General features: G+C 38.2%; 4 protein-coding genes, 1 long non-coding RNA gene and 1 other non-coding gene across 6 annotated transcripts; 3 read left to right on the top strand and 3 right to left on the bottom strand.

Moving 5' to 3' along the window:
• The first annotated feature begins 8,831 nt into the window (after positions 1–8,831).
• Positions 8,832–17,692, top strand: LOC104592031 (putative ATP synthase 24 kDa subunit, mitochondrial). Its single transcript, XM_010251174.3, has 7 exons — positions 8,832–9,103; positions 13,455–13,548; positions 13,641–13,785; positions 14,390–14,500; positions 15,216–15,362; positions 17,108–17,230; positions 17,414–17,692. Exons 1-7 carry the CDS (start codon positions 9,065–9,067, stop codon positions 17,475–17,477), a joined length of 723 nt encoding a protein of 240 aa, XP_010249476.1. The 5' UTR covers positions 8,832–9,064; the 3' UTR covers positions 17,478–17,692.
• Positions 17,693–28,174: 10,482 nt separating this feature from the next.
• Positions 28,175–68,419, bottom strand: LOC104592025 (RNA cytidine acetyltransferase 2-like). Its single transcript, XM_010251165.3, has 26 exons — positions 68,154–68,419; positions 67,946–68,037; positions 63,132–63,303; positions 62,871–62,993; positions 61,861–62,034; positions 61,595–61,705; positions 61,336–61,469; positions 61,140–61,233; positions 48,879–48,977; positions 48,503–48,639; positions 48,268–48,365; positions 47,004–47,127; positions 46,834–46,921; positions 46,636–46,735; positions 46,505–46,557; positions 44,732–44,908; positions 44,611–44,648; positions 40,634–40,727; positions 39,906–40,085; positions 39,689–39,797; positions 39,536–39,605; positions 33,733–33,880; positions 32,024–32,152; positions 31,480–31,605; positions 28,928–28,993; positions 28,175–28,829 (listed from the first exon to the last, which is right to left on the bottom strand). The coding sequence occupies exons 1-26, from the start codon at positions 68,256–68,258 to the stop codon at positions 28,572–28,574; spliced, it is 3,099 nt and encodes a 1,032-aa protein (XP_010249467.1). The 5' UTR covers positions 68,259–68,419; the 3' UTR covers positions 28,175–28,571.
• Positions 49,372–49,951, bottom strand: LOC148801102 (uncharacterized). Its single transcript, XR_016083855.1, has 2 exons — positions 49,845–49,951; positions 49,372–49,726 (listed from the first exon to the last, which is right to left on the bottom strand). It is a non-coding gene; the product is annotated as an uncharacterized LOC148801102 (long non-coding RNA).
• A 5,477-nt stretch (positions 68,420–73,896) lies between the features above and the next one.
• Positions 73,897–97,431, top strand: LOC104592016 (pyrimidine d). The gene is made up of 11 exons (XM_010251160.3): positions 73,897–74,425; positions 75,196–75,278; positions 83,277–83,600; positions 83,797–84,052; positions 90,881–90,961; positions 91,065–91,172; positions 91,299–91,328; positions 94,073–94,210; positions 96,096–96,133; positions 96,420–96,519; positions 96,719–97,431. The coding sequence occupies exons 1-11, from the start codon at positions 74,291–74,293 to the stop codon at positions 96,791–96,793; spliced, it is 1,368 nt and encodes a 455-aa protein (XP_010249462.1). The 5' UTR covers positions 73,897–74,290; the 3' UTR covers positions 96,794–97,431.
• Positions 97,432–102,347: 4,916 nt separating this feature from the next.
• Positions 102,348–102,419, bottom strand: TRNAD-GUC (transfer RNA aspartic acid (anticodon GUC)). Its single transcript has one exon. It is a non-coding gene; the product is annotated as a tRNA-Asp (tRNA).
• A 31-nt stretch (positions 102,420–102,450) lies between these two features.
• LOC104592006 (putative pentatricopeptide repeat-containing protein At3g25970) lies at positions 102,451–105,353 on the top strand. The gene has a single exon (XM_010251154.3). It carries the CDS (start codon positions 102,550–102,552, stop codon positions 104,956–104,958), a length of 2,409 nt encoding a protein of 802 aa, XP_010249456.1. The 5' UTR covers positions 102,451–102,549; the 3' UTR covers positions 104,959–105,353.
• The last annotated feature ends 13,534 nt before the right edge of the window (positions 105,354–118,887 follow it).

The raw sequence follows: 118,887 nt of genomic DNA, 5'->3' as shown, positions 1-118,887 counted from the left end.
AAGAACATCGTATGCCGCTTCGGATTACCTCGGGTATTGATCTCCGACAACGGCAAACAGTTCGAGGACATCAAATTTCAAGACTGGTGCCGAGACATGGGGATTCAACAAAACTTTACTTCAGTCGCGCACCCTCAAACAAATGGTCATGTAGAAGTCACGAACAGAGCCATCCTCCGCAGACTAAAGGCACGGCTGGATCGAACTAAAGGATTGTGGGCAGATGAACTACCCAGTGTTCTATGGGCCTACCGGACCACAGAGAAAACCGCCACGGGAGAAACACCTTTCAATCTTACCTACGGCACCGAAGCAGTGATCCCCGCGGAGATCGAAGTACCTACATTGCGCCAAGAAGCATACAACAATCAAACAAACGAAGATGAGCTACACACCAACCTCGACCTACTCGACGAAGTGAGGGACCTCGCATACATTAGGACCGCAGCCTACTGGTAGAGAGTAGCTCGGTACTACAACGCCAGGGTCAAGAAGCGGAACCTCCGCGTTGGCGACCTAGCCCTTTGTAAAGTTATGGTACCTGAACCCGGCACTGGCAAACTCGGGTCCAACTGGGAAGGCCCTTACCGAGTGAAACGAGTGCTCGGGGAAGGAACATACGAGCTCAAGACCCTCGAAGGGAAACAAGTACCTCGAGCATGGAATATCGTCAATCTGAGGCAATATTATTTGTAAGAAGCAAGAGAGGACTACGGGTCCCTCCCTAAGCCTAAGGGCCAAAACACCGAGCTAACATGACCTCGGTACAAGAAAACCCCAATCGCCACTTCGGTGTGGGAGAATCCAAGAGCGGACTATAGGTCCCTCCCTAAGCCCAAGGGCCAAAACACCGAGCTAAGAAAGACCTCGGCGTGAAGAAAGTTGCCTCAATGGCGAAGGCAAAGTACGAAAAATTAAAGGTGTAAGCAGCTCGGATTTAAACCATGTGAAGCATAGCTCGTTTCGATACGTCGGTCGAGCTAAGGGATAACCAACCAGTGCTTAGTTCGGACGTACGTAGTAATCATTTCGCGGTATGCCACGGAAACCCTAAACGTGACAGATGGGGAGAACGCCTACCGAAGAGCCCTACTTTGGGTAGGTAACTTCGAAAATCCCAAATGATGAGATCGTTTTAGCAAAAATAAAAGGAGTTCATCATACCCAGAAGAAGGGAGAAAATTTTCATTCTTCAAAAAAAAAAAGGGGGGGGGGCGGAATCAATTCAACAAGAAACAAAATACATGTGTACACAAGTCACAAGGTACTATGCGACCTAAAAGACCGACCTACCTAGGCTCAAGCCTGCCTGCACGAGCTTCTCCTCAGCCAAGTAGTCCGAGAAGAGGAAGCCTACCGACGCCCAGGACAGCATCGTTTTCCGAATCTCAGGGTTCAGCTCGGCCCCCGGGTCCTGGATAGCACACCTCGAAGAGGTGGGAAAGGGCCACCCCTCGGGGTTACGGACCACAAAGTAGTCCCACTTCCAGGCATGAATCATATTCGGCAGCTCGTATAAGAGCTTATAGCTGCGACGGGGGGAGAGGTAATAAAAGCGCCTCTCCGGAGGAACCCCAGGAGCAGCATTCTTTATACAAAGGATAGAGGCGAAGACATCAAGGTCCAAGGGGAGGCAGTACTCGTGACACAGGGATATAGTCCCAACCATGTTTCGAACAGTGTTAGGGTGAATCTGGTCAATGGTGACGTTGAAGTGGTTCAGCACCTCCACTATCAAGGGGTGCAGGGGAAGACGCAGGCCAGCCTCGAGCTGTTCCTGGAAAATCACTATGTCATTGGGACCATGCTCCCAAGGGAAGTTGCCAGTCGGGAGGCTGTAAACCAGGTTCTCAGGAAGGCGAAAGTAGCGGATTAGAGACCTGAGTCTCTCCGCTGTTAATAAAGAAGGACCAAAGGTATCGGGCTCCCTCCCTTTAGAAGTGGACGCCATGTCGCCAGAGGCCTCTGGGATATGCTCCCAGGCTCCCCCCAAGCTCGAGGGAGCATCACCATCTTGGCTATCACCCCTGTGGTAGGTATGGCATGGGTACCCAAACATGGCTGACGGCGATTGGGACTCACCAGAGTAAACGGAACGGAGCGGATTGAGAAACTCGAGTAGACTAGGCGAAGTACGCGACCTCAGAATCCAAAGCAAGATAGCGTGGATGAAGGTAGGGCCGAGGGGGGGGGGGGCTCCCCATTTATAGCCCTCACCCCCTCAAACCGATAGCCTGGATCAAAGCAGATCCAACGGTCCGCAAGAGTCCTGACCGCACGCCTTCCATAAACTGAAGGTGATTGGCGGCACGTCTTCCGCGATTAAGGTAGTCGCAACAACACGACATTTGGAATTAAAGGCCACCTCAGCACGTTTTCAGAACCCGAAAAGTTTGAGAAATCAGAAGATCTCTTGATTCCCGCAAATACATTTATTGAGGGCAGTCAATCAAGTTTTGAATTTCGGTCAAATCAGTCCATCGCGCTTCATAAACTCCCCGCACTAAGGCGGCACTCTTAGCCCGAAGAGTGGGGGGGCAATTGATGAAGGATGATTTGACCCGACCTATGAAATGGCGACACGTGGACGCCGACTTAGCGTAAGCGACAACTCAGCATCGTGTTCCGATACGGTTAAGTGATAGGCTCATAAAGCAGCCCGCTACGTGGTAGTGAGGTAAAGAAGGGGCTCGCCACAATGCAAGCTCCGAGTTCCCCGAGCTACCTCGAGGGATATTCCGAGGCAAACTTTAACTTACAATCTAAGAAAGCCAGCTCACCCGAGCTCCCGAACAAGGCAAATCATCCGAGGATCAATTCTACTAAGGGTACTTCTAAAGTATTCAAAGCTCGTTGCAGAGTAGCTCGCGAATGGGCCGCACAAGCTTTCCTCAGGAAGCTTCTAGTTAATAAGCCGTACCTTTCAGACTGGGCCACGTTCCTAACTGACGATGTAGTCCCTGTCCTTTCGACAGTCTGCGTCCACGTCTCTCTATAGGCAGAGGCGTGCCTGTCACTTTGGGGATGTGTCACTCGCCCGAGTAAGGAGTACATCCCAACAGCCACCTGCACAGTCCTGGCAGGTAACGGGTGTGGTAGGGACCCGGTGGCGGTTATGCCCGATCTTGCGAGAGCACTCCTATAAGAGCCCCCCAAGGCAGAAGAGAAAGACTCTCTTGAGACCTCTAATCTCGGGAATATAGTGGTAAAGCGCGACCTCCACTCTTAGCTTTCGTTTCTCTCTTTACTCCCCATACACAGTACTAACTTAAGCATCGGAGTATTCCCATCAGGCTAATCCCCGGGAATCCTTCCTTTCATCATCTCAAGTGCCGGTCGTTGCCAGCGAGGAGCCAGTTAGCCGCCAGCTAGGAGTGCCCGGATCGCTTCACATCAGCCGCCATCGTCACCCTTGTTAAGTTCGCTGATACCACTTCAGTTGCCACCACCGCTACTGCCCCTATTTAGTTCACTTGTTCTCTGCTTCTTCAACAGAGCACCCCACTATTGAAGAAGAAAGAGGATGAAGGGTGTGCCAGTTCACTCGTTCGTTCTCTGCTTTAATTTTCTTTTATTCTTTTTTGTTCTTGACTGTGAAAAGATCAATAGATGCTTTACTATTTTTTTTTTGTTTTTTTAGTTGATACAGTGTAGTTCTCTCAAGTGGTTTGCTGCAGATGGAGACTGTGGGAGGAAGAGAGAGGTCTAAGGAGGAAGGGTGTGCCGGGTTGAGAGGAAGGGGATAAGGGTAGAATTGGGTTTTAAAAATTTTAAACGTCATGTGGTGTCACGTGTTTATGGGTTTTGATGGAATATTAACGGATGTTAATGGTAAGGGTAGAGTTAGTCAATTGTCAGAAACAGTAAGGATATCTTTAGTCAATTTTCAAACAATAGGGGTACACTTAGTCAATTAGCTAAACCATAAGGGTAGTTTAAGAAATTTACCCTATTTCTTTCTACAACAATGTATGATGATTTTGGTGTACCATCACAGAATTTAGCCCTAGCCCTTGGGCGCAACCTGTAGTGTAGGAGACAACGAATTGGGCTTGGCTTTGTGGCCCAACTAATGTTGGACCATTCCATCTTTGTTGATCAGTTTCCTTTTAGGGCCTATTTGGTTCGTGATGATTATCGAGATGACATGTGTCTTTAATTCTTTATGCAAAAACAAAATATAAATGAAAATTGTAGCCATAAAATGGACAATTGTATACCAATATAAACAGATGGACTGACAAAGATCTGACTCTTATAAAATCTAACCCATAATGAACTGGGTACCGAGGTGCATTGCTCAGCAATATAGGTATTGGAAAACCCAAAGGTCTCCCTCTCTTTAATGGTGTGCATCTTTATTAATCTAGTCATAAGCAATGATTACATTTTTATAATTTTAAAACAAAAAAAAGGAAAAAATGCAAAAAAATAGAGAAATAGATAAATAGCTTTTCTTAAAGGATAGGTATGCAAATATGAACTGTTGCTTGTGAGGGGAAAAACATTATCCCAATTAGGTGGATTAGTCCTACAATGGAATCAATTAAAATTAATTTTGACACCTCCTACATCAATGGTAAGTGTACCATTGTATGTGTGGCTAGAAATCTTTTTAGCCCAGATATTGGACCTCAAGGCTTATAGGGTTGGTGAAACCACTATCAATATGGCTGAAGCATGGGCTGCATGGGAAGCCCATAAAGTGGCTTTGATGAACTTCCCAATAAAGAATATCACTATTAATGGTGACTCCCAACTTTTTATTGACTGTCTGAATAAGCTTGTGGATCCCCTATGGAGAATGGCATCAATCATAAAGGGTTGCAGATCATTGATTGAGAGATTTGAAGGCAAAGTGGAGTATCATCACACCTAGAGAGAAGGCATCATTGTAGCGGACTGGTTGGCAAACTTCGCTCACTCAAACGATGTATGTAGTTCTTTTGTGCCAAGACCCTTAAGTGTAATTAGCTATTTTAATTTCTGGGGGTGTTTCACCCCATTCTTTGTAGCCCCTTTTCCCGTATCTATAAAAAAAAAAAAAAACATTTCAAATAGGCTTTTGAGGCTCAAGAAGACAACCTTACAAATAAGAAATAACTCATTGACAACCAATTTGGACTCTCTAGGTTTTTTTGACAAAACATAGCTTGTAACTTCATTGACTATTAATATGGGACCTACTTCAGCGAGCTAAAAGCACAATTACTTCTTGATTTCCAAGGTGGGCTCTATACACACAACCTTTAACCATAAGCTATGATTGGTGAAAAACCATGAGAGCCCAAATTGACTTTTAAGTTAGGTGACGTTTGATTGCACTTTTTAGACGTCTGAATATGAAAATGTTGCTTTTTAAATGCCACATTTATTTGGTGTTGCATCTGAAATTTGATTACCCCTCCACATTCGATCTCTCTCTCTCTCTCTCTCTCTCCCCTTGTCTTCCCACCACCGCCACCATCACTACAACTTGTAGCAACAACGACTCAGTAAGTATAATAATAATAACTTTATTAATTATTTTAATATTTTTATAGTTATTAATTTTAATCACTTCATTTATTAATTATTAATTTATTATTTATTACTTATATTGTTTCAATATTATTTTGAGGTTGAAAATTATGTTTTATGAGATAATGCAAATTGAACTCAACATTTCCAAATAGTATGTTCTAGGGGTAAAATAGTAAAATCAGTAAATTTCAGATGGTAAAGGGTTTATCCAATAGAAATAAACTTATGGATTCAAAGCCTCTAAAAAGTAGAAAAGCACCTATACTTCTTTTTAGATTTCAGACAAAAAATATCTTTTTAACTTTTCATATTGGAAAATTCAGATTTATCAAATGCCACTTTAGTCATTTGTTTTGAGTTATCCACTTTAAGCCGAGTCCGAATGAGTTGGAGACAAAATCTTACACACTCGAGTGAACTACCAATCACGGTTGAACACACCAGTACTTACTGTGCACCCCATGTGAGACCCAGTTGTACTGAACACTGGCGTGTTCAACTGTGATAGATAGTTCCACTTTTGTCTCCAGCTAATACGCTCCCCTTTAAGCCCGGCTTTAACAAGCCTAGCCCAACCCCAATTTAAAATTCTATGTTGAGGCCTACGTTTTGTGTTCAAACCTGATTCGGGCCCACCCACACATATACATATTTATATGTGTTATTTTGTCTTAAATATATATATATATATATATATATATATATATATATATATATGTATGTATGTATGTATGTATGTATGTATATGTATATAGTAGGGGACCCGTGCGGTGCACGAGAAAACCCAATGTCTAATTTGCTGGTAAAAAGGATCAAAAGGATATAGTGAATGTCGGCTGGTGGTAAATTTCCAAAAGTATATATACTAAATTATTGATTTTTTAAATATATTAAATAATTTATTTTCTTTTTAAATATATTATTTACAAAATTACACTAATTTATTTTTTATTTTTCAATATAAGTTAATTAATAATTTCCTTTTCTAAAATTTTTCAATATTATACTAATTTATATTAATTACAGAAATAATTTGTGTAATTATTGGTTCAAATTATTGTTTTACTTTACCAATACTAATTTAGCTTTAATAATTTAAAATGAAAATTACACAATTTTTAAATAATTTTCCAAAATCTATCAAATGTAATAAAATTTCCCAAATTTTCAAAATATTCCAATAATTATTTACTACATTTTAAAGAAATTTTCCAAAATTACATTAATATATATTTTTTATTTTCTTCTCCAAAATTATGATATGTTTTTGCCAATTTGCAAACTCCACCAACTCTTTCCTAGAGCTATAATTGTTGAATTTATTTTTCAATTTTATAAATTTTAATTAATTTTAAATGACATTTATAAAGAAATTATTGGTTGAAAATTTTGTATATTCATTGATTTCTAGTATTTTTTCTGAAAATAACACAATTTAGTGGTTAGTGTAATAAAATTGATTTTACGAAATTGTAACTATAGTAAAATATTTATTATAATGATTACTCTATTTAATTACTACACCAAAATTCCAATAATAATTATTAGTGTAATAATTATTTTGAAAAAGTAATTAATTTAACTACACTAATAATTATTATTGGAATTACAGTTCTTTCAAAATTACTGTAATTACAGTATTTTCAAAATAAAAAATTTTACTATAATAATTAATGTAACTTAATAATTATTATTACACTAATAATAAAATTACATTAATAAATTTCTGAAAATGTAAATTCCAATGATAATTATTACTGTAATTTTTATCAGCAATAAAATTCCAAGAATAATTATTGTTATAAATTTCCGTAAAATAATAATTTACACTAAAATTTCAAAGATAATTATTTCTGTAATAAAGTTAATATGAAAAACAAATCTGTAATTAGAAATAAAATTTTCATTAAAATAATTATTGTAATTGAATTATTACAATAAAATTCCAATAAGATTTATTAGTGTAATAAAATTATTTTGAAACAAACTGTAATTATTACACTAATAATTATTACTGGAATTTCTGTATTTCAAAATTACTGTAATTACAGTAATTTCAAATAACAGATTTTATTGTAATTTATAATTCTGTAGTAATTATTATTTTCAAATAATGGAAACGTGTGTAATTTAATAATTACATTATTGGAATTGATACAAAATGGAAAATTGTTAATTGTGTAACAATAATTATTATTTTAAATCAAGATTCACAGTTTTTTCTATTATTAAATTTTCAAAAATATTAGATAATAGGAATTACTATTTGAGATTATGAAAAAAGGAATTAGTTAAACTACACTAACAATTATTTTAGTTTAATAATTATAATTACATTGATAATAATAAAACTTTCAATAATTAAATTAATTTTCCTTAATATTCCAAAAATTAAAAAATGTCATAAAATTCCAAAATTGCACTAACTTATCTGTTATTTTCAATTAAAATTAATCAATAATTTTCTGAAAATGTAATAACGAGAATTATGCTAATTTTCTGAATAATCAATTATTGTTTATTGGTTGAATAATCAATAAATTTTCAATAATTTCAGTAATCTATTGAATAATCAATAAACTATCCATAATTTCCAAAAACTACACCAAACTGTCAATAATTTATAATTATATGAAATCACAATTATAATTTTTAGATTAGAAATGTAATTATTTCAATATCTTTTACCAACAATCAACTAGTAAAATTTTTAGAAATAATTGATAAATATTAATACTAATTTATTTATAATTAATTATTTGTATTTATTTTCAGAAATATTAAATTTAATATTATTAATAAATTATTTATTTATTTAATAATAAATATTAATAATATTTTCAAGCATTTTAAGAGGGGATAGGATTGGAAATATAAAATCATGGAGGGGTAGGATTAGAAATATAAAATCAGGGTATTGGACGATTCATCCCTTTTTCTTTTTTATAAATGGGTAAGATATATATATATATATATATATATATATATATATATATATATATATATATATAATATTATGTATTATATAATGTATAAAATAAATTTGTATACATATTATTTTTAATATAAGATATTATATATATAAAAGACAATGGCCCGAAATCAAACCTGGGCCAAGCTGGGCCCGGGCCTAGGCTATTGCTCTTATCGTACGTGCAAAGCCCCGTCCGTCCCATGAACTCCTCAAAGTCAAAGCAGAGCTTCTCAAAGCAGCTGAACAAGCTTAGCATTAATGTTCAGCTCAGCCCCTCCCAAACGGGCCACAGCTGCATGGCAATAATAAGTAATTGAGTTCAGCCATTTCAGCTGTTATCATTATCAAAGAGCCGCTCGGCCCGCTCCGGCTCCGGGAATTTGAGAGCGACGTAACGTTCCATCAGCAAATTTAGGAATTTGTAATTCCGTGAGGTTCAGAGCGAGAGCGATACCTCGCTTGCACGGTTTCGCTCACTAACTCCACCAAAAGAGGTCTCGTTAACTTGTCGCGCCCAAACCTAGGATCCTAACAGAAGATCAACGTCAACCGAGAGAAGCTCCAGTCATGGCATTCACCTCTCGTCTTCTATCCAGATCTAAACAGGTATCCACTTCAGACCCTGCATTCATTATTTCAGCTTCTTCCTGTTCTTCTCCTTCTTATTGTTTAATTTTTTTTCTTCACGAGATTCTGAGCGTAATTTGAAGGATTACCCCACGAGAAAACATAGAATTTGGGTATTTAGTCGTAGCAGATTGATCGTATATGCCGTTGGTTGATACTGGAATATGTGAATGATCGGCAATTGCTTTTTACTTTTTAGGGTTTGAGTTCATTTTTCTGGATAATAAATTTTATTTTCCCTTTCTGCTTTGGTGAATCAACAAGTGTTGGATTATGTTTACTTGGAAAATGTTGATCAGCTTCGGTGGAAAATGCTGTTGGTAGATTTGTCTAGTGCAAATAAAATGGAATTTGATTAAAATGTATGGAAAAAATCCAGTTCTAACTTCATTCTTCTGGTAAGATAGTGATACGTGGGAGAAACTTCTGTTCGTTGCTATGTAATTATAGATTGTAATTGAGCTTGAGATTGAACTTGCAGTTATAATATCATCTCACCATTCTTTACATGAGGCATTGGTGTCCTGCATGATAACACTTTCATTACCTCCAGTTATTAGCATAAGAAAAGTATTGCATTGTAAGGCCACTTGTAATGGACTGATGTTTCATTGATGTCCTTAATACTCTGTTCCCCGTCTGATGAGCCAAAATGTTAAATTGAAACTCTTCTTTCCTTTCCAAATTGATCAAATTTTCTTTTGTTGTCTGTTGTTGTCCCTTGAAGGTTTGAAAAGAGCTTGGTATTCTTTGTTTGTTGTTTCAATGTACTCCTTTAAAATACATTGAGCACTCCAATTGGAATTAATCTTGTTTCAGTCATTTTATTTTTAAGTGCTCCAATTATCATCTCATTGATTTACTAGATGGCTTCCACTTGAATTTGTTTGAACCATCTTTGTTGTTTGATTTGGTAATTTCTAAATATGCCTTCGTTTCATATTATCCCCCTTTTTCCTTTTGAATCACCAAGATCAATTCATTCAATTGATACTGATCTCCTATTCCATCTTTAAATGTTCCTTTAATTCCCATGGGAATTGGAGCTGATTAAAAGATTCCACTCAAATGAAATGGTTTTTTCAAATTAATCAAAAAAAAAAAAAAGATTTTTCAACCAACCTTTTATATTGGTAATTTGGTTTGTAATAGAAGGAAGCATGATTTCATTTCATCAAATGTATTTGGGAAGCTCCCCTCTCCCTACAAAAATATAGAATTATGTAGTTATAGGGTCCATTAAAGATCATACTCAATTATCATTATAAAGATTTGGAAGTTTTTCTATAGCTCCTTGAGATCAGATAAAATAGTTGACCATAAACATTCTTCTATCCCTATTACTTCATTCATCATCATTTTTTTCTTGTTGTGGTCCTTCAACAACCAAAGCATTGCTGGTGAAGGATGAATGGGATCATGAGACCCTCTTCACCTTTGTAGTGGAGGTTTCTTAAAACCTTCTATGGGGGTTTCCACAAACACCTGAAGGTCTCATGGTGATGGAAACCTATGGTACCCAGATACTTGTACATAGGTGTCATATTGTATCAGATAACTTACATTTTTAGTGTAAATTCCATATCCAAAACCCTGTTCAATCCGTGTCCTAATCATATCTAGGTAACATAGATGGAAACTATTGGAAGCAAACAAATCTAAATTCAGATTTTCCATTCTGTCATTCGATGTAATACCCTTAAGTACTAAAGAGGACTCTTTAATCATCAAAAAATTAAAGAATTGTTTGGCTAAAAGAGTTTTAATTAAGTTATTTATACATTCTTTTTTCCCCAAAGCATTGAAATCATGTAGAAAGATTTAGACATAGCAGTTGGGCATTGTGGAAAATAGCTTTCTGATGCATCTTGATGACTTCTTAGTTGGACCTGTGAAGAAAGTCTTATTGTTTTTTTCATGGTTAATTGAATTTTCCTCTCCATGGGGTTTAAAGATACAGGACCATTTCCTGCATTCATTCGTTGTGACTTTGGCCGACACTTGATTCTTATTGTTGCCTTGACTAGCCTCTTGGTTTGAATTCTGAAAGCCATATGACTTTATTTACATTAGTTCCATGCAATGATTTCAATATTTTTTTATTAGTAACTGTTAGAATTGTATTAATAAAAAGAGATTGTGCTATATATGTACAAACTCTCTTATGGAGATAAGGAGTCTTACCTTTACCCCCTGAGTGTCCTTTAATTATTCTTACAATTGAGTTACAATTGTACCCAAAACATTTGTTCCCTTTCCCCCTTGCTTTGCTAGAGCACCCGCCAAGCTATTATCTTTCCTTGGGATCCAAGAAACCCTCAACTCCATATCTCTAGTTAACCACATGAACTTTTTTGCTTCATTTCCATAGCACCACAATGCAGCCTCTCTATTTTAGAACTACCCAACTACCAATTTTGAATCTCCTCCAATAATCAACTTCCCCATATTCATTTCTTTTGCCCTTTGAACACCTTCCATGACTGCCATAACTTCAGCCCTTAGGGAGTTTCCCACTCCTATTGGATCCAAAAACAAAGCAACAATATCACCTTCCTCGTTTCTAAAAGCTCCCCCCTTCCACTCCTGAAATCCCCAGGTTGCCCCTACAATATCACCCTCTTTCTAGTGGCATCCAAGTCCTGTAGACTGCAGTATTTTTAGATGAAGTACTTTCTGCTTGTCCTCACTTCCTAATGATGTCATTTTTTTTGAGAAAAATTAGAATATATCCATGGTCTTGGCCCAATGAGCTACTCTGGCAATAATGCACTCAATTAATGCCTCCTGGCTCCTTTCTATGTCGTTGAAAATTCTTGGATTTCTTCTTCCCAAATTATTTAAATTACCACAGCCCTAATGCTTCTCCACAACATTCCACCTGCACCCAAATAGAAAAAGAACAAACCCAGATGCAAGTAACAAATGGACAAGAGATCAGTAAGTGATAGCGAATCTCACCTTTTCATGCAATGATTTCAATTAAGATTTTTGTGATCTACATGACAAGTCTACTTGTTTTGGTATTTGAAGAGTATAAGAATGGTGGATCATGGATGCAGTATAACTTAATACTAAAACAATTGATTCTTACCTATTATTTTCTTAGTAAACCCTAAGCTTCAGGGTACTAAACAAATCGTTCCCCTATTATATACTAACACAATTGATTTTACCTATCAATTACTGAAAAAAAATAATGCTTTCTTCTTTTTTCAGTTATTTTTCAACAAAATGCCTGAAAAGATTAAAAAAAGCTTCTGTTAAATCATAGTCCTTTTTTCCTTTCCTACATCTTCAATTAAAATACTTGACCTTCTCCTGGTCCTTTTAATCATTTAGCCTACAATAATTCTCCCATCTCTAGTATGGTGGAAAACAAATTGCAAAAGATGATTACAATCATTTCATCATCTGAGCACCATATGCATAAAATGTTTCATTACATTCAAATTAGAATGCTTAGAAGTCTTCAGGTGGAGGAAATAAGGGCAGACCAGTGCACAAGGCTCCTGCCAATGCAGGATCTGGGGAGGGACAGGTGTGCACAACCTTGCTCCTGCACCTACAAAGAGGCTGTTTCCAAAGTCTTCAGATGGAAATACTAAATCCAAATGGAAGGTATGGTGATATCAGCAATTGGAAGAAATACAGCCCATAAACAAAAGTTGTAGTAAGAAGATAAACATGTAAAATTATTCAAAAAAAAGGATAAACTTGTGAATCTTTAACTTGGCCAATTTCTTGAGGTTATTAGGCATTTGTGCTTTCATTTCAGTAGATGATGCTTAATTATGTACTATGGGATGCTTGCTTGTGTCCACTGTTCAACTCAACTACAATTATGCAACTCAAAAATCAAAAGAGCATTGTCCCAATGATAGGAGATCAGCTGCATAAATCCTGTTTTGCCATTCCACCTTATCAAGGCATATTCTCTTTGTCAAATTATGAGAATGCCCCCACATGAACTTGAACTCATTCAACCATGTAAAATATAGCAATAGGCAGTAAACATGAAAAAACTCATGTCAATTTCTGCAATCCTTAAAGAATTACCGAGTTCTGATTTTTCTTCTCTTTTTTGTCCTTTTTTCTATTGAAAGATTGACATGTTCTTAGGCAGCATTAAGCCTCAGATGAAACTTTTAACTTGTCCATAGCCAGTATCCAGTGTCCCATTTCTAGTATGCTATTATTACTCTCTTTGGATGAAGCTCTTGATATTTAAATTCACATCCCACTAACTCTTTGAAGTTGTGCTTCCTTCTTCATTAGTTTCCTTTCCTAGTTACTTGCTCTGTCTCATCACATTATTGTGCTTTTGTAGTTGTATTCCGGTCAGATAATTCTAAAACAGGAGCATGTTGTTCCAGTCCGTTTCTTTGCCAAAGAAGCAGCACCTCCAGCCCTCAAGGGAGATGGTGAGTGACATTTGTGTTTTTCTTCTTATTTTCCTTACCGGCCTCTCTATGATCTGTTTTCCTGACTTGTATACATGTGTCTTGCCTAAAAGAGATGTTGAAGAATATCTTCTTGGAGGTTAAGAAGAAATTTGATACAGCCCTGGGTGTACTTCGGAAGGAGAAGATAACAATAAATCCAGATGATCCAGCTGCGGTTGCTCAGTATGCAAAGGTCATGAAGACTGTAAGAGAAAAGTAAGCATTTTCATTTGCATTTGGAATCTTTTGTGTACATAAATACCAGAAATCTTCATTAGATATGATTGACGTATGCTCATGAATACTCTATATATGATGTTGGTCACTCCCATTGATCTAGACTCTATAGCTTTAATCATCCCAGAGCTTGGGTTATCCGGTACACAGTGATTATGGAACTGGTATCAGCAATTTTATGGACCAGTTTTTTCTATGTTCATAAATACTTTTTGTCCTTCAAAAGGGAGCTTACGGGGAATAAGTTTAACCCTGTTGCTCCAAATTTATGCAGCAGATGCTTTAATTTAACACTTGGCCCATAGAAAGTGCTTGTTTTGAACATGTAACAAGATCTTTGGGGCCAAAATTTCTTCCATGAATATAGGGTGGGGAGCATAACATGGGGAATTGTCAAGGTGTCTTCTTATGGCTTTGTTACAATAAGGAGCAAAGTGTTCATAGGTGTCTTCTCAACCAATATGCTGCAAGTCAATTCACTTATTTTGGTACTAAGTATTAATGCATTAGACAATATGCAATTTTCCCTTGCGAATATTGTACCAGTGAAACATTTGCATGCCTTTCCATGTCCAACATGCAGGGCAGATTTGTTCTCAGAATCCCAACGGATTCAATACACAATTCAGACACGCACGCAAGGTATTCCAGATGCTCGAACATATCTGTTGACATTGAAGGAGATACGAATCAAGTATGTGCTTACATTCCCCCTCACTTTTGTTTCCGGTTATCCATTTGATTTGTTAATGCTGGTTTGGCCCTTCTTAACTTGGGTTTTCAGCATTAATGTTCTTGATTTGTAAATTTAGCCTGAATTATTTAATTTACATATGAAAGTTGAAGATAAAGTGCCAATTTCTGCTTTCCTATTTGATGATGTATAATGTATTTATTAGTAAAGGAACTACTCAATTATGCATCTCTCACCTATTGGAGGTTGCAGGGTATTTGTAGTGTTGATAAATTTTGGGAACTTTATGTATATATGGGAGGAAGAGGAGCCTATGTGAAATTCTGATATAATTGGATCTTTTGCTTATTTAAGCCATTGGTTGTGTGAGATTAGGGTTGAGTGGGAGTGGATATTTTCTTGTGAGTCTGTAGAGAGTTTAGTCATGTATTTCTTGTTCCCATAGTGGATATTTTTCTCTCTTCCCATGGATGTAGGCTACCGAGCCGAACCACATTAATTCTTAGTGCTTTCTCTCTTTCTTCTTTCTATTTTCTTCTTGATCTATTTTTCTCTTTCCTGCTGGTTGGCATCACCTATATATGGCTTGCAATGAAACCTAATTCATTACTTCTTACATACTAGTTTTATTTTATGTAATTGATCCATAAAAAGCAAAAGGAAAAGAAGGGAAAAAAAGGTTGTACCTAATGTCTTATTTAAACATTTTTTGCAGGAGAGGCCTCACTGATGACCTTGGTGCAGAGGATATGATGATGGATGCGTTGGAGAAAGTTGAGAATGAAATTAAGAAGCCACTTCTAAGGTCTGACAAGAAGGGGATGGCTCTTCTTATAGCCGAATTTGATAAAATAAATAAGAAGTAAGTTTCACTCCAGAATTTGAACCCTACTAGTTGACCCATTTAATGGTTCTTGTGGCATAATTTAACTTGTTGAGGTTCAGATTTGTACCTATAGTTAGAGGTGATCATGGGCCGGGCCGGGCCCAGGCCAGGTTTAGCTCTAATAATAAGTGCTTTAGCCTAGGCCCAGGCCCGGCCTGGCCTGCACCCCAGGCCTAGTTTGCAAGCCCAAGCTCGGCCCTACACAAGCCTGGGCCAGGCTTATGGGCTTTCTCGGCCTAATGAGAAATGAGTTTAGACCTATGACATCCAATAATAAAACTTTAATTATTTAAATTTTTCATTTTAAATTAAATAAAATGTAATATATGCAAAAAAAATGGAACAAGCCCATGGTAAATTGGGCCTACGCACAAAAAAAGGCACGGTACTCATTTGAACCAGCTCAAGTATGTAAATTGTCCTCCTAGGCACGGGCCTCATTTGAGCCAACTCAAGTATGTAAATCATATGGTAATAAACATTTTTATTTACTTATCAAAAAAATAAAATAATAAAAATTTAATAAAAGATAAAATAAAATATAATTGCATATATAACATATATAATATAATGTTATAATTATATATTTTTATTGTGGGCTTGGCCAGGGCCAGGTTGGGCTTGAAGTGTTGGGCCCAAGTCCAGCCCAAAATTTTCCAGGCTTGATGCAGGCCAGGCTTGCACACAAAAACTTGGGGCCCAGGCCCGGAAATTTGTGGGTTGGGTCGGGCCAAGAACGATCACCCCTGCCTATAGTGAATTTGGTATTGTTATAATTTTTCCCCTTATGTTTTAAAGGAAGGATTTAAATTAATACATGCCATGCCTAATGCACTAATGATGATCTTGGATAAAAATAGAATTGCAAACCAGGAATATTATGGATAAATCCACTTTTTTTGCTTGAACATTGACAACAATGACATGATGATGATGATGATGATGATGATGATGATGATGATGATGGTTTTTACCTTTAATATATGTGCACTTCCAAGTTCTCTTGGCACTGCTGCATCATGACCTGTAATGTAAACTTGCTAAGATTCAACGTATTTGCTTAAATTTAATGTTTTCTGATACCATGGCATAAAGATGGAGAATGCCAAAATCCAAAAGCTATAAACATTGTGGAAAGAGGATTCAAAGGTAGTGGTGGGATGGTGAAGGAACAACATTATGAGCACTTGGGAATAGACATTATCAAGGAAGTGAAGTTTTTAGCTGGAGAGCTAATAACAGTTTACAACTGGACACAGATCAGCCAACATTTTTTCTTTCTTTGGTTTTTGGCAAGTAGATAAGCCAACAGTTTGGCTGATGCGTTGGCAAGGCAAAAAGGGATGGTTAAAAGTGATATTGGCAAGTAAAAAAATTCAATGGTATAATGTTTTAAATGTCATGATATGCAAAATTGATTATTATTAGCTTCTTTGGTTTTTTAATACAAAAATAGGAAATTAAAAATATAACACATGGTAGCATAGACCAGACTTATTTGTCAAAAAAAAAAAAAAAAAAGAAAAGAAAAAAGACACCTAATATAGCCTTGTGCCCTTGATAATTATGAAGGGATGATATTACTATTCCATAAAAAAAAAAAGGTATCATACTAATGATCATGTCCGATGTCTTTTTGTTGCTTCCTAAGTTTCTGGGATATAGAAGAGAATGGTTGTAGATTGTTTTACTGTTCTTTCTGTACTAATCAATATAATTAGGCTTGGCATTCGGAGGGAAGATTTGCCAAAGTATGAGGAACAGTTGGAACTTAAAATTGCTAAAGGGCAGTTGGAGGAGCTGAAGAAAGATGCCCTTGAAGCTATGGAAACTCAGAAGAAACGGTATGTTGCCAGTGCATTCACAGCCAGTTTACTTTTTATAAGCCCCATGTTATCCTGATCGACTGATTTCAATTGAATACTCACATTGATTACTTATCATACTATGTTTGCATCTATTACCACCGTGTATGTAGATTTGTTGTTTAGTTTGTTATTTGAACATTGATTTCTGTCCTATTCTAGGGAGGAGTTCAAGGACGAGGAAATGGTTGACGTCAAGTCATTGGACATCCGAAACTTCATCTGATACTGGAGTTGACCGAAGGCACCATTTTGCACAATTTCATTTCAGAACTATCAATTCCTTTTGTTAAGAAATGTGTCGCATCTCAATTTGATTGGAGTTTGCAAGAAAAGAATGCTTGACCTCCAGATGAGAAGGTTAAATAGAAAAATAAACTAACAATCAACAAGTTGGTATGGGTGAATTATGAGATATTAATTGATGTTCCATTTTCTCCATTGTCGTTACAGACTTACAGTGGTGACTGGTGAGCTTGGGCAACAGGTTGTTTATATTATGTTTTTTCTGATGGTTTTGCCATTTCTCCAATCGACTGAGTGAGTTGTCCAGAGTCTACACTACGGGATAAACAACCACGTTGAAGCAGATCAGGACTCTTATCATTTGTTCCAAAGAATTTGGCGTTAGTGTTTAAGTGTAGCTTGATGGAATCTCCGACACGTGATTCCCGACTGTAGTGAGTAGTAGTAAGTAATGACTAGGGGTATCAATGGATTTGGGGGATTGGAAACAAGACATTGAATTGGATCAATCCAGACTTGATGGTCCAAAGAATTTGTTGGATTGGATTTGACCTGGTCCATTCGGCATTTGCAATGAATTTATATTATATTGGGTTGTATTGAGCCATTATCTGGTCCATTGATAGAAGAATATAGGTGTTCAGGTTTGGATTAGAATCAATCTAAATTAAAATAAATTTGAACAGATTGGACGGTCCAGTCAATAAATTGGATGGATCCAAAATGGTTTAAAATATTCATTGAATTGGATTAAATTTACTCCTAGTGGACGCATATTGGACTGAATCAGATTGGGCCAAATCCAGTTCAATTGACACACCTGATAGTGACTACCATTTGATTTCTTAATGAGTGGTTTAGAGCAACTGCATGTTTAAGAGTTGCAATATACTTTTTGTTTATAACGTGCACCTACACTTAGGTATAAGCCCATGAGTCATGAACTAGATTTTTTGATCGCTAAAGAAATGGATAAGTGATTATACTTGCCAGGCTATCTTGTAAGGAAACAGACCATTTCTGAACCCGATTTGTCATGCTCATTCATTTCTACTTTCTAGCAACAACCACAGATTTAAGTATTTTCCCAGGCAATCTTGTATCGAACTATGGATACAATATGCCCGACATAGTATGTTTTGGTTTTCAAGGCAAACGGCACGTGGCACGAGTGAAAGGGACCAATATTGATGTCATTCCATTTCCTCCTATTGTCGGTTTTTAAATTGTAACTTTGTATCTAATGTATTGAGTTTGAATCAGCCAATATAGACTGATACATAGATGCAAATCATTTACTTTTGGAATTCAAATTCAAACTATTTTTTTATAATTATATTGAAATTTAAATTAATGCTCCAATATTAATCCCATCATTTACACCCATTAATTGGGGCTTTTCAAATTCTACTGTTTAATTTCTTTCCTCATAAGCGTTCGTCTTTTGGTCAAATTAGATGTTTGAAGCTTCAACCTTTGTTGTGATGTTCGAGGGCCCCCAAGTGACGAGGTTGTTGTGATGTTCGAGGGCCTCCAAGTGTTAGTTTGTTGTGATGTTCGGTTGTGGTTTGTCGAGTTTTGAAGTTGAGGGTCTCGCTGGTGTTGAGCCATTATGATGGCCAGTTGTGGTTTGTCGAGCTTTGAAGTTGAGGGTTTCACCGGTGCCGAGCTATTATGATGTTCGATTGTGGTTTGTCGAGCTTCAAAGTTGGGGGTATGCTCTTCGGCCAAGGAACTTGTACTTGAAATTTTGTGATCCGAGCACCATTCTCCCAGTTCTGAAGTCAAAGAGTGGGATGCTCGGTTGGGACAGAGCGAGGCCTCCTTTTCTGTTGGGCGTCTCGAGGAAATCAGGGGAACTGGTTGACCCGGTGGGCCTGGGCGAACCTCAAGCACCTGCATCGGTGGTTGGACCGCTGCTGCGAGGTGGACCGAAGCAATTAATGCCCTGGCCGTAGATTGTCAAAGTCATTGCTTTGATTTCCAATGCTTTGCGCATGCAGTAATAGTTGCGTCTGTTGGTCTTCCCGAATTTTGTCAGGACAGCACTTGATCTCTACCGTAGATCTGGCGTTGATTCGCGTCCCTGTGGGCTATAAGAATGGGTGGAGGGGCATTCCCCCTTTGCCATTTGCGAGAAGAGTTGTTGGGAAAGCTCGACAGGGTGTTGTCATCATTGCTCGATGCTTTATTTTTATTCCTTGGCTTCAATCTCGATAAGATGTCTTCCTCGTCTTCCCATTCTTCTTCCGCTTCTAGCTCTTATGGTTCTAGTGGGTCCGATTACGAGTCCGATGTTGGGGTTTTCGAGGATGCCGAGGTTGGTCCCTCTAGTGTAGAAGTCGAGCTTCCGTTGCGGGCTGGTCGCTGGTTTGGGACCACACCTTGTGCGTTGGACGTCGAGGATATGGCTCGGATCCGAGCTATGTTTGACATCCCCGAGGATTTCCGAATGAGGTGCCCGTAGCACGGTGAGATGGAAACCGATGCTCGGCCCAACAAACTTTGTGTATACAAGAACAATCTGGAAGCCAGGTTGAGGTTCCCTCTAAACAAAGGGGTTTCCGAGGTACTTGCATGATTCTAAGTACTGCCAGTGCAGTTGATTCCGAACTCCTTTAGGTTTTTGATCGGCCTTCTGTCCTACTGTGCCGTGCGTGATATCGAGTTGACCCTGGGTATGGTGAGCTTCCTTCTTCAGCTCAAACCTCACCAGCATGGCTATTACTATTTCTCAACTAAGAAGAACGTCAAAGTGTTGGTCAGGGCTCCTTCTTCTATGAAGCACTGGAAGGAGACTTTTTTCTTTGTCCACTGTCCTGGGGTTCTCCCCTTCTCGGCCATGCTACAGGAGCCAAGAACGAGAGTGCCCCAACCTCAATGCTCGGCGCTTACTTAGGAGGAAAGGTCAGCTCTGAGCATGATCCACAAGATAGACATAACTATGTATACATGTTTGGAGATGCTGATGCTCGGCGGCCTGATGCGTGGGGTTGGCCAAGAAAGTAGAGTTGGTCCATGGTTTGAAGCACGAGATCACCAAACTCAAGGAAAAGAGGGAACGACTGAAGCAAGAGGTCGCCGAGGAGGCGGTGGCGCAGCACAAGAACTTAGTGGAACTTCGGCAGAACATGGATCAATATGCTTTGGCTTCCTATGAAGCAGGTTTAACGTCTTTCGGCGGAGAGCGCTGCGCCACTGTCCCGAGCTAGCCAATGTTGCGCAGACTTGGGAAGCCTATGACGATGAAACCCCCCCGGCATCAAATGAGCTTGTTGGTGAGGAAGGTGGAGGCGACGACGCTGATGAAGATGGGGATGGCGAGGCCACCAACTTCCCTTCCGTTGATTGAACTACCATGGGTCCCTTCCTTTTCTTTTTGTTGCTCTTGTAATGGCTCGGTATGCCCAGCTTTCGCCTAATGTACTGGTTGCTTTAACTTAATGAAATTTTCTTGTTCCAAACTTGTGTGCAACTTATATATTTTATTTTCATTTCCTTGGCCTTGCCTTGGCCAAGGTTTGGTTTGGCCGAGATCTTTAGCCTCCGACTGGTGAAGCGGGAGTGCATTTTGAGCTCTCGTCTTTGGGATGCTCAGTTTCTGGTCTCGGGAGCCTTTGGGGCCCTTTGAGGGCTAGCCGTTGCTCGGCTAGCTCTGGCCGACTTAGTCGGTAGGCGAGCTGAGTTTGGTTGACCGTCCTCGGACCCTGAGGGGCGGGGCCGTTCTTCTCCGCTTTAAGCTCAGGCCGTTCAAAGGTCAGCTAAGTCAGGTAGGTCGGTGATGCGCTGCCGAGTTATGCGTTGTGGGCTCAGGCTGTTCGGAGGTTAGCTGAGTCAGGTAGGTCGGTAATACACTGTCGAGCTGTGCGTTGTGGGCTCAGGCCGTTCAAAGCTCAGTCGAGTCAATGGGTTATACCGAGCTACACATGTGTGGTCGTGTAGCGTGGTCGTGTAGCATGGTTGTGTAGTGGCGTGTGTGTTCAATGTGGTGTGCGCGCATGTGGTGTGTCAGGTGCTCAACATTTTGCTTGAACAAGGTGCTCTTTATTAATACTGAATCATTGATAGCACATCCGAAGGTTTCCTGTGTTCCAACTTCTCAATATTGGTCGGCCATCCAGGTCTTTGAGCCTGTAGGTGCCCGGACCAAGAACCTTGGTGACTCTGTACTGCCTTTCCCAGTTTGGTCCGAACTTTCCTTCTCCAGGCGCGGACACTATGATGGAGGACGAGGTCACCTATCTTGAACTCGCGTCTGCTAACTTTAGTGCCGTAGTACTTCTCCATCCTCTGTTGTTGTGCTACCATCCTGACATATGCTCGGTTGCAGGCTTCCTCGATCAGGTCTAACTCTGCGCGGAGGTCCTCATCATTTTGGCCTTCATCGAAGAGCTCGATCCAGAGGGTGGGAGAGCCAATCTCTACAGGAACCATAGCTTCAACTCCGTAGGTCAAGCTGAAGGGTGTCTCACCGGTGGCTGTCCGCAGAGTAGTCCTATATGCCCAGAGTATGCTTGGCAATTCCTCGGCCCACCTCCCCTTGGCCTGGTCTATCCAAGTCTTCAGGCCATGTAACAAGGTTCGGTTGGTCACCTCGGCTACTCATTGCTCTGGGGTCAATGTACTGTCATGGTCCAATGGTCGATCTTCAGGTCGAAGCAGAGGGCCTCAAACTTTCGATCGGTGAACTGCATCCCGTTATCTGTGATGAGGATGTGCAGAATATCGAATCGATAAACAATACTTTTCTAGAAAAATTTCCAGGCATTATGCGTAGTAATGCGTGCCAAAGCTTCAGCTTCCACCCGTTTGGTGAAGTAGTCCACCGCCACCAGGAGAAACTTTTTTCTAAGCAACCACAGTGGGGGAGGGGCCAAGGATGTCCATCCCCCATCGCGAATGGCCATGGGCTGGTGATTGGCTTCAGGGGAACTACAGGCTGGTGATGGAGATTGGAGTGTTGCTATCAATTATCGCATCTCTGGATTAGCTGGGATGCATCTTGCTTCATCGTTGGCCAAAAATAACCTTATCGGAGTGCCTTGTGTGCCAGGGTGCGTGCGCCAGGATGGTCTCTGCAAATACCTTCGTGGATCTCCCTCAGGACATAGTCTGCCTTGGATGGGGAGAGACATTACAGGTAGGGGAGAGTGTGTGAGCGGCGGTAGAGCTAACCTTGGATAAGGCAATACCGGGCTGATTTGTGATGGAGTTTCTTTGCTTTTGTCCGATCTTCTGGAAGTGTGCCTTCTCGGAGGTATTGTGCTATGGGGTCCATCCAGGATGGGTCGTGTTGTACCGGGAGGATGAGGAGATCTGTTTGCACGATGCTCAGCTGGGCCAGAGTGTCCAACTGTGCTATCTTACCGAGGTCGGTTCTCAAGGAGCTGGCTAATTTGGATAGCACGCCGGCTCGTATGTTCTCGGCTCGAGGAATCTGCTGGCTGTTGAAGTGCTCAATTCGAGGGATGAGCTCCTGGACCTTCTATAGGTAGTTTGCCATCGTGGGCGTTCTCGTCTCAAATTATTCGTGGATCTGGTTGACTACCAGCTGAGAATCACTAAAGGCTTCTACTCTCTGAGCTCCTAGGTCTAGGGCGAGGCGTAGCCTGGCGATCAAAGCCCCATACTCAGCTTCGTTGTTGGATGCTTTAAACTCAAACCTGAGGGCATGCTCTAGCACGGTGTCATTTGGGCTGAGGAGAATAAGGTTAGCTCCGCTGCCTTGCTGATTGGATGAGCCATCCACATGCAGGGTCCATACTTGCGACGGTGGGGCAGGATCCTCGATAGTGAATGTGCATTTGGCAATGAAGTCGACTAGGGACTGAGCTTTGATCGCAAGTCGGGGTGCATATTCGATGTCAAACTCACTCAACTCCATGCTCCATTTGATCAAGTGACCAGATGCTTCCAGCCTTTGGAGGACTTGTTTAAGTGGCTGGTCGGTGAGCACTCGAATTTAGTGGCCCTGAAAGTATGGTCTGAGCTTTCTGGCCAAGGTGACCAGAGCCAAAGCCATTTTCTTCAAGTTGGAGTACCGGGTTTCTGTGCCACCGAGGACTTTGTTGGTGTAGTAGATCGGCCTTTGTACCTGGTCTTCCTCCTTGACCAGTACCGAGCTGACGATCTCATTCCTGGCCGAGAGGTAAAGCAATAGCTTATCCCTTGGCTCGGCTTGGTGAGGAGAGGCAGCGAGCTTAGGTATCGCTTCAGTTCTTGAAAGGACTCACATCCTTGGTCCATTGGAAGTCCTTTAGTTGTTTGAGGGCTTTGAAGAAGGGCGGACACCGGTTCGTAGATTTGGACATGAACCTGCTAAGGGCGTCTATTCTATCGGTGAGTCGTTGCGCATCTTTGTGGGTTCGGGGCGACTGCATGTCGAGGATGGCCTATATCTTCTCTGGATTTGCCTCAATCCCCCTTTGTGTCACCATGAACCCCAGGAATTTACCCGAGCCGACCCTGAAAGAACATTTGGTCGAGTTCAGCTTCATCTTATACTTCCTAAGGGTACTGAAGACTTCCTTTAGGTCGGCAAGGTGCTGCTCGGCCTTTTTGCTCTTCACTAGCATGTTGTCGACGTATGCCTCTACGTTTCGGCCGAGCTGATCTTTGAACACCTCATTCACCAGCAGTTGGTAAGTGGCGTAGGCGTTCTTGAGGCCGAAGGGCATCACCTTGTAGCAATATAAGCTATGGTCAGTGATAAAAGTTGTTTTCTCCTGGTCATCAGGATGCATTCGAATCTAATTGTACCCTGAGAAGGCATCCATAAAGCTTAGGAGTTCATGGCCTGCCGTTGCGTCGACAAGTTGGTCGATCCTTGGTAGAGGAAAACTGTCTTTGGGGCAGGCTTTGTTTAGGTCAGTGAAATCGATACATATCCTCCACTTCCCATTGGGTTTTTCACCATTACCACTTTGGCTAGCCAGTCGGGGTACTTGACCTCCCGAATGAAGTCGGCGTCGAGTAACTTTTGTACTTTGTCTGCAATCACTTGCCACCGTTCTGTTGCGAAGCTCCTCTTCATCTATTTAATAGGTCGGTAGTGGGGGTCAGTGTTCTAACGGTGTGTGATGACTTCAGGGTCGATCCCCGGCATATCTGCCACCAACCAGGCAAATACGTCGGTGTGGTCCCTCCGTAGCTGTACAAGTTGTTCTCAGAGGCGGTCATTTAGGAGAGAACCGACCAGGATTGTCCTCTTAGGGTCTTCTTTGTTAAGCAGCACCTGGATGAGGTCTTCAACAGTTTGGTCGTGCTATGTCCTCACCTCGTCCCTTAAGTCATAAGCTTTTGTCATCAGTGTTTCTGCGGCCAGGCGTGGTCCTCGGTAGGAGAGCAAGTAGCACCATCGCGTAGTTCTTTGATCTCCACGTGCTACCCTTATCCCATATTCGATGGGGAAGTTCGTGGCGAGATGGAATGTGGAGACCGCAGCTTGTAGAGCATTAAGGATCGGCCTATCGAGGATGGCGTTGTACGAAGAGGGGCAACGAACCACAATGAAGTCCACTATGGTCATCGTAGTAATGTCATCGTCTCCAATCAGTAGGGGAAGGGTTATTCTCCCAGTGGGCAGGAGGGACTCCCCAGAGAATCCCATTAGGGGAGTGTTGACGAGGGTGAGGCACTCTTTGTTGATGCCGAGCTTTTCAAAGGGTGAGGCACTCTTTCTCGCGGTTGGCCATCTCGGTTGTGATTACCAAGGCATCGTCGTGTGGGGTCTGAACCCCCCCAGAGGTCATCACCAGTGAATGTGATAGATTGACCGCACTTCTTCTTGTGCCCCCGGTTGTTGATTTCGCACAGTCGCGCATATTTGTTGCGCCTTGAGCTACTCTCCCCTCATGCGGTGATTCCACTTGATATGACGTCGATCACACCAGTAGGGGGAGCTCGGGGCGGCGGTCGAGCATCCTCCGTGCGATGTTCCTTCTGTGTCGGCTTCTCACTCTTGATGAACCCACCGAGGTATCCGCACCTGATTAGGTCTTCAAGGTGGTTGCGCGGGTCGAAGCAATTTTCCTATCGTGGCCATGATCTCTATGGAACTCACAATACTTGTCATGGTTCCTTTTGTTGCTTTGCGTTTTCATCTTCTCGGGCCAACGAACGTAGTTAAGGTTGCAGATTTGCATCAGGACTTCAGACCGCAACATATTGAGTGGCGTGAAGTTCCGATAAGTCGGCAGGGGTGTTCGTGGTCTGTAGTCGGGTCGGCGGTCTTGCCTCTTATGGTGCCGATCTGATCTTTCTAACTTTCGCTCCTCAGTATCTCTCCTCTTGTCGGGCCTCTCTTCCTCATCCCATAGTTGTGTCTATGCTTCTTCTACGTTGATATACATCTGAGCATGACTCATCAGCCCAACTAGGGTTTGCAGAGGGTTCTTGGAGATGGAGAAGTTGAATGGGGATGGGCAGAGGCCATGTTGAATAGCGGTGACAGCCACGAACTGGTTCAGGTTCCTGACCTGTAGTGCTTCCTTGCTGAATCTTGCCAAATAGTCCCTGAGGGACTCGTTTTTCCTCTATCACACCAGTATGAGGCTGGTCGAGGTCTTCCAATGCTTTTGACTCGCTGTGAACTGAGCACGGAACTGGGTTTCTAGTTACTCCCACGATGCTATTGAGCGTGGAGGCAGGGAGGAATACTAGGTTAGGGTTGGATCTACTTGGTTTGGTGCGTCCTGCTATGAGAGCAGGCGGAGAGGGCCGACCTTCTTGTTGTATCTTTCCTTTCTTGGTTGGACTGCGGTATGCCCTTGTCTGCTCGACGCGCTTTGGGGTCCTCAAGATGAGGATCATCCTTCGTACGCGTCGGCGCATAAGGGGGGACAATCTTGCTAGGCGGTGTCACGGATCCTAGGTTCTGCATCATTTTGAAGATCTTGTTGATTTTTTCTTGCATTGGTGATCGGCCTGTTGATCGTCCGGGCTGGTTCTTGGGCATCTTGTGCGTTTCCCACAGACGACGCCAGTCTGATGCTACTCAATCCGAGGTGGTGCATAAATTGAGAAGAGAAACCAGATAGTTCCTTGCTAGCAGGGCAGGGCCGAGCTACAAGGACGAGGCCGCGCTTAAAGACCTATAATCGAGGAAGAAGTCAGAGGCCCGAAGAGTTATCCCCGGGTAAGTACTCTGATGCTCAAGTCAATAGGAGGTGGTAGATGGTCGGGCCGAGCTATAAGGATGTTGGTCCGAGCTAAGTAGCAATATGGGTGTTAGAAGTTAGGGGTCCCTTACCTCGAGCATGAAGTACCTTTTTATAGTCGAAGATCCATGTCCTAGTCAGATTGGACTTTCGGGGTTGTCAGGATGAGGTTAGCCGCCGAGGTTTTCGGAATAGAGTCTCGTTCCCCAACGGAGTCGTCTTCCTTATTCCTCCTTATTCGTAGTCGTGTTCATCCATGTGACATGTAGTTAACGTGGCTGGAAGGATAAGATGGAGGGCCACAGTGATAACATAGCTCTGACCACAGTGATAACATAGCTCGGCCGAGCTATGCCGATGTGGTCGAGCTAGGTCAACGTGGCCAAGCTATGCCAATGTGGCCAAGCTAAGTTGACGTGGCAGGGCGATAGTTGGGCGGCCACGTGTCTTGCAGGGCCAACTCAGCCATGACCCAAACAAAATTTATTGTTTGCTCTTATTTCTTTCATATTAAAATAATAAAATATTAATAAAGCTACTCACATAATCAAGTATTAATACAAAAAATTATATATTGCTCAAAGTAATAAATATACTAATAATAAAAAATAATATTAAAGTTAATCATTCACCTTATTAAAATATTTTCAAAATTAAAAAGAATCCCTCTTGACAATTTGATGAACATGTCAAATTATACTACAAAAGATTTTGTAGCTTTGGATGCAGAGTCCAACTAGTGCATTAACAAATATTTGCATCACTTTAAATTAAGATTCAATCATATTAAATACATTACATGGTTTACTTTCCATTAGTTTACATTTCACATGGTACAATTACCATAGATTTTTCCCTAGTCACTATTTGTGCTTCACAATGCAATTCATGCACCATAGATTTTTCCCTGAATTCCCTATGGTGAAGTACTGAAGGCTACAGTTACCCTCTGAAGAACAATGAAATCATATCACTTTCACCTAAGGATGCTTCAACTACAATCTATGGCTGATGCCCCTCCAAGTTACGGCTGGCTTCATCCTCCTCGGCGGCCATATTGAGGTTCCTATTCTTACGGCAATTCTTGCCCTGCTTGGAGATTGTGTTCCTGGTGTTGGGGGTCCGAAGGAATAACCGATCCCAAATTCCGATTCAAAGTCTCGAGGAACCACGATTTCAAGATTGAAAGCAGCCAACGAAATGCTCAGCTAAACGAGTAGTCAGAATTCCAAGCATTGGCTTTTGGGGGTATTATGTGATTATGTCAATAGTTATTCTACTACAATCCATGGGCAAAATAAGCATTTTAAAATGTTCAAAACTATGATATCACCATTTTCAGATCAGTTTTTAACGTCAAATAAAAGGGTTCAACTTGTCTAATTTACCCAAAATGTGGAAGGAGGTTTTTGGAGATTCCAAAGTTCAGGGGAAGGTTCATGCATTTCTAAAACCATAGGGGAGGTTTAAACAATTTAGCCTTAAAAGTTTAGCTCGAGTTAAACCTTTACATGTTACATGGTAGAAAATAATAAAATATAACCCATTTGAGACTTTTGAGTAGCAAAGTTTTTTGGAAAAAAAAAAAAACAAAAACAGGGGATTTAATACATCAAATAAATTAAAAAGGAAAATTACATTGATGTGAATGTGGACTATCAACAAAGACGGGGGCAAAACATAATGGCAGAGTACCCTAGCACCAAAACTGGGCTCTGTTATAGTTAACTAATTTAATAATAATAGCCTAAACATTGCCCCTCAGCAACCACTAGTTTCCCTCGCGACATTTTTTTGGTATTTACCTCTGGCTCTGGCATTAATTGTTCTTACTAAAAATACTATATGTTATGCCATGAATGCAACCGTAACTTCTGGATCATTTGTCTTCGGGCAGCAGAATGTCTGACAGGTGTTCATGATTTCTTCTTTTTATTCGATTTGAATCCACCATCACCCTTTCCTCTTTTTTTGGTATCCTTATTATTTTCTGAAAGTTTTCCATGTTTCCCAACCTTATTCTTACTGGACTTCACACTAATGAGACCACTTGAAGATATCTTCCCTGCTCCATTTTGCAGAGCATTCTCAAAATCATCTTCTCTGTCCACAATGGCATACTGCTGCAAAAATTCTGGATTCAACAAATCCTCTGTTTCGGCTTTCATCTTGTCCTAAGAATATGATCTCAAGTAAGTTTGAAACTTCCACAAGAAAAGAATGATGAAGATACCAATAGACTGGAAAATGGTTTAGATAACACCAAGCATACCTTGACTTGTTTTGCTGCATCATTCAGATCATCATCAACGGATACACTGTGAGGTTCCATCACAACCTGTGATGAAAATTTTACAAATTGAAAAGGAATTAATTAGAACTCATAATATTGGTTGTTGATCCAGAATTCAGTCTAGGGTATACTACAATGTTCCACATACAAATAAATAAGCATATTTTACCCAACATGGCTCAGATGAAGAGTAGAAAGTAAACAAAGCATCATAGAGGAAGCAATAACACCTGTGCATCAAGGATGAACTTGTTCAAATGGGTTCCTAGACCCGGGACCTCCCTTGCAAATCACCTTGCTAGGGAGAAAATAGAGAGATTTTCCCTTTTTATACCACAATCTATCAGGTCAGCTTGTTAAACTCCCATGTTGGCTGATGTGGAAATGCAAAAACCATCTCCATGTTAGCATGTCGCTCGCCATTCGCATGTAATCTCACATGCCATTTTTTTTTTGAAATCTAATAGTGTTCCTACTTAACACAATGGGGACATTCATTTTAGGGTAAATGGGGGCGGGTAAGATGGTGGGCCCCATGGACAAGAAAAAAAACCAACATTCCGGTATTAGTGGGTCCCATGGAAAGAGCAATTACTGAACAGCTCATTTACCTGGGTAAGTAATACCCTCCAGAAACTTGGGTAAATAACTTTCCAGTCCGTGTGGAAAATTGTTAACGCATGAAAGGACAACAATGCCCCTTCAATAATGACACTTTTATTGATAAAATGGCCATTGTATAACTTTACCTGGGAAATAAAAGAACACTGGTAAGTGCACTTATCCAAGAAGTGCTTCTCAGGAAACACTTTCCCGAATAAGTGCATTTACCCAGGTAAGTGACAACGAAAAAAGAACAAGGCCTATAGGTGAGGTTATCAAAATCTATGTTCTCCCTTTTTATCAATAACAAGAAAATTTATTAAATCATAGAATATAACAGATACAATTGAATTCCACAATTCTGGATAGACACAACTAGCCAAGCCTAAAATCTTACAATGAATTTAACCGAAGCATCAGCCAATTTATTTGTTGATCATTTAACCCAACTGAGTGAAATCTCAATCTCACTTGCAATGCATCCAATTTCCTTTGAAGCTTGCCTACGAGTCCATGCACCAAAGCTGTTGCTCATCAGCCACCTATCACTAACTGGGAATCACCTTACTCACCAATTTCCTGATTCTCAACTTCGTTGCTCATATCTACCTCTGTAGCAGTGCTGAATTTCTGCACTTAGTGAATCAGCTTGACCAATCTCTCAACACTCCCTAATCCCAGAAGTAACTGGATTACTGCCATCAAAATTCATCTTGATTCTGTCCTGAATAGGTGGCCACTACATTTCTAGAAGCATAGAAGATCTCATGGAAGCAGCAGCATCTACTGTTCCCCAATGTCTGACAAATATCATCTACTGAAAAACTCCTTGAACACCTCCATAGTGAATAAGGATGAAAGTGGAGAGGTTTTAGTGTTTATCCCCAAAACAATAAGTATGATTCCCATCCTACGCACCATCTAAGAGCAAGGATTTAGTACAGAAGGTTTCTTTTTTTTATTTTGATAATAAAGTGCTGAAGTATAGAACTTAGGGGTGGCAATTCACGGCCTGTCCAGCAGGGAAAGAATGGAATTTTGGCCAAGCCCAGAAGAAGCTGTGCCAAACATATCAAGACCTGCTCCAGTCATATGTTTAGCACACAAATAAATATCATGCTATAAGGAAGCATGCAATAACTCAAGTTGTGCCAAACATATCAATACCTGCTCCAGTCATATGTTTAGCACACAAATACATATCATGCTATAAGGAAGCATGCAATAACTCAAGTTGTAGGTTATGGTGTTATTTACATACAAAATAAGGCAGGCAAATAGCCAGTACTGGCTCGGACGGGCCAGCCCAAAATCCCTGAACTGCCCAGCAAATTGACACCTTCTATGATTTCAGGAAAAACAAATAAAATGGCATTGTTTATGATTTTGGGAAAACAAACAAGAGTACAAGACAACTCTTGTAGTAGGAAGAACTAGTTCAATATGGCAACAGTGGTTCTAAATGAGCATTGAGCACAGATCATGAAATGATTTCAACCAGTTTAATGGATAGTCAAAGTTCTAATTCAGCCTGCCTCAACACCTTCTAAAATCAAAAGTTAAAATAACTCAACACTAGAATGTGAATGTCATAAAACTTGTTTCAGCACAGAGTAAAGAGTATATAAATTTTGATATTTCTCCATGAAATTAGATGCTTTCAAATACTAAGAACACAATATTGAAGACATTCACATCAGGGCGACACCTAGAAAAAACAAAAATCAAGGAAAAGAATAAAGAAACAGCATGCTGGAACAAAAGCAAGAATGATGCAGGAAGCACCCAGACTAACTATTCTTCAGATCTCCAAGTTGTTGAATGGAAAAGAGAGATTTTATGACCATAATCACTTAGTTGGTAAACAACAAAGAAAGAAAAGTATTAACTAGAGAAACATAATAAAAGTCTTCATGGTTGTTCCTTACTTCTTTTATTCGAGGTAGGTTTGCATGGATCTCCTCAGATGCAATACTGAAGAGATACTTGTGGAACTTTTTCATAACTTTTATAAACAGTGATAATATTTGTTGCCTTTCTAACTTCATTGCTCCCTGTAAAATCAAATGGAGAAAAGGTCTTGAGTCATTTCAGTTGTTTTCATGGAACTAACTACATACAATCATAATAGAGAAATGCATTCCACAGTGATCAGGAACCCTAAGATGTCCAGATATGGATACCAACACTGCCACTAATATGCAAATGTGGACATCATCCATTTATTAGAATCAACAGCACGGATGTAAACACAAGTATCTCATCCAATATGTTGATAACATGATTTCACCTTTAGCTTAAGTTGGCATCCCCTCAAATTGAACACACACACACACACACACTTTTTCTGCACTCATTCACTTTTTCAAAATCATTAAGCACGCATCACTCTCTAAGGAGCAACTCAAGTCAATACAGTTTACTAGCAAAGAATGGTAAAGTAAATATCAATGGATCAGAATAGTTGCAGACCTCAATATATGTGACAGTTTGGCACTGCAAGCCCATGCAGAGTAGAACAGAAGCCTGAGCATATGACAAAGTAACTGGAAGCTTCTCTTGGAAATACTGATAAGTAAGGATCGGTACAAGGTCTAGAATCTAGAAAAGATAAATCAAGTTAGATAAGGAAATACTGAAAAATCAAAAGGTTTTGCATTTGCAATTTTCGCTCTCCCTTTTATTTTTCACAAGACTAACCAACCTTCTTGAATATATGACAGAATAATTTCTTAAACGCACAAATATCAGCATAACTCTACATGTATAAAATCTGCAAATGGGAAAGGGCAAGCAAATATGTGAACCCCTCCCCCCAAACAAAGAAATGCATAGCAAGCTTATTATTGCACTTTCCCATTTTATTTCAGCATTACATATCTTATGACAAGCACAGAGAAGGGGGAGGACAGTAAGAAAACGTTAGTATTAGCCTTACCCAAAAATCAAGGCAATATAATTTTGGGTTTTGCAGAAAAGAGGGAAAGTAAACCACATTGAATAGCCCTGTTTTAATACAATGAAAAGAAGACCAGTGCCAAATGTTGGTCCCAGCTATCCAGGGTCTTGGGAGGGTAGAATGGATATGGACCTAACTTCCAGCATTTTATGCACAATATGACTGCACTCAGACTTGAAGCCACATTCTCATACATTGTCAGCCCACAATTTTAGCATTGCATCATGCAATTGCTCCCTTCTTGATAAAATGACAAAGAAATAAATAGAATGCAAGACTGGCCAATTGCTCATATTTGTCATTTAAGCATATCCCACAACATTCAAAAAGGTCTGAGACACATGGATTTGCAGACATGGAAATTTTGGATAACAGAGATTACAGTTGAGAAAACCCAGTGTGCATACATACACTATACAACATAGTAAGAGTTATATTGGATCTTGGAAAGTTGTTATTGGAAAGAGGAAAACAATGATGGAGACTGATACTTAGGTAACGCTTTCTGAATTTCTTGGCTCAGCTGGAAGGTGTTGTTTGCATGGTCCAGGATGTCCCGGCGTGTATTACATCCTAATGGATACACATTTTTTTCATGGTTACACATACAAACTGTTGACTTAATTTTTTCAGATGGTATTTAGTGGCATAATTGCAAACAAAATAAATTCTGAAGGCAAGAAATTCTGGAAGATGCAATAGAGGAAGTAATACCTCAGTGAAAACTGAAAAGTAAATCAATAACCTTTTCAGGTTAGTTGTCAAAAAGAGTGCATTTTTTCTTTATTGTGTACTTTCTGTTTCTATCTTTACCTTGTATATTAATGAAATTTCTGCAGTTATTGATCAAAAAACACGGACAATTTGAAGGTAGGCATTACTTGGGCTTGGAAACTAACATGACATTTCTCACTCAGTATTCTGCTTCCTTTCTAGGTTTTCTTTTTTTTTATCAAGAACGGCCTTTCTAGGTTTTCTTCTTATGCATCGTAGCCAATATGAATAATTCTTTTTTCCACCTTACAATTTCACAAGGATTATATTTCTAAGTTTAAATAATCTATACAGCTTTAAATTTAGAGAAATGAAGCACAAATTATATTTTAACTTTTTGCGGAGAACAATATATATATAGATAGATAGATAGATATGGATATAGATATATTCACCAAAGCATTACTAGTATCTATTAAGAAACCATTACCCTCAGTGTTGATCTTACCATATGAAAATCTGCGAGATTGTTGGTATAAGCCTCTAGTCGTTTCATATCATATGGTGACAAAATATCATTCAGAGACCTTGAAAATCCATTTGAGGTAAATGGCATAGGCTCCTGCTCTGTGAAATTGATCTTTGGATCTAAAACACTACGACAATAAAGATAATATTATCAGTAAAATAGATATGTTTGACCCTGTTAGTGGTGTTAGTGAAGGGGTATTTCAGTCTTTGTACTTGTTGAGTGTGCTGATGTGTACTGTTATGTTAGTTCGAGTGCCTCTTACTTAAAGAAGGGCACTCAAGTCTTTTTCAATAAGTCAATAATATAATAATAGGTCTGGCCGAATCAAGGGATTAACTTTTTTCCCTAATTCGAACCAGCCTTTCTCTCTTTTCTCTCTTCTCTCTTTTCTTCTTTCCTCTCCTACTTCTTGCTGTCTACTTTACTCTACAGTCAACGAACAAGACAGAATTCTATGGCAGGTCAAACTTCAACATGGTATCAGAGCTAGGTTCACCAAATCAGACTTGCTAGAATTCTGCCTTCTGCGCATTCGAATTAGGGTTTCACTTGGGGTTCTCAGTTGTGAGTTGGAGACTGGGAAAAGGGCTGAAAAGGAGTGATCGCCCTCTTCCCTAGGAGGTCTCTATGCCTCCGATTGTGTCGTTGGTGATTGGTTGCTGTGGTTTCTAAGCCCTAGTTAGGGCTGGTACGTGTGGTGCAGTGGTGTCTCAGCCCTTCGTATGGTTGGCCTTCAGGCGATGAGGTAAAGTTTTTTTTTATATATTTTTTTTTTTTTGTTATGGAATACATGAGAGGTGTAGTACAGTTCGCATGATGGGTTCTCAGATTGCAGTATGCTAGGGTTTATTCTGGTTTGTGTGTGATTCGAATGGCAATAGTGTCTACTTAATGGTGAAGCTTCCTATAGTTGTGGATTAATGTTGGTGGTGTTACAAGTGTGGTTTTCAGCTTTTGATATCGCTGAAATCAGTGTGTAGACCTCGGTGAGTAGGGGTTGTGGTGTTGTAGTTTTCAACATTTAATACTGCTGAAATCAGTGTACAGACTTCGGTGAGTAGGGTTTGTGGTGTTGCAGTTCTCAGCTGTTGAAATCAGTGTGCAGATTTCGATGAAGTGTCTGTGTGTAGTGTGCAGTGTGTAGTGCTCCTAATTCAGTGCTCAGAATTAAGGGAGTTCGGCAATGGCAGATAACAGTGATAGTAAACCTAGTGTCATGATATCTACTGACTACCTGAATGTCCAAATGACCTCCATTAAACTGAATGGAGAGAATTATGTCCCTTGGGCCAAGTCTGTAGAGGTTTTTCTGAAGGCGAAGAAGAAAGTGAAGCATATAAGAGAGGAGAAACCCCCCGCTAATTCTCAGGAGTATGAAGACTGGGAACAGGAAGATGCACAGATCATTACATGGTTGTGGAACAGTATGGAACCCAAAATCAGTGTGAACTTCATGTTTCTTGACACAGCCAAAGAGGTGTGGGATCATGCCAAGAAACTGTATTCAGGTCAGGATAATACCACTAGGGTATATCAACTGTATCAGGAATACTTCAATCTGCAACAAGGAAATCAGAGCCTTGAGGAGTACTATGCCAATGTGAGGAATATCCGTAATGAGTTAAATGTCTATCATCCTCTCACTTCAGATGTCAAAGTTCAACAGCAACAGCGAGAGCAGCTTGATGTAACACGGTTTCTGGTGGGGCTGAAGTCTGAGTATGAACCAGTACGAGCCCAGATACTAGGGGGATCTGCTCTTCCATCTTTAGAGGAGGTGTTTGCTCGTCTTCGGAGGGCTTCCATTGGATCTATGGACTCTAATGTCTCCGATAAATCAGCATTTGCAGTGTCAAGAGGCCGAGGTGGCAGAAGTGGGACTCGAGGAACCCAGCCTGGCAGGAGTGGTAGTGGTGGATCTACACATATCCGTGGTGGTGGTCGTACTGGAGGCAGAGATTCAGGGGGAGCTCGTGGTAGAGGACGTGGCTCGGGTCCACGGAAGTGTACTCACTGTGGTTTGGATGGACATACCATTAACTACTGCTATGACTTACATGGTCCTCCCTCGACGTGGGCCAACCATGCCATGACTAGTGACACCAGTTTCAGCCCTACACAGGAGAAACGGTCAGCTGACCCGATGCCTTCTACTCCCTCAGATGGTCCAGGCAAGGAGATGGTGAGTGTTCCTCGTGATGAGTATGAGAGGTTTGTTCAATCCAAGTCGCAGCAGAACACAGCTTCCTTTGCACACTCAGGTATGGCTTGTTTGGCATCCACACCCAACCCCTGGATTATTGACTCTGGAGCCTCCGATCACATGACGGGAACTCCAGGTGTGTTTTCATCTCTCACTCATTGCTCAACATCACAATCTGTTACCCTTGCTAATGGCTCCACGTCATCTATCTGTGGTGTTGGTAATGTTGACCTAGACCCTGTATCCCTATCCTTTGTTTTATATGTACCTAAGCTTCCATTTAATCTTATGTCTGTTAGTAAGCTGACCAAGTCACTTAAGTGCTCCATCACTTTTTACCCTTCTATGTGTGTTTTTCAGGATCTCAAGACGGGGATGAAGATTGGTGGAGGGCATGAAGCCGGTGGACTGTATTATCTTGATGGTGGTGGACGAACGTCAACGGCTCTTCAGTCATCCATTTCTCCTCTCCAGTGGCACTGTAGATTTGGTCATCCTTCGCTGAAAGTGTTGCAGTCCTTAGTCCCTTCATTGAGTCAACTTTCTGTTTTAGATTGTGAGTCTTGTCAATTTGGGAAACACCATCGTGTTCCCTTTCGTTCTAGGGTCGATAACCGTGTGTCGAGTCTTTTTTCTTTAATTCATTCAGATGTTTGGGGTCCTTATAAAGTGATGTCATATAATGGATACCGATATTTTGTTATTTTTGTTGATGACTGTTCAAGAATGACGTGGCTCTATTTAATGAAAGAAAGAAGTGAATTATTTTCCATCTTCCAGAAATTTTATGCTGAGATCCGCAATCAATTTGGTGTTCACATCAAAATTTTCCGTTCTGATAATGGTCGTGAATACTTGTCTTCATCTTTTCGAGAATACTTGGACCAACATGGCATTATACACCAAACTTCATGTACCTATACTCCGCAACAAAATGGGGTTGCTGAGAGAAAGAACCGCCATCTTGTAGAAACGGCACGCTCCCTCATGCACCACATGAATGTTCCCAAAACTTTTTGGAGCGATGCAATGCTCACCTCTTGTTTCTTAATTAATCGGATGCCCACGTCTATCCTTGATGGTCGTTCTCCTTTTAGTGTCTTATTCCCCAACATGTCTCCGTTTCCGCTTTCTCCTCGAGTATTTGGGTGTGTCTGCTTCGTTCATAATCTGAGTCCCGGGACTGACAAGTTAGATGCACGTTCCATGAAGTGTATCTTCCTTGGTTATTCCCGAACTCAGAAAGGGTACAAGTGTTATCATCCTAGTTCTCGTCGTTCCTTGGTATGTGCTGATGTTACATTCTTTGAGTCTACTCCGTTCTTCGTGGGGTCCGGTGCTGCTGCTTCCCCCACATCACCACCTCCTCTTCCTCTTCCTGTGGCTGATCCACCTCCTTTGGTTCCAGTCATGCCTACGTCCTTGCCTCCGGTGCCACCATTGGTTGACCGTCCACCCATCCGTCACGTGTATACACATCGCCCACGTGTACCAGCTGCAGCTCCTCCAGCTTCATCACCGTCGACAGATCCAGCTCCAGCTTCGACACCAGCCTCCGACCTAGATCTTCCTATTGCCTTACGGAAAGGTAAGCGTACTTGCACCCTTCACCCTATTTCCAATTTTGTTTCACTTACCCACCTCTCCGCTTCCCATCGCCAGTTCATATCTTTGTTATCCTCCGTGGTTGTTCCTAAGGATGTCCAGGAAGCCCTTACCTCTCCAGAGTGGTGCCGTGCTATGGAAGAAGAGCTCTCTGCTTTGCATCATAATCACACTTGGGATCTCACCGCTCTTCCTCCTGGGAAGCAGGCTGTCGGTTGTAAGTGGGTGTATAGTGTTAAGTACTTGCCAGATGGTCGTGTTGAGCGCCTGAAGGCGCGGCTGGTTGCCAAAGGGTACTCCCAAACCTATGGCATTGACTACACGGAGACGTTCTCCCCGGTTGCTAAGATAGGGTCAGTTCGTGTCATCATCTCTCTTGCAGCTATGTCTGGTTGGCCTCTCCATCAGCTCGATATCAAAAATGCCTTTTTGCATGGGGATTTGCTCGAGGAGGTCTACATGAAGCAACCACCTGGGTTTGTTGCTCAGGGGGAGGATGGTAAGGTATGTAGACTTAAGAAGGCTATTTATGGACTTAAACAGTCCCCTCGAGCATGGTTTGGTAGGTTCAGTGAGGTGGTCAAGAAGTTTGGTCTGAAACAGTGCCAAGTTGATCACTCTGTCTTCAGTCTTGACTCTTCGGCAGGTAAAATAATATTGGTGGTGTATGTGGATGATATCGTTGTGACTGGGAATGATAAAATGGGCATTGACAGATTGAAGGCATTCCTACAGGAACACTTTCAGACAAAGGACCTTGGCAAGTTGAAATACTTTTTGGGCATAGAGGTAGCAAGATCTAAGCATGGCATTAATTTGTGCCAGAGGAAATATGTGCTTGATTTACTGGAAGAAACAGGATTGTTGGGTACTAAACCGGCTGAGACACCTATGGAAACAAATACGAGGCTGAGCAGTGATATAGGTGAAGTGTTTGAAGAGCCTGGCAGATACCGACGACTTGTAGGCAAACTAAACTATCTAACCATTACTCGGCCAGATATTTCATTTGCGGTTAGTGTGGTGAGTCAGTTCATGCAGAAACCTTTGGTCCCACATTGGAATGCAGTGCTAAGGATTGTGAGGTATCTGAAAGGAGCTCCTGGTCGTGGTTTGCTGTACAGAAGTGGTGGAAAACTGGTAGTAGAAGGATACACCGATGCTGATTGGGCAGGTTCTATGTCTGATAGACGATCTACCACAGGCTATTGCACCTTTCTGGGGGGTAACCTGGTAACATGGAAAAGTAAGAAGCAAACAGTTGTGGCAAGAAGCAGTGCAGAAGCGGAATATAGGGCCATGGCACATACTGCTTGTGAACTAGTGTGGCTGAGGAACCTTCTACAGGAGATAGGATATGACATCAGTACTCCAATGAAGCTCTACTGTGACAATCAGGCAGCGGTTCATATCTCTTCCAATCCAGTGTTTCATGAAAGAACCAAGCACATCGAAGTTGACTGTCATTTTGTGAGAGAGAAGGTGCTGAATGGGGTGATAGAAACTGCATATGTTAGTACGGGAAACCAGTGGGCAGACTTGTTTACAAAAGGCTTGAGTCGGGGGAGAGTGGACTACATATGTAACAAGCTGGGATTATATGATATATACTCACCAGCTTGAGGGGGAGTGTTAGTGGTGTTAGTGAAGGGGTATTTCAGTCTTTGTACTTGTTGAGTGTGCTGATGTGTACTGTTATGTTAGTTCGAGTGCCTCTTACTTAAAGAAGGGCACTCAAGTCTTTTTCAATAAGTCAATAATATAATAATAGGTCTGGCCGAATCAAGGGATTAACTTTTTTCCCTAATTCGAACCAGCCTTTCTCTCTTTTCTCTCTTCTCTCTTTTCTTCTTTCCTCTCCTACTTCTTGCTGTCTACTTTACTCTACAGTCAACGAACAAGACAGAATTCTATGGCAGGTCAAACTTCAACAGACCCAAACAGAATTCAGAAGAATGAAACCAAACTGACCTCATAGCAAGCTTATACTCCATAGCTCGAAAACTAGAACCAAGCAGTCTGGTGAATCTTCGCCTGAAATCTGCAAAAATACCATGAAGTTCTAAGAGATCAAATAACCACCTCGAAATGAATCATATTTATTTCATCCCAGCATGAGCGCACCTTGATAAAATGGTGAAAAAAATCCCCATTGATCAGACCCACTGGCTTCAATGTCATCATTATTCAATGGCTTCAGGGTCATGCATGTATGCTCACCAGTCACAGTATTCTGTTACAGAAAAGATGTCAAACCAACTAATCCTGCCAAAGGATTCTAAATAAATTATTTAATAAATACAATGCAGGGCAAGAAATAAACATATAGAAATATCATAACTGGAATTTGTCCAATGTAGAATGGAGCAAACTTATGTTTTCTCCAAAAACGGAAAAGATCCTGGGTCAGCCCAAAAGAGACACCAATGTAATGGAGTTTTTCTGGTGGTCGTTCATGAAGATGCACAAGTAGATGTGGAAGGTTTGATCTTGGCTTTATATTTTCTTCTAATAGTGAAACCTGCAAGTGTAATGTTCCTATAGTTAAAACCTCAAAGTTTAGAAAATAATTAACTTAAAGCAATGACAAAGATGTGAAATTAGAGAAATATCATCTAATCCAGCATATTAGCATCCCAATCATCACAAATTTACAATGAGTACATTATCCTCATTAACTTATATGGTATACTGTGGACCAAATTTTCAAAATGTGAAAGTCAGGAAACCATTTCCTTTGGTTGGGCTTTTTTTTCCTTTTAATTTCCCTCAACAGTCATCCAACTGAGAGAGAACCAGAAGCAAGCCTCCTAGAGGCCTTCAAACCAAAGGTGTCATGCAGCTTAAAATATAGATGCATAAAGAAGTTACTTTAAGCGTATAATATGCAAATTACTATAACCACAAATGATCCAGTTTTGATGCAATCCAGGTCTTAAATAATTGTCAGTTAAACCCTAGTTCCCAGGTCATATACAGGATAGGTCATAAATTGTTGATGCAATCTATGAGAATTTACTAAATTGTCAACATAAGGCATATGCGATAAACTTTAGTTCATAAAACGACCTTCTCTGCAGCTTCTGTAACTCTGACATTGGTTTTCTCAACCACTTTATCAGGATCTGCTTCAGATATTGGAGTCAGCTCTCCTTCATAGTACCTGCAGATAGTAAAATCATATAGCCATCTTACTTTTCAAAGCTTATTCATGGCAAAAGCACATCATGATATCTACTATGAAAAATATTAAACATTGAAATAATTTTGTCCTAAAACCATTTACCTTTGCAGGATAATTCAACAAGCTTCATTGTTAGGCAATATATAGGGTATTCCAGTCATATCTTCTGTTACAGATAAATAAAAGACAAGAATAGGACTTCTCGGTACTAGATATTCTTTCATCAGTATCTACTTATTCAAAATATACAACCATACTCAAGGCATCACCACAGCATACTGCAAAATATGTTATGGGAAAGTTCACTTATTTAATAATAAGGTGAAAAAACTGATCAATTGATGGCAATATGGTTACTTGCCATCCCTCCAAAATAGGAGGCACAGGATCAAACCCACAGAATAGTAGACTCTCCAATGGTATGGCCAGTGGGCCTCACGTGCACCCTGCTCTGTCCCATCCCCTAAGTCCCATATTATCTTAACTAATAATACCAAAAGGAGACTAAAAATCAGGATTCAAACTTCAGTTCAAATCTATATATAAATATGTCCACGAGTATATAAATATTGCGAACTCACAATCTCTCAAGGAGGGTGTTTTGTATTTTTTTATTGTAAATAAAAGTGTATCTACACTTAGAATGCAACTTGCATAGGCTCAACATAAGCCAAGCAAAACCCAACCTGAGTCAGGCCAGGATTGTACTTTTGGGCTTCTGTATGAGCATGAGACCTTGACTTATGCCCTTAGTCAGGTCAGGTGCGGCATGGGTGTAGGCCTCAGGTAACCTGAGAGGCTGAGATCAAAGGTTTCATTAGAGATGGAACTTACTAACTTGCAATATTATGCACCTTAAAAATCTTGCTCGACTTGCATTGATAGCCTTAAACTCAGAATCACTAGTTAAAAATCTAGTCAGAAGACATACCCAAAAATTAAAAAAAAAAATCTAGTGAGAAGACCTTTGATCCAAAAGCCCACCCAATCCCAATAGGCCAGTTCATGCCTGAGCTTGTCAAAATTTAGCTTTGACTTGGCTTAGGTTGGCCATCTCTGGCTATGCTCCCCTCCACCCCACCAACAAAAAACGATACCAATGCCCAGTAACTGAATAAAAATCTAGTCAGAAGACATACCTAAAAATTAAAAAAAAAAAATCTAGTGACAAGACCTTTGATCCAAAAGCCCACCCAATCCCAATAGGCCAGTTCATGCCTGAGCTTGTCAAAATTTAGCTTTGACTTGGCTTAGGTTGGCTCTCTCTGGCTTTGCTCCCCTCCACCCCACCAACAAAAAAAGATACCAATGGTCAGTAACTGAATAAATTATCCCTTTCGACAACCAGGCAACCAGAAAAGATCATTTGTCAACAGCTCTACTTCATATTTTCCATTTTTTTCATTTGCCCTTCAACTTAGTCATGACCTGATGTTAATAGGATAACAGAGGGATGCAAATATAACAGTTTGTTAGTGCATGGATAATGGTTGCAGTTTGCTATGCATTGAAGTATTCTTACATCCTGAAGGACTGAACCTTGGTCTCATTGCATAGGTGACTGAAAAACCATTGCTACCATCATCATATAAGCCTTATCCCAACTATAGGGGTCAACTAACTACATGAGTTCTGTTTCACCATTCCATTCTGTTTAATGCAAATCCATTATTAAGTGCTTAAGTTATGAGCACTTAAATTATTCCTTACTATTTTTATGTCCTTTTAGCTCTGCCCTGACCTTTTTAGCCCCTTCAACTTGCAACAGATCACTTCTTTAGGGTGTTGTTGATGGTCTTCTAGGCACATGTTAGTGGAATTTTTTTAGTATAATTTCTCACATAACATAATTCACCCAATTAGACTAATAACTGGGTTTTTTGTTATTTGGGTAAGCCCCATTCAGGAAATCACGTAGAATACCTTAATTACATCTCTGCTAGGGGTAGAGAAAACCTTTTGATTCTGATTCAGAAGTACAAATGAATAGACTAAACTAAGTATCATTTTTGAAAATTCTGGTATATATTCTCACTTTGTTTGAGAGAAAGTCATGTTTCATCAATAAGGCTGCAAATGGCCTTTAAATTGTGGTTATGTGCATTATCATGCTGTGAGGAACCATAATCAGCCAAGTTTCATGAACAAGGCTGTAGATGGTTGCCTCCTTCACATAAAGTAATGATTTTCAGGGTCAAAATGAAGTAAGGAACCATAATTAGCCGAGTTTCATAGACAAAGCTATAGATAGTTATCTCCTTACATGTATTTCAATATGAAACAAGGAAGAAAAGAAAATAAAAAGAAAAAAGAAAGGAGTGAGAGGAATAGATAGAATATGGTCTTCCATCTCATGTGGGAAGCACAAGGAGTATCATATTGAAGAGGTATAGGAAGAAAACAAGATCCCCTACCTTCTTCTTCCTTTTCTTATGCTTTTTTCTCTTCCCACTTGTTTCTTAATGCTAGATATCCTACAGATAAATTAGTATTAGCCAACAAAAAGGCATTAGCCCCTTCTCCTTGTAGGAGAGGGGTTTATATAGAGGAGGGAGGTGGTTAAGTAACTCTCCACTCCTCTCTTCTTAGAGTGCCAAGTGTCACCCCACTTAAAATGGGTTAAGGAGGGAAAAGAAAACTCTTCCTTCCTAAGGTGACAAGTGTCCCCCCCATTTAAAGTGGGTTAATGAGGGAGAAGAAAACTCTCTCCCCTAGGATGACATGTGTCCCCCCACTTAAAGTGGTTAGAGGAGGGAAAATAACTCTCCCCTAGGGTGACATGTGTGCCCCCCCCCCACACACTTAAAGTGGTTAGAGGGAAAGTAACTCTCTCCCCTAGGGTGACATGTGCCCCCCCCACTTCAAGTGGTTAAAGGAGGGAAAATAGCCCTCTTGTTAGAATACAAGACAAGTGGCATCCCCTTATAAATAAGTGGGACACCTCACAAGGAATTAATTAATATAGATTTATTCTTTTAGGGCTTGTTGTTCCATTAAATGGGCTCTACTACAGGTCCATTAAATGCTTATTGCATTACAAACAAGTCCAATTAACTTGGGGCATGTTGTTCACTAAACTAGACTGCAGGCCCCTTTCTTTACTAAAATGTATCAGCCCACCAATAAGACTGATTGGGCTTATAAGAAAGCCCTTTTTCTTCTTTATTGTTATTTTTTTAAGTTGTGTTTGGGAGTATCTTAATAACCTGCTCCCAATCCAGCAAACTTAAGGACTTAACAGCACGTGACCAAACCATCTTAGTCTACTTTCATTTTATCACCTTGAGGAGCTACTTCCTAGGTTCCTTCAAATGACTCCATTTCTGACCCTATCCTTTCTAGTTTTTCCACTCATCCATCTCAGCATACAAATTTCTGCCACAATCAATTTTTGGACATGTTTCTTGACTGCCCCACACTCTGCTCCATACAGCTCTTTACAACTGTTTTATAGAATTTTTCTCTTTAATCTAAGTTGTATTTGCCTATAACATAAGACTCTAGATGCACCCCCTCCATTTTGCCCATCCTAGCACTAATTCTATGGGGCAACGAGTTCCAAATCCTAAAATATAGGGTCAACAAGAGATGAACTTGCAATTGAATTGAACCATAAATTATAAAAGTGATCTAATTAGATCATTTTATACTATTATTATACTTTAGATAAGTTCAAAATATCAATATGCCAATTATGGAAACAAAAATTACCTAAAAATATCAAAGTTCATCCAGATTAGAAACCCAAATTTTACAAAATTGGCATTGGATTAGACATTTGGAGAAGAAACTTCACTTCTTCTCCATGATATCTCTCTTTTTCTGTGTCTAGAACTCTTGATCAGAGGTTAAAAAATTATACCTTGTTAAGAGCTCCACTGCGGTTGAACCATATCCAAGCTACACCAAATCAAAATACTGATTATAAAGTTGCCACAAGATCTTGCAGAATAAACAGAATTTTGAATGTGGTAGAGAATTACCCTCATGGCACTTGGGTGGACTGCAATACGTACAATTCGAGCACCTGAAAGACTTGGGAAAACTGTATCCTGGAACTGTTCACAAAATTTCCATGGAATTTGATCTCCAAAGGGTTGATGTCCATCACTTAGACTTCTCAGGGCAGAATTACGAGAAATTTGTCCTTCAAGGCAAACCTGTGATAAGATGATATTTCAAAATTGCAAAAACACATAAAAAAACATAAATGTTAATGTCCTTGAATATGTTTTAGGCAAATACAAGGAAACCTTTGCATACTCACCTAAAGAAGAGGAAGACAAAAAGGTTAAAATGTCCAGATTGACAAGCACAATTATGAGCCAAAAGAAATGCAATACATTTTAAAGATTAACTTCCCCTCCCCAGGGAAAAAATAAAATGAGGATCGATTTTGAGTCTACCACAAAGTAGATCCCAAAATCAAGTGAAAATATACATGTCATCATTAAGCAGAATCTTTATGTTGGAAGAATGGTGGATCTTTTTATTTACATTAGGTGGACTAGGAACAATTTCTTTCTTAAATGGGGTTGAGGGGTGGGTTTTGAGCCACTTAAGCTAATGCATAAATGCATATTGTTCTCTCCTACTGATCAATAAATAAATAAGGTTCTATCCTATCATATAAGGGTCATTTGGATAAATGAGTTTGGAGATCAGTATAAAAACTTCAAAATTCTTGGGAGAAACTAATTTGGGTAAAACATGGGAGTTTCATCATTGAGAACTTTGACACTCGGCAAATCAAGAGGAAATTTAACCATAAAAAAAATAAAAAAAGATGAAATCTCTCAAACAAAAAGAAAGTCTCCCCTATATATTTGATATTGGGTGCGATTTTGGTTGTAACTTGTAGGCCCTAAATAGATAGGATTGCACCAAGTTTCTCCCTAGGCTTCCCTGCTGACATTTCACCTTTGGGAAGTGACCCAGGTCACTCTTCGGGTTTGTTTTGCATATATATCCTTTTGGCCTTATTATCCTGTTTATCACCTTTGTTCAAATGATATAACAAGGAATCAGAACTTTCTTTCCTGACCACCTCTTCATCATCAATAGGTTCAAATGGAGGGATATCATTCTTAATGAGAATGAAATGTTAGAATATTCTCAATGATAAAGAAACAAAATGTGTTCAATGGTTGCTTTATAGTATACAATATCTGATAACATATATATGTATGTGTGTATACGTTAAGATATATCAGTAATAAGGATTCTGGGCTCTTCAGGGACAAGTAGTGCATACAGGAATCCAGGTGAATGATTATCATGGTTTCACTTCAGCCCAGTTGGGGAGAGCAACACATTTAGAGAAAAGATCATTGTCTTGCTTCAAAGTCTCATATCAAAGTTTTCCTTGGGCACAGAACACATGGGAGCTTTTAGGAGAATTCCAGGCAGTACCTAGTTGAGCCACAAGTCAGAAAATTATGGTGGTGAAAGTTTAACATCCAAAGTGAATATTTCTTTCAGATGGATGGAAAATCTGGCAATTTTATTACCAATACTTTAACTAGGGGTGGTCTGGATAATTTCTCCTTGTATCAAGGAACAGCCAATCCAGGATAGTATCTATTGTTGATTCATATCTTTGTAATTTTATTTTATCTTATTGCTGAAGCATGTAGAGTTGATTCTTGCCTGCTTCTATTTTTCTTAGGAAAAAGTACACTTTCAGTATCTTCAATTTAACCTTTAATAAACGTATATATTATCAATCAAGAGAAAAAAGAATAATAGAAACAGACCTGAATGACACACAAAATATCAGGAAGATGATTTTTTGACTCATCAACAGGACCTGCACATAATGTGATAAAGTAAATGTCCTGTTCACAAGAAAAAAAAATTGATAAAGCCAGTTCAAGAACAAGCATACCAAGTAGCACAAACAAGTGGTGTGCAGGAGCATCAGCCATTAATTGCAGATCATTTGGAGAATTTTTATAGTGAGAAGCAACATAAAGAGCCATCATTCGCTGTAGGAAGCCAAGAGCAAAAGAAAATACAAGCATCAACCATGTTAATAAGCAAAAGAGATATAGAATATAGAACTTGTAGAGGACTAGAACATTACCTGTAAAAATAACTCACTGTCTTTGTGATAGGAAAAAAGTGTATCCCGATTAACATAGTAAAGATCACACTCACTTGGAGGAGGTAACCTAGTAGCACAGTGGAAAACATCAACTAAACTGACAGAATCAGTACTATCTTCCCAGTACCTTAACTCTTAAAAATGCTAACCTACTGATATTGGGAATGGAACTTGTGACATCCAAGCAAAGTAAGCCGTTAAGCCAGGATTCAATTGGATCACCAGAAGCATATCTTATAGATTCACTTAACTCGACCTTCTTGAAAACCCTACCTACATGACAAAATGTTAAGAAAATTGAGTAAATTTTACAAATAAAGAAGCTCAAAACAAGTTTTTCTAACACCATTAAAATCTCCATAGAAATAGATCATAACCACAGTTTGACAGGTTTTTATAAGACTGACTTTCTATCAATGGAAACAATGAAGTGAAACTATTCTTTTCTAAGGTGGATATGCTTGTTAACATAAAAGCATGTAATGGCAACCCAAAATCTTAACCTCTTAGACTAAATCCTGAAAATGTTCATTTAAACATGTTCCATTAATGCTTCTAAATGCATCAGAAAGAAGTTTGTCTAGATGAGAAATAGAACTAACACTGATACTGGTAATTTTCCCTGATTATCAAAAGCAGCCAGCTGTAAAAGTGGAGCCAGAGTACTACCTTGATATTGTTAACAATAAATGGATTTTCTTTTTATTTTGAAGGGGAGGGTGCAAAGGGTGGATAGTTCTACTCGCTTTCAAACAGATGCTGAAGTCACTCAGCTTTATGCCTCTCCTTGCATATGCATATAATGATCAAATGCCTCGTTATAAAAAATAGTAGTGTAGCCCCTAGAGACCCAAGGCAAAGATATCATGTCTTACAACCAACAAAGATATTTAAAACCATGCAGGGAACTGGTTGAGAGACCTGACAATCAACCAAACTCATGGTACATCCATAAAATTAAACAATCTCCTCTACTAACTTGAAGAGAATATGGAAAACACCAGAGATCACCCACACAGAACATATTATTTATAACACCATGATTACAGGCCATAATAATAGTCAGACAAGCTTCTAAGTTCCAATTAGCCATTTCTCAGTTTTTTCATTTATGTCTAGGAAATAGAAACCATGATTGCTGAACTGTAAGACTGGTTCTTCAGACAGGAACAACGAGATATTTTCCTTTCTTGTGATTGATAAGCATAACAAGATATTTATTTTGATAACTTATGATGTGTTCAGAAAATGATGAAGTCTATAACATGCAACATTTCAATCGTGATTTCATCAAAACTTGCCACTGCCTTTCCCCATAACAAAGTTCTAAGAAGACTGAGGCTTCAGTCCTGCCAAAGAAGCAACAAGTTAACTGAATTAAGAGAAAAAAAAAAAACAGGAATAAATTTATACCCGAAAGAGAACCATCCATGCTCTTGGTACCCATCTGACTCTGCTCTTCCAATTGTTGCAGAAGCTTTAATGATAAAGAGCGACCAGTACCTTCATAACTTTGAGCAGGAAAAATTCAAACATCAAAAGACATGCAGACCAGGCAGCTAACCCAGATAGAACAATTAGCTTTTTTTCTTAATCTTTTTTATTTATAGTCCAAAATGATGGAAAAAAAAGTAAGAACAAGTTATACCCGTTCACAGTAGATGAAAGGAAGACAAGATATGGACCCAATAAGGACTTCACAACTGGCAATGGAATAGCTGCTGCTTCATCAACAACCAACAGTTCAACCTGGGAAAGCTTTTCATGTTCTTGTGGTTGTATATACTGTGAGAGGGAAACAGAAATGGATAAATAGTAGGGAAAAAATAAAGTGGCAACTGGAATGTTTCTAGTACATCTAGACCCTCCAAGAAAAAGAACACTAGATAACAATATGATTCATAATAATGTTCACATTTAAACAACAATAATCATAAGAATAGCTGATAAAAAAACAATAGTCATAAGAATAAAACATGCTGAGGAACCATATTATGCATGCAAACTGGGCCATCTCTAAGCACCTGAATTGTTTGCCTGTGCTGCTTGTAGATATTAATCCGTACAGTTGCCTTCTTGAACTCAGGATTGGCACTTTTCACAACATCATAATCTATATGCTCCTGGAAATACAAAATCCAAATTAGCAAAGAGGAACTCAGAAAGACAAGAAACAAATATTAAATGAACTGATAGAAAGAGCAAACTGAATAACGAAACAATATTTAACATTGCAAGGCAAGGAAGAAAAGCACAACAATCTTATGGAAGATTAGACAAATGTTTCTCAGATTAGAAACTCATCTCACAAAACCCAAGCCTAAGTAATAATGTGATCGTTTCTTTTTTTTTTGGGTGCAGGTAGTGTTTGCCTTTTTTTTTGAAATGTAAGGTATTATATCATATTAAGAACTACTGAACCAAAACATACATCCAGCCCATGTACGTTGAGAAACTGTACACTGGGAATATATAACAGAAATCCAAAAGTATGCCTAAATAAACAAAGTGCCAACATCAAATAAGAAAAAAAAAAAGAACTTGGCTGGACTACCTTGAAAGGTTTTGTAAACTTATCCATGAACATATTAGTCCTTTTAAATTATATATTATCATATCTATATCTGTTTGTTCTCAAAAATCTGCAGATTTCTTTCCCTCCATACTGTCCAAATGATAGCAGCAGGCAAAACAACACCCCACAAAACTTTCCCTCTTCTGCTTAAACCCTGCAATCTCCATTCTTGAAAAAATTCCAGTACTGCTGACAAAAAAACTTCAGTACAGACTCCGGCACACAGAATTGCACCTCAAATCATCGTAGTGTCTGCCTGGTGATCTACAAATTCTATTTGAAGCTTCTTTTTCTCTCCTACAAAAAGAGAGGAGAAAAATTGTGGATATGCACAAGAACTGCAGTTTTGTGGTGTTTTGCGAAGAAAGGAATGCTAGACTCCTGAATGACAAATTTAAGGGGATTGAAACATTACTGTGAAGGGGGCACATCGGGTTATAACCTTAGACATCTTTGCTTCATTTACAACTGATGAAAGCATACTTCATAAGAAACTGGAAAACAGTAGCACATTCTTTTATGAGCAGAACCACTTTTTTTGCTAATAAGATAAAAAAGGAAAAAAAAAGAAAGATATGCGAAAAGTGACAAGAAATCACCCAAAAGAAGAAGAACCACCAATGCAAGAAACAATCCATCGACAACCAAACATCAGCCCCCAAACAGACTATTAAAACCAAAAAACAAACAAAAACAAAAATTCCAATGGGTCACACCATAAAGACAACCCATGATTATATCACACTGCCAACAACTGAATAAGATCTCCTTTGCTCCTAGCAATTTTATATGCTTTCTTCACCTCTATGAGCAGAACCACTATATGTGATGAACGGAGTCACCTTCACCAAACCTCAAACTCAATTTAATGGGTGAGGAAACTTCAAGGATGGGAGGAATAAATCAGAAATAATGAAAGTAATATACTAGCTTTGATTTCAGGCCCCATAGGTTTAGGGGATTCAATGAGGATGGAGTTGTATGCAATGTTGCATGGATTGCAAAAGTCAAAAGGACTAAATTGCAGAAACATAATCATAGAAGGGGAATCTAGGATTGTAACAGGTTGACTGGAAACAGAACAAGAGGGCTCATGGATGAACAGAAATATGCTACAGTAAATTAGAGCTTTGATGCAAGAATTGGGGTCAAAAGCTAAATGGGTTGACAGATCTGCAAATAGCTTAGATGATGGGCTAGCAAAAAAAATGGCACTAGGAGAAATGTCATTAGGGAATCTCTCTTTTGTTGTGCTCTTCATGCTGTAATGTACCGATCTTGTTACCTGCTATAAAGTTCTCAGATAGGAGGGAAATTCTACATTAATAAAGCTATAATACTGTTACTGATCAAAAAAGAAGATAGGAACTCCACAGGTTTGAGAATTCTTTCACCACAAAGTAGTTAAGTTGGGTGGAGAAACTTGTTGTTCTTCTCAATATTCTTCTCCACTTAGCTAATGCTTGGATTTATATCATTTATAAATCTGAAGATGCAATCATGCAAATGTGTGCCATTAACTTATATCAACAAGATAAAAGTATGCAAGTCAAGCTTCAAAGCCCAAATGAAAGTTTAAAGAACATACCCTCTGTAAACATGTACTGAATTATCAAATGTATTTGACACTTGTGAGATAAAGTATATCATTAAAAAATGTATGCGACACTTGTGAGATGAAGAATATCATTAAAAAAAACTTATAACGTATTTGACACTGGTGAGAAAAAATTACTTCACATATTTCCAAAAAAAGAAGTATAGCATTAAAAAGGATTATACTTTCAGAAATAGATAGAATTCACAATTGAAACTACATAGGAAGCTGCACTTATATGTTATACATAAAAAATATTGCATGTCAAAAAGAAAGACAGACTTTCTCTGGGAAGAAAATTTAATCCATTCTGTTTTTTTTCTTTGAAGAAAGTAAAGTAGATTTTATTTCATCAGAACCAGATTACAGAAATACAAGGGCCCCACAACCATAAAACCTGGGGCCAAGAAGCCAGAAAAATTACAGAAAGAGGCTACCAGCAATCAGCTGAGCTCCCAAAACCCTTGGTTGAACCCCTAAAGCTACAGAATTTCAAGAAATTAGTTTTCCAACAATACATGACAACAGGTGATCCACATTGTTGTGCTTGTCCTGGAAAATTCTTTTGTTTCTTTCCGCCCAAATGGTGCTAATCACAGCAGCAGGAATTGAGAGCCAGACACTTTTTTCCTGACTTAGATAATAAGCCTCTCTGATTCCAGCACCATAATAGATCCAGAACAGATGCAGGCATGGCCCAAGATAGCTGTCTTGAGAAGAAATGATTCCAGATTTTGCTGGAGATAGGGCAATGCAGAAATAGGTGGCTGCTGTCCTCCTCCCATTGGTTGCATAACACACAAGAATAATCCTGCAATGCATACCTCTCCTCTCCAGATTCTTCTTGGTAAGGCACTTATCCAGAAACAAAGCCTAGATCAAAGCATTAAGCTTTGAAGGGACAGTCTGGTTCCACACTTAACCAGCAGGGAAAGCAGCACCTTGATCAGTTGAAAGGATCCTTGCAAACGAGGAGACAGAAAACAGTCCATCTTTACCTCAAGACCATATCCAAGAATCTTCTTCTGATAAATCCAGAGATTGAGTAGATAACATCTCCAACAGCCCTGAAACTTGATCTAGTTACCAGTCCTGGAAATTCCTTCTAAATGATGGGCCCCAAAGACAAGTGTTGCTCCTAATCTCGTAGCAGTCACCAACCAAAGCTTCTTGGTTTTCTGCCATTTGGAATAGCTAAGGGAACACCTCGGCAAGGGGTCTATTAGAGCACCACACATCCTTCCAGAACTTCACCAAAAGGCCATCAGTCAAGAAGGGGAAGATTTCCATTACTTTCTTCCAAATTGAGCACCCAAGAGAGATCAAAGAATTGGTGGTATCCCAGTCCCCATTGTCTGAGTTATACTTAGCTGCGATTAAACTCCTCCAACAGCTCCTTCTTTCTCTACCAAAACTCCAAATCCATTTTCCCAACAGAGCCTTATTGAAGACCTTCATTTTCCGGATCCCTAGCCCACCTTTGTCTTTTGGAGTGCAAACTTGATCCCAGCTAACCAGGTGAATTTTCTTCTCCTCTTCCCACCCTTTCCATAAAAATCCCTCTGCAATTTTTCCACTCTTTGGGCTACTTTTATTGGCATTGGGAAAAGAGACAGAAAATAGGAAGGCAGATTTGATAAAGCACTCATGAGAAGAGTAATCCCCCCCCCAAAGTAAGATATTTGGTCTTCCAGCCTGCCAGTTTTCTTTCTAACCTCTCCATCACCGGCTCCAAAATCAGAGATGAGGTACATTTAGATCCTAGAGGGAAACCAAGATAAGTAGTTGGAAGGAAACCAACTTGGCAAGCAAGCACCTCTGCCAAGCTTTCAATATTTTCCTCCTTTCCCACTGGGATTAACCTGCTTTTAACCCAGTTAACTTTCAAGCCTGATACTACTTCAAACCAGCACAACACCCCTAGAAGCACACCCAATTGCTCCAAGTTGGCACTGATGAAACATAGTGCATCATCAGCAAATTGGAGCAGCTGCACCTTTTCTCCACCCGGAGTCACTTCAAAACCTTGCCATAGACCCTCCTCTCCCACCCTATTCACAAAAGCAGACAGAACCTCCGTCAGACAAATGAATAGAAGAGGAGAGAGGGGGTCTCTTAGTCGAAGACCTCTGGCAGCAGCCCAGGTTTTCCTTCTCTTTTCCTTGAATCAATCAGTTCATTTGCCACTAGAACACTGTCCAGCATTTGTCTTTCCGGCACAAAAGCAAATTGGTTCTTGGAGATCACCGAGTTTAGAACCTTTTTCATTCTTAAAGCCAGAACCTTGGCCAGGATTTTATAGAAGCTGTTCAGTAAGCTTATAGGTCTAAAATCCCTCATATTTGTAGCTCCTTCCACCTTCGGAATTAGAGATATGAAAGTAGCATTCAGGCTTCTCTCAAGGGCAGCATTGGAATGGAACTCCTGAAACACTTTACGAAGGTCCCCTTTAATTACCTCCCAACACTTCTAATAGAAGATGTTTGTAAGACCATCCAGCCCTGGTGACTTATCCACTTCCAGTTTTTTAATCACTTGCCATACTTCTTCCTCTGAAAATGGAGCTTCTAACTCTCTTTGTTGTGCTATTGATAGTTTGTTGAAAGGCAGGTCTAGTGGGAGAGGTCTCCTTATCCAGTTCTCCTTGAACAAATCTGAAAAGTAGCGGGTTGCTATGTTTTTTAATTCAGTTCAAGTTTCACCCACCTGGCCTTCAAACTCCAATTTTTCAATCTGATAGATTCTTTTCCTAACATTTACCATCTTGTGAAAAAACTGGAGTTTCTATCCCCAGCCTTCAACCAACTGATTTTTGCTCTCTGCCTCCATTTCAGCTCATCTCTATATGCTAGGTTATCAAGAACCAATTTTTCTTCAGACCTTTCTTCCTATCCTCTTCAAGCAAGGGACCAATCTCCTCATCCAAGTCAATATTTTTTATCAGTTTGAGGCACCTTTTCTTTTTAGAAGCCGACTAATCCCTAAATTCCTGCTTCCAAGATTTTTGAAATTCTTTAATTGAACTTAACATCTTAGCCAAGATATGAGAGCTAGAGCCCTCAAAATCTAATTCTGTCCACTTTGAGGAAAGTAAAGGCACTAAATTCTCTCCTTCGAACCAAGCATTCCCCATCTTGAAAGGGCCTTTTCTAGATCCCTGACCTCCACAAATCAGCTGAATTGGAGTATGATCGGAAACAGGCCTCAAAAGGGCCACCTGCTTTTTTTTTTATCAATAACACTTCCATTAATCATCAGTAGAAAATTTACAGGAGGAAGACAAACACACTTATCTTCCAAGAGTCACTAAGAGCCTCATAAAAGAAAGAAAAAAGAGAAAAGAATACACTAAAGTTACAGCTTAGACCAAAACAGTGAATCCCTTTCTGCCCCTTGTTTAGCTAAACCGTCAGCTAGGGAATTAGCCGATCTTTTAACCCAACATGTCTTAACTTCCATCTCCCGCACCAGCCACATGAATTTCCTCCTCTCATTGTTATACTTCCATAAACCATTTTGATCTTTAGACAGCCATCCTATCACCACCTCTGAATCCCCTTCAATTATGAGTTTCTTGATGTTCAACTCCTTAGCTTTTCGGACTCCTTCCATAATTGCAAGGATCTCAGCTCTAAGGGAGTCACCCACTCCAATTGGGCCTGAGAACATGGTAGAGATGACCCCATTTTCGTCCCTAAAAACACCTCCAATCCCCGATTGCCCCGGCTACTGCATCCATCAACGTTTAATTTCAATAATCCTCTAGGTGGGGGAGTCCAAACCACTTTCACTACTGACTTGGTCTATGTGCAATTTGCAATTTCACCCCACTTCCTCAACATGTCATCCACAGTATAATCTGTGAATAGTTCCAAATATATCAGCCACTGTACCGCCCTAATATGTATGATAGCCCTCAGATCTGCTGCTCCTCTTTGGGTTTCAGAGAATATCCTGGAGTTTCTTTCCTCCCACAATGTCCAACATACTGCAGCCCTTAGTCCTCTCCACATTATCCTTCACCTTTTTATCCGCCACCTGAAAAAGTTAGGGGAGAAAAGGCCCTGCAAGTCTGATGGGGGATTCCAACGGCGTCCAAATAAGGAGGAAGCCCAATCCCAAATTGACCTCGCAAAGTGGCAAGACACCAGTAGGTGAAAACCAGTCTCCCCATCCACTTTACATAGAACACACAACTGAGGTGACAAACAAGTATTAGGTCTCTTCTTTTGGAGTAGATCACCAGTGTTAATTCTTTCCAGATAGGCCTCCCAACAAAAACTACCAACCCTAGGAGGTATTGCTCTGCACCAAACCTCACCAACAGAGGAAAGGGGGGAAGGTAGGACTGGTGGACTGACTTAAGACTTTGAAGAACGAGGCACAAGAGAAGATGCCATTGGGGGTAGGTGTCCAAATTCTAGAGTCCTCCCTAGTGGGGTCTAAGACAACATTATCAAGAAGTGCAATAAAGCTTGAAATATTGTCAAGGTCTGAGTCCTTCAAATCCCTTCTTAAACCCAAGTTCCACCCAATCCCAGAAGTGGAAGAGGACGGGGTGATGAAAGACGAGATTGGCTCATTTTTCAAATCAGATAGAGCATACAAAGAAAGAAATTGATCCTTTAAAGGGGCGCTCCCCACCCAGGTTTGTTCCCAAAATTTTATGGAATTACCGGAATTCAAGTCATACCTGATATTAGGGGAGAAAACTGGTAGCAGGTCATGAATGGATTTCCAAGGAGAGTTGCTTGTGGTCCTACCTCTGATTCCAGTGTCCCATCCATTGTCCTCCGGCCCATGTATACTTGCCACTATTTTAGCCTATAGCTTCTCCTTCTCCATAGGGAACCTCCACAACCACTTCCCCAACAGAGTCATATTCCTTCTCCTGATACTCCCAAGCCCCACACCACCACAAGACTTACTCCTACACACTATCTTCCAGCTAACTCTGTGATCCCTCATCTCCTCTCCTGGCTCCCACAGGAAATCTCTCATAAACTTCTCTAATCTGTTAGCGACCTTCACTGAGATTTTAAACACCGATAGGAAAAAGATGGGTAAGTTAGCAAGTGTGGCCTTAATTAGTGTAATTCTTCCACCGAGAGAGAGGTAATTCTTTTTCCAGGATACCAGTCTTTTTTCAAACCTTTCCACCACTGGGTTCCAAAAGCTTTCTCGCATGGGATTATCACCTAATGGCAACCCTAAGTAGTTCAACGGCCACCCCACAACTTCACAGCCCAACAGTTCAGCACTCTCCCTGAGCTCTCCCTCCTCCAAGTTCACCCCCACTATACAACTTTTCCCGAGGTTAACCTTCAAGTTAGACATTTGCTCAAACAGTTGTATCACCAACTTCAAGTTCCTGATCAAGCTCACATTACCGCCTTCACAAAATAGAATCGTGTCATCAACAAACTGTAGGTGAGTGAGGGGGGTTTCCACCCTCCCAACTCTCCAGCCTCTAATGAGCCCCCTATCATCTGCTCGGTGGATCAGTTTCCCCAGAACCTCCGCAATTAGAATGAACAAGAAAGGAGACAGGGGGTCTCCTTGTCTTATACCCCTACTGGCTGGAAAGAAATCTACCACTGTCCCATTCACTAGTACTGAATAATGACAACTCCTGACACAACCCATGATCCACTTGCACCATCTAGCCCCAAATCCAAATTTAGTCAAAACTCTCCTCAAGAAATCCCAGTCCACCAAGTCATAAGCCTTTTCCAAGTTCAACTTACAAACCACTCCCTTCTTCCTATCCCTCTTAAAGTTCTCCACACTCTCATTAGCAATTAAAATCAGATCAGTAATTTGTCTCCCACTCACAAATGCTCCTTGATAGTGTGCAATGATATCGGGCAATACCTTCTTCAACCTCATAGACAACACTTTTACAATGATCTTATACAAGCTATTAACCAGGCTAATTGGCCTAAAATCCTTCGGGTGGGATGCATCTTTCTTTTTTGGAATTAAAGCTATAAATGTAGAGTTCACACCCGGATTGACAATTCCTCTCCTGAAAAACTCCTCAAACACCCGCAAGAGATCATCTTTCACGATATCCCAACAATCCTGATAAAAAGCCATTGTGAACCCATCCGGCCCTGGAGCTTTTGTTCTATCCATAGAAAACACAGCCTCCTTGATCTCTTCTAGAGTAAAGCTTCTTTCCAACCTTCTCTTGTTCTCCACCCCTACATCTGGCCAATCCAGACCTTCTACCCACACCCTTCTACTTACAGGCCTTCTTAGAATAGAATTGAAGTGCTCCACACAGGCCCTGGCAATCTCCTCTTGTTGTACTAACTCAACTCCATCTACTACCAATTTGGAGATAAAGTTCTTCCTTCTCCTACCATCTGCTAGAGAATGGAAATACCTAGTGTTTCTGTCTCCCTCTTGCAACCACTTACATCGAGATTTTTGCCTCCAACTAATTTCCTCCTTGTGCAGACAATCCTCTAGCTGTCTTCTCAAATCTCTCCTGAGATCATTGTCTTCCTCTCCAAATTCTCCACTTTCTTCTTTAGAGTCAAGGCTTTCAATCTTATCCATCAAATCTCCCTTTCTTTCTTCTATCCTCCCAAACTCCATCAAGTTCCACTCCTTGATTCTTGCTTTCAAGAATTGTAGTTTCTTATGAAATCTCATCCCCTCCCAATCCACCAGTGGGTTACATTCATGCCACCATTCCCTCACTTTGTTAGTAAACCCTGGATGACATAACCACATATTTTCAAATCTAAAGGGGGTAGGACCTCCACACCTTCTTTCCTCCTTACATAATACTATGGGCCAGTGATCTGAGGTCACCCTTGGGAGAGCTCTAGAAGCCAAGGTTCCCCAATGTTCTTCCCAATCCAAAGATAACAGAAATCTATCCAGTTTAGAGCAAATGGGTCTAGATTGGAGGTTTGACCATGTAAACGTCTTATGGGCTAGGGGAATCTCTTTAAGCTCAAAGGCATCCACAAAACTATTAAACTTCCTCATGCTTTTTGTCACCCTCTGGTTAACCTTATTGGACTCCTCCGAGAATTTGATCACAATGAAATCCCCACCCATGCACCACGGCCCACCCACAACCCACTAACATCCGCCAGTTCCTCCCACAACTCCTCTCTCTCTCTATAGTCATTCGGTCCGTAAACATTTGTGAGCACCCATGTATAGTCATCCTCTTACTGCTTAAACTTTGGAGACACCGAGTACTTTCCAATCAACTCCTCCAGACCTTCCACCACATCCTTCTTCCACATTGTTACAACCCCCCCCCGGAAGCGCTTGCTGAAATGTATCCTCCCAATCCGGCGAGATTAAAAGTCTGTCAAGTTCAACCAGAGTTGGGTTCTCTTGATTGTTTGTCCAGGTGTATTGCCCCCCTAAGAGAGGTAGGTCAATTAAGTCAAACTAGTTAATAAAGTCCACAAACCTTCTCATATCCCTAGTTCTCCAGGTTTCTCCCTTTCTGTCCCCCATGAGCCTGACAACATTAAAGTCACCTCCCAAGACCCAGGGAATGTTGAGCCCCCTTCTAGCATTTGCTAAATCCTCCCACAAGCTCTCCTTATCCGAGCTAACTGTTGGACCATACACGTTGATAAATTGGCTTTGGCTGCCTCCTTCAAACTCCAAAATTACAGAAATTTAAAATTCCCCTACCTGAGAGGAAATTAACTTACATTTTTGCCTGTCCCATAAGATTAGTAAACCACCAGCAGGACCTCTGGCCGGCTTACTCACCCATCTTACTTGACCTTGCCCCCTAATGCTTCTAACCACCCCTGCCTCCACAATTTCCAACTTTGTTTCTTAAAAGAAGATCACATCTGACTTCCACCTATTCAGGAAGTCGCACACCACCATCCTCCTCCTTGACCCCAACCCCCTCACATTCCAAGAAATAATTTTCAGATCCATTGAACAGAAAGTTCCCCAAACCCCTTAGATCTTCTTCTTCCAACCTCCCCCTCCCCTTTTCCCACATTGTCATTCAGACCCCAAGATAGCCTCATCATTTCTCTGTTTTCCTCATCCCCAAATTCCCCCTTTTTGCAAGTAATTTTCCTCTCTCCTTCAGACATCTTTTTTCGATGCTTTCCAGGTATCTCACCGTTTCCTCCTCCAAACCCTCTATAGAAACTCCCAAGAATTTTCCCAATCCTAGCAATTTTGACATAACCCAGCCCGAGGTTTTCGTCACCTTCTTACCTTTGTCTTCTCTTCTTCCCTCCCCTTCCTCTTTGTCCTTTGCTTTCAAGTGAGCATCTTGAACACAATTTCTTCTTTCTTCCCTTCCTTGCTCACACATCTGAGAATCTACTAGAGCCACAATTTCATCCAGCCTTTGGATCATAAGGGTCTCATCTTCCAACACAGCCAAGGGATTAGCCTCCACCTCAGCGTTTTGGAGCAGAGAGAGGGGTAAGATCCCGTTTTCTCTCATCTCATGAGGGGTAGGCACAGCAGCTGACAAGTTTGCCTTACCAAAGCCTATCGACGTCGGGGAGGAAAGTTTCGACTGCTACAAACTTGGCAGAGTCTGGACAGGTTTCAGTCGTGACTTGTTCTGGCCAACTCTTTCAATCGAGGTCTAACTAAGGGTTCTCTTGCCCTCAGTGACTAGTTTGGAAGGAGCCAAGAGCCAGTTTGGGCCTTTTGTCAGACCTGGTCAATCTTCACTCTGGCTAGAACAAACCGGATTCTAGTCGCTCTACAATTCGTTCCAAACCGGATGGACCCAGTTCTCAAGGCCCGAGTAGTGGTGTTCGACCCTTTCTTTTCTAAAGCTACCCTTTCCCCCAAAATCTCCAACTTCTTTTAGTCTCACCCCTGCATTATTTAAACTCTCTTATTTCCCCCCACTTATAACTCCAACTGGCAGCAACTGAAGGTCCTTAAGGCATTCTAATAAAGTTTCCTTGAACAATTTTTTAGATGGATCTTGTTCCCCATTTTGCAATTTGAAAGAGGGGACAACTCCAGGGAACCCGCCCTGTCACACTCCAAGATCAGACGGTTCTCCAGATTGTTCTTCATCTCCCCCCCCCTCCCCGCACAACAACCGAGAAGGTTGCAGGGGATCCATCCTAGGCACAGGTCATCTTCCAGCTCCAGCCTCCCCCATCAAAGCACTTTCCTCACCCATCTCCAGCGTCGTTTTTCCCCCAAAGTTGTCCATCTCGTCTTGGATTAAAACCACTCTCTCTCCCATCACCGATTCACCCCCTAAAGACCTATCCCTTTCCTCACTCTCCCTTTTTTCTTTCAGGCTCACCTTCGGTCTTTTCTCCTGCCAAAGCCACACCCAACAAGAAGTCACCTGTGACTATTTCTAGCCTCTCCGGAATCACCCCTCCCACCTTAACTTTTATTCTCACCCATTCACATGTCTTCAACTCTTCCATGGAAATCATCTGCCCCCAGAAAACCCCCACACAAATTGTCAATCCCTTCAATCACACTCAGACACCACAAAGGGTGTGGGAGCTCAAAGACTCTTAGCCAGGTCTCTAACGGGTTGTTCGAACTATTCAGTTTTTCTTGTAACATACTTTTGTCACTTCTGTCCACCAATCCAGGGCCAATCTGTTCCAACCGGTACACCAGGCCCGTTCGAGAGGACCCACTCTACCACGTCCTTGGAAGGGAAGATTAATAGGTAACAGTCATCGATCAATTTCTTAACTCTCACCCCTCTCCAACTTCCTATCGCCCACATTTCCAACACTTTTCTACTATGATTTTCCAGTCCAAACATCCCACCAGGCACCTTTGCAAGAAGAGCTTTCTCGCTTGTACACCTCCAATCGCCGTTTCCAGGAAAGGTCTAGCTCCCAAACTTTTTAAGGAAGTTTCCCCAAAGCTCAGCCAAATGCTAGCTGCAGTCGCTTTTTTGAAGGAAAGGTTTCTTCTAACTCCTCCACCTATACTAGCTGGGTTATACCAAGCTTCCGCCCCCCATCTTCTTCCTCCTCTTCCCTTTTTCCACATCTTTAATCCGTTTCCAGGAAAGATCTAGCTCTTAAAAGTTTTGGAAGCAAGAAAAACCATAATAACTTTGTACTGCTTTCAAAAGATAGAACCATATGGAACAAATACCTTATATTCAAGAGCATCAAATCCCTTGCAGACAAAATCAAACAAAGTTTTCAAGTTCTCAGGGCTAGGTGCAGTTACAAAAATATTTGAATACCTGAAAAAAGAGAATGCATAGAATTGTTTCAATAGAGAGCCAAAAAAAAAAAAAGAAAAAAAGTAAAAACCAGTAAATCATTGTAACATTAAAGCATATGACCCTGCTGCAATAGCTCCAGCAATTGCCAAACCAAGAGCAGCTGATTTCCCGCGACCACGTGCAGCAAGCAAAGCAACCGTGCTTCGAAGTGCCTTGTCCAGAATTGAATCAAGGAATGTTATCACAGCTTTTCCCTATTCACACATAACAATTCATCAGTTCATCTATCAGATTTAACTTGAAAACCATCCCAGTTTCTAGCTCATGCAACAGAAAATCTAATAAATTCATATATGCCAGACAACTAACATTGCAATACCTGATCCAATGTACAACACTTCCTTATCAAAGGCCCAACAGGAAAATCATCACTAAGTTGCTCCTTTAGATTCTTCAAGTCCCTCTGTGTTTCTGAAAGCCCCTCAGAGTCCTTCAAACAAATAATAAGAATTAGCCACCAAAATCCAGTTACCAATTATCCTGCATATTACATTCTTGTAAATATGTATATCAAATTTGAGAAAAGTTATAAACTGGTTTAGATTTAAGAAATCTCTATCTTTCTACCATCAAAATTAAGATTACCTCTATAACAGGAACAGGTGTAATTGACCTTATATGTGATGAAATTGGTAAAATGTTTAGTTCATCATCCATAACCGCACATGCTTTGCATGAGGCAAGGGATAATAAGAAACGCTCATTAAAGCGCCCAGCTGCCTCAGAGTGAGATTCTGTCCGAAATCTCTCATGAACATCCTGTAGTGAGAATATATTATATTAATAATAGTTGTTAAAAAAACTAACCAGATATAAGAAACTCAGCTATCTCAGAAGTGATATTAAGCAAGAGATATAAGAAACTCAGTTATGTGAGAAGTAATAATTATCACCTGCAATGCTGATCAAAAAATAAATAAATAAATAAATGTTATCACCTGCAGTCTCAAAACTTAACAGACATGACATAAACAACATACCAACAGTTACCCAGAGTAGCTGTTAAACTAAAGATAGAACATGGTGTATTATCTGGTTCTTAAGGACACCACTTTGGACAAAAAAAACACTCAATTAATGATCAAGGACACAGAGGAATCAAGATGGCCAACTGGCCACACTGTGGAACATGTAGACCTGTATTGTGCAGCTTTGAACCTGGCTTACCCCTATAGGATCGATAGGAGTTGACAGTTAAAGCAAGAGATCATTGACACACTACATGATTTATAAACTTTATCAAAACAACTAAGTATTATTCATGGATGTAACCTTTCTCAAAGGACCATTGCTTGGTGCAATGTTGAAATCTCAAGACAACAAGCGTGAAAACACATTTCAAGCTTGAGAGCAGCCATTTCATCCTAAACAAATGCCTAAGGTTAGATCCTTATCCAGTCCACCCTTCCCAAGACCCCAAATGGCCAGGACTAGTACTGAATAATGGCTCGTTCACATAACCTTTCTGAAATTAAATAGAATCTGTGCCTAGTAAGCAATACTATACTAATTTGTATGAAAAATGCCTCCAGATTTTGTGAATTTGAGGAAATAACAGCAAGTGGTTAAAGTTGTACAGGTAATGTGATACTAACCATAACCATTGTGTACAGACTGGTGAGTGAGGAGAGAGACCGAACCAACAATACAACTAGCCCACCTCCCTCCACTGTTTCTATCATCCGTGCAAGAAGATTTGGTGTCAAGGCTTCAAAATCCTAAAGGAAAACAATAAATAGAATTGAAAGGACAAATGTTAAGACAAATCACACATTTACACCATCAACATCATAATCATCAAAAGATGATAAACCATATTTTATAACTTAAAATCGACACGACACAACCAATACTACCTGCAGAATACACATGCCAAAGGTATTCCCAAGAATTCTTTCTGAATCTTTGTACAAGCAATAAGTTAGCCCTCCACTTTCAACAAAAAGTGAAAATGGATCGACCTTCTCAGGATCCAAAAGTCCCCTCTGCATTAACTTTTTAATCTGCTTTGCACGCTTTTTCTTGTGACTGCAAAAAATAATACTTCAATCATAAATGCATAAACATAATAAGTTGATTGACAATGAAGAGATCCAAATAGACAACTACAAGGACAGAAATAACAGATATTCTGCTCAAAATGTGCAAAGAAGTGTAATGTCAATCATTTTAACTCTTGACAGATCTGGCAAAGGCTTCATGCTGGAAGAAGGTTAAATACAAGACAATGCAATTTTAACAAGTGAGGTCAGATTGATCTCATGTGTCATGAAGGAAAAACATTCATTATGAATTAACTCCTGATAGTGATGAAAGTGAATGACCTTAATGTTAGATTTGTATCTGGGTTGCTAACCCAGTGTTTTAAAAGCGCAAGGCGCATGGCATGGCAAGCGCCTTTTTAAGAAAGGCGCAAAATTACAAAAAAAAACAGCTAAAAAATCAAAAAAATCAGAAAAATGCAAAAAATTAAAAAAACATTAAACATAATGTTAATAAAAATATAAACTTAAAATTTAAAATAAATGATTTATAAAACCTATTATCTAAAATTAAAATACATAAACATAACATGTAAAGTATATTCAAATGAAAATTTAAAAATAAAAAGCAAACATATAAAGCATTTTCAAGCATGTAAAACCCACAACCTCTTTTTTTCCTTAATTGCATTGCTTCAAGTAGTTAATGTGATGTAAAACATATTGCATTCTTGATTCTATGAGTCGCCTTTGTAGCACACCCCTCGAGGCAAGCCCGAACAAGTCTATGTTAGGGTCTGAAATTCTTATTTCTCACATAAAAAATAATGATTTTACAACTTTCATTGCCTTTTAAGAAGATATTTTATTGCAATGAATGAATGAACAACATAAGCAAATAGCGGTTTCTCGAGCTTGCCTCGAGGGGCGTGGTCGGGGATCACGGAGCCCCCAGCCCAGCCGTTAGACTCAAAAAAAAAGCAAAAAGCGCAAAATTTTAAAAAGGCGCACGCCTGGGCTGAGGCGCAAGGCGCATCAGGCGCACGAAGAGGTGCACCTAGGACTTGGGCGAGGCGCATACCCCAAAGTGCGCCTCACCTGTGCGCCTCAGGTGCGCCTTTTAAATCACTGTGCTAACCTATCATGGCACACAAAATCTTGCTGACTGAGAATCAATTCAGTTGCTCAAAAGTTTCTTAGATTTATTACATCTTTCAAAATAAAATAAAGCATGCACAAAAATGATTCCTTTACCAACAACCTTTTGCTATTTAAAGTTAAACAATTGAAGCCAGCCAACATAGATATGTTCAGTTCAGTTATAGACTTGGTATTACAGAATTGAATTTTCTCTTGGTTGGAAGGATAGTCATCTTTCAAAGAGTGAATATTTGTAGGACTGTAACCGTGCTGGATTTGTTCTGATCAGATCCAGCCATATCTGAATCTGGTCCAATTACCAAAACATTAAGTCTGGAACCAATCTGAAATCCAATATGTTGGATTCATGTTGGATTTGGATTTAATCCAAGTCCGACTTAGTGTGCCTAAAATGGAAAAATTTTAAAAAGTTTAAAAAATATATTTACTTTTGAACTTATACATATATAATAAATTGATACAAATATAAAGCATTCAATTTTTAGTTATAAACTTTTTTATAATGGTATATAATGTCTATATACACATAATTACACTACATATATATAATAATAATATTTAATAAGACTCAAATTTTAATCAGATCAACTGGGGTTAAATCCACATCTGATCTGATGGTTAATCGGATGCAAGTTCTAACATCCACCAGGATAATCTGATGTCAAATTGGGTTTCAGACTTTCAGAGTCCATTGACAGCCTTAGATATTTCGGCAAGTTGGACAAATAGACTAACAGAGGTTTTCTCGTTAGGAGAAATATTTTAGACAGTTCCACCCTCTCTCTTGCCCTCTACCAACTTTTAGTTAGAACTAAATGGCCTTAAAATATATCAGCTAACATCAGTGTTTTAAAAGTGCAAGGCGCAAAAAAAGCGCAAGGGCCAAGTTGCACCTGAGGTGCAAGGCGAGGCGCACGCCTTTTTAAGCAAGGCACAAAAAAAATCAAAAAAAAAATCAGAAAATTCAAAAATATGTCAAAAAATTTTAAAATTTGCAAAAATTCAAAAAATATTAAACATAATGTTAATAAAAATATAAACTTAAATTTTAAAATAAATGTTTTAAAAACCTATTATCTAAAATTAAAATGCATAAACATACCATGTAAAGTGTATTCAAATGAAAAGTTTAAAATAAAAGCAAACATATAAAGCATTTTCAAGCATGTAAAAACCCACAATCTCTTTTTTTTCCCTTAATTGCATTGCTTCAAGTAGCTAATGTGATGTAAAACATATTGCATTCTTGATTCTATGAGTCACCTTTGTACCACGCCCCCCAAGGCAAGCCTAACAAGTCTATGTTAGGGTCTGAAATTCTTAATTCTCGCATAAAAAATAATAATTTTATAACTTTCAGCGAAGCGAGCGAATCAGAGCGGAGTAGAACCCCCTATTTGCTAATGTTGTTCATTCATTCATTGCAATAAAATATCTTCTTAAAAGGCAATGAAAGTTATAATATCATTATTTTTTATGTGAGAAATAAGAATTTCAATCCTAACATAGACTTGTTCGGCCTTGCCTCGAGGGACGTGGACAGGGGTACGGGGCGGAGCCCCCGGGCCAACTGTTAGGCTCAAAAAAAAAAAAGCAAAAAGAGCAAAATTTTAAAAAAGCACACGCCTGGGCTAAGGCGCATAGGCGAGGCACATTTTGGGGTATGCGCCTCGCCCAGGTCCTAGGCGCACCTCAGGCACGCCTTTTAAATCACTGGCTAACATACTAGATACCTATCTGTCAAAGGGACAGTTCAACAGCAACAGAAACGCCTAGGTTCCCATCAGATAAAAAGTGGGGCCTTTAATTGCATGCAGGTGGGAAGTAAGCCAACTTCCACAAAATGCTTTTTTCATTAGTCCCAACATCAACAAAACACTTTTTTAATTCATCCTAACATCCACATAATAAATAAATCTGTTTATGGCTTCAGTTTTTAGTTGGACAGGTGGTAATTGTCTAGCTGCTAAAGATACCAGCAGATATTGTTGAGACACGTTTCAGGTGAAGTAAACCTTTGTTCCCTAGACACAACAAATACATAGCAAGACAATGTTTCAGATACAAAATCTACACTACAAAATTGAAGTATCTGACACACTACAACACCCTTGTATGGGTATCTGGATGTCAAAAAGCATATTAGCTAGAAGATGAAGTCTTTAAATGATATTCTAAGAGAGAGAAGGAGAGTAAAACTGTATTAAAAAAGAAGAAATAAGAAAACCACATCTCCTTGTGCTGTTGTAATTACCATGGTATCTATTGGTACACAGGTAACCAACACCTAAATTCTTGGTGATCCAGGTACTAACCAGAAAAGTTGCACATTTTGATACTGCATAGATCCCACAGGGATGCCAACACAGTTAAAGTTCAAGTGGTTGCATTGTTCACCAGCTCAAGGATTGAGAAGATTTCAGATCTCACTTTAACCATGTATAAAGAGTCGAGAGTAATGGTATAAGAGGGGTTAATAAGGAGGGTGGTCCAGGTCCATGGAAGTCGGCTCACTGAATAAATCAGATGCATACTGATTGCCTTCCCATCAGTTCTGCAATGGGTTCCTAGAGATCATAGCTTCCTAACCTTAAAACTGATAGTTCAGACAGGTAGGGTTTTCATATGGTAACACCTCTAATACCTTAATTTTTTTTTATCTGAGGATTCTAATGCTTTTTTTATCAGCTGCAATGATTAAAAGAGATTTTACTTGATAAGGTTATAGAAGTGGAGCCCTGAATTAATCTCTAACAGCAGGGAGCATAACAAGATAACAAAAATAGTACAAGTGCAAAGTTCTTTTCAATTCATCCTCTTGTATACATTATATCTCTCTTTTTAATCAAATAGTTATTTCATTCAAATTAAAAAAAAGTTGCACATGTATGTGAAGGAAGAAGAGTGGCAAGTGTATAGGATTTTGATGTGCCTAGACCTGCTTATGCATTCTCCTCGAGCAAAGGACTGTTGAAGATCCAAAGTAGTTATTTAAAGAGATAACTTATTGGAAACTTAATGTGAGTGTAAAATTTCCTGTTAGAAGAATACCACAGAGCAACAACTAAACAACCAGAAAAAAGCTCAAGAGCTAGCCAATATACAAAGCAAACCCGAATTAAGCCCCCGAATGCATGGATTCCAGTTTCTATAAGTCACCAGAAACGGTCACTATGCCATGTGATGCAACTAGGACATGCAACAGAACAGGCAAGACTCCCATTCATTTGCTAAGTTCGTTGCTCTTGGTATGAAAAGGCACCACCATCAAAATTTCAAAAATAAATAATAATAACAACAACAAAAATAACAGAAAGTTGGCACATATTAGAGAATGAGAGCATAAAAACAAAGTTTATGTGACAATTCATCTTTTGTGCTAATGTCCAGCACATTATATCTTTAATTAGTATATGACGATATTAATGCAGAGCATATATCCAGTGATTTCTAGTAATAGTATAGAGCCCCTGAGCAGGAAATTGATGCAAGATACTTGAAAAGTAGAGAGCAGCTAAACCTCGAACCTGCTAAGCTCTAGTTTATCCTTGTAGCACCACAAAACAGTTGGACGAGATCTAACGACGGCCTTACTTAGCATGTAGTGGAGATTAACTATCTGTGAGCACAAACCGCCTTTTAGAAATCAAAAACTAAAGAGCATAACTTTAACAGATATATAAGCATGTAGTTCACAAGAAATAGCTTAAACCAACATAAGAAGAACCACATGACCTGGTCGCGAGATTTGTCGCCGACGATAACGAACATCGATCGATGTCTGGTCTTAACGCCATTTTCGATCAGAGTTCTGATACGGTCGTCAACCTTCTTCCTCATTTTCTCTGGCGATTGGAGAGGTGAAGCTCGAAAGATAGGCTTTTGAAGTAGGACTGAGCTTGACCTGATTTCGCCGTGCCTCTCCTTTGTGCTTTCCCTCTAGCCGGTCGCTCACAGAAGTTACAGAAATAGCGGTTAGTTTTAAGAGTGTTGGCTAGGGCAAAAAAATTTCAAAAACGACAGCAGACATGAAACAACCGGTTCTTCTATTTCACCATTCCGGTTCATTAACCGAACTAAACCGACTTACTTCCGATAGATCAGATTGCGCATGCTTAATTGCATTCCAAATCTGCTACCCACTGACACATAACACCACCGCCGTGTATTAGAACATCTCTCCATGAGTACGCTGCTGTAATGCACTACTAGTGAATGGAGTACGGGCCTATTAAATTTATATTTTTAATATTTTAAATAATTATTAAAATTTCAAAAAATATTTATTTTAAAAAAATAATTTTTCAATAATTATTATAATCTAGATAATTTTCTTTTGTTATAATACATAGAGGATTAATGATAGACGTAGGCAAAAGTGGTTGTGGATAATCACTTTTACATTTTCTACATTTTTTTTAATTGAAAAATGGCGATAGTGGATTGTGGGCTTTAGCATCAATTTTCCAGAAAATGCCACATGTCTAGTTTTCTATAATAATGAGAAGGTCATGTGTTTGAATGGTGGAGAGTAGTGGGTTGTAGGTTTTAACAATAATTTCTTAAAAATTGCCACGTGTCTAGCTTTGTAGAAAATGAGAAGGCCACTTGTCTGAATGGTGGTAGTGGGCATGGGCTTTAACATCAACTTTTCAGAAAAATGCCATGTGTCTGAATTTGAAAAAGTCACATGGTGGGAGTTGTCCCATGTAGACTTATTCACGAGCCACATTGATGACATCATCAGGAGATGTTCCCAATACACAGCAGGGATGTAATGTGGGACATTTGTGGGGTGCAGATGTGAACTCTCAGGCCTGCTTTTATATTGTGTCAGGCTTAAATTTTGAGTCGGGTCCATTCAAATTTTACCAAAAATCAAGCCCAAAGTCTGGCCCATGATAGGTCTAATCCCATGGGTATGAAAGTGGGAACAATTAGTGGGTAGCAGATCCGAGCGTATTTTATTGGTTAAAATAAAACAACAATCTAGAACTAGAAATAAGGTGCAAGTGGGTTGGGTTAAGTCAAGCCAAGGCCAACCTTAACCTGACCCGAGTTGTTGATCCCCCAACCATAAAACTTTGGGTTGGATTAGGATCAGCATTGGGTTCATGCTGTCTCGTGTTGGATTCAGATTGAGGTGATTTCTCTGAGTACCGATCTGTACCCCACAACATCCCACAGCACATCCTCGCCGTGCATTGGGAACATTTTGTCACCCCCTTGTGGGGCGCAGATGTGAACTCTATTCTACTTCATTTTTTCCAAATGTATTTATATCCTATATTTAAGGGCTCACCGTCATGTCAATTCAATATTAACATTATTATATGTGAAAGAATATAGTTATCAATGTTTTAGGTAAAATTTGTGTTTAAACTTAGAATTTTTGGTATACGATATACATGAATAGTGAATGCCGTATAGCTTTTATATGTACATAAACATCGTATGCATTTATGATACAAAACTATGCATCGCCTAACTATGATAGGTTACTTTGATGATTGAATGGTTTTGTGCTTTACACTTCAAAAAAAAAGTTGGTTAAGGTCTCAGCCCTAGTTTTCCGAGTTAGGTTTAGGTTGACGCTCCCCAAGTTGCAGCCTTCAGGAGTAGGACTACGAGTCAATCTTGGTTGGGTCAGATTCTTGTTGATACAAGGGTAACCTAAGGTGAAAAAACTTCAACCCTAATTCAACTCAAGCCTAATAGATTTATGTCAAAAATCTCAATACTTTTTTTTTTACAACAGAGAGAAATTTCATTAATAATGACATTAATATACAATTTTACATTTAGATTACAATTATTATGACCAAATGTCACACCTTGATTGGTTTGTGCATCAGACATGGAGTTGGTTGATATTTGGACCAAATGTCAAAAATACCATTTAAGCATTTGGTCACTAAAAATTGATAAGGCAATACCAAAACTATGGAATCATGTCATAGGTGAAAAACGTAAGGTGGTATGCTATCTATGTGGTTTTAGATACGGGATGGTGGGGTGTTTACCTTTTAAGTGTTGCTCTATTGAAATCGGATTAATGGCTTAATGTGCATACACTTTTAATGTTTGGTCACTAACAAGGTTGGCAAAAGTATCTAAAAAGATAATTTTGCCAAGAAAATTCATACTTCAATGTGGAAGGAAATTTGTTGTTTAGTTATCATAAAAGCAAGGTCCATAAGGTTGGTTTCATTAATTTATTGAAGAACAAGTGATGAGCCTGAATTGAGCACGGTAAAACTTGATCTCAATAAAAAAGTAGGGAGTAAAAAGTTATGTTGATTTGATGATAATTTGATGGTTGTTTGCATTTAAAGCACAACAAGAAAACAAGAATTATCACCTCTTGTGTTTGTTGTTGGCAATTTGTAATTGTTTCAGCAATTGATATTCCTGGTATAACAATATAACAAGAGTAGTACCACAACAAAATATAGAGTAATGACTACTTCTATTTTATAAATTTGTAAAATATTAATTCTGAAGGCTCATTTTAGAAAGAGTATATATACAAATATGTATGGTGCAAATACATACAGAACAATAAAAAATACAAGTTTTTGCACTCTACATATTTGCATTTGTACTCATTCCAAACTGAGTCAAAGGATTTTATGACGGCTGCGTTTGGAAACAATGCAAATGGAGTGTAATCCCGGTTCAGGGTAAATTTGCACTCTGGTTCACTTTTGTTTGTATTTGGCAACATTACATTTATACATTGATAAATGACAGACCAATGCATTGATAAATAATATGTAAAAGTATATCAATAAAAATATGTAAATTTGCATTTAAGTGGGCTTTTGATATATATATATATATATATATATATATATGCTTTATTGGAATTCATGTTTGCACCCATTATGACTAAAAGTCTGTTTGGTAAAAAAGTAAATTTGTCAGTGCAAAACTAACCCAATTTTACAATTTATATGAACCATTTTACACTCTACATATTTACATCGTTTCCAAACGCAGCCAAAGAAAAAATTATTAACAAAAAAAATATTATCATTAGATTAATGACTTTTTGTTTCATTGATTATTATGAGCTTGTCAATGATTTCATTTTTATATACAATGGATGAGTTAGAAACCAGCAAGGGAAATCTAGACCAACAGCATCAAGGGAGATTAAAAAAATGAAAGTCCCAAGGCATACGTGAGGTTGTCGTAGCAGATTCCTAATCATGGCTCCAAGTTTCCGTTTGGCCAGATGCTCCCAACACCATTGTGTGTTACTGTCCCATTTAAGCAATAAGATTTTAAGCCACCAACAGACAAAGTTTCAGTTTGTTCCATCCATGATTTGGAGAAGTGGCTGGTCATGCAACCTAGCTCCAAGTTTGCACCGCAATTTGGCATTTCAATAATATATGGGTTCGATCTTTTATTTCACCACATGAAGGGCAATCTTGGCTGATATTCAATCATTTGTCCAGGACATTTTTCTTAGTGGGGAGCTTGTTATGCAACCCCCACAACACTGTGCCTCACAATATCCCACAGCACAACTCCGCCATGTATTGAGAACATCTCCTGATGATGACATCATCATTTTTGATACTATCATTGGGGGATGTTCTCAATACACGGCGGGGATGTGCTGTGGGACGTTGTGGGACATAGTGGTGTGGGGGGCAGATTCGAACTTATAAGGGATATGAATGTCCATTGTCTTGTTTACTAGGTTCCTTATAATACCCCTTTTTAATAATGGGTTTTTATAGCTAAAATGGTCATTCCTTATTTACATGGGAAATAAAAAGGACATGGTTAAATGCACTTATCCCGGTAAGTATTTCCTATGAATCACTTACCCCGATAAATATCTATTATAATTGACCATGGAGAACATTATCAACTACACAGTGGAAAGGATTATTTATGAAAACCTTGTTCTATATGTATATTGAAGTGGTCTATTGCCACATGTAAAAAAAGAAATTGTTTGTAGAGCATCAGTGAGACCGGTTTTGGGAGGTCCATATAGGTAAAAATCAAGTGTTTGGTTGTAAGAAAATATTCACACTATTTATGCAAAGAGCTGTTTTAATTTTTCAACCTTTTATTATGAGTGTTGATGTTATCATAGCTTAATTAACTTCAAGACCAAAGTTATCACAAGGGATGGCTGGTGGCTTTATTATAAGCCAATTGTTTTTCAAAAAGCATGAAAATGTAAGATTGTTAGAACAATCAAATGCATCGCCATTCAAATCAACATGGTGTGTGTAGTTTGATTTTTGAGAGTGCAAACAGTGCACTTAATCTGCATCAAATAATACAAAATTCATAGAAAAACACTTAATCTGCACCAATGCAGGTAATGGTTGCAAATTTTTTTTTTTTTTGATTGAGTTGAATTCAACTAGATCAATTCATTTGTTTGAATGATGCAACTTGATAAGAGTATAGACCAACCCAGTAATGTCGAATCATCCTTTATGCAACATTTATATATTACGAAGAACTCAACCACCACCCTTAAAATGGTGGGGTTAATAATGATAAAATTGCCATAGTTAGCCTCAAAGCACGTTGAATAAATTTACTTTACCTATTTTCCAAAAAGAAAAGTATACTATTAAAAAGGTTATACTTTTAGGGTTTTTTTTTTTTTTTTTTTTTTCGGATTTTAAAAAGGGGGGAAATTGGTAACCAAGAATTTCATGTTTATTTATGCGGGGATCAGGGAAAGTTTATTTTTTTGGGTAAGTGGTAATTGATACCCATCTCCTAGGTGAGTAAATAACTTTCCCACCTAAGGAAAAGTTGCTAACACTTGAAAGGGACAAAAATATCCCTTTTAATAATGGATTTTTATGTCTAAAATGGTTATTGCAGTATTTACATGAGAAATAAAAGAACATGGATAAACGCACTTACTCCGGTAAGTGTTTCATAAGAAAAACTTTTCAAGTAACTGCATTTACCTGTATAAATAACTTACCGAAAAGCAAATGAGGCCTTAAAAGTAGATAAAATTCACAACTTAAAATACATTAGATGATAAGAAGCTGCACTTAAAGTGTTATACATTAAAAAAACATTTAATGTAAAAAAGAAAGGCATAACTTTTATCTGGGAAGAAAGTTTAGTCCATTACATCACCCAGCTACACTTGCCACAATGATATTAACTGATAAAAAGTTTTAGAAGCAAGCAAAATCATGAAAAAGCAAAAATTTCAAGAACATAAAAAAGTGATGTGGCGTTAAAAACATAAAAAAAATTGATATCTGAAAAACATAAAAAAGCCTACCCATGAATTTGCCTTCAAAAGTGATGTGGAGTTAATAAATAAAAAAAATTGAAAAACAGAAAAACAGAAAAAAATTAAAATAAGGATTTTGAAGGAAAGGGTGATCCATGGACTTATATATTATATAATATAGATTAGAAGTTGGATTTGTCCTACTTATAAAAGTTATATCCATCCTAACGCTGAGTCGCTGACTCAATCTTTAAGCCAACTCGGGTTGGTTGGATTCGGTCTAGACCAATCTAAATTGCACACCCGAGATGGTGAAGTGTCATCTGCTGTGCTCGTCGAGCAGAGACGCTAAAGCCTACCCTCACGTTCAAACCCATACGCCCCCTCTCTCCATCTTCTTCATTGCTACCGCAAGACTTGATTATCCGACAGGCTAATCGACATCCTCGCATTCCTCTCTGTCTTGTGTTGCCTTCCTCTCTGTTTTGTTCTACATCAGCGTCGCCATTGAATGAAGTGAGTAGAAGAAGAGGGAGGGTCTGATACCTCAAAGAAGCTTTTTCTTCACTTGGTATTCCAAAGTCGGAGCCTTTCAGTTTTTTTTCCTAGTCGAGAGCAAGAGGAGCATCGCATGGCTGCAAGGGCTTCAAGGAATTTCATCAGGGAGGTTTTGTACAGAAACGTGAGATTTGGAGCTCTCGGTGGTTCCAGACATTCGAGTTCGTCTGCCGGAACTGCCCCAAAGATCCCACATTTCTCAAAGAAAGTATGAACCTTTTTTTATTTTCTGGACTTTGGATATGCATGGCTTTGTGTTTCTACGTGCCTGTATGTTTTCAGTTCTCAGAATTGTTTTATAATATTTCCTCCAATATGTATACACTTGGTTTACTTAGCTTTTGTTTAATCTAAATATCCATTTTTCTGATCGGTTTCAATATCCAGTCTCCCAGAATTGGAACTGATTTTGATACTTAGTCCAGGCATCGGTTTTGAAATACGCGAGGTTATGGTTTCAAACCGTAGCTTATTTTGTTGGGATTTTGCAAAAGAACTATGGGCTGTGGTTTGATCATAGTCACTCCCATGATTCATCATTTTAATAAGGCTGCATTTAATAAGGCTGCAAAAGAACTATAATTGGTCTTGTAATAAGGCTGCATTTGAATCATGAGAATGGATTTAGATTTAAATTCGTTCCTATCCTATTGATTCTCTGTAATTGAAATCACCATTTTCATGTCATTTGAACTCAACTAAAATACAGATTTTGAAGGCTAAAAATCTGCATTTTTCTGAGTTATTCTATGCCACAAGATGGACCCAAATTACAGAATATAGAAGGTTGTGGAATGATTCCAATTCCTCCACTAATTCTAATTGTTTACTGATCCGAACACAGCCAAAGGATTGTGTTTGTTAGTTTGCACTTGCTATAGTTTTTGTTGCTAAATTTGTTTAACATTATTGCTTTAAGTTGTATGAAATGCCCATTTAAGTTTTAAATGTGTTGTTCTGATTCTCTTTAACTTGTAGGGAAGGTTATTCACAGGAGCCACCATAAGCCTGGTTATAGCCGGGGGTGCATATGCAAGCACTGTTGATGAGGCAACGTTCTGGTATAATATTTTGGATTTTTGAATGATACATGTCTTTAACTTTTATGAACAAATTTTCTGTTTCTCTTCTGCCTCTCCCTTTTTCTATATTTTTTCCTTTGTTGCCCTATAAATGGAATACTGTAAACAATGCCTTCAATATATTATTGGTGATACCTATCTTTTTTTGATCAATGACAAATAACAATTTCATTAAAACATGATTAAAGAGAGAGTACAGAAAAGGGGAGATAAGCTCTCATAATCCTAAGAGAAAACTACCAAAATTACATCTTACATATTACAATTACAAATGAGCCCAAAAAAGAGAATCCCTATTCACCCCTTGTTTAGCTAAACCATCAGCAAAAGAGTTGGCGCTTTGTTTAACCCATGAGAGTTTAGTATCAATGTCCTTTGTCAGCCATTTGAATATCTTCTTTTCATTACTGTAGTTCCAAAGCCTGCTCATTTTCTTCCTCAACCATCCCACCACCACCTTAGAGTTTCCTTCTATGACTGATTTTCTGATACTCAGCTCTTTAGCTGTTTGAGCTCCTTCCAAGGCTGCAAAGATCTCAGCTCGCAGAGAATCTCCTACACCAATCGGTGATACCTATCTCAAATAAAAAAATGGTTTACTAGGATCTCTTAAGCCAACTAAAGTTTTGAAGATGCTGGACTAGTAGACAAATGGCTGAAAAGTCTTCCATAGAAATCAAGTCTGAGGTTTCCGTGAATATTCAACGGAAAGCCAGGGTTATTGGCTAGGTTTAAGACTAGTTTTAAGGGCTAAATTGCAGCAACAGACAACAGGTGGTTGTAAGCAAAACAGTATAAAGGACCAACAGGATGAAACAGAAGGAGAAACAAATGGTTCATAAATGAACAACTTTGATAGGAAACTGATCATCAGGCTGCCAACTTCTTTTTTTTTTTGTGAGTCTTAGCTTAAGTGTTCCTAGAAAAAGGGCTGGATAGGTACAGCATAAATTTAGGATGATCTGTTTAAGGAGAGAATAACTTTCATAACTGACACAATAAATGGATAAAGGGAAATAGCAAGAGAATAAGAGGGGAAATAAGAGATAGGAAGGATAATTTACCACTGAAGAAAGAAACAATCAAACATTTATATGAAAAATAATTCTTAAAATGATGACATAAGTTCAGAAAAATAATATTCAACCAATTAAGTAAATACCTGTTGAGTTTATCTATGTCTTTTCTATCTTCTAGCTCTGACTTCTCTAGAATAGTTCATGAATCTTGTTATTTTTGATTCATTGTAGGTAGTTTTCTTAACAATTACTCATGCTTGGGCGGTTGCTCCAAGCAAGTCCTTTTAAACCCTCTAGTCTTGTAAGTTTGGGAGTTTAGAATTTTGAATTGAATATAGTTGAGCCTAGGTTTTCTTAAGAAGGAGTTCTTCTTGTATCTTGATCTTATCTCTTTGGTGGATTCCTTAGAGTAACAAGCATCCCTATTTGAGTTTTCCTTTTGTGTGTCTCTCTCCTCAACCCTGTTGTTGTGAACATTTTGTATTAAGTTGGTATCAGACCTTTTTTTTCCAGTATTAGGCCCAAATGGGTTCACAATGGCTTATGGCTTTTTATTAGGATTGTTGGGAGGCTTTGAATGATGACCTATATGAAGTGTTTGAGGAATTTTTGTCGGAGGAATAAACTTGAGGACCAATTCTACCTTTTTTGGCAATAATTCCTAAAAAATTTAGTGCTTACCATCCTAAGGATTTTAGATCCATTAGTTTAGTAACAAGATCATTGCTAAGGTATTATTCCTTAGGATAAAAAAGGGTCTTCCCCTTCATCTGACACACTTTCAAGGGGCATTTGTGCAAGATACACATATCACTGATCAAATCCTCATTGCAAATGAATGTGTGGAGAATAGGAGAAGATTAGGAAAGAGAGGCTATGAGTGCAAGTTAGAAGTAGAGAAGTCACATGACTCAATTGATTGGTCATTCTTAATTGAAACCATAAGTAAGGAAAGATTTGAGGAGGTTGATGCCATTCAAAAGGAGGTTGTCGAAATCACTGCTAGGTATTGTACTTTGAACCATTTGCTGCCATTGTCCTGCTCTCCCCCTCCGGCGTTTGATGTGCTGATGTCCTCAACAAAATCATGTTCATTGGAAGAAACCGCAAGGTTGGTGACCAATAAAGATGATGAAGAATGGATGAAGGGGTTTGACACCGAGCATCTAGAGAAAGAGGTATGTACCCTTGTTATTGTTAGGCCCTTGGTTGAGAAGACGGTGGGGGAGAGTCTTTCAGTGGAACACCACAGGCGCCAGAATAGTGAAGTAGGGGGTTGGAAGTAGGAAGAGGAAGGCTGTGGAGGAGGGAAGGGGAGACAAGAAGGAAATAGTATATAATAGGAAAAGGAAAAGGAAAATAGGGGACATTGACATCGGAATGAAAAGGGAGAAGGGAGGAGAGGAGCATTGGAAAGGTTGCTTAGAGGAACAAAGGGGGGAAAAAGTGAAGGGGAACAAGGGGTATGTAAGAGTGGTTTGGAAATTAATGCTTTGGTTGAGAAGGAGGTGGAAATGGGTAAATCTTTGGGTTTGTTTTTCTGGGGAGGGGAAGATTTTGCAAGGAGGGCTTTTGTACAGTTCAAAAAAGCCAGGAGGGAAGACAAGAATAAGAGAGAGGAAAATCTTTTAAAGAACAGAGGTTGGGACGAAGAAGGGGGGGGAGGAGGAGGTGCTGGAGAAGATATGTAAGGAGTTGGAGTTCAACTTTATCAGGGGTAGGTAGGGGATTAAGGATAAGGATGGTGAGTGGGAGTGTTAGAGGTCTGAAGGAAAAAAAGAGATTAGTGTTTGGGAGCTTAATCAGACGTTTCAGACCAGGCAGTTCTTTTACAGGAAACAAAATTAGAGTCATTCAACATGAACCTGAAGGAAGAAATTTGGGGTGGAGGCAGTGGGGAGTGGTTGGGATTGGTTGCTAAGGGTCTTTAAGGGGGTGTTGTCCAAAATTATCAAGGTGCCAGTGGCTTTAGTCGGGCATTATGGCTCAGATCAGGTTCTACTGCTCCCTGAGTTTGAACAAATTAGCAGATCAGACTTGGGGGGGGGGATCTTTTGGAATGTGCTTGAATTTCAGATTTGTGACGATCATTTTTGCTTTTGTTGATCTTTAGTTGCTTTGTGTCGAAGTGGTACCATCCTGTCACCCCTTTGTAACCTTTTTTCTTTTTAATAATTTTTTTATTACTCTTCATAAAAATGGTGTAAGTGGATGCAGATTAGAGGTTGTCTTAGAACATGCCACCATTCGGTGGTAATTAATGGGATGGTGAGAGATTTTTTGGACATTGTAGACAAGGGGATCCTCTATTTCCTTTCTTTTTTCCACTCTTGTAGCTGATATACTTAGCGGACTTATTTCTAGAGCAGATAATATGCACCTTTTTAGGGGTTTGAGAGTAGGGAGAAATGATATGGTGGTCATTCATCTACATTTTGCTGTTGATATTATCATTTTTTTTTTGTGATGGTGATGATGTATGATGGGCTAGAAATCTGAGATTGGTGGGTAAACTCTTTGAGAGGATTTCTAATCTAAAGTTTAACATGGAGAAGAGTCTTCTTGCTGGGGTTAACATGGAGGAGGGGGAGGCAGCTTTGCAAGCTGAGATTTTAGGGTGTCCGATTGGAAACTGGTCAATGACCTATTTAGGGCTCCCCTTAGGTGCTAACTTGAAAGTGAATACTTTTTGGAAGCCATTGGAGAGGGTATCTAAGAAGTTTGCCATTTGGAAAAGGAATTACATCTCCTTTGGATGAAGGGCCACTTTCATCAAATCAACACTAGCAAATCTTCCTGTCTATTATTTATTGGTTTGTAGGATGCTACAAGCCATAGTGAAGTGGATAGAAAAGATAATGAGAGATTTCTTATGGGAAACAAGGGATAGGAAGAAGGATCATTTGATTAGGTGGGAGGTGGTATTGAAAGAATGGTAAGATCCATCGTATGGACGCCAAAAGGGTGCGGAATGGGTGGGCGAATTTAAAAAATTTCTTACCTTTCTTCCAACTGGGAATCATATTCCCTAAATTTAGAATACACTATTCAAGGATCTGATTTGAACCAAAACCGAACCAGATCTGAACCAAAAGAGAAGGGAAGGGATATACCTGATCCGGAGAAACAATATCTCCCAATGTCGGTGTTCACGCCCAAAGAAACTCCCAAGAACCGCTCCCACTGAAGATGACATAGTGATAATGAAGCATAACCAACAGTGTTCGTCCCACGAACCAGGTCTTTCTGAAGAACTCGATGGAAGCAATGAGCACCACACACAATCAACCTTTCAGCAAAGATTGATATCAAGAACCTTTCTTGATCTTTCCCTCATAGAGAAAACGAACTGGCAGTAGATGGCGGTGGCTACTGGAGGAGAGAGCCAGAGCAGAAGGTGGCGAATAGCTTTCTTCTCTCTAGGGTTTTCTTTGAGATCCTATCTCAAGATGCAGTGTGTTCTGCGAATACCCTTAAGGTTCGAATTCCTGTAATTCGAAATTAGGGTTTCTCCTCTTTTCTTAGTGATTAAGAAACCTCCTAATCTCATTAGGAGTTATCCTAATCCAAATCTGTATTTGTATAAGGAGTCTTCTTAATCCTATTTGCAGATTAGATCAACCCACTCCTGATCTTATCAGGAGGTTACCAGATTCAAATCCTAATTTGAATTTGGTCTCCATGAGTGGATAGGGTTAAGACCCAATCCTTTTTGGCTTGACCTAACCTCAGATCCGCCCCTTTAAGCGACTGATCAAATCACCCTAATTCGAAATGGGCTTTAGGCCCAATATGCATCAAGTGCTCAATGGGCTTCCAAACTACTGCCTAGTTGGGCTTCTTTGTATGGCGTGGGACCCAAGCATTGATCTACACATCAGCCACATGGGTTCGGCCCAGCCTCTGTTACAAGGCCTAGTCGAATTCACTAGAAAGCCCAGTGAGCCCCTTGAGTCCATCACATGGACTCTATGGGCCCAACACTTACACTAAGTGGTCCCTGGGCCAAGCCATCTTATAAAAACACAGGGACTGTGGGCAGATGCAAGATTAGCCCATCAGGTATAACCCTAAATGGCTTTACACTTAACCTCTCAGCCCTTATGATCAAAACACTGCCTGACAAGAGAGGACTCTCCCTCGACTGCAAGGCACAGTGTTGCACTCTCCTCTAGGATGGACCCCGGGGATTAAAACCTTTTTGCAAACGAGTTGAAACCGTACACATATATATATATCATTATAAATATATTTTGCAAAACAAAATTCCAACGGTTGAAATCGACTACCGGCAGTTTTTGGTTTTCATCAGAGAGAGTGCATCCCCGATCATTACCTTTGTCCAACAAAGGGGCTGATCCTGTCACTATGATCACCCACTCAGATGGGTTCATGAACCATCCCAACATACCCAGGTTTTGACCCCCTCTAAGGATCTCACTGATTGGCATATCAAAGACAACTCAATCCGCCACCTAGTGCAGTATCATAATCGAGTGTAGGGGTCAGGTGTAACTTTCCAGTTTTGCCCACTCATCACCAAGGTCTAAGGCAATACTGGAAATCTGGTCCGGTTCAAGGTTTCAAGTTTAACCCTCACTGCATGTACCTTGGGTCTCACCCTGGCGGCTGAGACAAGCCTCCCCAATCAACTTGGTGGCACATCAGTGTCAGCCTTATCAGGATAGGTCTCCTCAGATCGACCCACTTGCTGTGAACATTTTAAACTAACACTAGTCTCATTAAGTGTCCAGTTTAAGGGTCTTACATAGAAATATACCACACAACATGAATCAAACATGCACTTTATTCATTTACATTAAATGTCTAAAGTACATAAAAACTGATTGGAGCTAAGGGCATACAAACTATCTAACAGGTATGTAGGATGAAATAGTAAGGTGAATTGGGAATAGGAACATAGGAAAGAAGAATATGGCTCTTTTGGAGAAATGGTTATGGAAGCTACCTAAAAGAAAAGGAGAAGCTGTGGCACAAGGTGGTGGTTATTATTCATGGGCTCTTGGATGATGGTTGGGACTTAGGATCTGTGATTCTCTAACAAGTCTACTATGGCCTCTCCTTGGAAGGCAATCATTGGCTTTAATCCCTTGTTCTCAAATTATACTAGGAATGATGTTTCATTTAATGACAATATCAAATTCTAGGAAAATCTTTGGGTTGGGGATATGCTTTTAAAAAATGTGTATCCTTCTTTATTCTCTCTTTATAATTTCGAAGGGAACCCTATCTCTAAATTTATTGTCTCTTTTGCTTCCTTGAAGGGGTTTGGTTGGAATTTGGGTTTAGAAGAAACTTTAGAGAGTTGGAAATTCATATGGGTTTAATAGGATTTGGATGCCTCGTTTCTTTTTTTTCCAAAATCCTAACACTCCTTGGACCCCCTGTGCAGTCCTTTCCTATAAAGGAAGTGTGGTGTAAACCAATTCCCCCAAGATTGGGATATTTGTCGGGAAGCTTTTCATATGATTATACACACATTTGACCTCCTTCAAAGGAGACCTAATTGGTATTTGTCCCCTAATTGGTGTATGTTATGTAAATCAAATGGTGACTTGTTATTAATCTCGTCCATTTGTTCTACGTATTTGGGAATGGTTTTTCTCTTGGTTGCAGGTGGAATACTCATTCAAGTTGTTTGCTTCATCAACCTTTACATGGCAAAAAAGAAGGGGAAGAATCATGTGGAGATGTACAAGGGCAGCGCTAATGTGGACAATTTGGGAGGAAAGGAATGCAAGACTATTTGAAGATAAGGAGAGAACTGAATAGGCAATCATTTAAAGTGTTTCAGTAACGGTGGTTATTTGGGTGAAGACTTTGGAGCTATTTCATCTTTCTCTTTTGATGATATTATGAGAAACTGGGCAGCAGTAGTGTGATCCTCATCAAAGAAGGAAAAGATGGTCAAATTGTGGACAAAACTGGAAAGGGGCTTTGTAAGCTGAATTTTGATGGAAGCATTCTTGGGAATCCAGGACCTTCAGGAATAGGAGTCTTTAGGGATAAAAAGGGCAATATCATCGCCATGTACTTTGATCCAATTGGAGTGATGGACTCAAAAGAGCAGAAATCATGACTGCAATGTATGGAATAGAGAAGGCAGTGGAAATGAATGTGGAAAAATTAATTTTGGAAGGTGATTCAAAGAATATGGTAAGCTGGTTGCAGGATGAGAGGAAGGTTCCATGGATTTACAGAGATGAGTTTAAGAATTTTCAAATGGTTGGCAAGGAACTGCGGTTAAAGGATACATGACTTCAAAGGTCTGCTAATAGTTTGGGTGATTCACCTTGCAAAAGCAAGGGGTAAATAGAAATCAAGTCTTTTGGGCTCAGTTATAATGTAATACAAATGGGAAGAGAAAGAAAGGGCTATGCTCTCTGGGTTTATATGCATATGTGAGGGGTAATCAAACTTGTATGTTCTGTTTTATGAATTTATAAATAATTAATTTACTATTGCTGATAAAAAAAATATATGATACCCTGAATGGTGCTTACCTAGGACGATAGATACTCAATTATTTAATATCAATTATGTTGTATGAGAATTTCTTCAAAATTTATCCCAATAACGATGGATTGTATATAGGAATCATTCAAGAAGAAAAGTAGTCATATAATTTGATGTGTACCTTTTCTCTAGAACAGTATGACACAATGCATTGTATTTATTTCAAGAGTCCGATGCCAGAATGTCTGAGACCAATTAATGCAGCCATCTTAGTACATAGCCAAATGTGGGCATTACATGTTACAAGTCTATCAGCAGGTAGATTATTGTGCTATTCTGTATCGAAACAATATCTGAAGTATCTTAATCTAGTTGCTATATAATGCTCTTTTCCTAATTTTTCCCTATATAATTGTCATTTGGAATCACTAGTTTGTTCTAGTAGTTATATTCCTTGTCTTACTTATTCCTCTTTCTGCAGTGGATGGCTATTTTCAGCAACAAAATTAGTGAATCCATTCTTTGCCTTATTTGACCCAGAGGTTGCTCATCGATTGGCAGTCTCAGTTGCAGCCCATGGTTGGCTTCCAAGGGAGAAAAGGCCAGATCCACCAATATTAGGGCTTGAAGTCTGGGGACGGAAATTTTCTAACCCAATAGGTCTTGCTGCTGGTTTTGATAAAAATGCTGAAGCTGTTGAAGGTCTATTGGGATTGGGTTTTGGCTTTGTAGAGATTGGCTCAGTAACTCCTGTTCCACAAGAGGGTAATCCAAAGCCTCGTATCTTCAGATTGCGGCAAGAGGGGTAAGCGTGTATGTTGTATTTTATTTTCTTTCTCGTTTGGACTAATATATACTTGTTTCATACATTGTGTACCATAGGTTGAGAATTTTGGAACTTGGTTTTCTTGAGTACTAGTAGATTTTGGTATAGTTACTTGAACTTGTTCAGATTCTTGTTTCTAGCTAATAAACTTTGATTATCTTCATTTTGTTGCCAGTGCCATCATAAATCGATGTGGGTTTAACAGTGAAGGCATTGTAGTGGTTGCAAAGCGTTTAGGTGCCCAGCATGGTAAGAGAAAGCTGGCTGAGACTTCAAGCACTATATCTCCCTCCAATGATGAAGCCAAACATGGAGGAAAAGCAGGGCCTGGTATCCTTGGAGTCAATCTTGGCAAGAACAAGACAAGTGAAGATGCTGCTGCTGACTATGTTCAGGGGGTTCATACTTTGTCACAGTATGCAGATTACTTGGTATGAGCTTTAAGCTGCTTCATTCTACTAGGCATCATAACACTGTTGTGGGAACTTGCCTGTGTGAGACATGGACACTGAACATATGAGATACTGATTTGGAAAAGTATTTACCTTTGCAATTTTTCATTCAAACAACCATATGCTCATGTCTATCAGTTGGAGTAAAAAGATAAATAATATGATTGTGCATGGACCAAAGATTGATTCACACCCTAAGAAGTGATCTATTGCAAGTTGAAGGGGCTTGAAGGGCTAGGGGTAGACCAAAATGGACATATGTTGAAGTAGTAGGAAATGATTTAAGTGTTCATAATTTAACAATGGATATGACACTAAACAGAATGAAATGATGAAAACGGTGAAACAGGATTCATGTAACCAATTGCATATAGTTGGCAAGTTCCCACAACAATGTTATGATGAAAATGCTTTCCAAAGCTACTAACCAAGCAAAAGCTTCCACTCTTGGGGGAATTGAATTTCCCAAATTTTTGAACTTTTTTTTTTTGGTAGAAAATCCTCCAACTTCAGAAGCTTCAATTTGACTCCTAATGATATTACAATATGCTATAAATTAGCTGGTTTCTTTCTTGCCACCATCTTGCATCACCTTCCAAAGTGTTTATTTTGTTCTTTCTCAAGCTTATTAAGTAGCAAGATGCATTCCTCTGTCTCCTAATCCAATAAAGGCCTTCTATAAGTCATGACCTGATCTCTTTCTATCTCAAAACATTGACTGATAGGGCCACTTTTTTTTCCTCACTCAGCCCATAAAGTCTTCAGCATAGATCACAAAACCCACCTGCCTCACTCCAATTATCTTCTAAAAAATCTTACTGTTGTACCCTCACCCACCCCTTGAACATGATTAGTCCATATGACCATGAAAGAACATAGTTCCTTAACAAAGTCTCACTCTTATATGATCCATCACCTCCCTTGACACACATAACCACCTTTCAACTTCACATTAAACAGATCAAAGAAAAACTACACCAGCCAATCCTGACAACCAGCTTCTAATACAACACACACACACACACACAAATAAAAGCTAATATCTCCCCACAACCATAATGAGAGACAGGGATACCCCTCCCTCTGCCTCTAGTGCTTCTACCCTTACCTCCAGAAAGCAATGTTAAGGTGCCATCCCTTAACTCTACCTTACAGTCAAGATGTTTCTTTTCCTTACCTCTACCTCTTACAACCTTTGGTTCCTCAGTACAACACTCATTATCATTGGCCTCATGGTGTGTCTTAGCAATTTCCACCCCAAGTTCACAAACTGTAAAGCTATGACGATCAGCCTCTTTTCTCTGCTTGGATTATGCCTCCTTCAGCTTTTGGAAACATGAAAATAGCCCTTGTCATGTCCCCATTGCCTAGAAAGAAGACCTCCGAAGATTTGGCCACTTGTATTTAGTAGTCAACTGCCTTCTCAATACGAAAGGGTTTGTCTATTTAAAGCACCTTGTCTAATTGGATGTCCTTACTCTCCCCTTTACTTTCCATGTTCACTTCATCTCTGTTTCTTCATTCACTATCAAGGCCAAGTGACAAATCCACTGATCATAGGTTGAGTTTATACTTGGGTCTAATAGCCTTCTTCCCTGAATCAAGGATCAAACACAAATTGTCTGAAGCAAGCTTATCCATGTTCACAGTCCCTGATGAAATTGACTCTGAGGGGAAGGAGTAGAAGACCTAGGAAGTGGCCTAGATTCCTTCCTTGTATTTTGTCCAGAAGTCATTCCCAACCAAAGACAACAAAGTGGTACCTGGAGACAAATGAGCTTAAGTATCAGCCCCCTAAACTATGCCATCTATCACCTCTTCTGTCCCCCTTGAGTGTGAGGTCCAAGAAAGATACCCCTTGTTTCTAAATTGCCTAATGTAAATTTGGAAAGGGCTTTTTCAAGACATGTATAGTGACCTTTAAAAATTTAAGATTTCTATTGAGTGTCAATGGGGAGTTATCTCTGAGGGACTGTGGGTGAGTTATCTCTTTGAAATGGTCCCTAACCATTTAAATCAAGATCACTGCCTCAACACTACGTGGAGGCCCAAGTCCATCCACACTATCCAGATTAATCTACACAACCATTTCCCCAATAGAGCTTCATTAAAGGCTCTAAAGCCTCTAATCCTTCTAAACCCTACCTATATATAAAAAAAAAACTTCTAAAATCTAACCCCATCTTCTTTGGCCTACATACCCTGTCTCATTTAACTAAATGAAACTTCTTTCCACCTCCACATCGTGCCCAAGGAAAATACCTTAGAATCTTCTTGATCTTTTCAACAATAGCTGCTGGCATTTTCAAAAGGGAAAGATGTGGTAGATTTGTTGGTAAGGTCTCCAGCTGGTTATAATGAAGACTTGGAGTTGAATCTTGCCTTCACCAGGGATTGGGGATTTTGGGGTCTGAGGGCTACCCTCCACCTCCAAGCTTGTATAGCCCATTTACTTGCCAGAAAATAGATAGTACACTCAACAAACCATCTATAACACCTATAAAAAGTGATTTGTTACAAGTTGAAGGGGCTAGAAGGACTAGGGGCAGACCAAAAAGGACATGGGTTGTAGTAAGAAGTGATTTAAGTGCTCGTAATTTAACAACGGATATGACACTGAACAAAACGAAATGACAAAACATAATTCATGTAGCCAACCCCATATAGTTGGGACAAGGCTTAGATCACATGATTGATAGTTTTTTTTTTTTTTTGATCAATACACTTGATTGATAGATTGTCATTACATGCATTATAGTTTCAATCCCCACATTAGCTTTTGTGCCCAGATGAGCTACCTTTCCACTTATCCCTGAGAGTTTTTGGTTATGTTTTCTTGGTCTTTGACTTCAATTTTCAAAGAATGAGAAAGAAAGGATTTGAGTGTAAATTGGACAGTGGAAAAGCCTATGGTATGGTAGATTGGTCCTTTCTATTGGAGATAACATGGAGATGTGGGTTTGGGGAAAGGTGGTGTGGATGAATTGAAGGATGCTTGAAAGCTTGTTATTTGGTTCTGATTAATGGTGTGGTTAAGGATTTTTTTTTCTAGCTAGCAGAGGAATAAGGAAAGGGGGTCCTCTCTCACCCATCCTTTTCACCTTAATAGCAAATGTGTTAAGTAGATTGTTTATGGGAGTTGATAGGATGGGGTTATTTAGAGGATGGAGGATTGGAAGGAAGGGTACAGTTGTAACACATTGCAGTCTATGGATGATACTATTATTTTTTGTGAGTATGGGGGACCTTCAAATGGTAAGGAATCTAAAATGAGTGGTGAAGTTGATTGAACATATTTGAAAGTTGACAGAGAAAGAGGTTGTTAATTTCTGTGTTACTGATAAAAAAACATATTTCAAAGTTGAAAATTAACTTTGAAAAGATTTTTGTGGGGGTAAAGTTAAATGAGGAGTCAATTGCAATAGCAGGTTGTCTATTTCTTCCTGGCCAACAAAATATCTAGGATTGCCTTCAGGAGATAACCCTCGAGAAAGTAGGTTTTGGAGCACATTTGTAGAAAGCTATGCTAAGAGATTGGCTATTTGGAAGAGAATCTTTATCTCTTTAGGGGGGGGGGGGGAAGAATGATATTGATAAAACCCACCTTAGAAAATTTGTTAATTTACTAGAACTCAATCTTTAGGATGCCATAGAGAGAGGTGTTGAAAATAGAGGGGATTATGAGGGATTTCTTGTCAAAGTCTAATGAAGGAGGGAGGATCACTTGGTTAAATGTGAAATAGTATGTAAGAGTAAGGGGCATGGGGTTTGTGCTTAGGTAATATAGGGAAGAAGAATATATCTTTATTGGCTAAGTGGTTGTGGAGATGACATTTGGATAGAGAAAGACTTTGGCATGAGGTAGTAGATAGAGTACACTGGTGGGCTGGCAATGGTTGGGACGCTGGTGTATCTAAGCGGGTTATTTTGGCTTCTACATGGAAAGATATACATGGAATTCTCCCTCAGTTTCTAAGTCTTATTAGGTATGATGTGTGTACTAGAGACAAAGTTCTTTTATGATGTCCTTTGGGTTGGTGACTCTACTCTTAAGGACTTCTTCCCAAGGAATTTGAAGTTAAGGACTTGGGGGGAATTGTGCTATTTCCTGGGAATTGAGGTAGCTCCATCTAAGCATGGCATTTTTATCTCTCAGAGAAAGTATGTTCTTGACTTGTTAGAGGAAACTGAAAAGTTGGGAGTAAAATGTACCGATACACCCATTGAGCTAAACCATAAAATAAGTGCAAAAAATGGAGAACCACTTGAGGACAAAGCTATGTATCAAAGGCTAGTTAGAAAACTACTTTATCTTTGCCTAACTCGGCCAGATATCTCATCAGTGTTGTCAGTCAGTACATGCATTCTCCCAGGACCACTCACCTCCTTGCAGTGGAAAGGATACTTGCTTACTTGAAGAGATGCCCAGGGAGAGGCATACTCTTCAAAAATAGTGGTCGCATGAAAATAGAGGTATATACAGATGCGGATTGGGCTGGATGTGTTGATGACAGGAGGTCTACCTCTGGATACTGTGCATTTGTGGGGGGGGGGGGGATCTTGTTTCTTGGAAAAGCAAGAAACAAAATATTGTTGCTCGTTCCAGTGCTGAGGCTGAATGCAGATCCATGGCCAATGGTTTTGCAGAAATATTATGGCTAAAATACTTGCTTAATGAGCTGGAAATTGATTATGAGAAGCCTCTGATGCTGTCTTGCGATGATCAAGCTGCAATTAATATTGCCCACAACCCAATACAGTATGATAGGATTAAGCATATCAGGGTGGACAGACATTTTATTCGAGAGCGAGTTGCATCTCAAGAAGTATGCCTTCCTTACATTGCCTCAGACATGCAGTTAGCTAATCTCTTCACCAAAGTAGTCACAAAATCAAATTGGAGACAAACTTACGCATGTTGGGCATGGCAAATATCTACTCCCAACTTGAGGGGGAGTGTAGAGATAGTTAGCAGCTTCGAGTGTGTGGTCCCATATCCACACTTAGGTTCTAGTGTGTGTGGTTCCATACCCACACTTGGTTATTTTTGTCCTTTTTTAAGTTGGGCCGACTGGCCTTGTTTATCCTATTTTATCCTTTTGTTTGAGTTTTATTCTAAATAGGATTAGAGTATGTTTTTTTTTTTTTTTTTTTTAATTCTAAGTAGGATTAGAATAATTCCTATTCTTGTAAGGAGGTTAATCTATACAATAAAAATTATGGGGTGGCAGAATCCATCAACCGAACCCCTCTCTTCTCTTCTCTTCTCCTCTCTTCTCTTCTCTTCTACTCTTCTTTTCTTTTCTGAATTACAGTAGAACAGAAATCTACTTGTTTTATTCAAGTGTTTCTATTAGTGATTTCCTAATAAACTTTATATTATTTGTCAAAAAAAAAAAAATCTTGACCTATGAAGTTCAACACTTTAGACTTACTCCAAAGAAAGAGACCCAACTATTGTCTACTTCCTAATAGATGTGCTCTTTGTAAAGCTGATGGGGAATCTGACTACCACCTCATGGTCTCTTGTAAGGTTGCTAAATCTGTTTGGGAGTGGGTTTTCTCCCGTTTTGGGCGTTCTTGGTATCCTCCGAAGACTGTCCAAGGTTTGTTTTCTCCTTCTTTTTTCAGTTTGCCTAAGAAGCAAGGGAAGACTATGTGGAGGTGTATTAGGGCAGCGGTTTGCTGGTCTTTGTGGGAAGAAAGAAACTCACGCATATTTTCTGTCAAGGAAAAAACTTTGGAAGATTTGTTAGATTGAATCCTCATAGGAGCGGTCCACTGGCTAAAATCTTTGGAGTTGTTTTCAGATTGTCCTATGGATGACTTACTAAGAAACTGGAAAGAGATTGCTTTCACTGTTAGATGCAAGAGGACTCTTTGTCTGTTCTGGTCCCCTCCCCCCTTGGGCTTTATAAAGCTGAATTTTGATGGCAGCAGTGTAAGGAATCCAGGGCCCTCTGGGATTGGAGGAGTCTTCAGGAATGAGGAAGGGATTGTTACTGCTTTATTCTCTGGCCCTATTGGAGAAGGTGACTCTCTTAGGGCTGAGATCCTTGCAGCGCTTTAAGGAATTCGAAGAGCAAAAGATCTAAATATTAGCCGTTTGATTCTGGAAGGTGACTCGAAGGTGGTGGTTAATTGGTTGAAGACAGAGGACAGTGGTTTGTGGAACTTTAACAATGAGAAAAAAACAGTTCTTATGGCTGGGTAGGGACATTGAGATTCAGTACAGCTGGGTGAAGAGGAGTGCCAGCTCATTTGCGGATGGGTTGGCCAAGCAAGGAGTGAATAGGGAGGCTGTTTTTTGGGCTAGTTTTTAATTTTCTTTGCATTCCCTGTGTTTTCTGTTTTTGGGGAGCTAAGTTATTTTATCTCCCTTTGTATTCTTTTCCCTTTATTCTCTTAATTTAATGAAGTTGATGTTATTGATAAAAAAAAAAAGTTCAACCTCAAAGCTCTTCGATGTGTTTTGATCCCAAGGGTTTTGAGAGAAGGAAAAGAAAGATTGATAAAAGAGGTTGCTTCTTTTTTTTACAATTACTTTCTCTAGGTTATGCTTTTAAAACTTTTTGTTCTTTAAATGCACTATATAGTCTCTATGAGTTGAAGTTCAATATCCTTGTGTTTCTTTTATTCTACATTTTTTATCAGTTTCTTTTCTTGTACATTGTCACTTTGAACAATGCTGAAAAATTTTCAAATGCACTAACTTGGGCTATTCTTGCATGCTTAAATATTTAATATTTAACCCCCTTCTGCCAGTATTTGTAGTTAAATAGTTATTGTTTTGTTTGTCCCATGCAGGTCATAAATGTTTCTTCACCAAACACTCCTGGTTTGCGTAAGCTTCAGGGCAGAAAACAACTGAAGGATCTTGTTAAGAAGGTTTGGTGCTTATATACTTGTTTAGCGCTTATTCTGCCTAATTCTTTAAATTGTGTAATAAAGAAAATTGTGATTCAGTCTGTTTGATTTTATTGTCATTAAGGTGCAAGCTGCTCGTGATGAAATGCAATGGGGTGAAGAGGGCCTACCTCCATTGCTTGTTAAAATTGCCCCAGACTTATCTAAAGAAGACCTTGAAGATATTGCAGCAGTATACACATATTTTCTTAACTCTTTTTTTTTTTTTTTCCTTCCTGCTTTTCCATGTGGAAGGTCTATACAATTGTTCTTGTTTTGTTTCCATATAAAGTTTCTAATTTTTCTTTTGTTGTTTTAGGTTGCTTTGGCTCTTCGGTTGGATGGATTGGTAATGTCTTCTTCAGAAGTTCAGTGTTTTAGATGATTGAATAACTTTATTGGTTTTCTATTAATGCTTTCTGAGCATATATTGTTGAGTTAGCTCTGCATTATCCCTGTATTCATCAAGTACCTACCTAGATGTTTGGTATATAATATTATCTATGCTATGGTCATATTTTTATCTGGTTTATGCTCTTTGTTTTGCTAAGGCTATTGTCATCAAATTGAAGCATTCTCAATGCTCTTTTTTCCTCAATGCTTTAGTTCACATTAACCTTTTAAGTGCATTGCTATCTGAATAAGGTATCCGTTCTGGATCCCAAGAATCTTGCTTCCATAAGAAGATATCAATCCAGGGGCCATCCATTATTTTTGTTGGCTAGCTAATTATGACTTGTGAATCTCCTTTGACTGTGCATGGTCATATCTCAAAGAGCATATCAGTCTGAGTCCTAGTACAACTGTACAAATCCAGTCCAATGCAGTTGCCTACACCAGTCTCACCAGAAAAGACTAGAATTGTCTCTGAAAGCATCCTGACTCCTGAAGGACTGGATTTCCAATTGAACAACCATTGGTGTCTTTATTCTCAATGCTCATCAGCTTGGTGATATTTTGAATGCTGATGAGCAAGGTTTAAAAGGCTAAAGGCATAGTTGAGGCATAATGGCCTAAAAAGGTGAGGCGTAAGCCTCAAAGTTTAAGGAGAAAGTTAATTAAAGTTTGTAAATTGATGAAAATAACATATAATCTGTCAAATTAAAATGACAGAAAATATATATATCCATAAACTAGAAGTTTATAAGCAATAAGTTTCGGCATTTAAGCATTAAATAAAATAATAACTAATCAACTAACAATAATAAATATTTTACATTCACGTAAAAAACCAATTTAGAAGAAAGGAGCCAACTTAGTTGATTTGATCTAATAATAATAATAATGTTATTATTATTAATAATATTATTATTATTATTATTAAAAAGAAAAAAGATCCATTAGTAGAGGAAATAAGAAAAATAACAAACTTGGGACATTACATTTAGAATAATAAGAAAATTCTTACTTGATTTATCAAAAAGAAATGAAGAACTTGATTAGTCCTTTTTGCATTGAACTCTCTTAAATACTAAGAAAAACTAATAAAATTTGATTTGCTGTATTGGTTTTTCATTTTTATTTGGCCTATGATTATTGAAGTGTTTTTTCTATGTGTTTAAATTATAAAATATGCATATCCATACTTGAGGCTTACGCCTTTTTATGCCTCAAGCTATGCCTCACACCTTGAGGCTTGAGTTGAGACTAACGCCTCATTCTGACAAAGGCTTAAGCCTCACATCAAAGTTGTGAACTTGTGAGGCCTAAGCCTTGGGGAAAAATTTGTGCGCCTCGCCTCAAAGTGTATGCCTCACACCTCAAGGGTTAAGCTTTTTAAAAAAATGCTGATGAGCATATTATGAAGTTCAATATCCTCCCTGCAAAAGGGGACTAGAAATGCTCGTAGGCTTCATTGTGGGTTATGGGACACTGTATGGACATTTTAAAATTTTCCCGGATGATCGAATGGCAATAAAATGAAGTAAAGTGGACTGTGATGGTTGGTCATGCTGTTATTTATACAAGAGTACCAAAATACATGAAAGGGCCATTATATCCTTTATTACAAAACTCCCTTGTTATTGCTATACTAACTTTTCCTGTTTAAATGTGCAAAAATCAAATTTACTTGGAGCAAAGTACAAAACAATTTGCAATTTTCTAGGGCACTCATTCTCTCTTCCTTTAACACTCAATGCAATTTGTGCTTTGCTGGTTGACAATGCTATGCATGAATTCCCCACGTATGGTAATGATTTGATTCAGTTGAATTAATCTTCCCATACGTGCTCCTTGAAGACAAAGTTACTGGCTGTTTTGCAAGGATTTGGGGTCGGGGAATATAGGTGTCCAAAATATAATGGTGGGAGAGGATTCAAACGTAGTATTGTGCTGGATGAGAACCAACAGTCAAGATTTACAGCAGTACAAGGACATAATGAAGGAAATAAAATTGCTTTCAAGGTAGCTGGAGGCTACCTGCCATAGGGTAACTAGATCGGCAAATTGTTTGGCAGACTCACTAGCCAAGCAAGGAGCAACTAAGGGTCAACTGTTTTGGTTCCAAGTGCAATATAAAGTAAAGTACATGGAAGGGTGCAGGGCACTTTGTAACTAGGATAAACAAGCATTGAGGTGCTAGAAATTTGTAACTCCATTTCCTAATTAAAAAAATGGCTGGCCATAAAATAGCTTCCCATGTGTGTTCCTTGTTGTTTCTCTTTCATTGAATGTTATTCGTTTTGATTTACATCTTTTTCTTTCATGTGAAGTTTCTTAATGTTTTACAGGGTGCTTATTTCCAAGGATAGCTAGGGACCTTCCCATTGATATTTATTTATTATTATTGAAATGTGAAAACAATCAGAGTACTGGACTTTTCAAATTCTTCTCATTATATAATTCTTATTTCCTTGCTAAAGTGAGAAACAATTATCACATAGATGAATGTTTTATATAGAAATATGTTCATGGTGGATGATAGTCTAATATTGGTTCTGTGATCTTTATGCCATAACCTCATCCTGACTGTTTATGGTGGTATATAATACAATTTATTTTTTGCCTTGCTTTATTTTCTATGTTGTTTCAAAGGAGACACATGTTGGCATTAAACCTATTGTTGGGTTTCTTAACAATTTAATTTCTCAGATCATATCAAATACAACCATTTCAAGGCCAGATCCTGTAAGTGCGAATCCAGTAGCTGAAGAATCTGGTGGCTTAAGTGGGAACCCTCTCTTTAATCTATCCACCAATATCTTGAAGGAAATGTATCTTTTGACAAGGGTAAGCTATACTTTGCACCTTTCTGGAACCTGTTTGTCAGAAAACTACCATAACTTCTTTCTGTTATAACAAACAAGAGGAAAATAAACCCCAATATGTTAAATGCCAGAACCTCTTTGAAGTTTGAAAATGGATTCAAGTAGATAGCTGATAACTTTCTGTTACAGTACAATCATGAGTAACCTATGCATCACTGTAGGTGGCGAACATGCTTTTGGGGAAGGTGTGCAACACTGCATGCATCACACACGCACACCTATGTAGAGCTTATAGGATAAATGTTTTGTTGATAGTGACTGATCTTTGTAGAGTAGTCTATTCTTTCTTAGAGTGCGAGAAAAATGTTTCAGAAAGTCTGATAATTTGTTCTCTGGTGGTCCTACTCCCTTGTTGAAACTCAAATTTGGTTCGTCCTCCCATTTGTCATTTTATTCTATTTCATCCTACAAAAAGAGCCCTCTCTGTAGTTTTTCTCAGTCCCATAATATTTGTGCACTATAGAAACAAATATATTGAGTTTTCTCCCTTTGCCACATTGTCCCTTCCCAAAATTTTAGGGAATTTTTTCCTTACATGGTAGCATCAAAAGTGGGAGGGCATTATTGGAAAATAACTTGGATCAATAAGGAGACAATGCATTTTTTTGATCAGTAAAAACAGAAGTAGATTTTGTTGAGTATAGAAAAGTGAATTTACATCAATTAGCAGCCTCAGCTATGCTTTTTAAGATTACAACTGTGCCCAAAAAACTGTTCTCTGCTAACCCCTTGTTTTGCCAATTGATCTGCTAGGCTGTTAGCTTACCATGGAATCCAATGAACTAGTAATTGTATATCTTTTGACAGCCTTCTAAACTTTTTGATCTCATTGCTAAACCACATGGACTCTTTTCCTCTTTCTCAACAAGCTTAGGATTACTTTAGAATCATCTTCAATTATCAGCTTCTGAATGCCCAACTCCACAGCTTTTTGTAGGCCATACAAGACTCCTTTCAGCTCAGCTCTTGTGGACTCCCCATCCCCAATTGGTTGGTCCTGAGAACATCCCCAGTATTTCTCTCCTATCATTTCTTATCACTCCTATCCCAGAAGGACCTGGATTGCCAAAGCTGCTGCCATCGAAGTTCAGCTTAAGAAAATCCAAACCTGATTTCCAGCTCACTACTCTTTATCCACATCTCTACCTGCCTTGAATTGCAGCCACACATTGCAATGTTGTATTGTGAGATGTGTGGCTGCAGTGTACTGTGGGTAGGGCATGAGTAGGAAATCTGGGTTCAAGAAAATCAACTACAGGTAGGACCCACTGTTCTACAAGTTTTTCTTGGAAGAAAGAGAAGCTGTAATCATCCCCCTCCCTCCCCCAAATTTCTGAGTACATCATCAAAAGTAAATTCAGAGAACACCTTCATCGTTTTTACCCAATTCACTACTTTAACCACAATGCCTTCATAAACAACTTCTACACTTTTCTTTTCCTTGAAAATTCTTAGATTTCTTTCCTCCCAAATCATCCATATCATTGCGGCCCTTGTGCATCTCCAAAGCATTCTCCCCCTTCTTCTTGGCCACCTGAAGGTAGATGAATCAAAGAGCCTGTCCAAACTGCTCGGAGTAGTCCACCTGCAACCAAAGAGCACAGAGATCCTATCCCAAATACAGCCAGCAAAGGCGCAAGAAATGAAAAGATGACAAGCAGTTTCACCATTAGAATTGCACTAGATACACCTATAAGGAGACAATACATTAGTAGGAGTGTACTTAAAATGTTAGGGGCTTTCAAGGATGACAATCTTTGTGGAATGCATGGAGCCTTTTTTGCATTAATTTCTATTTTGTTCCATTTTTTTCTAATGACTATTTGATTGTTTATTCTTCTATTTAGGGAAAGATCCCTCTCATTGGCTGTGGAGGTATTAGCAGGTGTGTATCAATAGTACTACCATATGTTTCCTGTTGACTAGTTAATTCTGTAAGGACCATTACCCAATATTGATCCAGCTATCCAGGGTCTTGGGAGGGGTAGGTTGGATGTGGAAGTTCCAGATTTTTTTTTTCCTTTGTACAAAGTGGCTACTCTCAGACTCAAACCCACATTCTCATGCTTGTCAGCCTAAGATTTTACCATTGCAACAAGCAATGGTCCCCTGTTGACCATTTAATTCTGCTAACTGAAATTTGTTGTAATTTGTAACTGCATCTGATTCAGTGGTGAGGATGCATACCAGAAAATACGAGCTGGAGCAACACTTGTCCAACTTTACACTTCTTTTGCCTACGGGGGACCTGCACTTATTCCCCAGATTAAGGTACTTAAGTTTGTTAAGGTGCAAGTGAATGGTAATCTTTAGGAAGTCTTTTTTTTGAATGATCTTTTTTAATGTTCATGTTGTTACATCTGAGATGTAAATGGTGCCTTTTAACTTAGGCTTTTGTAAATACATTCCTTTTTTGTATTTTATTTTTCTTTATTTTTAATGGGGCCCCTTGCATGTTTATATTCATCAGGCTGATCTAGCACAGTGCTTAGAAAGGGACGGTTTCAAGTCCATCCAGGAAGCGGTCGGTGCAGATTACAGATAATTTCATCTTTTTGACTGATCACTGAGAGGGAATTATCAAAGAAGTGTAGCAATATATTCAGAGAAGTTGGTATTTGGTTTATTTATTTATTTGTCAAGCAACTCCCTTCCCCTGAGCAGACGGGTGGTACAATTTCATTTCCTGTTCTCTGTTCCTTTTCTTGGATATGAACGTATTTACTGAATGATCAGCGGAAAATTTTGGATATTTGAGTGATGCAGTTTGGGATGTCCTGATTCTCAGAAAGATGCTGGAATTTGAAGGCGTTTTGTAAGGGGAGGCAAGTTATGATGCCATGACTATACTATTTACTCAAACTCCCAAAATAGGGGAGGCAAGTTATGATCCGACAAATCTAATGCACCAACCACTTGTAACGCAACCATGACTATACTATTTTAACTTTTTTTTTTTTTGGGTTTTCAATTTATCAGCAATGTCATATCACCTATTAACCTTGAAACAGCTGAAATCACCTAGCGCCTATTTGCCGTACCAGTGACCCTGAAAATCGATGTATCCTATCATTGATATTTTGAATTTGATCCAAACCACCTCTTTCTTGTAGTGGGTTGAATCGATAGGGTTGCAAATGTGCAAATAGATAAATCTAAAGTTGAGATTTGTTTATATTTGAATTTGAATCGGGTCTTATCCATTGAATTTGTATCAGATTTTGATCGAATTTGAATTGCAATCAGATGTTGAACATTATAAATAAATTAACTAAAAATGATCAAATATTATATATTATTTATATAATGAACTATAAATGTAGTGTTTTCAACTTACTATTGGCTTGGCCGGTTGAACCGTTTGAACCATCACTTGATTAGGATTCTGGGTCTGGTTCAGTCAAAGCCTGTCAGGCGGTAAAAAACCGTTGACTTGGTTAAGAACCATTTGACAAGGCTGGTTCAACTGTTCACCCATTTGACCTGGTCACTAGTAGGGATGATTATTTCAGCCCGGCCCAGTCTTGGGTCCACATCAGGCCCGCAAATTTTAGAGCCGGGCTTGGGCTTAATACTTCGGGCCCAGTTTGTATATATTTAAACTTACACATTTTGTGTATAATGTAAACATATGTATATATGTTATTCTACATTATATTGTGTATTTTATATATAAATATTATAGCATGACATGCATAATTTATTTTATATGTAATATTTTATATTATATAATGTATAAAATAAGTTTATATGCATGTTATGTCATTTAATATATAGATACGTGATGTTTTATATATGAGTGACATTGGCTCAGAATCAGGCCTGGCCTGGCCCGAGCCCGTATAGACCTGGGCTAGGGCTTATGTTTTAGGCTCGGAACCCTGGGTCAAGCCTAATCTATAGCCCTTATCATAAATTCAAAGCTCGGCCCGGCCCATGATCACCCCTAGTCACTGGGTTGTGGGTTACACACTCAATGCATGCAAACTTTTGAAGGTCATAATTTTGTACTCCAATGTCTAAATGTCTGATTGGGGTGATATTTTTTTTATTTATTTTAGGTAACTTTTCGAGATCTATGTGTCCCAAGGGGCCAAAAGCGCTTTGCACCACTATTTTCATGAAAAAAAAACCCTCTTTTGCCTAAAATTGCAAATATTTAATATTTTTATAAAAAATGAAAAACTGAGTTAAAAAAATAAGTTAAATATAAATATATATATAACATAAATTATACATCATTTATTAATAAAATATATGTTTACACACTTACACACACATATGTATATGTATATATATATATATATATATATATATATATATATATACCTTAAATACATGTGGGACAGTCTGATTTGTTTGACCTGGACGGTTGAATTGGTGATCCATGACCCGGAGGCAAAAACGGTTTGGCCTATAGATTGGTTTTTAAAACATTGTATAAATGACTTGTATTGTATTTCATGAACAAATTGAATTGGAAGTTAATTGTATGAAACTTGAACCTACAACAATCTCCTAAAAACATTACATTCAAATTAACTTTATCAATAAACACAATATAAATTCGAACTATGAATTAATATATTTAAATTGAATTAAATTGGATTATATTGAATCAAATAGGAATGGATACACATTTGATCCAATTATAAACAGACTGAATTCAGATTATTCTTAATGGGATCAAATTCGAATTTGAATTCAGACATGCTGATCCCGATTGCAGCCCTATAAATCACCAGTTGGCTATGATTTAAATGGGTTGGGTTGGATTAATAAAGGGTTCCCAAACCAAACTTTTAAGAGTAGAGGAAGCAGAGGAAAATAGAAAAGTGACAGTAAACAAAATTGACCCTACTGTAAAAAAAATCTTCATACCATACACACATACTCTCTCTCTCTTTCTTCTGTTTTGTTTTCTCTAAAATGGAATAATTGTTAACCTCTAACAATCTAACATTACTTGCACCTCAAACTCTTATTTCAATCCCTTCAATAATCTCTCCAGCTACGAGCAAAGTGGTTGAGTGAGTTCTTTCTCTCACATGCACATACGCAGACGAAAATTAGCCTAAAGGGTTAACCGAACAGTATTTGCTGGAACTGAGGTCTACCTAAAATTAGATTAGATAATTTTAACCAGTTGATTTAGGTGAATTTCTTAGGATTTTCTAATAATAATTATTAGAATTTTCTTTACTATTCAAGTATTCAGTAAATTTTAACTAGGGAGCTTTTCTTTGAAACAAGTGACATCTTTATTTTTAAAAAAAGAGCAACTTAGAAATGGATACACATATTGTCAAATAAAAGTTTTCTTTCTCAAACATGTGTCTACTGCCCACTCTTCATAAAAAGTAAGAATAATTAACTTCACTTAAAAAAAAAAGTGTTAACTTTGAATACATAGGCTATTCATGGAAAAAGGTATCTACTTTAAAATTTAAATACACTTTAAAAAAAGTATCTTTGTAATTCAATTTCCATATAAAGATTTAAATTACAAAAAAAGTGATAACTTTGGACCCATAAAAAAGTATCCATTCCAAAGGATATGAGGTCCATATTAATTTTTGTAATCCAAATAAAAAATCATTATATAGATTTAAATTGCAAAAAAAAAAAAGTGTTAACTTTGAACACATGATTACCCTTAGAAATAGAGCTAAAGCGTTCTTTAAGAAGATAAAGAGAGGGGCAACCGGGCAAGAAAATATTAAAATAACAACAATAGGCATTTTAGAGTTTTTTTTTTCAAAATTTAGAGTTTTCTATATTTTCCTCTTTTTTCTGTTGTATTTCTTGTATTATCTACAATTTTCTACTTTTTATTTATTTTTCATTTTTTGTTGTATTTTATCAATTTTCTTAAAATAATCTCATAAAATGACATGAGGCAGTTTAGTGTTTTTGTAATGTTTAGAATCACACATGACAATTACATGAGAATCTTTTTTAAAGTTGCCAATGGAATGCTAACAACAAGGGCAAAGTGCTGGAATTGGAAAGTTCGGAGTGGGTATTTGTTATGAATGAAGCCGAGTGTCAGTACCCCAAGGTGGTTGTTTGTAATTTACCCTTTTCTGAATACATATGGGGAAAGGATTGTAGGAGTGTAAATGGAATAACCCACCACGTAACACAAAAGGGGAATGAAGACTATACCCATAACTCATAGTGTCAAATAGGAGTTCAGACCTGTGCCCCACAGCACATCTCCACTGTGTATTGGGAACATCTCTCAATGATAGTATTAGAACCGATGATGTCATCATTGGGAGATGTTCTCAATACATGGCGGGGATGTGCTGTGGGACGTTGTGGGGCACTCCCTTGTGGGGCGCTGATGTGAACTCGTCAAATAGGAGCTTGGATCTCCTACCCACAAGGATCCTACATAAAGACTCCAGATCTCCTACCCACAAGAACTCTATCCACGCCTACCCACAAAACACTACCTCCATGCATTGGGAACATCTTCTCGGGCATAATAAAATGTAAGAGGGCAAGATGTTCCACATGTGTGTTTGCAATTTTATGTGGGTAAGTGTGGGTAGAATTGTCATGGGTAGAAAATCCGGACATGGATATAAAACCTTCAACAGATACAAGATTCTATAGTCACTCCAATGGAAGATATAAATATTTAACCATGCAAAGAGGAAGGACACCACCATTACCATAGAGAGAGTAGGAGTTGCATCCTTCTGCCCTTTAAAACTTATTCCTTTAGTGCCATAACCTACTCAACCACAAGGATTAAAAAAAAATACAAGATAAAAAGAGGGTTTTTGAAATGAGTCTGGATTTCCTCATCAGATAATGATCCTCACATCCACCTCATAGCATGTTGCAACTGTACATCGGGAACATATCTCATATTTGTATGTTTTCATTCATGGGAGATGTTTCCAATACAAAACTGCATGTGTCATGAGATGGGTTTGAGGAGGATTATGTAAAGAGGAAACTGGATTTTTTTTTGAAAGTGAAATTGGGATTCTTTTGAAATGTGAAACATTGCCACCTTATAGAGCACTCACTCCTCACACCAACCTCACAGCACACCTTAATTCAACATCTCTCGTGCTTACATATATTTATGGGGTTCTCAATGCACAGTGCGATATGCTATGAGGTCAGTGTGAGATGTAAATCCTGATTCAATTTCCGTATAAGATGTAAATCCTGATTCAATTTCCGTATGGACAAAAATTGTTCAAAGTCATCACTTATGGCATATTTGGTGGTGAACATGATTTTTTACTCTCAACGTTTTAATAACTTCCATTTTTAAAAGTTATTTATTAAAACACCCCCTATAGTTTTATAGATTTACTAATACCTACCTTATAGTTTGTGTTTTATTAAAACATTCTATATAGTTTGTAATCAATTTACTTAATCGACCTTCTATTAGATGAAAATGGAAAATGATAGTTTAAACTCTAATATTCATTCAATTAAATGCAATCAAAAGAAAATAAAAATAAAAATGTTATTTTTGCCTCTAATAAGACACGGACAACTACTCTATTTTACTTTATTTGGTCAATTTTGTGTACTTTTGAAATAAATAACCATGGCTCATGCCTTTGAACATTTCATTTTCCACCCAATTTAGGTGATCATATTAATATTTTCATATAGCAAAACAAATACTTCTTAATGAAAGGTCAATTAAGTAAGTAGATTGCAAACTATAGGGGTGGTCAATTTTGTTTTTTATATGAAAAAGTGTTGATGTATTTTTGGAATAAACAACCATGGATTCATGTCTTTGAACATTTCATTTTCCATCCAATTTAGGTGGTCATATTTTCAGATGGCAAAACAAATACTTCTTAGGCTCAGTTCGGAAGGAGTACAAATATAAATATTTGGAGTGCACAACCTTGTATTTTGTATGTATTTGCACCATACATATTTATATTTGTACTCCTTCCAAACTAAGCATTAATGAAAGGTATAGGTTTCAAACTATAGGGGGTGGCTTAGTAAAATGAAAACCATAGGATAAATAAATCTGTGAAACTATAGGGTGTTCTAATAATTGACCCTTTTAAAGATAAAAAATAAATAAAAGAAAAAATATACGCCGTTGCCGGGGATCGAACCCGGGTCACCCGCGTGACAGGCGGGAATACTCACCACTATACTACAACGACCTGTTGATTTAAAAGGGAATCAAAATGTTTGTCAAACAAAAAGTATCGGCTTTTTTTGCTTTTCGCCTTTTCTGCTTCGTCGTTTAAGGTTCAAAGTTCAAACGAAATGAAGTTGTGAATTGTGACTGTAATGAGACTGCAAGAACTTGTCTTTTACATTGGCGATCAATTATTTCTCCCTATTAGCAAAAGGAGGCATTGCAATCTTCGTTTGAACCTCACGCATGAGCTCCACACACTAAAACCTTCTACCCCGCTGTCTAAACTCTTGGGGAGGAAAGACCCAGCTGCATTTGCAGGTTTTCTTGCTCTCTCTTCAAAGCTAAAGTCTCTTCTTGTTGGGATTCAAGTTCATGGTGAAATCATCAAGTCGGGATTCTCTGAGGATACTTTTTCACAAAATAATTTGATTATAATGTACTCCAAATGTGGAGCTTTTAGTAATTGTATTAAGGTATTTGATGAAATGCGTGAAAGAAACGCTTTTTCTTGGACTTCCATGATCTCGGGTGCCATCCAAAATGAAGAATTTGAAATGGGTCTTGAGATTTATATGGATATGGTGAGGTCTGGGTTTGGAACGAATGAATTTGCTCTAGGAAGTGTTCTGAAAGGGTGTGCAAATCTGGGGGCCGTCGAATTTGGTTCTTTGGTTCACTGTGTTGCTTTGAAGATGGGAATGGATATGAATGCTTTCGTTGGTAGCTCGATTCTGTACATGTATGCAAAATATGGGGATCTTGAATCTGCCATCCGAGTGTTTGAGAGTATGGACAATTGCGACGTTGGTTGTTGGAATGCCATGATTGGGGGCTATGCACTTAATGGTTGTTTCCACGAAGCTATGAAACTTGTATTTCTGATGCACCGGAAAGGAATAATCATGGACCAGCTCACTTTTATTAATGCTCTCAAGGGGTGCTCAATGTCGGGTGGCTTGAACTTAGGGAGACAGATTCATGGATTGATGGTTCGAAGTAAATTGGAGTGCACTCCTGGAATTAATTCTCTTATGTATATGTACTTTAAAACTGGTGAACATGACTCTGCATTGAAGCTTTTCAATAAGATGGAAGAGAGAGATATTATATCTTGGAATACTGTATTTTCTGGGTTTTCTGAAGACGAGAATGTAGGAGAGGTTGTGGGCATGTTTTCTAGAATGTTATTAACAGGGGTGATGCCTAATCATGTTACGTTCTCAATATTATTTAGGCTATGTGGCACAGTGCTTCATCTTGGGCTTGGACTTCAGCTCTATTGTCTTGTTTTCCATCTTGGACTTGGCAATGAGGCCCTTGTTGTGAACTCTCTCATCAATATGTTCTCTGTATGTGGGGCTTTGGAATGTGCTCATTTTGTTTTTTACAGTGTCCCTTGCAAAAACACAAGTACATGGAATGAGATTATATTAGGGTGTAATTTGAACTGCTGTACCATGGAAGCACTAAAGCATTTCTGTAGTTTATGGAATGCTGGAGTTGAAGCAAATGAGTGTACCTTCTCCAGCATTTTGTTGGCTTGTTCTAGAACTGAACATCAAGAAATTTGTAGGCAAATACATGGTTCTATAATCAAGTCTGGCTTTGGTTTCCATGCATTTGTTTGTAGTTCACTTATTAATGCTTATGCAAGATATGGACTAGTGGATGATTTGTATAAGATTTTTTATGGAATTAGAAGATTAGATTTGGCATGTTGGGGTGCTATGATTTCTGCACTTGTGCAGGGAGGCTGCAGCTATGAAGCACTAGAATTTCTCAACTGCCTTAAACAGGCTGGTGAGAAACTTGATGAGTTTATATTGGGTAGTTCTTTAAATGCATGTGCAAATATCACTTCCAATCAACAAACCAGATGCATCCATTTGCTTGCAATGAAAACCGGATTTGAGAACCATGTATATGTAGCAAGTGCAATTATAGATGCTTATGCAAAATGTGGGGACATTGAAAGCTCAAGGCTGGAATTTGATCAGTTCAGTGGAGAAGATGATGTTATCCTTTTTAATACTATGATTATGGCTTATGCGCATCATGGGCTAGTAATGGAAGCAACTGAAATCTTCAAGAAAATGAAGTCTTCTAGCCTACAGCCTAGCCATGCCACTTTTGTTTCAGTCATTTCAGCTTGTAGTCATTTGGGGCTTGTTGATCAAGGTCAGAGGTTCTTTGATTCCTTGATCTCAGATTATGGAATGGAACCTTCTGCAGAGATCTTTGGTTGCTTAGTTGATTTGTTTTCAAGAAATGGATTCCTTGAAGAAGCTAAATATGTGATTCAAATGATGCCCTTTGACCCTTGGCCCTCTATTTGGAGATCTTTTCTAAGTGGCTGTAGGATTCATGGGAATAAAGCATTGGCAGAATGGGCTACACGGCATTTACTTGAGTTGGTTCCAAAAAGTGATGCAGCCTATGTCTTGTTGTCAAAGGTTTATTCTGAAGGGGGTTATTGGGAAGATGCCTCGAAGATTAGGAAGAGAATGAAAGAGAAAGGAGTTCAAAAAGAGCCAGGGTATAGTTGGATAGAGATATAGGGAAAGGCTTGTTTATTGGCAATTACCAAGAAATGAACAAGCTGAAAAGAGCAGTACTTTCCATTTTTGTTTGTAAAGCATTCTTTCAGGTGCTTGAGGAACTCAATTTGGAACTTATGAGGTCAAGTAAACATTCTATACAAGAAAGTTTCGGCATTATTTTTTTGATTCTTTTGTTCAATTCTGTATAGCCTTCTTATAACTCCTTGTTAGCAACATTAATGAACAACATCTAACTTGTAGCTTTTCTTTGGAGCTTGAGCATCATGTTATGTATATCTTGTATCATTATCCATTACTATGAGAGTATGTTGATTAATGCCCTAGATTCACTGTATCTTCTTATATTGTTTGTAATAAACCTTTCTATTATCAAGAACATTTGTTTCTGGTTTAGTAGATTTGAGCAGATCCAATCTTGCACATTATCCCTCTTAATCACATACTTCCATCGTCTTGACATGTTAGGGGTAGAAGATGATGCAGCGTACTTTTGGCAAATTGTCATGGAGCATAAGTTCCTTAGATGATTGTGGCATGACCCTAGCTAAAAGGGGGCGATGGGCAGAGGTTAATGGACGACTCTAGAAGATTTTCAGAAGCTTGAAAAGGACCCTAGAAGACGCTTGAACTTGGACATACTTGTATAATGTTCTAAAGCATTCTTGTAGAACAATCTAGAATAGAAGGATCTTAACCGATGGATGGATGACACATGGAATGATCTAGATTATTCATTGTACAGATCAAAGGTTATATAAGGAAAATCCTCTCCTGTGGAGGTATCTATCTAGAGTGGTATCCCTTTCTGGAGTAATCCAAAGTTCTATTCTCTACTTATCTGTCTGTGCTCTTGTCCCCAAGTGCCTATGACTGTGCTTAAGTATTGTGGGTTGAGTGTGGTTCAAGACTTGTTCCTAGAGCCAAAATTGTGTTTTAAGTGGGAAGGCAGACTTTTGGAGCAGCGAATTGCTGCCGAAGTGCCACATGAGACACTAGTAAGAATCTAGGTCCGTGAGAAATGGTATAAGAGAATAGAAAGGGAAATGGCCAGGGATGGGAGGGACATTGCTTCAGAAGTTATTGAAACCCCAAAAGCTTAGAACAATAAGAAGATAAAGAACAAGGCCAAGTTGAGGGAGTCATCCTTGGATAGGATATCTTTCTTGAAAGCACAATTGCCAAAGCCTACTGCCACGTCGTCTCTACTAAAATTTTACTTATTCCTAAACATGTTATACAGCTTTAAGGTAATTTGCTTTGCATTTTTTTTTAACTAAATGATAAACGAAGTCAAAATCTACTAACATCAGATTGATTGTATTTAACAAAGTGTATCTCTGCAACATGTTTTGAAAACTTGAAGATTAATTAATTAAGAACTGTTTTATCCTTTAACCTATTTCGTCAATTTAAATAGTAAAATGTTTTGATAAGGTATACATAAATAAATAATTGCAGAAACCACAGGGTATATTTAATTATTTAGCACAAACCTCGGTATATTTAAGTAAACCAAATTTGGATTGACCTTGAATCAATCTGATAAGATCCGGTTACACAAATACCTTAATATGTTAGTTCTTTAAAGGGATTTCCTTAATGTTTATATTTTTGTCTATTAAGCAATCACTTCTTCCTAACTGTTTTAACGGCTGTGGATCCAATATTTTGCTCTACATCAGTCATAGTGATTGTGGGCCATATGCATCTTATGGTCGGTGCGGAATTTAAAGATTGGTCCCACAGCCATTAAAACAGTTGTCAAATTCAGCTAATCCACTCTCAATAAAAACCCTATTCTCATTGCATTTTCATTAGGAGCATTCAATAGCTACCACTGTTGTTGCTCTCCACCTGAGGTTGAGCTTAGAATACATGTTTCTCTTCACTCTCACGAAAAGAGGATTTCATGGATGCTATAAAGCTCATCATAAGAAGTTGCACAACATGCTAGGGATGCAGCTTTTGTGGGCTTTGGTTGGGTTTTTGTCAAATTTTGAATGGGCCTGAATCAAGGCCAAAGAAAATGTTGACTCAGGCCAATTTGAGTTGCACTTGCACCCTATAGTGTGCATTCAATCAATGTTTTCAAACCATCATTGATTCAAGGGGTTGACCGTTCAAACTGTCATCTAGTGTCAATTCCAGTCCAGGCCAACCTTAAGCTCAGAAAATGTTCAAAAAACATTTAATTGTAAAATAAAAATGCCTTGACCCATTTGACCTGATCGATCAATAGGTCATGATATTGATCGTGATTACAAATTACAATTTATATGAAAACTTTCGAAGGCTATGAACTTTGCGCATAATAGTTAGATTGGAATATATTATATATATATATATATATATATTGGATAACATTTTGTGATCTATGCATTGTAAGGCACCCTGGCCCACTATTCAAATTCTAACTTTTAAGCCTCGTTTGGTTTCTAATAAAGATAAGCGGATAAATTGGTGGGTCCCATGGAATTGAAAGAAACCTGCATTCGGTTGCCACTATAATGGGGTCCACGGAAAAAAATCTTCCTAAAATAACCATTACTCTCTTGGAGGGTAGATAAGTTATTAAGTACTCCAGCAATATTTCACTAGGAAGCAGTTAATCGGGGAAAGTGGAGCCCCCTCCTAATCTACTAGTAGTCCCCCTATAAACTGCATCCTGTCCGTGAATTTGACATCAATCCACGGGCAGGATACAGTCTACACCTAGAAATCTTAGGTCCACCCTAGGGGTGGATTGAACTATAAAAACCCCTAAAATTAAACCTAAAATAAAATGTACATATCTGATGCAAAAGATAATTATATACCCCAAATATACATGCATATAATTATGTGTGTATGTGCATATATATTGGCTCATTGCAACTAAATGGTTGAACTTCTAACCTAGAGCCTAAAGAGAAAAACAGTTCAGCCTCTAGGTTAATTTTTAAAACATTGAGAGATGCTGGTCTTTGTCTTGTTAATACCGCAAAGTACAGAGTAAAATTTTTATATACTGTCCGTGGCCTGAAAAATTTTGCATACTGTCCATGCCACGTGGAAGTTAGATGTAAATGGATATGATAATGCATCAGATGTAAATGAATAAGATACATGTATCATATGTATGCCATTGACATTTGAAACCATTTTTCTGAGAAATTTTGATATTTGAAACCTTGATCCAGATCCTTGTGACCTATTCCACGCTTGAGTGACAATGAAGACCATGTTTATCTTGCAAAATTTGTCATCTTAGCAGGGCAAAATCTATTGTGTATCCCCTACACCTTGCTTTTACCAAAAAAGTCCACTGCACCTTGCAGCAAAAGACGGATACCTTGAATTCATCATAAAAATCAAAGTATACCTTGTTAAACATGTACATTAAGGATGAGGTCTGTATTTGGCATACAGCCAATATAAATTAATGCACCATAGTTGAACTCTCTTAGTGGAGACATGCAGATTAGTTTTTATCATATTAGGTCTTTCAACAGTGTGACTCATTGTCTTTCTGTTTAAGGTTTTGTTGACTCGAGTGAAATGGATTCTGGTTGTATTTCAACAGTGTGTCCTGTTTTTGTTTGGTTGTTTGTATTCTTTGTTACTCCTCCATTTTTTAATGAAAGTTTTCTTCACTAAAAATTTTTAGGTGTAATATGGACAGTGCTGGGCTAGCATGAAATTTATAAATGTAATGTGGGCAATTCCATATGGGCCAGCACGGTCCATGAACCTCAAACCCCAGGCCCAGACCAACCCGGGGTATATGCATGGCCATCGTGCCGGTCCATGAGCAACCCAGCCTGTTTCACACCAATACCTAAAGAATGTGACAATGAAGTGAATGAACTGTTTTAAGTGCAAGACTCACAGATTGATAACCAGTGTACTTCAACTAGTTCAATACATAGATCTAAGATCGGATTCGATTTTCTTCTTCTTAGGGTTTAAACTTTCAAGTTTCAACTAGCAGGTTTGGGCCTTCTAAGACTTCAGGCCAACGGAAGACGACCCACCTTTTTCTTCAATCTCTTTGTGACTGTCCTTAAGCCTCCATTGTTACTTCAATTCCCCTGTTTCACAGGTTAGAGTGCCTGTTTTAAAATGTTCAATTAGGGTGCTCACTTGTCCTGTCTCCCCCCTCCCCATCATTATTGGATCTAACCCTGCTTCTGAGATTATTAGTTCACATAGTGAGATTCTCCCCGTTTCTTTCAGATCCATCAATCAAACCCAATTCCTTGACAACAAAAGAAATAGTGCTGGTGTTCATTGCAAGGATAGGTAAAAAAAAGAATACGCAAACATATAACCCTCAAATTCCTATGTAATATGCTCAGCTCTTTTTTGGTAAAAGTGCAATGTGTTCACCTTGATGGGAACCACTTCGTTTCATTTCCTATTTTACTTCTCACAAGCAAATAAGACAGTGAAATCTGAAGCAAAAGTAGACCACAATTTACACAACCTATTTACACTCCCATGCAGTGTAAATGATTCACACTACAAACAAACCGAGCCTTAAGGAAATTTATGGGCATTAAGTTGTAGGTCATGTGGCATAAGGACTATTGGATTTTTAAATATTTTCTCGGGCCTCAATCGTGCTATCAGTAGCTTGGTGTAAATTAATGGAATGGAGAGGGATGTCATGCTACATCATTTCACTAGTAAAGCATCAGACAGATACCCCATGGGAGTTTGCATGACAACCAGAAAGCCCGAGGAGTAGAAGTAAGTTTTCAAAGAAAATTTATAGATAATAAAACATTGTTCATATGGGCAATCTAACAAGCCATCTGATCATGGACACTCTCTAAGGGTTCAACTTCTGTTTTACAAAGCTTGAAACTAGCAAGAACTCTGAAGCTCAGAAAGCTAGAGATTAAAGGAAAATCCAAAGACCAAAGTAGTGGTGAGCTGGATGAGGAATGGTAGACAAGCCTTTGTGAGATTATAGATGTGTAATGAGAGAAATCAGATGTCTGGTAAGAGAGCTTGAGGCAACAGTTAAATGGGTGCAAAAGTTAGCCAATTCAAGAAGACCATCTACAGCACCAGTAAGGAGTGATCTGTTACAAGTTGACGGGGGAAAAAAGAACTAGGAGAAGACCAAAAAGGACATGGGTTGAAGTAGTGAGAAATTATTCAAGAATCCATAGTTTAATAATGTATATGGCACTAAATAGAATGGAATGGTGGAACAGGATTCATGTAACCAACCCCATATAGTTGGGAGTTGGGACAAGGCTTAGATGATGATGATGATTCCTTGCATTCAAAAGCACCCTGTTCTGGGATTAACTTTCTTCTAATCTTCTATTCCATTTTTTTTGTTAAAGACAAAAAACTGAATGCAGCTACTTTCTCCTTAGTCCTCGCAAACAAGACTTCTTTGATCGACTCATAAAACAAATAAAAAGCAACTCCCTACATATGAATTTGCTCAACTCTGTTTGAACTAGAAGTTGACAATAAAGTTGCCTTCAATTCAGCACCAACAATGGTCCAAATAAAACATTGGCCATGTAACTCAATAGTTGCGCTTATGAAAAACCATAATAGAATTATGATCAAAGCAATAGGTGGTGCCTAGTGGATTCCACAATGAGAAGATGCATAGTTAATCTTGGGGTTTGGACAAATGTTTTGTTTAGGTTGTTTAATGAGTTATTTGATGTTTATCTTGAGTTAGTGTGTTAGGATTATAATGCTAGTAGATTACTAGCTTACTATAAATAGGTAGTTTTTTTAGAAAATGATGTTCTATGCTATCAAGTCTCTAACTTTATAGATGTGCTCTTTGTAAAGCTGATGGGGAATCCGGCTACCACCTCATGGTCTCTTGTAAGGTTGCTAAAATTGTGGGAGTGGGTTATCTCCCGCTTTGGGTGCTCCCTGAGAGTGTCCAAAGTTTGTTCTCTCCCTCTTTTTTCCGATGGCCTAAGAAGCGAGGGAAGACTATGTAGAGGAGTATTAGGGCAGTTGTGTGCTGGTCATTGTGGGAAGAAAGAAACTCACGTATTTTTTCAGACAAGGAAAGAACCCTAGAAGAACTGTTAGACCCAATCCTTCTAAGGGCTGTCCACTGGCTAAAATCTTTAGAGTTGTTTTCAGACTTTCCTATGAATGACTTACAAAGAAATTGGAAAGAGATTGCTCCCATTGGGTTTTATAAAGTTGAATTTTGATGGCAGTAGGGAACCCAGGCCATCAGGGATTGGAGGAGTCTTTAGGAATGAGGAAGGGATTGTAATTGCTTTTTTCTCTGGGCCTATTGGAGAAGGCGACTCTCTTAGGGCTGAGATCCTTGCTGCGCTTGAAGGAATTTGTAGAGCAAAGGAATTAAATATCAGCCGTTTGATCCTGGAAGGTGATTCGAGGGTGGTGGTTAGCTGGCTGAAGAAAGAGGACAGCGGGCTGTGGAACTATAACAATGAAAAGAAGCAATTCTTATGGTTATGTAGGGACATTGAGATACAATACAGTTGGGTGAAGAGGAGTGCCAACTCATTTGCGGATGGGCTGGCCAAGCAAGGGGTGAACAGGGAGTCTGTTTTTTGGGCTAGTCTTTAATTTTTTCTCTTTGTATTCCCTTTTGTATTCAGTTTTTGGGGAGCTAAGATATTTTATCTCCCCTCTTGTATCCATAATCCTTATTTTCTTTTAATTAATGAAGCTGTTGTTATTGATAAAAAAAAAAGTAGTAATCCAAGTATCATTTAATTTTATCTGCTGCAATAATCAGAAGTTATCTTGACCATAGTTGTCAAGGCAACAAGGCGCCTTTGGAGGCTCGGCTCACCTAATCACCAAGCAGTTTTGTATGTTGTGTTATAAAATACTTTTTATATTCTTAAACTAAAATATTCATTTTGCATGTTTATATACTAATTTATTTTTATTATTTTCTTATTTGTTAGGGTTTAATCAATACAGACATTGCTAACTGCTGTATTGAACTCTCAAAGACTTCAAAACCTGAACTAATAGGCTGAACCCCTATAACAAAAATAGGGGTTCAACCCCTATATTTTTTGAATTTTCTCTTCTTTCTTCTTTTTATTCTCAAGAATGTGTTGATTTTCTATACTTTAATTTGAAGTTTATACTTTTCTTATGAAAAGTATGGATAATTACTAAGGAAATATGGTTATGAAACCTAGGGAACTACCCTAGAATATATGTTTTTTACTTAAAAAAATCCATTGCCTAGGCGACCCCTATCACCTAGACTCGCCTTGGCACCTTGAAAATTATGATCTTGACAATGGCTGTCTGATAAGACTTTTTTTTTTGATAAATCTGATGACTGTTAATTCAATTGTATGAATTAAATGCACTCTCTCTTTCTGCTTTTATTTTTGGTAAATGGCAACTCTCTATGTGTTTATATTCTTCATTACACGTGCTATTTCTGTTTCAACTTTCCCGAATTCTTCTCTAATACATAAATAATCCAGGGATGTGTCCTGATTCATCTTACAACAGCCACTACTCCTACCAAACGGCATTAGGAGCCAACCTTGACATTAAAAGCAACAGTTCGGTACTCCTTAACAAACCCCATATGAATAAGAAATGAAATCAAGTGATCCATATTATAAACACCCTCTCCAATTGGTCTCAAAAATACAGAGGAAATCCTCCAATTACAACCAAAAACTGATAACACACCCTCCCAGGTGGTAGAAAAACTGATGAATCTGAGTTATCAATGAGAATCCAAATAATTTAAGTAATTTAACTTGTTAAACCTACTAAAAAGAACAGTTCGAACAAATTTGATGTAAAAGGAAAAGGAGAAGAAAGACCTAAGACATAAAGTTCATGTCTCTCCAAAGATCCAAGGCATAAACTCTAAATTCCTTGGAAGCCAGCACTGATAAGTCACCACTAATGCTCCACTAGGATGATCCTTTATTAACAAAAACACTTCTGCATATTTTCCCATAAACTGGCATTATAGCATGAGGCATCATCTCACAAAACATTTTACCTATCTTCCTGCAAGGGCCTAGTTGACACTGGGAGAGAATGATGTCAGAAAAAAGGGCCCAACTAAGTCAAAATGCTAGGGAACTTCTAGTTATATTTCCTTCTACTCATAATTCCGATATTCTACTTATTCCCTCATTCTCTTTTTGAGTTTTGTTTTTCTTATAAATCCAGGATTTCAGGCTTTTGTAAATTTATTCTCAATTGCCATACACTACTCAAGCAGTAGAATTCACCCTAAAATCTTATATCTTGTACACTTGTGCTGTAGTTCTGTTCAAATAAACTGAAAATAATTCCAGTTACCTCAGGCAATTAACAGCTACTCGTAACCATGCATTAGATATTTTAGATAAGTGCAAACTTGGACTAAAGGTCAGCAACTAGATTCGGGTCTCAGTTCCTTCCTAATTCTATGCTCCATATAAACACCCAGGATTCCAATTCCATCAATTATATTTCCATAAAATCCCATTTCTATGGAGTTCATTAATCAACATCGAATAACAATGCGTCTTAACGTGCACATAATTTATTCAACTAAAAACAAAAACAAAAACAAAGACCAGGCAAGGGAAAAAACTAAAACACTAACTTTTCTTCAGAACTTAATTCTGATAAGCGATCACCTCACGGAATATCCCACGGTTTCGGCTCCGGGACCGCTACAACCATACCTTCGAGCTCCGGCTTCAGAACCACCTGGCACCCAAGCCTCGAGTGCTTATTCAAAACCCTAGCCCTGGAATTCCTTTTCAATACATACTCTTCGTCATACGACCGCGGAGGAAGCTTGTCGAACCACTCTTGCGCGATGTTCACCTCACATTCTGCTGAACAAGCATCGATCTCCTCCAGTCTATGCGAGGCAGGGTCGATCAGCCCGTTGTTCGTCAGTGCCTTGAGGAGAGTCTGACCTGAGAGGCCGACTATCTCGCGCTTTTTGCCGTCGAGGTCGATAGCGAAGAGCTTCACGATTCGGTCCGAAACTTTAGCAGAAGCAGAAGTGGCGGAGGAGCGGACGAGGAGAGATTTGGAGGGGAGGGAGGCTGAAGAGATTCTATAGATTTGAGCGGAAAGTCTCCGCAAACTGGCTATAGCCATTGTTAGGGTTATTACTAGATCGCCGGAACGACCCTTTCCGTGTAAGCCGTTTAGTGGCGATATCGATAGACAGACAATACGACGTATAAGAAATGAGTAGACCTGGACTTTGATTCTTTATTAACAAAAAAATGTTAGATTCGAGTTCGAGTCCGAAGCCCGATCTAATAAAAGAAATTCGAATTTTTCCCAATTTAAATAGATATTATCTATTTTAATTCAGATGTTTTTTCCCTATTTAAATGAATAATGGGCCTACAAGTCAATCAACAACCATCTCAAATAAAAAAAATTATTCAAATGGACATCACATAGAATTTTTATTTAGGTTTAATTATAGGTCGGGCCGGATTTATTTGGGTTTATAGATCGGGCCGGGCTATTTTGGCAAAGCCCGAGCCCAGTTCAAATTTTATGCGGGGTGGGCTTTTTGGCCAGAGGTTAAACCCGCAGGCCAAAAAGCCTGTTCAAGCCCGTCCAGGGGTCGGGCCGGTCCATCGGGCCACCCGGCCCATGAGCCACGTTCATGTGTAAAAGTCAACCGTTGGTTCAGCCTCAAACCGAATAGGTCTGGTGGGTCGGCCTGAAAAACCGCCAATCCTTGCGGCCTGGCCATTAATAAATCTGGTTTGGGTTGATTATTCTTATACTCTATGGACTATTCTATAACCTATGACTTTGAGTAGTACCAAAAATTAAAAAATAAAATAAAATAAAAAAACAAAAAAACAAAACAGCTATAACCTATGAGACGCAACTCAAGAAATATTATTGTGGGGGCCCACTATGGGTTTAGTGGGCTCAACATTGGGCCACACAAAATACCGATGTTTTTGACCCAACTAAGACCAAATGATGATGTTTATTAGGGTGGCATTCAAATAAATAAGAACTCTCATCCCTGAAAAACAAAAGGTTCTGTGAACAGTTCTAATCTTAGGGCAGTGAAGATTTTTCGCATTTATGTCGTTGGTTAATCTGAATGCATTGTCATCTCTTAGAAATATCTAAAATAAATAATTATTTATTATTGATTCTTTAATTATTTTATTATTTGATAATTATTATGAACAAATTTCTTAATAATAATAAATTTGTTATTACTTTAATAAATTTAATAATTTTTATTTATCTTCTTATTATTTTACAAATATTTAATGTGTATTAGTTATTACTTTTGAGAATTGTATTTTAGATATTTCCTAATTAGTTTTAGTAATAAATTAAAATTTAAAATTTTAATAATGATGCTAACGTTATTTTATTATTTAAGTAAATCCTAATGACATTTAAATGCCTTTACTATTAATGTGCATTGCACCTGGCAATATCAAATGATGATGATGATAATAGTCAGCAGGCAAATTAAATGACCTTAGTGGTTGAACCATTAACCTATTTAACCAGGAAAATGGATTACAATTAAGACATTAATTCATTTTTTTCTTTATATTTTAGCCATTTCTATCTTTACTAACAAAAATTCTTATTTTTCAAACATATTTTTGTTTAATATGAAGAATATATAATATTAATGCATGTAAAATTTTTCTATAAAATTTATAAAAAAATTATATTTTTATTTATTATTAATAATTATTTAATTTATGAGATAATAAAATTTACTTATTTACCAAGAGGAAATGCAATTCCAATATATTGTTTGAATATTGGTTTTTAATATTGTGGTAAAATCAATTATTTATTTATATATATACATATATCATTTATATATAATATATATGTAATTTATTATTTATTTATAAATATGTTATTTATATTGCACTTTTGTAAACTTCTTATATGATGAAAATAGTTGAAAAAATACTTATATTTTTGTTTTTCTTTATTTCAACTATTATATTTTCTTTTCCTTTTAATAATTTATTAATATTTTTAATTAAATCAGATTGTATTAGATTCAAATATCCAACATCTTTATCGAATTCTGATTCGAATCGATATTTATGAGATCCAATCAGATCTTTGGATCAAATCGAATTCGAGTATACCCTGATTCAAATCCGATCTGGTCCGTTTGCATCTCTACCAAACCACTTACTTACAATGACCTTGCTACTTAAATCATTGAACCATTTGACATGGTTAGTGGGGTCATGTGTTAGACATTATTGTTATTTATTTTTTATCCCATTTCTATCACTAATGAAAATAAATCTCATTAACCACACTTTTTAATGATGAATATATAATATTATAGAATGTACCCAAAATTATCTACAAATTTCTACATTTTCTAGAATTTTATGTATTTTATTATTTAATAATAACATCATGTATTGATCTATTTGACATAGATAGTTAAACCACTAATCCACCACTTGGATGGAAAAACCATTTTTTTCTTTTTGGTTGATTTTAAATCATGTATTACACTTTCATCATCAATAAAAGTAAATCTTATTTTTGTACGTGGTAGTATCAAATGATGATGATGATAATAGTCAATAACCAAAGGACCTTACTGGTTGAATCGTTAACCTATTTAACCAGGAAAATGGACTATGATTAAGACACTAATTTATTTTTTTTCTTTATATTTTAGCCATTTCTATCTTTACAAATAATAATTCTCAAATTTTCAAAAATATTTTGTTTTTAATATGAAGAATATATAATATTAATGTATGTTCATTTTTTTTATAAAATTTATAAATAATTCTATATTTTTATATTTTATGATTTAATTTATGTAAATTCCAATATATTGTTTGAACATTGGTTTTTAATATTGTGGTCAAATCATTTATTTATATATAATATATATGTTATTTATTATTTATTTATAAATATGTTATTTATTATTTATTTATAAATATGTTATTTATATTGCATTTTTGTAAACTTTTTATATGATGGAAATAGTTGAAAAAATACTTATATTTTTTTCTTTTAATAATTTATTACTTTCTTTAAAAAAATTAAATCGGATCGTATCAAACTCGAATATCTGACATCTTGATACAATTTGGATTCAAATCAATATTTATGAGATCTAGTCGAATCTTTGGATTAGATCAGATTTGAATATACCCTAATTCAAATATGATGTGATATGTTTACATCCCTACCAAACCACTTGCCTACGATGACCTAGCTAACTAAATTATTGAACCATTTGACATGGTTAGTCGAGTCATGTGTTAGATATTAATGCTCTTTATTTTTTATCCTAATTTTTATCCAATTTCTATCATTAATGAAAATAATTCTCATTAACCACACTTTTTTATATGATGAATATATAGAATGTACCCAAAATTATCGACAAATTTTTACATTTTTTAGAATTTTATGTATTTTATTATTTAATAATAACATTCATTTGACATGGATAGTTTAACTACTAACCCACCACTTGGATTGAAAAACCATTTTGCTTTTTTAGTTGATTTTAAATCATGTATTCCATTTTCATATTTATTTTTATTTAATATGGCGAATATATAACAATAGAATTGTATCAAAATGATTTATACAAATCTTATATTTTTGTATGTATGTGTGTATGTGTGTATGTATGTATGTATGTATATTTAATATTCGTTACTTAGTTATGACATTATAAATTGAGCCATTTGACCTGGAATGTTAGATCATTGACCTACCTACCATCTAGATATGGAAATTGTTTCATTTTCAAACTGGTTTTAAATTTTGCATTTCATTTATATCATTGATAAAATAATTATTATTTATCATACTTATTTTTGTTTATATTATTAATAGACAATATTATAGATGTGCCATAAATTGTTTTCATATTTTTTGTACTATTCTATTTAAAAAAAAATATTTTTAATTATACATCATGGGTTAACCTATTTGACTTGAAAGATTGAACCACTAATTCATCCCCTAGATAGGAAGATGTCCATCATTAATAAAATTATTTTTAATTATACATCATTGGTTTTAAGTTGTACATTTGATGTCCATCATTAATAAAATTATGTTTATTTTATCATAGTTATTTTTTAATATGACATATATAATGACAGTAATGTGTTCAATTTTTTTTTCAAAATTTCTTTTTTTTTCTATACTTTTTATATTTCTTATATTTCTAAATTTGTATTATTTATTTATGACATCATGAAATTATCCATTTGACCTAAATGGTTGAAGTACTTACTCACGACCTAGATGAAAAATATGATTTCATTTCTAAGTTTATTTTAAAAATATTAAATTTCATTTTATTAATAATTATTGTGTATGGATTAGTGGAATTTAATGATGATAAACAAAAGTATTTTTTATATTATTTATATCTAACACATGACTCGACTAACCATGTCAAATGGTTTAATAATTTAGTTAGCTAGGTCATCGTAGGCAAGTGGTTTGGTAGGAATCAAACATATCAGATCATATTTGAATTAGGGTATATTCAAATATGATCTAATCCAAAGATTCGACCGGATCTCATAAATATTGATTTGAATCCAAATTGTATCAAGATGTCAGATATTCGAGTCTGATACGATCCGATTTAATTTTTTAAAAAAAGTAATAAATTATTAAAAGAAAAAAATATAACAATTGAAATAAAAAACAAAAAATATAAGTATTTTTCAACTATTTCCATCATATAAAAAGTTTACAAAAATACAATATAAATAACATATATATTATATATAAATAACTGATTTGACCACAATAGTAAAAACCAATGTTCAAACAATATATTTGAATTTTCATAAATTAAATCACAAAATATAAAAATATAAAATTATTTATAAATTTTATAAAAAAATTGAATATACATTAATATTATATATTCTTCATATTAAAAGAAAAAAT

This window comes from Nelumbo nucifera, chromosome 3 (genome assembly GCF_055504915.1).
Source record: "Nelumbo nucifera cultivar China Antique chromosome 3, China Antique-T2T, whole genome shotgun sequence".
NCBI classification, from domain to species: Eukaryota; Viridiplantae; Streptophyta; class Magnoliopsida; order Proteales; family Nelumbonaceae; genus Nelumbo; species Nelumbo nucifera.
This window is presented reverse-complemented; position numbering and strand designations above follow the sequence as displayed.

Bases quoted from the DNA above. Each gene is read 5' to 3' on its own strand.
- LOC104592006 (XM_010251154.3), top strand. From the start codon at position 102,550: ATGAGACTGCAAGAACTTGTCTTTTACATTGGCGATCAATTATTTCTC.
- LOC104592025 (XM_010251165.3), bottom strand. From the start codon at position 68,258: ATGAGGAAGAAGGTTGACGACCGTATCAGAACTCTGATCGAAAATGGC. The intron at 40,728-44,610 runs GTATAATTTTTT...TACTATCTGCAG, and splicing joins GCAGTGGAGCTCTTAACAAG to GTACTATGAAGGAGAGCTGA. The intron at 32,153-33,732 runs GTAAGATCAACA...TATCTTTTCTAG, and splicing joins ATCTCGCAGATTTTCATATG to ATTCTAGACCTTGTACCGAT.
- LOC104592016 (XM_010251160.3), top strand. From the start codon at position 74,291: ATGGCTGCAAGGGCTTCAAGGAATTTCATCAGGGAGGTTTTGTACAGA. The intron at 90,962-91,064 runs GTTTGGTGCTTA...ATTGTCATTAAG, and splicing joins TGAAGGATCTTGTTAAGAAG to GTGCAAGCTGCTCGTGATGA. The intron at 91,329-94,072 runs GTAATGTCTTCT...TTAATTTCTCAG, and splicing joins CTCTTCGGTTGGATGGATTG to ATCATATCAAATACAACCAT.
- LOC104592031 (XM_010251174.3), top strand. From the start codon at position 9,065: ATGGCATTCACCTCTCGTCTTCTATCCAGATCTAAACAG. The intron at 9,104-13,454 runs GTATCCACTTCA...GTGCTTTTGTAG, and splicing joins TTCTATCCAGATCTAAACAG to TTGTATTCCGGTCAGATAAT. The intron at 17,231-17,413 runs GTATGTTGCCAG...GTCCTATTCTAG, and splicing joins ATGGAAACTCAGAAGAAACG to GGAGGAGTTCAAGGACGAGG.